Genomic DNA, 107862 nt, shown 5'->3' on the forward strand with positions numbered 1-107862 from the left:
TATTGTAAATGTGGGAGGGTTGATTTTCTCGACCTTGAATATTTGGGACTGTGGATCACACTTGGGTATATCAAATAGGGTACTGCCGTCCTGGTGGATGTGACAATTCAAGAAGGAGGACATTTTTTGTCTTACTGCCTTTATATCGGAGGCTACCACGATTGTGCCTAAGCACATTCACGATTTACTTTGATTTTCGACATTATATTGAATCATCTATCGATCATCTCTAACATTTGCCACATCATCAAGTTCATTCCGGCAAGATTTCCATGGAGGGTTTTTATGGTGACTACTTAAAGAACATAACAGATAATTTTGGTTCTCTCTTACAAGTACAATGGGCTTTTACGGTTTTAACTTAGAAAATTTTGTATTGCCAACCTAGCTGCCAATTCATCTATACATTCTATAGTTTCTTGCTGTTGCAACATTCTCACACATTGGTACATTCTCCACAAAGATCAAAAGATGTGATGATCAGCTAGCTCTTTTATTTATATTAATTTCATACCCACATTATCCTTGAAAAAGAATCATATATAACAAATTAAATAGCCTCAAAAGTGTTCAAGACGATCAATAGTACTGGGTGAAGAATCAGCAGTAGCAGCTATGAAGTCTTGATCAGTAGTGTTCACACATACTACCAATGCACTTCTGTTCTGACCTGATGAAAGCCATCTGAACACACAATCTCTCCAAAGTCGTTTCTCCCTTGGGATTGCTGAGTGGTGTTGATGTCACATAGTAAGAGATTTCTTCCCTTGCATGACTGAAAATGAGGAACTTCGGCCAAACCCAAACCTCAACTCCATGAGGATTCTCAACCCTAACAAAGTAAACAGCTCTCTTTCCACCTTCATTACGTACAGTCCTCTTGATTGTAGTTGTAGAACAAAGATTCGAAACCGTAATGGAAGGATAGTTGATGTGTGTATTGGTGTTGAGGCCTGTGAATCTAGAACAGTCAGTTTCAACACTTGAAGGTGTGAGAACCATTTTGTCTATTTGTTCTTTGGAGTAGCCAATGTTAGAGGAAGACGATGTAGTCCTGTGTTTTCAGATCATAAACGAGTCCAGGATCGATTGCCTTCAAGGGGTTTACACGACCTGCACCGATGTCAAAGGCATCTGCAACTTCCATTGATCTGCAGAAGACCATTTTGGATGAGCTGATTTGATAAGTGCTACCACCCCTGAGATATGAGGGCATGACATCGATCTGGTAGAGGCAGAGGTTCAAACCGATGACCTTCTTGGACTTATTGTCTCTATATAGGAGGTTGTGAGGTTGCTAAGCACATCTATATTCCTTCAAATTAAACAACTGAACCAATCAGGATAACCGAGTTACGTAGCTTACAAATCCAAGAATTAGATGAGAATCAATCAATCCTACTCGACATGAAGAATGCCATCTTGGCTAGGGAGTCAGCAATTAGTCTCCCTCAAAAAATAAATAAATAAATAAACAATAATTTATGAGCTCGCTTTATGACGTATCATGCTAAACAAGCTACCAAACTTGGTGGTTCCTTGAGTTGGCTTGGATTTATGAGCTCGCTTTATGATGTTTTGTGTCTAATTTTTGTTAGGAATTACGGTCTAATTTATGGAACAGTTATATATCATAAATATCTATACTTATTAAGAATACTTTACAGATTGGTAGCTACAGAAACATCGAAAATGACATCCAACTATTAAGTTTTTGGGTTGTAATCATTCGAGTTGTTTTCTTATATTTATGGGTTTTCCTATGAACAGTTGTAATGTTTTTGGGTTCTTTCTATTTTCACCATTTGGTTATCTAAACTTTCTAACTGACTTCTTTTGCTCTCTTCGTTTAAAATGAAAGTTGATTTATAAAAAATAAAAAAAAAAAAATTATCTTTTCAAATTTGAGCCTAAATCTTGTTGAAATTTAAATAAAAAATAGAGCCAATCAGACAATTAGGAGCAAGCTTGTGTTTCTCTATATATACGTTAGTGTTTATTTATGTTCACCTCTCTTTCCTCTTCTAAATTCCTCCACTATTTCTTTTTAAAAACTGAGTTTCATTCAAGCCAGTTTATCCACACCTTGATTACATCGTCAAGGAGGGAGATGCTGTCTCCAAGGATCAAACCCACGACCTCTCCACTAAGAAGTATGAATCTCTACCACTCTACCAATCTTGCATTATTACTTTCATATCTCAAGTTTAAAAATATTATTTATGATACATATTTTCTAAATTTTATGAGCATTTATGATTGGAAGAGGAAGTAGTCACTGACAGTAGAGGGAGACGAAAACTAACCATGGTTGTCAATGCAGGGTTAGTAGATTGGTAAGATCCATACTTTTTAGTGAAGAGGTGATGTGTTCGACCCTTGCGGACGACAACCATCCCCTGAGGATGTAATTAAGGTGTGCGCAAGCTGGCCCGGATGAACCTCAGATCAAAAGAAAGAAAAAAAAAACTAACCATGATTTTTTTTCGCAAGGCTATTTTTATTCAATTAAAATATTCAATTTACTTACATCAATGCCATCAATGTTTAAGTGTGATTTCCTAACAGCAAGAGTGTCTCTCATAAATTTTTACCAAGATCTGATCGATAAATTGGGTCATTCATGGGGTGTCTTTAATTTTAAGGAAAACTCATTAATGGCATTGAAAATTTCTTATAAAAGAAAGAAAGTAAGGGGCTAATATGTTTTTAAGTGGTCAGTTCATAGACAAAATTGTCCTATTTTCCTTATCCACAAACAATTAATGAAATCCACGTGTAACATGTCTATTGGGTGACAGCGACAGAACGGCATCTAGAAGAGCTCAGTCAGCAGTTGCCCGAAGGATCCAGATTCCACAAAAGAATTAGTCAAGGGACAAATAATAGATATCTTTCATTGACCGTCGGATTAGAAATCCAGGGACATCATTATCGTCCATTTTATGACAATCATGATTCAACACCACCCTTCACCTACTTCTTGCTCAACTCCCATAACTGCTTAACAATTAATCGCCGTCAGATTAGAATCTTTCAGTTTTCACCATCTTTTCTCAACCCCCAAACCAACATTTAAATTGTGACACTATGATAGTAAAGCAAAGAAGAATAAAAGCTGCTTTGACGTTCACTGGTTTCCGCCATTAGAGTATCATCAGTGAGCAGAAAAAATGCAAGCTCTTCAGTCAACTGTCTTTCGTGGTTCCCCCTTAGAGCCTATTAGTAAGAAATCCAGTTTGGGTAGTGGCAATGTCCGGATTTGTAAGAAGAAGCTTTCATGGATGATACCCATATCTGCTTCTGCTTCTGCTTCTTCAGTTGCTCCCAAGAGAGAGAAAGACCCAAAGAAGCGAGTGGTTATTACTGGAATGGGTCTTGTTTCTGTTTTGGGCAGTGATGTTGGTTTGTATTATGATCGATTGCTCTCTGGTGAGAGTGGAATTGGATTAATTGATCGATTTGATGCATCACAGTTTCCTACTCGATTTGCTGGTCAGATTCGTGGGTTCAGCTCTGAAAGTTACATTGATCCCAAGAATGAACGTCGTCTTGATGATTGTCTCAAGTACTGTCTTGTTGCTGGCAAGAAGGCCCTTGTGGATGCTGCCCTCGGCGGTGATGATCTCTCTAAGGTGTGAGCTTTCTAGGGTTCTTTATTTTTTGTGTTTGTGTTTTACTTTGATCCCAGTATCGAAATGTACAGAAAATGGTTTATATAATTATGGTTCCAGTCATTCAAAACTTTGCTATAAGGGTTGAGGGAGAGCTAGATTGAAGTATCAGAAACACAAGAATATGTTGTTATTGATTCTGTATAACCATGGTTTGAATTGAACAAGTGTTTTTTGCTTTCAACCTCTGTATAATAGATCCGTGGTAATTGCTTGATATATTGAGGATTAGGGACTGGTTTGAATATGATTTGTTTTTGGACAATTTGTGAATACATTCTGGTTCATCAATGTAGTTGTTTTGATTCATAGACAAACTAGAAAATCAATCAATGATGCAATCTATTAGCCAAAGAACTGAATTTGAACTCCCAATTAGTTCAGTATGGTTAATTCTCTCAGTTCAATGAGAGAGTCCCAAGGAATAATGATAACGGAACCCACACTGCAGCTGGTCTGCTTATGAAAATAACACAAAATGCTGGCAATATACATGCTCTCAAATATACTACTAAATGACAAAACTTAAAAACAATCGTAATTTGTTCGTGTCACCAACTAGTCCGAGTGACTTGGCTGTACTACGGTTTTTGAGTTGCAATAGCAGTGATTTCTTACCCCTCCTTCTTTATAACCTAATTGAACTGTAGCAAGAACTAATTTTCCTGGTTCAGTCACTTTTTACAAGGATTCGAATTTCGAATCTGGTTTCTTTCCAGTAATTGGTGTTGTCTTATCGATTTTTGCAAATTTTTGGAAGTAGCATGTAAGCTGAATTAGTTTCATTATCTTGAGCATTTCAACATGAATTACTCTTGGAATTTTAATCAATAAGGAATAAATTCTAAATCATATATGTTGCCTGCTGATATTAATTAGTATCTTTCTGACTCTTCCCTGGATAACATCTTTCTTTCCTTCACTGTTGCAAATTTTTTTCTGCTTGCAGATTGACAAGGAGCGAGCTGGTGTGCTTGTAGGAACAGGCATGGGTGGTCTATCAATATTTTCTAATAATGTGCAAAGTTTCATTGAGAAAGGTCTCAGAAAAATTACTCCTTTTTTTGTTCCTTACACCATTACAAACATGGGCTCTGCATTGCTTGCAATAGACCTTGGTTTAATGGGACCAAATTATTCAATTTCAACTGCCTGTGCTACATCCAATTACTGCTTCTATGCTGCTGCCAACCATATCCGACAAGGTGAGGCTGATTTAATGATTGCTGGTGGAACTGAGGCTGCAATTGTTCCTATTGGCCTGGGAGGCTTCGTTGCATGTAGAGCTTTGTCACAGAGAAATGATGACCCAAAAACTGCTTCGAGGCCATGGGACAAGGATCGAGATGGCTTTGTGATGGGTGAAGGTTGTGGAATATTGGTATATTCCGGTCTTTTGCATATTAATCCTTATAACACCTTGCTTTTAACAATGATTTGTTGTAGCGTAGATGCATCTCCATAAAAAATTGTCGGTGTTCACATAGTTTTAGCAGTAATACGGAGCATAAGGCAGAATGCATTGAATTCTATGCCATGAAGTGCAAAAACTTTCTTTACAGAGTTCTTAAGATCCGCCATGATCATGTTGCATGTTCATCTTTATTGTTTGGAAGCTCTATCTTGTAAGGAAGACAATATTAGTTTTAATATTTTATTTTCATTATATTCATTCAATAATAGGTGAAGGCAGATCCTCATTAGATCTAATTCAGATGAGAAAAAAGATAGATTTGATCCGTCTCTTTTCTTTTTCCTTCTTCTTTTAAGACAATATAAAATGCAATGCCTTACTTCACTTTTAAATTTAATCTACCCTATGCTACAGAGTCTCTCATCTTGTTTATCGTTTTTCTTGTTTTGAATGTTTGGGAATTACATTGATAGATAATGGAGAGCTTGGAACATGCAATGAAACGTGATGCACCTATTATTGCTGAATACTTGGGCGGAGCAGTAAATTGTGATGCTTATCATATGACTGATCCCAGAGCTGATGGACTTGGTGTTTCTTCATGCATTGAAAGAAGCCTTGAAGATGCTGGGGTGTCACCGGAGGAGGTACATATGTATATTGCTCTTCTTTCTTTGGTTTTACTTTTACCTTTTTCTTGTTGTCGTGTAAAATGAAACTTTATTTACTATTGTACATATTTTCCGCAGATACCTAAGTCCTTCGTATTTTTTTCCCAGTTTACAATTAGATCTGCAATTGTGTAGATTCATTTTAATGCATAAAGAAATGCCCAAACTTGTCTCCCAGATTATTTGAGACATTAAAGAGTGCAGAGACGATGCTTTGAATATATAAACGGACCCATCAGAAAACAGGGTCCAAACAGGTGCTAAGCACCACGGTGAATGCAATCTTCTAGGAGAAAAAATCAATCAAATATATTGGACATTTTCTTTTCTAAATTATATTTATCCCCACCATCACCCTTTAACCTATAAAAATTATAGTGGTGCCATTAAATAACAAAGAACATTCCACATTATCTGTTCTACAGTTTCTGAACTGAGCCTACTTCTTGGTCTGACAGATTGCTGAATTAATTCTTTCTTTTGGGGATTAATAGTTTCATCAGTATGTGGCATGGATGGTTGCCCTACATCACTTTCAATTGCAATCTCCTCCATAAAAAGTAGGAAAAAGAAAAACAATTCTGTTGGGTTTAAGGGATCCACCAAGGATGTCTTCCCACTGCTGATCATTCAATCAACAACTACATCATTGAAGGCAAATCATGCTCAGGTTCCTTCTGTCCATGTCGCACCAGTATGATTTTTCAGCTATGAGATGAACATCATACATTTGAGGTGCAGAATTGTGTTAATGCTGGATCTCAGTCCAGTGCTTCATCTAACACCCAAAAATGCCCATGATTGTGCCTGTAAAAACTAGCTTCTCTCGGAAGAACCTTCATTTAGCAGCTTGTCTTGCAAAAAGAAATGAATTATAAGGGGAAGACATAACTTCTTGTGTCTTTCCATCATTTTAATCTACATAGGAATGTAGACAGCATTATCAAAGGAATAGATTAGAATATGATAGATTGTTGCTTAACAAGCAATGAGACCTTATTGGTAAGTTTGTCTATTTATATGGACGTGAGGGTACTGGTACCCCCATGATATTTATTAATAAAGGTGATCGTTTGTCATATAGTTTGCTTGATTCAACTGCCCTATTGATAAATTCCGATACTGCTGAAGACCAGGTGAGATGTCTGGTCATAATCTTCTCTTTCTGAACCATTTCTTTACTGTTAGAGCTCTGCAATTCAGTTCAAAGCTTATTCCATGCATGTTTCACTATGTATTAGTTTCTGCATTTTCAAGTTACTGCTGTTTTATGATGTTGTACTGGGTTTCCCATATCATTGCTGAACTCAGGCTTAGTCAGGTTCTAGCTTTATATCACTTTATCCCTGCACTTTTATGACCTGTTGTATTCCGTTTTGAGTAATTTCTGGTCATGATAAGAGGAGCTGCTGAGACAAATCTGGCCATCAGATCGTCTTTATAGTTTGATAAGTGCTTTACATTCTACAGGTTGAAATGGACCAGAATTTGGCCCACAAGTGTCCGTGATCTGTTAGTTACTTGAGTTCCTAGATTTAGGATCATAAGTTTTAATTCTGAAACAGAACTGCTTCAAGATGTACCATTGGATCAGGTTCTTTGCTGGGGTTATTCTTTATCATAGGTCAGACATTCAACCAGAGTTTCCATTCAATCATAATTGCTGGTTTCTCTATATTTCAGTTCTCTTGAATCTGGATTCACGGCTTCTGTTCTGGAATTAATTCAGTTTCAATCTTTAGTTTTTAGGTTTCTAGAAACCCATTAAGATAACTCGCCTAGGTTTGAAGGTGTACACCTTCAAAGAAGACTCTGAACCCACACAGCAATAGCGAAAGAAATCTCCATTCATTGCATCTCATTCAAAGGTTAAACTTTACAAATATTCAAGAAAAAAACTCTATCATTCCTTATAAAACAAGTCCATGGGAGGAGTTTCTGGGTATGAATCCTGGTTACTAGCTACTTAGCCTTCACCTTCATACTCATCCACTATGGAATTAAAATCTTAATTCCCTCAAATTTGCAGTACTATTATCTGTACTGCTTAATTACCAACTTCCTAAAATACAACTTCGACTGAAACTAATTCCTGACTATTAATAGTTTGTCATACAATGAAATCCTTGTGGCTACTCCATCTTCCTAACGAACCCTACTCAGTTACATAAACATTAACACCAAAAGTACCACCCTGAACAGCTCTGTAAATAGAAAACCTCCAGAAAAGGAAATGACAAAATAGTTGAAAAGATGATCAGTAAGACTTCGTATTCCTACAGATTGGACTCAAAAGAGTTACCAAATTTGTATATAAGTAAACTGCTACTACCAAATAAACTGCTAGGCACATATTTGTTCCTGGTCTGAAGTCCAATAATCAGTATTATTCTGTTTGATAGAAGGCTTCAATGAGCTTGAACATATTCTTCTTGTTGGTCACAACGGCCTCTAACTCTGTTCAAATTCAAGCTGTTCTTTTTTTTTTTCTGGTGAAAAAACCAAGCTGTTCACCGAGTAAAGTTTTTTGAGAAAACTGATGCTGACTAAATATGAAAATCACTGTAATGGCTCACGACTGTTAATTCTGGTGAGCTGTTAAATATTTTGCTTATTTATATTTACTTTTTCTCTGATTGGTTTTATACACATTGGGATTTGATTTCATTCCAAAGTTCTCACTTTTTAATTAAACACTCATATCTTATCTAGGTTAATTACATAAATGCACATGCAACTTCCACTATTGCTGGTGACCTGGCTGAGGTGAATGCTATTAAAAAAGTATTCAAAAATACTTCAGAGATCACAATAAATGCAACAAAGGTAATCGCTATTGAGTTATTAGTGCATCTTTGAACTCTCTGTTTGCTTTACTGTATATCATTTGATGATTTATTACTTTTGTATTTTTTGCTCATAGAAATCCTCAACTTATGATTTCTTACTCTCTTTCTCTTCTTCTTTTTTGTGTGTGTGTTCTGCTATCAACAGTCTATGATAGGGCATTGCCTAGGTGCTGCTGGGGGCCTGGAAGCCATTGCTACAATAAAGGCCATAACTACAGGCTGGCTGCATCCTACAATAAACCAGTTTGTATGTATTATCAAATGATTTTGAGAGCAAAGAATAAGAATGTTGCTTAAAAATTAAACATAATAAGTCTAAACACTTTTAAGTATTTATACTCCACTCTATTTAGATGAACTACTTATTAGAAAATTATCTTGTATAATTGCAGAATCCAGAGCCTTCTGTTGAGTTTGACACTGTTCCAAATGTAAAGAAGCAGCATGAAGTGAACGTTGGTGAGTTGCTGAACTTGTCATTTGATATTTAGTTTGAAGTGGAATTCATGAAGTTATCTTTCCACTGATCAAGATTTTAAACATTTTTCTCTACTAATTGCAGCCATTTCAAATTCTTTTGGCTTTGGGGGACACAATTCCGTTGTGGTTTTTTCAGCATTCAAGCCTTGATCAACCCATGTTTGCAATTTTGCTAGGAAAACCTTGCTCAATTCTTATTCCAGATGAAATCATTCCTTACATGTTTTTTTCTTCCTTTTAGCTGGTTTTTAGTTTCCTTATTTGCAGTTCTACAAGTTTTTATGTAACTCAAGCACGACTTCCTGCCATATTTATGTATGTTCTCCCCCAAATTTGTAAAGGTATCCAACAAACTATCCTGAACATGAAAATTGAGAAAGGTTTTCCTTCCATTGATCCCTGAAAATGATAGGGAAAGACCTAAGCATTCCTCATAGTTCATTCATTGTTAATAGTCATATAGGAACTGTTTTAGCTTGGAACTTGTCAATTAATGATCAACCCTAGCCATCACTTCCTCTCAAGCTTATGCGTCTAGGGTTGCTTCTAAAACATCCACAGTTGATCAAACTCCTTCTACTACACCAAAGATGGTTTCTACAGATGGTACTCACAAGGACTAACTGATCCAAAGAAGAGTTTGAAGAAGACCACAGTTTCTATAAAACCCCGATTAATATTTTGTGTAATCTCAAACACTTATCTTCATGTAACTCAAAACTCTACAAACACTGTAACTAAAGGAATCCACATGATGACAACTACAAGAGTCCTAGAATACTTATGAACGAGGACGTTGACTCTATATAAGAAGCCATGTACACAACTCAATCACAGTAGTGAAAATATCTCAAGCTCTCCTGTGGACGTAGGTTGCATTCAACTGAACCACGCAAACCCTGGTCTCTATTCTCATTGTTTTTACCATGGCATTAGACCACCAAGTTCTTTCTTCACCCCCTGCTTCGCTTCCCTCCGTCAACAATCTACTGGCCATTAAGCTCACAAATAGTAATTACTTACTATGGAGGTCACAACTTGTTCCTCTCTTAAAAAGTTATGAGTTATTTCATCTTGTGGATGGCTCCTCAACATGCCCTCCTCCCACTATCACAACTGAAGAAAACTCCATTCCTGTGTGCAAACCGAATCCTGACTATAATAAGTGGATTCTTCAGGACCAACTTCTCATATGCTGGCTTATTGCCTCTCTCACTGAACCTATACATGCTCAAGTCATTGGGTGTTCTACTGCCAAAGCAGTCTGGCATCATCTTGAAACTACCTATGCAACACCACCTTCGGTGAAAATTTTGCAACTTTGTCTTCAACTACAACACATGAAACAAGGTAACAGTAGTATTCACAACTACCTTCTTTGCATTAAGTCCACTATAGATCACTTTGTGGCTGCCGGTAAGACTGTTTCAAATGATGATATTTGTTTGCATGTTCTCAATGGTTTGGGCCCTGATATTCGGCTTTTGTTACCTCTATAACTACTCGTGAATTCCCTGCCACTTTTTGTTGAGTAAAAATGCATCTTACTTACTCAAGAAATTCGTCTCAAGCATGAATTAGACTATGACTTATCTTCTCCTTTGGCTAATTTATCTCAAACTGGCAATGCTAAGCCTTATTGTCCTCCTTTTTGAGGTCGATCGAACAACAGAGGTAGGTCTTTTTGTGGGAGATCTCCAGGATATCGTCCTCCACTTCTTGCCTCTCCACTTTCCCCCTCTAATGGTGGTTTAAAACAACAACCTTCTTTTAGCATTTGTTATATTTGTGATCATCACGGCTATAAAACTCATAATTGCTATCAGCATTATAATCATGCTATTCAAGGTACGGCCAGTGCTCTCCCTTCTGTGAATGTTTCTACACTCTTTGGTGGCTCTATTGTAGATGAGACTTGGTATCATGAGTTTGGGGCTACACATCACATCACCAATGCCCTATAAAATCTTCACATGGCTCATCCTTACATTGGTTCGGATTAAATGTTAGTTAGTAATGATGTAGGCTTGCCAATCACTCACATTGGTAATTTCTCTATCCCTACATCCCCATTCTCTAGTTTTCCTTAATAAAAAGTTCTTCATGTTCCTACCATTACGAAGAATTTATTATTGGTTTCCCAGTTTACTCGTGATAACAATACCATATTTGAGTTTCATCCTGATATGTTTTATGTGAAGTATCGAGCAACAGGGAATTGTCTTCTCCAAGAAAACTTTAGGAATGGGCTATACCAGATGCACTTGGGTGATTTTTCTCCACAAGCTTTCATTGGTGAATGTACCTCTGTCTCCCAATGGCACTCCAGACTTGGACAACCTGCCTTTAAATTAGTTCATAGCCTTGTTTCTAAGTTTAAATTACCAGTTGCTTCTGAGAGAACTTAGTTTTTGAGTGATGCTTGTTAGAAGGAAAAGAGTCATAAATTCTCATTCTTCTTCTAAATCAGTTTCTATAGGATCTTTGGATTTGATTTATTCGAATGTGTAGTGGCATTCCCCGATTACTTCTATTGATGGATTTCGATATTATGTAATTTTTATTGATGATTTTAGTAAGCACACTTGGCTTTACTATGCATTTGAAATATGAGGTTGTTGGGATTCTTCAAAAATTTAAGTTACTTGTTGAAAATTTATTTTCCTGACAAATTAAAATTTTCAAAGTGACTGGGGTGGAGAATATTGAACTCTCTCTACCTTTCTTACCTCTTGTGGAGTTGATAATCGCCTTCCTTGTCCCCCACACGCATGAGCAAAATGGGGTTGTCGAGCGCCGTCATCGCGATTTTGTTGAAACTGGCCTTACCTTATTGGCCTACTTCTCTTGCCTTAGATGATTTTGGAATTATGCTTTTGAAACTGCAATGTTCTTATCAATAGAATTCCTACCCTAGTTTTAGCCAATGTTTCACCCTAGTACAAAATCTTCAAAGTCCATCCTGATCATACCTCTTTAAGAGTCTTTAGTTGTGTCTGCTACCCTTCCTTCGCCCTTATAACAAACGTAAACTAGACTTTCGATCTAGCATGCATGTCTTTCTTGGGTAGAATCCATGTCATTGTGGCTATTGTTGTTTTAATCCTCAAATAGACAAACTCTTAATTTCCCGCCATGTTATTTTTTATGAGAAGCAGTTTCCCTTTGAACATCAATCACCCAACGAGGTTACCAATTACTATCAACCACCTTTATCCTCTCTCCTTGGCCCTCCTCTTGTGTTACCTAACCCTACCCCACCTTCGATCCCACCACCCCCTTTCCCCCTCTTGGCTGAATCCTCCTCCCTTGGGCCCCATGTCTCCCCTCCCTCTCCCACACCCAAATCCTCCACCTCACTCTCATCCTCTCCTCCTTCCATTGATCTCATCCTTGATCTCCCCTACGATCCTCACCCTCCATCTCCTTCCCCACCTCCTCTGATTCCTTCTCTTAACACTCATCCCATGGTTACTGCACGAAGCCCAACTTCCTCCTAGAGCCCTTCTTACTCCACCACTAATGAAAGCCAGCCTAAGCCTACCTCTTTCACTATAGCCAACAAATACCCTCACTGGAAAATGGCTATGGATGAGGAATTTAATGCCCTATTAAAGAATGGCACTTGGTTTTTTGTCCCTTCTCCTATTCAGCGAAATGTTGTTGGTTGCAAGTGGGTATTTCACATTAAATGGAAGGATGATGGTTCCATTGAAAGATACAAACCCCGTTTGGTGGCTAAGGGGTTCAATCAATAGGAAGGCCTTGACTACAATGAAACCTTTAGTTATGTTTAATCCACTACAATTAGATTAGTTCCATCTCTTGATGTCTCCAACTCTTGGTCCATTCGCCAACTAGATATCCAAAATGCATTTTTGCATGGCTTCCGAAATGAAACAATTTACATGAAACAACCTCCAGGGTTTGCTGACTCTCTTCATCCTAATTATATTTGTAGTCTTCACAAATCTTTTTATGGTCTCAGACAAGCCCCTCGTGCTTTTTTGATAAACTCAGTTCCTTTTTACTGGAGTATGGATTTGTTGGATCTAAGACTAACACTTCGCTTTTCATTTATCATGGAATTTCTAATACACTTTATATCTTGATCTATATGGATGATATTATTGTTACTAGGAGTTGTGACTTGTTACTTAGTCGATTTATAACTGTCATTGCCTCTATGTTTGCTGTAAAAGATCTTGGTCCCTTACATTATTTTATTGAGATGTTTGTGTCTCCATTCTCTAATGGCCATTCTCTAATGGTCTTCATCTCTGTTAACAATAGTACATTACAAATCTTCTTCATAGGGCCAACATGAGTGATTGCAAGCCTGGTACCAACCCTCTATCTCCTTCTACACAGTTGAGCAAGTTTTTAGGGGAGCTCATTGCCGATCCTACCTTGTACCGAAGCATTGTGGGGGCTTTTTAGTATGTTACCATGACTAGACTTGAATCCAGTTTGTTGTCAACAAAGTGTGTCAATTCATGTAGAGTCTGACTCTTGATCACTAGTTTGCTGTCCAACAGTTGTGGTACTTAAAGGGCACCATCTCTCATGGTTTTGTTATAAATAAATCCTCCACCATGACATTAATAGCCTTTTCTAATGCTAATTGGACTTGTTGCCCTGATGCGTGTAAGTCTACCGGTGGTGATTGTCTTCTTAGGAACCAACATTATCTCTTAAAGTTCTCGTAAGCAAGCCACAGTAGCTCGCTCCAATATGGAGTTTGAATATTGAGCCCTAGCTAATGTTGCTACTGAGCTCACTTGGCTCCAATCTCTCCTGCATGAGCTCCATGTAATTCTAGTTGATGCACCAGTCCTTTGGTGTGACAATATTGGTGCAACCTATCTAATTACAAATCATGTCTTCCATGCTCGTACCAAACATGTGGAGATTGACTTCCACTTTGTTCGTGATAAGGTTGCCAAAGGGGATCTTCAAGTTCATTTCTTATCTGCTAAGGATCAAATGGCTGACATCTTACCCAAGCCTCTCTCTACTTAAAGTTTCACTTCTTTGCTAGCCAACCTCAAGGTCACTTCACCTCCTTTGAGTTTATGTATTAAGGGTATTTCTGGCAAATCACCTAGCAAACCACCCAAAACCCTAGTTGTCATTTCCTTTCAAGCTTATATGACTAGGGTTGCTTCTAAGACATCCACAGTTGATCAAACTCCTGCTACTATACCAAAGATGGTTTCTGCAAATGGTCCTCACAATGACTCTAACCAATCCAAAGAAAGAGTTTGAAGAAAACTATAGTTTCTATAAAACTTTGTTAATAATTTATGTAATCTCAAACACTTATCTTCATGTAAGTCAAAACTTTACAAACACTGTAACTCAGGGAATCTACATGATGACAACTACACGAATCCTATAATACTTAAGAACAAGGATTTTTTTTTTTTTTTTTTTTTTTTTTGGTAAAGAACAAGGATTTTGACTCTATATAAGAAACTATGTACACAACTCAATTATAGTAGTGAATATCTCAAACTCTCCCGTGGACGTAGGTTGCATTCAACCGAACCACAGAAAACCCTAGTCTCTCTCTATTGTCACAGTTTTTAGCACATATAGGGCCCGGTTTAATCACTCTTTCGAGGGAGCCCACCCATTAAGATCAATACTCGATATGAAGATCCACAATCATTCATCCCTTGGAGACTCAAAAAGATTGGACTATCGATTATTGGTTTTCATTTTGAATTCTTAAGCCTAATGTTTGTTTATTCTCCAAGAATCAATGGATCAATATCTTATCTAAATAGGTGGTGCACCTCTTCCCACCCATTCTATCATCATTTTAATTATCTATTTGGTCAAAGTTTTATAATTATTGATCTTTGAATATTCAATAGCTTTCCTCATAAATGGAAGACTAGTGGAGGAATCAACATTTAGTATTCTTTTATTCCTCACAAAGAAAAAGACCAGTATTCTTTTCTTAGAAACAATTCAATGCATGATGCATGGGTAAATAATTTATATTACTCAAACCCCCAAAAAAATTATATTACGATAAGAATAAAGTCGCATTTTCTCTTTTTTGACACGCTTGATTCATATTAATATGATCTTTCATCTCATGCCCTCAATAATTAAACTTAATAATTCTATCTTAAAAGTGTTTATGGATTTTGAGAAGGAAAGAAAAGTAAGAAAATAAATCGTATGGAAGGGTGGCCATAGGGAAAGTAGAAAATGTGACATGGCCAATTTTTATATGTATACGTTTTCTAATAATAAACAAAACAATGTTTTTTTTTTTAAGGGTTTAGGGAAAATTTACCCCTAATGAAAATTTCTTACCAAAAAAAAAAAAAAAAGAAAAATGACATTTTACCCATAAAGTGATGTGATGATAAATATAAATTTTCTTTTATATTTACGGATTTTAGGTTTCTAAATTTACAAAAACACCCAGTTCCACCTGCACATTAGGTAAGTAAATCACCTTCCCAATCTCTGATTCGAAGATTCCTCGGTATGGGTTTTTAGATTTTGGTTTTGTATTTCTCAACTTACTAGGTCAAGCTCTAATTGGGTCTCCAAGCAAGTGTTTGCATCTCCTTAATGGTTTTAGGTATCAAATTCTCTGCAACATCAGGAGGAGACATTTGAGTTTCTTTCAATAACCCATGAATTTTATCGAATAACTCGTGTGATTTAATATCCAAGTGGTTATTTAATTTGCAAGTATCTTGAACCCTTCAAAGAAAGAGTACAATAGCTCAATGCATGTACTTTTTGTTGGGTTTGGGTGTCTTGTATTCTGTGGGTCCATGTAATTATGGTTTTGGTTGTATTTGTAATTAAAACAGTGTTTGGGTCAATTATTAATACTGGAGTAAAATTGTACTTACATTGGAATTAAGGTTTTAGGTTTCCCTATAAATAGTCTCGGGATAACCTATAGACATCAATCTCTGTAGGAAATTGGGGAATCAATCTCTGCAAGAGATTGGGTGTCCTGAAGATAAGGATTGGGGGTAAACAAAAGGTAGCACTTTGTGGGTGTGAGGTTTCCTGAAATAGTAAAACATTTTTTCTCTTTGGTGGACGTAGGCATGGTTTTTCCAAACCACGTTAAATTCCCTTGTGTGCTTTGCTTGTATTCTCTCTATTCGTAATTGTGCATCCATTATCCCTAACACTTTTCCATTCTTCCACTCCGTATGAGAGTTGGCTCCAATTTCTCAAAATGGTTTGTGGTGAAGACGATGATTCGTTCTTCACTACAAGCAAACCAGAGCCCATCGAGTTATGTATGCATAGAAATGTACTCTTTTTTTAAATGCACATGGTCGCCCAATATGGTCTTCTTAGCCTAATCTCACTATCATATCTATTAGGATTCTCGTTAAACTTGGTCTCGTTAAACAGTATTACTCTGTAAAGTGCAAATACTTGTTAGTGCAAATACTTGTTGGCCTAGAGAAAGTGTCTCTAAATCATTCAACTCCAGTAGCAAAGAGAGGCTTTTACCATTATATTCGTCAAAACCTTGGGAATTATAAGTACTACTTTCAGGGAATAAAAAACTTTAGAACGAACATATATGTGTCAGTATCACCTACAATAATCTCATAAAATACATTCAAAAAATCGAATCTAGTTAAATTCTCAGCCCCATCTTCAGATGTATCCCTTAAAATTAAATCTCACTACATAAGTTTTCAATTGATCAGCCAGACCCTTTACATTTAAAAATCAATTAAATGCTGATGTAAACAAATTATTAAAAAAAAAAGTACTCCTAAATAGAAAAACTCCATCTTCATTGTATGGGAGAATAAGGTAGAATAGGAAGTTAGGTGAGTCGGAGCTTGATTTCGCGTTTGCTCATATTCTGTCTCCTTTCTTGAAGCTTGAAATTTGATCGTCGAAGTCTGACGATGTCGCCAGAAAGAGATTATCTTAAAAGAGATGCTCGGAGATCTCTCTGCAATTCTTCTATGAGATAATCATGGCTGCGACACGACCAAGAAAGGCAATAAACAAAACTCTTTCTTCTCCCTTATGATCTTGCTACCTGCTCTCGGGTCTTACAGAACCAAGTGAAAGCCTAAAAGTATATACACGTGAAAGAAATGAGGGAGATGAAGTGGTTCATATGATTTTTTTGGGTTGAAAAAGTATGAAAAGGGGCAGTTACGTAAGAAATTATTAAGAGAGGAAATACTGAAATATAAAATTTAATGACGGAAGAAAAGACTAACCAACGGATTCATAGTTCTTGGCACTCTATTCTTGTTTTATTCTCTATTGGTTTTGAACGAAGGATAAAAATCTGAATTTCCTATAGTGGCTTTCCATTTCACAGAGGATTCTACCGATTTGTTTCTTTGGGAAATGGAGATTAATAATTTTTTTGAAAAATGAGAAGGGGAGATATTGAGAATTAATTAATTCAAGAATTTAAATTTACTATTATAGACATCATTTATTACTAATTTAATTGTCTAATTGATTGAATTCAAAAGGGTATTGTAGGAAAACGAAATGTAGCCCGTTTCCTTTGAGTTCATACTTTTATACTAGTAGTATGATAGTATGATAGTATGATATGATGTGACAATCCTAGGATTCAATAGCCTATTGTGTATTACCTAGGAGTTAAGCAAAATTGGCCGCTGCTTTGCAAAACTCGCTCTGAAGGAACCGAACATTGCCGCCGCTCTTTGAGGTGGAGAGCTCACCCATAAACCTTCAGATCTACTCCCTCACCTCCTCTCTTCGTCTCTCTGCCTCTCTGTTTCGGTTTCTCACTTCTGTGTTGCTCCTTCACCTCGCCTCTTCCTCTCTCCACCCCTCTGTGCGTCTTCTCCATCTCCACCTCTCTGTGCTGTGCGCCTTCCCCGACTCTCTCCCTCTTCTCCACCTCTCTTCCCTTCACCTCTCTCCCGTGAAGCTCCTGTTTAGGAGGGGGGGGGGAAATTTAAAAAAAATTAAAAAAAAAAAAAAAACACTCAATTTCTCATTCTCTCCGTATCTCTCTGTTTCTTCTTTTTCCCCAATCGGGTTTCAGATTTTTTGCAAAGAAAAAAAAAAAGGTTTAGGTTGATGCGAGATCTGGTAGTGCATTCTGCAGATTTGAAGGTTTTACGTCGGAGCTGGAAGTATCTTCCGTGGATCTGGAAGCTTTGCTGGTGCGAGAGTCTTGTGTTGATGATTGCCACTGATGTGTTTTCGTCGTGGCTGTTGTTTTCGCCCTTGTGGCACGTTATCTTTTCGCCCTTGTGGCGTGTTATCTCTCTGCCCTTGTGGCGTGTATTTCTGCCTTTGTGGCATGTTTATGTCCGCCTTTGTGGTGTCACCTCTTTGGGTGTTTGTGATGGAGGATACGTATGTTGTATCCCTTGTACGTAATCGGTGTAATGGTTGTTACAACCACTATTCTAAGGGCTTGGGCTCGACCCATTCCTTAGCCAGGATGACCTTGTCTATTGCATGTATGACATTTGGTCAGTTTCCATTCCTTGGTTCAAATCGAACCTTGTGTTTTCATGCATTTATCTTTTGTATTTCTGTCTTTCTTTTGATATTTGCTTGGCTCCACTTTGAAGTCGGTACCATACACCAATCAATATATATAAGAATAAAAAATTCACAATACTAATATACAATTCTGAAAAAGAGGATTCTTATAATCAAGAATTAAATAATCAATTATTAATTAACCACAAGTTTATAAACTAACTTTATACAATCTCAGCAGCCTTAAATCACAGTTGCTAACACAGCAGACCAATACAGACCAAGTATTGTGTCAAATACTAATAACAGAAAGTATGGCAGCAGTTGGTATGATCAAATAGCAAGAAATTAATGTGATTAATCAGTCATTAACCATCTCAGAATCATCCTACTCATACTAGATTATCATCCATCAATTGAAAACAGATTTATACAAAGAACCAAGAACATATGAGCATATAATCAGGGTTGCATCATAGAACCGAAACTTTATTGACATATATTCAGATCATGTTATAATGAGAGAGCATATATGACATACAATTATCAGACTATGAGAACCGAATCCATATAGACATATATCAAAGGCAGCAGCAAAAGCATATACAAGAAATCAGAATTTCAAATTGAAGATAATCTTTAACCATATGAGTATTACAATCAAATTAGGATGTAAATAATCTACAAAACCTAATTCGAAACATAGAAGCACAAACCACAAGGCTCTGATACCAATCTGTGATCGCAATTGTCATGCCCTAACCGTATGTACCGAATCAAGCAAGAGAATAACACATGAGAGAGAGAGAGAGAGATTGATGACGGAGTTCGGCATTAGATGCCTACATCTCCGGGATTCAAGTTCGAATCCAATCCACTATATGTCCAAGACATTACAGGTAAGGGAAGAAAGAAAGAAGTTACAGATAACACCTGATACAGGTTGTCAATGAAGCCAATACTTCCATCGAGTACTCTTCTAGCCTCAATGATCAAAAGCCCCAACAGAGATTCATCAAGAACCACCAAGAAGCCATTACCGCAGGAGCTTGAAGACGAAGACAGCCATTGCAGCTCCAGAGAAAACCTCAAATCCCGCAGAATATAAACCCCAAAATCACGATTTGCACATATGACTTAAACCCAAGCCATAAGCCAACATATACATAACACTGAACTAGCTTGAACCAAAACAGTTCAATTGAAAACATCACTTAAAATAGGAATAGTCCAGATTACCCCTAACAAAAATCTTGAATTATATTTCTATTATTGATTAATTTACTAATCAATCGAGGGAATCAGCCATGTATTACTGGAAACTTCCTGTTGGTTAGTTCATTGTTCACTTGAGTAAAATGATCAACTCTTCATTTTGATTTGCATTTCATGACGGAATGTCATCTATTTTAAGTGATTTGGATTGGCGTTTCAATTTTTTTTTTTTTTTTTGTTTAAAAAATCATACATTTTTCATGAATATTGGATTCATAAACATCGTTAATGTGATACTAGTTTATAACAAATTTTTGCTCCAAGTTAATCATCATTCATCCACGTTTCTTTTTTCAGTTTTTTCTCCTAAGGTTGATGTTTATAAAATATGCTGATTAAAATTAAGAGAAAAAAATTGAGATATTGAAGGAAACCAATGGAGTAATAATATTTAATTTTGAACCAAGCCAATGAAACATATTGGTATCTCTGCTATGTAGATTATGAAACCTATTGGCATCTGTTCATCTCATGTGAATGGACCAAACGGATATGGGCTGCAGTAGATCTGGGTCTCAAAACCGGAAATATCACAACTCACCCTGACTCTATTCTTGATTTATGTGAAACTATGGCTTTTGAATGGGAGATGGACCTTGCAACAAAAAAATGGATAATGTCAATATTCAGCATAACTTGCTATTTTGTATGGAAGGAAAGAAATAAGGGTTTCTTTTCGGAAAAGAAACCAAATCTAGAAATAGCACTCAATGCCATTACTAGATGGGTGGGAGAACTTTAACTTAAATTGGCAGGACCGGTACAGTCTATTGACAATGACCTAAGTCCGAAGGTGGCTGGTGAAAACATCAATATATGCATATGTGAAAGCTTAAAGGAAACCACTTACCTACTTTATTTTGTGTAGGGCTTCATAAACCAGGGCTAGACATAGCAGCTTGGAGCGTTGAGGTCTTATGGAAGGGGAAAATACAATACCTAAATAAAGGTGTTATCAACAAGGGAACAAGGGCACAAGCTATAATTCATGGAATCATCGAAGGGATCAGACTGGCAGATCAACAGCATATTCAACCACAGGAAATTTGGTGCAATGATGAAGAACTGGCAAACCTATACCCTGAAATGAAGAATTTCAAGTGGCCCTTAAACATTATCCCATTTGTTGATTGATCTTAAAAATTGTATTAAGACCCATCTTATTATATTTAAATCCCCAACCTTTCATAAAACATTTTATTTGATAGTTAATTCGGCAGATACAAACTGCCATATGCAAGTATGTACCAACTGTTTTGCTTAAAGCATTTATAAAGTTGCTTTCTACTATCAAAAAATATATATTTAATTTTGAGCATTTGTTAAAACTCAAACTATTTGAATGAAGAATTGTATCTGGCTGAAGCACTCCCTCTAACAAATTGTTGATTTCTTATTTTCAAATTCCTTGTGGTGGCGTCAGCTGTAAATCTTGGGTCTTGCTTGGGTCATTTGCATTGTGCATTAAATGCACAATACCATCAAGCCACACATTAACCCTAGCAATTTCAGTAAATCTCCATCAAACAAATGGCTCGTAAACAGCCTAATTCAATTATTTTCTATAATTACTTATTCAAAATAAACAAATGGACGATAGACATTGGTGTATCTTTATCTTAATTCTCTTTTTGGATTTAACAAATTTTTCTGCATTGGAAATTTGTTGTCTTATCTTATTTCTCTTTTTGGTTTGAAATTATTTTTCTTTTTTAGAATTTTTTTTTTCTATCAGTAAAATAGCATACTTTCGACTCTCTAATTTATTAGGTAAAATAGACAAGACAAAAACATAAATAAACCTTTTTTGGATAAACAAACCTCCTTAGTGCATAATTCATAATGTAACTGATAGGTAAATATTTATCATAATGTTTTGAATTTCACACACCCTTAGGTGAAAAAAAAAAAAAGATACCTAAGCGAAAACAATATTGAATAGCTTCAAGTTCCAAAACTAGACGTGTTCCTAACCACAAAAAGCAAACTTGGGTTCAATTCATAAGGCCAACTTCAATCCCTATGTTTAGGAAGCAAAGACAAGATCATCACTATTCGACCAAACTTCTTGTAACTCTATTTTATTTTCTGCTGCTACTTTCCATCCCTTGTCCATCTGAGACAGCATTAAGGCATGATCAGAAAACATGAGATCCCTTCATCATTCACTTGAGTAAAATATCAATTCTTCATTTTGATTGGTGTTTCATGACGGAATGTCATCTATTTTAAGTGATTTGGATTAGCGTTTCAATTTTGATTTCTTTGCTTTAAAATATCATGCATTTTTCATGAATCTTGGATTCATAAACATCGTTAATGTGATACTTGTTTACAACAAATTATTGCTCGAACTAAATCATCATTCATCCACTTTTCTCTTCTTTTCTTTTCTTAAGTTTTGATGTTTATAAAGTATATATGACGATGAAAATTAAGAGAAAAAAATTGAGACATTGAAGGAAATCAATGGAGTAATAATATTTAATTATGAACGCCTGGTTAAAACTCAAGCTTTTTGAATGAAGAGCTCTTTGAATGAAGCTTTTTGAATGAAGAGCTCTTTGAATGAAGAGTTGTATTTGGCTGAAACACTTCCTCCAACAAACTGTTCATTTTGTACTTTCAAATTAACTGTGGTGTCAACAGTTATTCTCCCACAAATACAATAGGCATTGGTGTATCTTTATCTTAATTCTCTTTTTGGATTTAACGAATTTTTCTGCATTGGAAATTGGTTATCTTATTTTTATTTTTTTTGGTTTGCAAAACCCGGTTTTATAACCGGTGTTCTACCCGCGTCGCACACTTAGCTGTGGTGGGTGAGTCTCCCAGCGAGGTGGACCAAGCTACTTACCACTTGGACCAACCCCTGTTGGTTATTTTATTTCTCTTTTTGGTTTGAAAGAATATGTTTTAGTAGGAAAAAAAAAACTTTCGATTGGTAAAATAGCATACTTTCGACCCTCTAATTTATTAGGTAAGATAGACTAGACAAAAACATAAATAAACTTTTTTTTCGATAAACAAACCTCCTTAGTGCATAATTCATAATGTAACTGATAAGTAAATATTTATCATAATGTTTTGAATTTCACATATCCTTATGTGAAAAAAATTCAAATACCAAAGCGAAAACAGTATTGAATAGCTTCAAGTTCCATAGCTTGAGATTCTCATAACTCATATTGCACATTCCTTTTTTATTTTATTATTATTATTTTTTAATTGATAGAGAAAAAATGCATTAAGAAAAGAAGCAAGTACAATCAAAAAGCAAAATTGAGTTCAATTCATAAGGCCAACTTTGATCTCTAGGTTTAGGAAGAAAAGACAAGATTATCACTATTCGACCAAATTTCTTGTAATTCACGACAAAAAATGAAGGCATCATCAATGAAGAATAAATGCATGATTTCGTCTTGCACTTTGTTGCTACATCATTACTTGTCATAATGTTTGAACTTCACATTGTTCAACCAGAAAAAAGGGAATTTTAAGTGCCCTCCCTTGAGTTGCCCTTAAAACCAATAAAATCTCCGTTAGAAAATTATAGTTAAATACTAGTATAAGCAAGTTAAACATTTTGAAACAACAAGAACACCCTGAACACAAAACTATGTTTGACTCATCATTATCTTTCTCTATCGTCTGCAATCATTTATCTTCTTCCATTCTTACATTTCTATATGATTTATATTCTTCTAAATTTTTTTCTTTTCTTTTCTTTCTCCATTTTATTCCCTTAGGATGTGGGGATAAGATAGAAAATGGATAAGTAAATCTAATTAGAAATTTTGGTTTGCAAAAAAAAAAACTTATTGAAATTAACTGTGTTAATAATAACAGTCTGACTACTAATAAATTGGATAACTCCAGCATTAATTTTATAATGGTACACCAAGGTGTCAATGAAAAATTTCAAACACCAACCAAAAACCTTTTTTTTTTTTTTTTTTTTTTGAGGGGGGAGGGAAAATTTCTCTGTCTCACCTGTGTTTACTCTCTATTTATTTTTATTCCCTTCTCAAATGTTTCACTAGTAATTCCCCTATTAGGTGAACTTTTTCCTCTCTTTCTCCCCCGATATTTTAAAATGACTAAACTATGAATAACTCACATTCCTATCCTTGTTATTCAAGTCATATGTACATGTTTATTAAAACTTTACAAAAATAATAAGAATGTATTTCTTTTTTTCCAAAATTTATACCTATTATAGATTGGAGGGAAAAAAATTATTATTTTAAAATAAAGATATGTTTGAAAATAAATATCAAACACGTATAAAAAAATGAAAATTTATCAATGAAAAAATAATAATGAAAATTGATACCAGAAAAATCTTCAATTGAAATTATTGTCTATACCAAAAAAAATTTGAAACATTATTGGTAATGGACAATTTTTTTGTTTTTTTGTTTTTATTTTATTTTTTCTTTCCCAAAAGATGATTATTGATTAGATTGAACTCTCGAATGTAATCGAATTGAAGGGCAAGTAGCTGTTGTTAAAATCTTAAGTTAGGTTATTATTGATTAGTATTAACCAATAATCATGTATTGTTTTAAATAAAATACATTTTGGTGAATTCATAGGTCACTTGAGTAAAGTGATCGAGTCTTATTAGGATTGGTGTTTCATAACAAAACATCATTTATATATCATTGGGAAAATTTTTAGTTTTTTAATTATGAATTCTTTGGTTAAAAAACCATGTATTTACTCAGGTTTTGTATCCAACATGGCCTCAAACTGATTTAAAAGATAAAATTGGACAAAGCTTATTGTTATTATTGTTGTATAGAAATGGTCTCATGGAAATGCCTTGACTTGAAAACCGCAATATATTGTAACAGTATTCTGTAAATTAAAAGGGGTAGACACTTATCATAATGTTTTGAATTCCAGACATTATTTGACAAAAAAATTAGATACCAAAGTGAAGAAAGTATTAAATAGCTTCAAGTTCCATAGCTTGGGATCTTGCACTTAGTTGTTGCATGGTAACTTGTCATAATATTTGAACGTCAACATAGTGTTAGCTCAAAGAAAAAACAGGAAAATTTTCAATACCACCCCTTGAGTTGTCCTTTAAAATCAATGACACCTCTACCATTAGAGAATTACAGTTAAATGTTGATATAAGCAAGTTATACTTTTTAAAAAGACAAGAACACCCTTGAACACAAACTATACTAGACTCATCTTCGTCTTCCTTTAGCATTTGCAACCACTTCTCTTTTTTCATTCTCATGTTTTTTGTATGATTTTTATTCTTTCAAGAAATATTTTGTTTTTCCTGTCTTTGTTTTCTTTCTTTAGGATGACGGAGTAACACATGAAATGGATAAGTAAAAACTAATTGAAAGTTGAAACTAACGATATGGATTTGGGGTGGCAATGAAAATTTCCCCTAAAAAAGGATTTCAAATACCTAGCAAAAACAATTTTTTTTGGAGGAAAAAAAGAAAATTTTCTATCTCCCCTTTATTTACTCTCTATTTACTCTTAAAAACAGTAAACTTTTATTTTTCTTCTCTCGTGATATTTTAAAATTGTCAAACTATGAGTAAATGATATTTTTACCCTTGTTTTTTCAAGTCATACGAGTACAAATTCATTAAAGCTACTACAAAAATGATTAAAATGTCCACAAAAAAAAAAGAGAGAGAAAGAAAATGAAAATGAGATAGAAAGAAAGAAGGATGATAAGAATGACTTTTTACCCAAATTCCATATTAGACTACAAGCCTACTATAGATTTGTGGGACTTTTTCTATTCTTTAAATAAAAATATGTTTTAGAATAGATACCAAACACGCATAAAAATGAAAATTATCAAAAAATTAAGAATGGAAATTAATACCAGAAAAGCCTTGAATTGAAACATTGCTGGTAATATATAATTTAATTAAAATCTTAAATTAGGTTATTATTACCGATTAGTTTACTAATCAGTCCATGCATTGTTTAACAAAAGTATATATCAATGACACTCTATATCATTAAAAAATTTCAGGGTTAAATATTTTAAAAAGACAAGAATACCCTTGAACACAAACTACGTTAGACTCTTCTTTCTTTTACAGTCCGTTTTTCTTCTTCCATTCTTAAATTTCTATATGAAAAAAATATTGAACTAGCAAAGATAATACAATCATGCGAAGTTTACCACGCACAGATACCAACATCTTTTGCATATCAGCCTTTCATCTTCAGGAATCTTTCTCATTTGGGTCTAAAATTCCAGGCATTTTAATAGAGATAACTCTAAAACCTAATTTCGTAATTTTCTTCTTTTGATCATGGCCGCATCAAACCTTCATTTTCCATCTTTGATGCTAATTTTTTGAAAATTATAATTTTGACCAAGACCACAAAACCTATCTCCTGAGTTCTAGAACAACGATTGAAAATTGATTGAATTGAAACATTTATAGTCGGAAAAAGAAAATTTGAAATATTGTTGAGAATGACCAATTTAATTAAAATCTTAAATTAGGTTATTGTTATTGATTAATTTACTAATCAATCGAAGCAATCAACCTATATTGTTTGGAAAAAGTTCATTGTTCACTTGAGTAAAATGATCAAGTTTTATTTGGATTGGCATTTCATGACAAAATGTCATCTGTGTAAAATGAAAATTTAGTTTTTCAATTATGATTTGTTTGGTTAGAAAAATCATGCATCTTTCATGAATAACATTGTTAGCGTGATACTCGTTTGTAATAAATTATTGTTCAAGCTAAACATTATTCATTTAACTATTTGTTTATTTGTTCAGTTTTCTCTCTCAAAGTATGACCATGAAAATTAAGAAGATAAAATTGAGATATTGGAGAAAACTAATGGAGTGCGCGAGTAACAATAGAATTTTAGGTCCACTAATTTTTGTAACACCAGAGAGGGCAGATTTAAAAGTGTCAGTGAGGGCATAACTTTGGATGAAATTCCTGATGTATTTTCTCAGTTTTTCTTTTGCAGTTTTTGCATGATTCTAGGAAGGGTAAGGTAGTGCATGAGGCTTCCATGTGTTCTTAAGCATATGTGTAAACCTAAGTATTTATAATTTTGAGCCAAAGGTGGTATGTTACGTCATCTGGTCAATACTTTGCCTTCTTCGTCAATACTTTGTCGTCTTTGTAAATCTTGGTGTGGTTTTGCAAAAACTGGACCGTCAAGAAGCTCGCCAACAACTTCACTATCGCCTCGAGACCTTGAGTCAGATGATTTAAACAAAAGATGTGAATTCTAGGTTTTTATTGTATGCTATTGACAACTTACCACTAATGTTTCTCCTTTACGTGTTGTTGGCAAAGTAGAAAATTATGCATAATAAGAAACTTCCCTTGTAATGTTGGCAAAGTAGAAAATCATGCATAATAAGAAGAAAATTATGCATAATAAGAAACTTCCCTTGTAATGTTGGCAAAGTAGAAAATCATGCATAATAAGAAATTTCCCTTGTAATGTTCCAATAATGAACGTAAATATATTATTCTAGATAATTAAACTGAAAATTTACTTTATTACGTAAACTCTTCTTTTTTATTTTTATGATAACAAAATTTCTGGCTTTACAAATTATTTTCCACGTAGCCACTTAACATTGAAAAATACTAAAATCATTCCTTGTGTTTGATTCAAATTTGTAATTACCACATTAACTGAGCTAGCTAGTAAATGCAGATTAGATGTGCTTAAATGATTTACTTTTATTATTCATATTTGTAACTTGTTAATAACAGCTACATTTAAGACTTTTATGTTAAAATCATCTCAGTTTTTGACGTACAGCTCTTTCTCCAAATTGAGATTGTTTTGGTTATTACTGATGGTAAAACTAAGTATGAAGCAAACTTAAACCACATGATGCTTCAATATTGTTTTTACATAACCTTTGATCAAAACTAGGCATTTAAAAGCTTCTGTTAGGTTTTTTTATTAAAATTTATATTAAGTTTTAAAATTAATTTTTACATTTCTTTTATTTAATTGTTTTGTTAGTATATGGGAATCATGAGGTAAGGGTGGTAATGAGGCACCATGAGTAAATGAGGCCCTTTCTGACCTTGGTTATGAGGCTTTTCATGACATTGGTCATGGGTCTTAAAGGTCTTGATCATGGTGATGAAGTGGGTTTACTTGAAAGGTGAAATTTACTCAAATTCTAATTCTTGACCCTCAATTCTCATTTCAACTTCATGACCATTCATGGTAATTACGGGTTAAGGTTTTTGAATGGAGTAAATCCAATTCATTCAAAAAAAGTGAATATGAGAGTTATTTTTCCAAGTAGTGAGAGGTTAGGTCAAGGTGGTTTATTCACATTAGTGGAGGAGGTACAAGCCCATTAATTATCCACTAGTTTAGAATTGATTCTCCCCTTTGTGAGGAGGTGAGTCATTGTGATTTTACTTTTGGTAAATCTAAAAGTCAGGTGTTTGCTTATGTTCGGGAAAGAATGGCTAAAAAGTTGGCTTGTTGGAAAGGTAAGCTATTATCAAGCGCTAGTAAGGAAATTCTAATTAAAGCAGTTGCTCAAGCTCTCCCAACCTATGCAATGTTTAATTTTTTTATTAACGAAACAGGTAACAAACGGGTTATCCCAACAAATTAGACATTTTTGGTGGGGAAGGGGCTCTCAAAGGGTATTTCTTGGGTATCATGGGAGAAGCTATGTAAATCAAAAAAGCATGGTGGTTTAGGGTTTTGTGATCTTTACTTTTTCAATAGAGCTCTATTAGCCAAACAAGCTTGGAGATTACTTCAAAATCCTAGTTCATTGTGGGCCAGGATTATTAAATCTAAATATTTCCCTAATGATGATTTTCTTGATGCTAGGTGTTCGAAGGGTTGCTCTTGGGGTTGGTGTAGTTTACATGTTGGGAAAGAAGTTCTTAAAAGGGGTTTGATTCGAATGGTAATGGTTATCAAACAAAGGTATTTTCTGACCCTTGGATTCCTGATTTACCTTTGAACCGTATTTGGAGAGTTTCACCCACTGGCAGTCCTGTATGGGTTGGCGAATTAATACATTGGCCCTCAAGATCCTGGGATAATTCTAAATTGCAGCTTTGGTTTACGGCGCCTGAGATTAGTGCAATTCTTAGGATTCATATTTTATCTGAGACAGTGCAGGATAAATGGATGCGGAAACATACTCGCATAGGTATTTTTACTGTTAAATCTGCTTATTTTGTGGAGCTAAACGCCTCTTTGGGCTTATCTGCTAGAGGAACCACTTCTTTCTCTTTATCTTTTTGGTCCAAGCTTTGGAAAATGCATACACTTCCTAAGATTAAGATGTTTCTCTGGAAAGTAGGTCATAATGCTCTCCCTACAAATTTTCATTTGTTCCAAATAGGTGGTTGCTATACTCCTTTGTGTCTTTATTGCAAAAGTGGCCATGAATCAATTGTTCATATTTTATTTCATTGTCCTTTTGCAAAACTTTGTTGGAAGATATCTCCCCTTCGGTTGGATACAGATCTTTTCCATGGTCATGACATTGTGGACTGGTGGAACTTTATTGAATCGCTATTTCAGCATACTGGTAATTTACATTGGGTGCATAGTATTTGGAGTGTAGTAACTTGGTTAATTTGGAAAGCCAGGAATGTTTATTTGTTTGAAGGACATGAACCCAACATAAATACTTTTCTTTGGTCTCTAAATGGTTTGATGCAGGATATAAGTGGTCTCTTTTTGGAGGATGCTTCTACATCGACCACATCTGAATTGTTGGCTTCTCATATGTTGATCGTTTCATCAGGTGGATTATTAAACAGTATGTCTCCACGAACAATAGACGTTGATGATATAAATTTTTTTTCATGTATTCCCAGATGGCTCGTGGGACTCATCATCTTCTCGTAGTGGTCGTGGAGGGCTAATCACGACATCCTCTGGGTCTTTTATAGCTGCTCGTATGAAATCGGGTTGGGCTTTGTTTGCACTGCAAGCGGAGCTGGAAGCAATGTATGACATTCTTCAAGTTGCCTCTACAATTGGGATCAAGCATATCAAGCTTTTTTCTGATTGTCAGGCTGTGGTCTCTAGTTTACATGGTGACTCTACTACTTTGGATTGGAATAGTTCAAACTTAGTTAAGCTCATTAGGAGCTTGTTGTTGGGGTTTGACACCTATGTAGCAATCCATATTTCGAGAGCATATAATGTTTCTGCAGATTTGTTAGCTAGGGGTGCTCGTTATTTAGGTATGTCTAAAGTTTGGTGGATGCGACCACCACGAGGTCTTGATCATTTATACTCTGTTCCTGCTGGGAGGATTTCCCCAGACTTGTTTCTTTGAATGAATTTATTTTTCTATGTTTGGGCAAAAAAAAAAAAATTCATTGTGATTCAATGATTCAATTCATTGCCTTGAGAATCTCAAGGGGTGTAAGGTGTAGTTTGGGCCTATATAGACCCAACCCTTCCTTGCATGTGGGGTGTAATAGAGACACTCCTCACTCTCACATTATTTGTTTTACAAAGTTCGTTTTTTTCTTTGAGTTGTCTAAGTGTTGTGCTCTAGCTTTTGACTCCTTGAAGAGACTAGAAGAACTACTTCATCTTCTAGTTTGAGGTTGCTTTATTTTGGGGGTGGTGATGCGAAGAACCCTTGGTAGTAGAGTGCATCAATTAACTTAAAGACAACACTCAAGGTTCGTACAAAAAAAAAACACTCAAGGTGTGACTCAACCTCATTGATTGGTGGTTCGTTCGGTTGCGACATCAACCTCTCCGAATTGGTTAAGGATCTTCATATTTCAATTGTGATGCAATTTTGTAGAATTTGTAATACAATTACCCCAACATTTCATGGACAATGGTGTTGATGTGAATTCCTATACAATAAACAACAATTCTGTCACCTTCAATGTCATTGATGTCAGATCTGAACTGTATACAATACCTCGTCTTTCTCCCCTATCCTCACATAATATAGACTGTCTTCTAAATGGGAATTTCATAGCAAAACTCCACTTCATTGAAACACTTTACACAAATGAAAACTTATTTTACAATGTTGGAAAATGTATATTTGATGTTTACGTTTAAGATAAGCTACATTGCTTAAACTACATTGAGTGTTGTTGTCCACCGGTAAGTTACATTGAACGTTGTTGAAGAATACATTTATAAATATTTGATATCCATATTCAAACAAGGGACAAAGATGTCATTTTTTGCCCACGATTATTAAGAAGTGTTGTTGATTATACAGTTTTTCCCATTTTTTTTATAAGATATAGTTTCCCTTATATTATTTTTCCCAAGCTTTTTTAATAAGTGTTACTAAATATATATAGTTTCCCTGATGTTTATCAACAAGTATCATAAAAAATAGGAAAAATTTGAGGGACACTCCAAAATAAATAGTGAAAATCACAGAGACCCAAAAATATATTAACTTGGCAAAAATACCTAAAAATGTCTCTTAAAATGGCACAATGGTACATTTCGTCCACAGATCCCACTAAGTCATGATTAGATAATTTATAATTCTTAAATTGCCCTTAATGTCTTGTGACATTGTAGAATTGTCATTGACTACTTGCCTTCTAATGATTTTTACGACATTCTAATTTGATAAATCCCAATTAATAGACACAAGTCATCTACCTTATTCCATTTACCAAAAAAATGTCATCTATTTTCCACCCTTCCATGTGGGGATGAGGATACCCATCAAAAGGCTGTCGTTTTCGACAACTACGGAATTAAAAAGAGACATATTGGTTTGCTTACATCTTCTAGCAAAAATGAGCATTCTTGGTTTTGATTTCTTTTGAAAAAAAAAAAACATGTTTTGATTTTGACAACATTGTTTCTTTTGAACAAAAAAGGATTTTGATTTCGGCAACAAAAGGTTTTGATTTTAGTACTGTTGTTTCTTTTGAAAGAAGAAAAAAAAGAAAGAAAAGTTTTGATTTCAACAACTTTGTATCTTTTGGGTGAAAGGAAAAGAATTTGATTTCGTCAATGTTGTTTCTTTTGAATGAAAAAAAAAAGGTTTTGATTTTGGAAACATTGTTTCTTTTGAACAAAAAAATTTCTTATTTCGACAATGTCGTTCCTTTTGAAATGAAAAAAAAAAAAAAAAACGTTTTAATTTTGGCAATGAAAGGTTTTGATTTCGACAACATGGTTTTTTTGAACAAAAAAAAAATGTTTTGATTTTGCCATGTCATTTCCTCTGAACAAAAAAAAGTTCTGATTTTGGCAATATAAGGTTTTGATTGTGGTAAGGTTCTCGTTTCAACAACAAAAGGTTTTGATTTTAGCAACGTCGTTTCTTTTGAATAGAAAAAAGGTTTTAATTTCGACAATGAAAATTGATTGTAATTGTTGCTTTGCAGGGAAGGATAGATGTTATTTTCAATGATGAATAAAAGTGGAAGACTAGTACCAATGCGGGTTGGTCCAAGTGGTAAGCAGTTTGGTCCGCTTAAGCAAAGTTCTAGATGCAAAAAATTCTCACTAGGAGACTCACCCACCACAGCAGTGACCCGAGTCGAACACCAGATTAGTCAAGGCAGGGTTGGCAACCAAAAAAAAAAGTGGAAGACTCGTACAGTTGTTTGCTTTGGTGAGAAACAATGGTTTCAATGAACTTTTTGGGCTGCTTCTATTATGAAAACCCTAAAAGTTATGTCTTTCAGATAAAACATTTGGCATGTACGACAGTTTGGTCATTGTCCGCTCCTTGGTTCGTTTTGAACCTTGTGTTTTCATACAGTTATGTTTGTACTTCTTTTAGTTATATGAATGAAGTGTTGTTTACCAAAAAAAAACATTTGAATTTTTTAAAAAAGTTAGAATAGATAAAGTGTTTGATCGGTAGACAATTTTTCAATCTTGAACTCTTAATGATACATTATGTCTGGTATATTTATGAGAAAATAGATCGTATTTATTAAAATAGAAAACAAAAGAAAAGAAAAGAAAAGAGAAAGGAGATCGTAGTTTTTGATGGGAAAAAAAAGATAAATGGTAGATTTGTTTATAATATATAGAATAAAATAAAATTTTAATTTTAATTTTTAGTATAGAAATATTATTAAGGATATATTTGTCTTTTCCTCTAATTCAATTACCATTCTAACGAAAAATGGGCCAGTTGTCATTTTAAGAGTAATTTTGGTGTTTCTACCTAGTTAATATATTTTTTTTAGGTAATAATAAAATCACACGTGCAAATGCAAGTGAATATATCCATGAATCATAAACTATTAAAATTATTTATTTTAATACTTAAATTAATTAGTCTATTTAAATATATGACACACAAATTGGGTCCACTTAGGAGGCAAAATATTCAAACTCAAGTAGCATATAGGATGTGTCCTAATTTAGACTTCTTCGAGTTATGTACACATCGAAATGTACGTACTCCTTTTTTAAATGCATATGGTCACCCAATATGGTCTTCTTAGCCTAATTTCACTATCATATCTATTAGGATTCTCGTTAAACTTGGTCTCATTAGTATTACTCTGTAAAGTGCAAACACTTGTTGGCCTAGAAGAAGCGTCTCTAAATCATTCAACTCCAATAGCAAAGAAAGGCTTTTACCATTATATTCGGCAAAACCCTGGGAATTATAAGTACTACTTTCAAGGAATAAAAAACTTTAGAACGAACATATATGTGTCAGTATCACCTACAATAATCTCATAGAATACGTTCAAAATATCGAATCTAGTTAAATTCTCAGCCCCATCTTCAAAGGTATCCCTTAAAATTAAGTCTCACTACATAAGTTTTCAATTGATCAGCCACACCCTTTACATTTAAAAATCAATTAAATGCTGATGTAAACAAATTATTTTTAAAAATATAATAATAAGAATAATAAAAACCTAGATCCAGTTCCCATGCATTTCCATTTTCATTGATGAATGAGCAAGAAATTTAGATCAATACAAACAATATGAATTAGAGAACCAAAACAGGGACATACAATATTTGTCTTGAATCTCTTAGAAAGATGTTGAACCTATAAAAAATGGTGGAAAAACAAGAATTTTATAGAAATCCTTTGATGTGGTTTATACCCTTTTATGGATCCCAATGCTATTGCCTTGGAGATTTCAAGAGGAAACAAAGGTCGAATCTCAGGTGGGTTTGAATCTCTTGGGGTAGTCACCGGTGATGGCTATAAATAAACCCCTTCTTTGCAATAGCCTTCTCTTCTTTGGAATTGCAGAGGATGAAGATGGTGACTTTCTTCCCGAACCAGAGTATTGAACAAAGAAAGTTTACTGGACTTGTATGGGAGACTAAGGTAGAATAGGATGTTACGTGAGTCAGAGCTTGATTTCGCGGTTGCTCATATTCTGTCTCCTTTTCCTGAAGCTTCAAATTTGATCGCCCAAGTCTGACGATGTCGCCAGAATGAGATGATCAGGGGCCCCGGATTTTTAAAATTTTTTATTATTTGCTTAGGTTTTCTATTTTTTATATTAATTTTCTTTATTTTTTCAGTTTTTTTCTCTTCTCATATGTGAAATATTACTATTTGACCCTCCCAAATTTGAAAATAAATTTTAAAGGTAAAATAATGAGTATAAATGTTATCTCTATTTAAAAAATAAATCATCAATCCTTATTTATTCTCCCCTCTCTTCTCTCTCACATCTTTTCTTCCTATTTATTCTCCTTTATAAACGTGGGTTAAGGGAAATTTTTGAAAAAAATTATTATTAAATATTCAAAATGTCATTTCTAATGAAAACTAACTCCTCAATTCCAATTAATTCTCCCCTCCCTTCTCTCTCACAATTTTTCTTCCTATATATTCTCCTTCTATAAACATGGGTTAAAAAAATTTTTTGAAAAAAATATATTATTAAATATTTAAAATGTCATTTCTAATGGAAATTAACTCCTCAATCCCTATTTATTTTATCGTTCTCCTCTTTTTTTCCTATTTATTCTCTTCAGTTTCTTTCTTTTTATTTATTCTATAAGTGCGGATTAAGTGAACAATTTAGGAAAACTCTTCTTTTTCAATTTATGTTATTTTTTCTTTTTCAATTTACTGATTTTTTCTCTTACTTTTTTTTATTTAATTTTATATTCTTTGTTTTTGTATTTCTTTTGCAATTTTTATTATTTGATTTTAAATTGTAATGTAACTAATTACCATTGGTTTGCATCTTTTACTTAAATTTTTTTTGTTGTTTGCAAAATTTTTAGGGTTAAAGTCACGTGCATTTTTTTTTTAACTGATGCTTTAATTTACCTATATCTTGTTGAAGAAAAAAAATACCATTATTAATAATTAATCTATTTTTGTCAAATATATGTAGGCCCCACAAAATATATGTAGGCGTGCTTTCCAATCTGAACTTTTATTATTCGGCCCCCCACCATTGAATCCTGGTTCCGCTCTTAGAGATGATCTTGAAAGGGATGCTCGGAGATCTCTTTGCGATTCTTCTATGAGATAATCATGGCTACGGCCAAGGAAAGCAATAAACAAAACTCTTTCTTCTCCCTTATGATCTCGCTACCTGCTCTCGGGTCTTACAGAACTAAGTGAAAGCCTAAAAGTATATAGGCATGAAAGAAATGAGGGAGATGAAGTGGTTCATACGATTTTTTTGGGTTGAAAAAGTATGAAAATGGGCAGTTACATAAGAAATTAATAAGAGAGGAAATACTTAAAATTTAATGAGGGAAGAAAGACTGGCCGGATTCATAGTTCTTGGCACTCTATTATTGTCTTATTCTCTATTGGTTTTGAACGAAGGATAAAAAGCTAGATTTCCTATAGTGGCTTTCCATTTCACAAGGGATTCTACCGATTTGTTTCTTTAGGAAATGGAGATTAATAATTTTTTTGAAAAATGAGAATGAGAAAAATTGAGAATTAATTAATTCAAGAATTTAAATTTATTATTATAGACATCATTTATTACTAATTTAAACGTCTAATTGATTGAATTCAAAAGGGTATTGTAGGAAAACAAAATGTAGTCGTATCCTTTGAGTTCATACTTTTATAATAGTAGTATAATAGTATGATATGATAGCATGATATAATGTGATATTTTTACTATTTATTTTGAGGATTCTCTTAAATTATTCCTAAAAAAATAAGTTCCATTATTGCTAAAATATATATTTTCCCAAATCCTAATATACAAACCCCCATGCTAAATAAACATTTTCTCCAATGCTTTTTGAAAAGCGTCATCAAATATAAAATTTCCCTTACTCTTGTCATGGTGGTTTCTATATATTTCTACCCACGCTTCTTCATAAGTGTAGTCAAATATGTATATTTTTCAATGCTTCTTTAAAAACCATCGTGAGTATGATTTTCCACTATAATTTTTTATAGTTGCTGAGAACAAAAGGTCGTTAAAAATACCATCTCTGTGGGAAATTTTTTAAGGTAATACTAAAAAATAGATAAATTAAAAATAAGATTAATAGTATTGGTAATAGAGAATTTCACTAAAACTAATAGGGGTCGGTCCAAGTGGTATGCAGCTTGGTCCGCTTAAGCAAGATTTCGGTATCGAAACCTTGTGGATGCAAAAAATCCCCGCTGGGAGACTCACCTACCATAGCCAGGTGTACGACCGGGGTCGAACACCGGATTAGTCAGGGCAAAGCCTTAAAAACCAGGGTTGACAAAAAAAAAAAAATCTCACTAAAATTGAATATCTTGAGGCATATTATCAATATTGGAGGGCAACTATGGCGTGGCATTGAAGATTCTCCATGATATAAGTTTTTTCAAAGATCCGTCCTTGTTTCTCATTTAAATCTGTCTTTCTCCATCTCTCCCTTAAAATATTTTTGTTTTGGGGGTTTTTTCTTTTTTTCCCTTTTCCGCCTTTTTTTTTTTTTTTACAATAATAATACCAAATTGAAGTAAATTAATGTAAATGGCTAAGTCAACTAAAATACGCGATGGCTTTCCCATCTTCAACTTAATTCTAAGTAATATTTTATTATGTAATAAACGATAATGGTTCTAAGTAGACATGCGTATAAAATGAGGTTCAAATAATTGCCTAATTTGTGGTAATGTCAACGTGGTTAGATTGATATAACAATCCATAAGCAGTCCCCACTTGTAAATTATATAGTTTCAAGATTCATTGAATATCAATGACCCCCCAAAAAAAATTATTTAAAGCTTTGTATAACTATATGATAATAATATTAAGAAGGCATGAATGCATATAACATAAGGTCCAAATCAACTGCAAGATTTATGGAAATTGTAACATGGCTTTGTTTGGCAACAATGATTAAATTTTTCCATGGTGGTGGGGGGCAAAGGGTTTCATTTTTCAAAGATTAGTTTTCTCATGGAGGAAAAAGTAGAAATCCACTTTAGTGGGAATCAATCCGAATCTTGAATTAAATTTTGTTTTCTTGGGCCCAGCCTTATCTTCTGACCCAGCAAGTTGCTTAAGGAGAAAAAACTCTGAAAATCATTAAAACAGGCCCACAACACAATGTTAGGAAACCAAACAATCTCATTGTCATAAAGTGGCTACTTGCTTAAGGATTAAAAACTCTTCTACCAAAAAAAAGCTTAAGGGTTAAAAATTCTGGAAATCATTAAAACAGGCCCACAACACAATATTGGGGAAACCAAAGTACCAAACAACCTCACTGTCATAAAGTGGAAAGAAAATTAGCCTCTAGCCTTCAATGCCCAATCAAAGGTTTTTTAGTGACAAATTGAACCGAACCAACTGAACCGACGGTCAGCCCAATTAGACTTCTATCCTTTTGTTTGGTTGGCTTCTGTTGAGATTTCATACCTTACTGCAGCGGAATAATAGAAGAAAGAAAACAAAGAACAAGACATACTGGGTTTTTACTTGGTTCAATCATGAAGGCCTACATCCAAGGATGAGTTAAAGAACTCATCAAATTTTGCACTATCAAATATTAAAGCAGGTTACAACCCTATTGCTACCCAACATATGCTCATTAGACATGGACCAAGAGAGAAACAACATAGTGAGAACAACTACAATTGTAATAGTAAGAAACAAATCCTCTCTTCAGGTGCAGACCAAGAACACCAGCAGCTGTGTCTTCAACGTATTAAAAGTCAAATAACTTCTAAATCTCCATGCTAAAACACACCAAGAAGATGCATAAAAAGAGAGCATCTCTTTACCAGAGCAACGGAGCACAAACCCATGATCAAAGATGAAGAATGAGAGTGAACGATCATATAAAACCCTAAGCCCTTTGAGAGGATTATATAATAACCACTTAATAGACCTAAATACCCTCACATACAATTAAGTAAGACACCCATATTCCATACAAGAATGAAATCACTATAAAGCCTTTAATATTTACAACAGCTTCTTTGTCACCCCTAATTTAAAACAACTTGAAATTCATTAATCATCAGGGTAGAGGTCAATACTATTGCTAAATACAATAAAAATTAGAGGTTGGCCTCTCTCGTAATGTGTAGAATAAAAGTACGAGAAGAGCAGAGACCTCTGCCCATTAGGGTAGAGGATTTAAACTCTTCAAAAACTAACAAGAAAAAAAATCATGATGGTTATTCGATTTTTTTTTTTTTTTTTTTGTTGAGTTTTTTGAGAACCATCTTGATCTCTTGGGTTATAAGGTGTTTGTATTTTATCAACTGAACAACAACCCTTGAAATTAGAACTTTTGGTTTTGTTTTTTGAACCATGGCATGTTGAACTAAGTTAGACCAGAATTGAACCGCTTTTTTCATTATTTTCCGGTCTGATTTTGTAAAAGACTATGACCCAAGCAACTTTTGTGGCACATAAAGCCTACCAGGCGGTGCGGGTTGGTACACGTTTCCAAACAGGCTCATTTCATCCAGCCATTAATCCATTAATTGTGTGGCTGTGGTTTGTCAAAAAGGTCAGAAGAAATTGAATTTTTTCCCTTTTTTTCTGTGCAAAGAAGAAATGGAATTTAAGTATAGGATAAGTTGAAACTGACAGGTGGATCGACGTGGTGGACAAATCAGCCTAACAGCACTAATCTATGCCAGCGTGTCAACATCCTCTTTTCTCTGTGGGCCCCGTAAAGAATCCATCCTCCCCAGTCACAAAGCATGATGCTTACCGCTCGTTTAGCAACGTTCTCATGTGGGACCCAGAAGACGTCTCTGGAAAGGATGAGCGATGTAATCGAATGTACTCGTGGCTGCTATCCATTAGGATGACGTGTTAAAGTGGATTTATTTACACACGTGCGAAAAACCTTTTGGATGACGTTGAGAGTTGAGACTTGAGACCGTCTTCGCTCACCCCCTTTGACCGGCACCGCCTACGGTTAAGACTGGAAATGGCTACATAATGCTAGCACAATTACGATAATCACCCTAACTATTACTTTAATGGCTAGTGTTTTATCCTCAGATTATTGGAGAATTTACGAAATCACCCTCCAAAGGCGTGAACTGGACTCCTGAAGACAACTGGTGAGAAGCGTCTTTTGCTATATAAGGATAGCTTAAACTTGTGGTTTTAGTCAAGTTTACTGCACCTGGGTTGGGTTGAAGTATGTCCCAAGAAAAACAAACCCAAACAAGAAACTTTTGCCCAAAAATCAATTTATTTTCAAAAAAAAAAAAAAAAAAAAAAAAAAAAAGAAAAAGAAAAAAAGAAAAAAGAAAAAAAGAAAAAAAGAAAAAAAGAAAAAAAGAAAAAATTTCTTCAAAATTTTTAATGAAGCCTAACAAGAAAACCAATTGAGACTATCGGAAGTAATAGGAGGTATAATTTATAAATTGGATAAAACAGAAGTATTAATATTAGGAGGTAACCTATGTTGCACTGAAAATTTTTCAAAGAAAAAAAAGGAAAAGAAAGAAAATAGGAAGGGCATTGCGGTAAAAAATGAAAAGAGCTGGAAAAGCAAAGCATCAAAGGGAAAATAGAAAGAGGAGCGTTGCAGTAGGCGTAACTGGCAACGTTTTAGGCAAGTCATGGGCTCGCTGCTTCATCTTTCTTTCTCTCTCTCTCTCTCTCGCGTCTGTACGTCATTTTTGTATTCATGAATTGTAAATGGTGTGAATAAATATATATAGACAAAGAAGCGTTGCTTTTCTTCGTTTGGGGTTGGTTGCTTGCTTTTCTTTCTCTGTTTCTTTCTTTTTATCGTCTCTTCGTCTTCGTTCTCGTCTTTGGGGGTTTGGACAGAAGAGGATCATCGATGAGTGCTGGAGTAGAGATGACGGAATCGGAAAAGGTTGTTGTTGTTGCACCGGTTGCGTTGGAATTTCCGGTGAATGATTCAGGAGAAGCTTCTTCTTCATCTTCACCACCGAAGTTGCCGAAGAGGCTTAGGCAACGTCTTCTGGAATCTAAGGGTTCATCCACCGCCGAAGAGATTGAAACCAAGCTTAAAGAAGCCGAACGCCGTAGACAGGTACTTTTCCCCCCCGTCTCTCTTTGGTTCTCTTCTGTTCTGCACCTTAATTAGATTTTTCTCTTTTGTTTTTCATAATTAAAGTTCTATTCCTTTTTGCCTTTTTGGTAATCCTTGTGAAATTGGGTTTATCTGAAATGTTTTCTAGCTTTCTCTTGGCTTAAGCATTTTAGTAGCGAGTCTTGAAGCTTGCTTCTTTGTTCTATTTTCTTGCTTGATGAGTAAAATTTTAGTTTTCTTCTTTGTTTCTACGTTTTTTCTTGTTAATTTGTCTGCCTTCCTCATCCAATCTTTCTTTCTTTTTTGGTGGGTTTAATTTTGCTCCTTTGTTCATCACAAGAATTTCAGTTGATGGAATTTTGTTTGCTCGCTTTATTTGTTCATGTGATGCCATCATGCGTTTCTGATTATATTCTTACGATTTCTAACTTAGAAAACCGAAAAACCTCGGTGGTTTTCTGGGTTTGAGTCTTTGATCCGCCTTACTATCATTACTTTTGTTTACTAATTTTTAAAATATGCCTTTTGGTTTTTCGGCCAAGATGATTCAGAGGTAGGTTCTTCATGCGCGAGTGGAACTTACACTTGCCCACTAACCCTTTGTTTCCTCTTCAGTCCAAAAAAAATTGAAATCCAGCAGCTACTTCTTAATGTCAATTTCCGAAGGTTTTTTTTGTTTGTTTGTCCCCTGGTAGAGTAGAAGTTTGTAAAGCGTGAACTCAACTAACTTTTTCTCACTTTCTTCCCTTGGAGTGCAGCAATTCCATGAATGGTTGTCAAGCAAAGCTAGACCAAAGCCAAGGAGTCCTTCTTGGTCTTCTCAAGAAGAAGATCTGGGTCACCGTCTTGAAGCTAAACTCTATGCTGCTGAACAGAAAAGGTATTATTTGGATTTCAAAGTGTTGACCTTTTTAGCTTGGTTTTCTAGTGTTGGAAAATTGATATTGATGCAAATAGTTGTATCCAGATTTATTTGTGTCTTATCTGTGGAGTTGCTTGACTTTCATTTTGAAACCAAAATCATTATAGTTTCAATTATAATTCTTACTTTATATCCTCCAATGATGTACTTTGATTTTTCGGTCAGTTGTTGGGACTAAGAAATTCTAATGATATGTGGTATCTCTTTCTAACCTCTCTTCCCGATCATACTATTACCACTATTTTGTGTTTGAGCCTTTGAGGCATCTGAAGTTTGCTGCTTCCTCTAGTGATATTCGACTTTCACAATGTTCTTGCCTATGACAAGTCTTTTTGCCTTGACTATTTTGTATTCCAGAGTTGCATACTCTCCCTCCCAGATGGCCCTTTATTATTAGGCTATGGGTTCTGTTGTGGATTAACCACCAATCCTTTTTACTATCTTTTGAAATCAATCTTTTTATATTGTAGTGGTTCGCCACAATGACGTTGTAGGGGGATAAAAACTTCTTCCTCACACTAATTGCTATATGCAGAGTGGCATTAACTACATAGGGACAACATGGTCAGGGTAGGAGAAAGTGAACAATAAAAAAAAACATGTGAAAGAACAGAATGCTGGTCTCATGGGAAACCTTTTTAAGTTTATATGACCATTTTCTATTAGCCCATAACGTAGGCTATGGATTGTGGATTTCTAATCATCATTAAGTGCATCGATGTGGTTGGGGGATGTGGTACTTCGTAAAACTTACTACCTTATGCATGGATTAACAGGCTGAGCATTCTCGCAAAGGCACAGATGCGCCTAGCAAGGTTGGACAAGTTGCGGCAAGCTGCTAAAACAGGAGTTAAAATGCGTTTTGAGAAGGAACGTGAGGAGCTTGGGACGAAAGTGGAGTCACGTGTTCAGCAGGCAGAGGCAAATCGGATGCTTATTCTGAAGGCTCACAAGCAGAAGAGGGCCTTGGCAAAGGAGAGGACAGCTCAATCGTTGTTGCGAAGGATGGTTCAGGAGAGCAAATACAAGGAGCGTGTCCGTACCACAATTTCCCAAAAGCGTGCTGCTGCCGAGAAGAAGCGGTTAGGATTGTTGGAAGCAGAAAAAACAAGGGCACGCGCAAGGGTTCTGCTGGTGCGGAAGGTAGCCAAGTCTGTGTATCAAGAGCGAGAGATTGAGAGACGTAAATTACAGGATAAGTTGGAAAAGCGTCTCCAAAGGGTATATTTTTTAGTGCAATCAAATTTATCTTTAAATTCAACTTAAATTTTGGGAAGGAATGTGTCAGTCCCGAGTTTCTCAAAGAAATTTGATGATGAACAGGCCAAGAGACAGAGGGCTGAGTATCTGAGCCAGAGAGGAAACCTTCATGCTTCTGTCAGTGTCAATTTGAATAAAATGCACAGGCACGGGGATTTACTTTCAAGAAAATTGGCTAGGTATGCAAGTCGTAGTCAATCTGAGTTTAGCAAGTAAAGACATCAGCATCAATCTGGTCTCACTCATTTTTCTTCTTGCAAGAGAATAACCATATCTCTCTTCTTCCAAAAGAATTTAAGTGCCAACTAGATTAGTGTGAATTGTCTAGCTGCATGCCAGATTATGTTTACTTTACTGTTGTTTCAGTTCATGATTTTTTGGAGTTGATGGTGGAGTTGTTTATAATATTTTTTCTCTTGTTGTAAATTCAGGTGCTGGAGGCGATTTGTGAGGCTGAGGAAAACTACGTTTTCTTTGGCAAAAGCATTTGAAGGCTTAGAGATCAATGAGATTTCTGTTCAATCAATGCCATTTGAGCAACTGGCTCTCAAGATTGAATCATCTGCAAATCTTCAGACTGTGAAAGCTTTGCTTGATCGACTGGAGAGCCGATATGCTATCTCACATGCTATTACAGCTGTAAGTGGTCACAGCTTGGATAACATTGATCACCTCCTTAAACGTGTGGCTTCTCCAAGCCGTAGGGGCACACCTGGTAATTCGTCCAGAAGAAGAACATCAAAGAAAGCAGAATCTGCTGTTGCAGCACAAAATCAAGTTAAATTGTCAAGGTATCCAGTTAGGGTGGTGCTTTGTGCTTACATGATTTTGAGTCATCCAGATGCAGTTTTCAGTGGGCAGGGTGAGCGTGAGATTTCTCTCACCACATCTGCAGGAAATTTCATTAGGGAGTTTGAATTGTTACTTAAGATTATATTAGATGGTCATGCACCATCTGCTAATGAGGAGTCATCCACCACATTGCCAAAGGAGCGGACGTTTAGATCTCGGCTTGCTGCTTTTGATGCAGCATGGTGCTCATACCTATATTGCTTTGTGGTTTGGAAGGCTAAGGATGCAATGTCACTTGTAGAGGATTTAGTGAGAGCTGCATGCCAACTTGAGCTCTCTATGATGCAGACATGCAAGATGTCTCCAGAAGGGAATGATGGTGGTCTTACTCATGACATGAAAGCTATTCAGAAACAGGTAATTTTTTGTTCACCTCATTGAGGCAGCCTTTAATTGTTTGCTTTTCTTCCCATGCATCGCCCCACAAACATACATACATGAAGGAAAAAAATAAAATAAAAGGAGGGGGGTGGGGAATGACACACTGCTGTTAATGGAAATTATCAATATGCGTTAGCAATAGTGTTCTGACAAGATGTTGGTCAAGTTAAGCGGTGATACCACAGTATCTCATCTTTTTAGTGATGATATCAATGCTTATCCCATGGATTGCTGTAATTATTGAATGGTTTTTTTTTTTTTTTTTTTTTTTTTTTTTTTTTTTTTCCTTTCTTTTTTCCCTCCTCTTTGCTGTAAGAACTAATCATAGGCTAGTAATACAGAAATGGCTAACTCTGCCCCCATGACATTTTCTTTCCTATTGATAGGTGGCTGATGACCAGAAGCTTCTCAGAGAGAAAATACAACATCTAAGTGGTGAAACTGGGATTGAACGTATGGAATCTGCTCTGTCAGATACGAGATCTAGATTTTTTGAAGCGAAGGAAAATGGAAGTCCCCTAATGTCACAAATAGCACATATTTCTCCAAATCTTCCCAGCTCTTCGGTGTCTGCTGGTTCAGCTGGACATTCTTCAGCTTCTGGCTTAGATGAAAGTAGTAAGCCAGTTGAGGGTCATAGCCATGTTGTTCGCTCCTTGTTTCAGAATGATGCTTCTCCTCCTACCAAAGGTGTTAATGCTCCTTCCAGGAGTACGGATGGACTGTCTGCTGCTTCTACAGAAAATTGGATTTTGGAGAATGAACTACTCGTAAATGAAATGATCCATCAACAGCGTTATGCTTTTGCTGATTCCTTGAATGTTGGCGATGTGGATCAGAGTGGTATTAAGGTAAGTTTGTTATTTAAATCATGAATATTCAAATCAAGTAATTGTTTTACTGTATGTATGGCTGGATAATTCATGGCTTCCGTTTGCTTCTGTCTTCTTGCTTGACCAGGCAAAGATAAAAGAAACAATGGAGAATGCATTTTGGGATGGTGTTGCAGAATCGATGAAACAGGATGAGCCTAACTATATGCAGGTGGTTGAGCTCGTGAAGGAAGTCAGGGATGAACTCTGCAAAATGGCTCCTCAGAGTTGGAAGCAGGAAATTCTTGAAGCTATTGATCTAGACTTTCTATCTGAGGTAGATTACCTTGTGCCGTGGATCTACAGACCACCATATGTCATGATGTACAGGCTCTAATAGAATTTAGTAACTGCGAGATGCCCAATCAAATTTACTAGTGATGGGCTAAATTAACTATTGAATTCTGTTTATAGGTGCTGAAGTTGGGAAGTCATGACACGGTTTATCTTGGAAAAATCCTGGAGTATGCATTGGTTACTCTGCAGAAGCTTTCTGCTCCAGCTGCTGAAGAAGAAATGAAGAAGACCCACAAGAAATTACTGAATGAGCTTGGTGAGATTGCACAAACTGCAGACAAATCAAATGTTTCATTTATCCTTGCGATAATCAAGGGTCTCCGCTTTGTTCTAGAACAGATTCAGGTTGGTTCTGTCCATGCTCCTCCCTTTCTTTGATGTTTTGCTGGAGAATAAGAAATTAAGTTGAATTGGCAACTAGAAATTGTTGAGTTATTCACCAACACAGAAGTTGCTGAACTTAGCTTTACTCTTTTGTAAGAAATTAAAATGCAACTTAGTTCATTCCTTATAATTAGAGACAAAGAATGTACTCTTGTTCAGCACATGTGGTCCAGGCCTCCAATACTGAGTGGATGTGTTAGTTAATTTGATTGCCTTGCTATTTGCCTGCTGATGTTATGAATTATAGACCCAACAATGGGTAAATGCACAAAATTGACACTGAAAAATCTTTTATGCCTGAGTTACTTGGGTTGACCAAATCTTTCTATTAAGAATTTGCAGCGGACTGAAGCTGTTTGTTGATGTGCAAGAGAAACCATGTGGAAAGAAACACTCAAATATGGCATGTTGGGGGGGGGGGGATTCCAAGGAGAAGGCTGGGTTGGGAGGTTTGGTTTGGATTGGTTATCCATTGAGCTCAAACATGTGAAGCAGGCATGAAAACATGTTGGATTGATACAGATATCTGGTTTAATGTGTGTTATGCTTGTGGAATATTGAAGGTTGAAATAAACAGAATTTCACATTCTCATCTTTAAGTTTCCCTTGTGGAGGATTCATGATCCGTTGAGTTTAAACATGTGAAGTAGGCGATGAGACCATTTTGGATTAATATGGGTCAGAGTTTAAAATGTGTTATGTTTATGGATAATTGAATTTGGAGTGAAAAAAATTTCTCATTTTGATCTTTAAGATTCCGTTTATGGCTCATCACCTATTATAAACTGTCTGTCATCACGTGGTTAGATGATGTGCTTTTGTTAGATCTATTATCCAAAGTTGAATATTGTATTACTGCACTTTCTCAAAGCTTTGGGATTTTCTTGCAGGAACTAAAGCGGGAGATCACCAAAGCACGCATACGAATTATAGAACCACTCATCAAGGGGCCAGCTGGTTTTGAATACCTTAGAAAAGCTTTTTCAAACCATTATGGAGCACCCCTTGATGCATTGACCTCGTTACCGTGGACAGTCCAGTGGCTTTCATCGGTAAAGCCCGGCGGTGAGCAGGAGTGGGAAGAACACACTGATTCACTTTCAGCTTTGCCCGTCAGTCACAAGTTCTTCTCAGGGTTTCTATTCTGCCTGGCTGGTGGTGTCCTTTTCGGTGGTGGTTGTTTCTTCCCTCCTCTCGCGTTTTTCTGGTATTTGTTTGTGTGTTCTGTGTTGTTTTCTCTGCTGTTTCTTTGCGTTGCTTATTGTTTTTCTCTTGTTTCCGGTAATCGCCAGTGCGGGGGGTTGTTTGTTGGTGGACTTGGCTTGTTGTTGTTGGGGTGGGGCTGGTTGGCTCTTCGGCCCTTCTTTCCGGTGGGTGTTCGGTCCTGCGGTCTTGTCTTGCCCGGTTTTGTCCTCCTTTGTGTTTGGTTTGGTGCGTAGATCTTTCTATTCTCCTTCCTTTGTGGTTTGTGTGTGGTGTCTGGTTGTGGTGGGTGCCTTGTTGTTTTGTTTGTGGGGGGGGGGGGGGGGGGGGGGGGGGGGGGGGGGGGGGGGGGGGGGGGGGGGGGGGGGGGGGGGGGGGGGGGGGGGGAGGGGTTGGGGGGGGGGGGGCGGGGGTTGGTGGGGGGGGGGGGGGGGGGGTGGGTGGGGCGGGCCCGGGGGGGGGCCTGGGGGGGGGGGGTGGGGGGGTGCGGGGTGTGCGGTCGGGGGGGGCCCGGGGGGGGGGGCGGGTTCTGGGGGGGCGCCCCCTTGGGGGGGGTGTGGGGTGGTCCCGGGGTTCTTTGGGGTCCGGCGGCTTTGTCGCCTGTGGTCGGCCTCCTGGTGGTGTGTTGTTTTTGTTGCTTGGCTGGGTGTGCCCACGGGTTCGAAAAATCTTTTTGCTGGTTACTTGGGTTGACCAAATCTTTCTGTTAGTTTGAGCGGACTGGCTGTTGTTGATGTGCAGGACCTGTGGAAAGAAACACTCAAATATGGCTGTTGGGGGGGATTCCAAGGAGAGGCTGGGTTGGGAGGTTTGGTTTGGATTGGTTATCCATTGAGCTCAAACATGTGAAGCAGGCATGAAAACATGTTGGATTGATACAGATATCTGGTTTAATGTGTGTTATGCTTGTGGAATATTGAAGGTTGAAATAAACAGAATTTCACATTCTCATCTTTAAGTTTCCCTTGTGGAGGATTCATGATCCGTTGAGTTTAAACATGTGGAAGTAGGCGGTGAGACCATTTTGGATTAATATGGGTCAGAGTTTAAAATGTGTTATGTTTATGGATAATTGAATTTGGAGTGAAAAAAATTTCTCATTTTGATCTTTAAGATTCCGTTTATGGCTCATCACCTATTATAAACTGTCTGTCATCACGTGGTTAGATGATGTGCTTTTGTTAGATCTATTATCCAAAGTTGAATATTGTATTACTGCACTTTCTCAAAGCTTTGGGATTTTCTTGCAGGAACTAAGCGGGAGATCACCAAAGCAGCGCATTATAGAACCACTCATCAAGGGGCCAGCTGGTTTTGAATACCTTAGAAAAGCTTTTCAAACCATTATGGAGCACCCTTGATGCATTGACCTCGTTACCGTGGACAGTCCAGTGGCTTTCATCGGTAAAGCCCGGCGGTGAGCAGGAGTGGGAAGAACACACTGATTCACTTTCAGCTTTGCCCGTCAGTCACACAAGTTCTTCTCAGGGTCTTCTACCTTCTGCCACCCTGAGAACTGGTAGCAGTGTCCTTATTCCAGCAAGTAGAAGTGAAGTTGTTTCTTCACCTCCTACCTCAGCTAGTTTTTCTGGTATTATGTTTTTGTGTGTTCATGTGTATGTTTTCTCTAAAGCATAGTTTCTTTGACAGTATAAGCTTAATTGTTTTAATCTCTTGTTTACCAGGTAATCAACAGCCAGAATGCAAGGGAGAAAGGCTTGATTTGTTGGTGAGACTTGGCTTGTTGAAATTAGTTGGCAGGATAGAGGGGCTGAAGCTTGAGACTCTTCCAGAGACCCTTAAACTAAATTTCACAAGGCTAAGGGCTGTTCAGGCTCAACTGCAGAAGATCATTGTCATTGCAACCAGGTTTTTGTCCTCCCTTAATGCATGTTTGGCATTTGGTGCAGTAAGAATCATTTCAATAAATATCAATAAACACATTCACTTCTAAGTAGGTATATGTGTGCTGAAGTGATACCAAATGCAATGCTCAACTGTCTACAGATGTGGAGCTTGAATTTATTGTCACCTACCCATATTTAAGAGCTTTGGAAAAATAAATTACTAAGACTGTCTCTTTCTCTGTCTTTCACCCATTTTTGAAGTTTAACACGTTATAAGTATTTGATATAGTGCTTCTGCGTGCATGTGGAGCATGCTAGCAAAGTACTCGTGTATTACCGAAAAGATAAATGTATGATCGGCCACCTTTAATTACCGAACTCTCGCCAACTAGACAATTTTTTTCTTTATTCTCACTAATTATGTGATCTACACTGTCTAATGTTTTATTTTTTTGGCGATTTGTTGATTGAGGACACAAAATGTTAGATTGTTAGCTGACCCCATTTAGTTGGGATAACACTGTTGAATTTTGATCCTAGAATTAGATTGGTGGTCTGTAGAATGAGTCATCATATCCTTTTTCTCTAAACTATTATAGTGAGTTTCCTGATTTGAGTTTGTAATACTGTGCAGCATACTGGTTCTCCGGCAAACTCTTCTGAGTGAGAACTCGAGGATCAGTCCTTCAGAAATGGATAACATAGTATCTGCATCTGTTAAACAACTCTCTGAGCTCCTGGACCGTGTTGAAGATGTGGGTGTTGCTGAAATTATTGAAGTTATCAGCGTTATCCCAGAAGACAGCGACAGTGCCGTAAACGCAGAGAAGCTCCAAATGAGGAAAGAAGTCATGGCAAGCTTTTTGGCTAAGTCTCTGCAAGCTGGGGATGCAGTTTTTGCACGCATCTCTCACGTGGTTTACCTCGCAATTAGGGGTGTTGTGCTTGGAGGAAATGGTTCTCAGGGAAGGGAATTGGCACAAATTGCTCTCCGGCGGCTTGGAGCAGCAGCTGTTCTTACCGACAGAGTGATAGAGGTAGCAGAGAAGTTGATTGTGGTGGCTACTGTGTCGGTTAACGTTCATGGACCGTGGTATGCACATATTGTGGATAACATCAACTGATTTATGTAAGAAGGTTGGTATGTAAGAAATGATTGATTACTGTTTGTTTCTGTACATGGAAGTCTGTTTGGATTTTGTCTGAAGCCCGTTGCAAATGTGTTCAGGGGAGAAGGCAATGTGATGTAAAGTGGATGAAAGTGTACAATGTGTCAATGGTCCATAAAACAGCAAAAATTTGTAAATAGCTTGTAGATTGAAATAAATGTCTTGCAGAGCCCTAACAGCGCCAGTAAAGTTTGGATTCAAAATTACAATAGGTGAACACCTTTGCACACTCAATTCAGGGAAGGGAACTGCACATGAAACCAACAAACAAGCCTCATGGGCTATGGATGCCTCTAAAGCTATTTTGATTTTAGGATTCAGTCTATTTTGATGGTAGGATGGTCAAGATTTTGATTTATTAACTAATGTAGAATCTTTCAACTGAGATCTTTCAACTGATCATCAGAAAGATATTACAAAAAATTCATTCATAAAGAAAATCTCAAATCTCACAATGATCTAAGAAGAGAACATACGGACGCATATTTATAGATTTCAATCAAGTCCTCTGTTTTCATCATAAATCTTATAAATCGAGTCACTCGGATCGTAAATCAAAATATGTCGATATAAATCCATCTTTGACGTCAGGTACAAGACTTTGGTCACAAACAAAAACAAAACCAAACACAAAAAAAAAAAAAAAAAAAAAAAAAAAAAACCCCACAAACAAACCCCCAAAAAAAATAAAAAAAAAACCCAAAAAAAACCAAGGGCCCCGTTTGGTTACATAAAAACCCCAAAAAAAAAAAAAAAAAAAAAAGAATCACACAAACCACACACACCCACCGCCCAAAGAACAAAACACATCAAAACAAAGTTTTATGTTTGACATCGAGAGATTTCAAATCTCTGGATTCATGAATTTGAGAATTATACCCGTTTGGTTGTAAAAATCTCTAGATTCATGAAATCTAGAGATTTGCCTTTTTACACTAAAAACGTGAATCTGTAGATTTATGGGTAAGGGGTGAAATCCAGAGATTTCAAAAAAGCTATACATTTGCACATTCACAAAAATCACGTCGATCAAATAGTTTTTTAGGATGAATCCAAAGATTTCATTCCACAACCAAACATCTAATTTTATAAATTATAACTCCATAGATTTGAAATCTATAGATTTGAATTTTTTATATATTTGAAATCTCCGGACTCATGTAACCAAACAGGCCCTAAGGCAAAAATCTCAAATCTCACCATAGATTTTAATTAGGGGTGTAAATGGAAAACGAAATCCGCTAGTTATTTAGAATTTTTAAATTTTTTTTTTTGACCTGTGATATGTGATTGTTTTTATAGATTTTCTACTAAAATAGCTACCAAAGTTGATAAATTCTTAAATTCCAAACCTAGCCTTCACAAATAAATGGTAGAGATGTAAACACGTAGTCAAAAACTTGTATTTAATATGTATTCATGGCCATATAGAAGAATCTACTTAAGAAAATAATTATCTGATTATCATCCAAATCCGACTGAATCAGTCCGAAAATCGATAGGATATTATCCGAATCCGTCCGGATATATTACCACTATCTGATCTGAAATTCGGTCCGTTTACACCTCAAATTTTTTTTCTTTCGGTAACCCTAATTTTAATCAAGTAAATGGGTAGACCTAAGTCCAGGGGCGGACCTACTAAGGGTCCGGGGGGCATGGCGCCCCCCCCCCCCGGATTTTTCAAAATTTTAATGAATTCCCTTAAATTTTGGATTTTTTATATTAATTTTCTTCATTTTTTCACTTTTTTCTCTTGTCACATGTAATGTCATCATTTGCCCCCCCAAATATTGAGAACAACTTTTAAATGTAAAATAATGGGTATAAAAGTCATATCTAGTTAAAAACTAACTCCTCAATTCCTATTTATTCTCCCCACTTCTCTCTCACATCTTTTTTTCCTATTTATTCTCATCTCTTTCTATAAAAAGGAAATTTTTGAAAAAAAAAAAAAATCTTATTAGATATTCAAAATGTCATTTATAATTAGAAACCAACTCCTCAATTCCTATATTTTCTCATATCTCCTCTCTCCTCTCTCCTCTTTTTTTTTTTTTTTTTTCCTTCTATTTATTCTCTTATGTTTCTTTCTTCCTATTTATGCTTCCCTTTTTATAAGTGTGAGTTACAGAAAATTTGAAAAAAAAAACTTCCCCACAATTAGATACTCTTTTTATTTCTCAATTTATTTATTGTTTTTTTTTTCATTTTTTTATATTTTTTATTTGATTTTATATTCTTTGTTTCTTTATTTTGTCTACAATTTTTGCTATTTGATTTTATATTATAAATAAAATGTCTATAGTTAGTAAGGTAACTAAATACCATTGGTTGCATTTCTTACCTTGCATCTGACATTTTAGGTTGAAGCATGTGTGTGTCATATATATATATATATATATATATATATATATATATATATATATATATATATATATATATATATATATATATATATATATATATATATATATATATATATATATATATATATTTTTTTTGTACTGATGCTTTAATTTATCTATATCTTGTTGAAAAAAACTATCATTATCAATAATTTATCTATTTTTATCAACTATGTGTAGGCCTCACAGAATATATATGAGTTTATTCCTTAATATAATAAAATAATTCATATGTGGGACCCTCAATGGGTCTTAAGGACCCATAGAATATGTGTAGCGAAAAACCATTGGTGCTTTCCCAATCTGGACTTCTATTCTTCGGCCCCCCATATTGAATCCTGGTTCCGCCCCTGCCTAAGTCCTCTGTTTGCATCATAAATCTTATAAACCAGGTCACCTAGATCACACACTATGTTGATGCAAATCTATCTTAGGCACAAGATTTTGTTCATATATAACACTATAATCGTTATAATCTCAAATATATGCATCTCGGCTTCGGCTTTGAGTGGGATATTAATTTCAACATGGCAAAAAACATCAAATGCTCAATAAAGTGAATGGTACAAACAGTTAAGTTGGATTGACAAACATATAATAAATCCAACATAGGCAACTTGGAGAATCTACAATTAAAATAGACACACACAGTGGCTTACAACCGCCCATAGCAGATCGACCTTGGCAAATGTCCAAGGTTTATGCATGAGCAGTAAAGATAGGTAGTGCCGCAAACACAGCAAGCCAGAAATTTAGAAGAAGTAATATAATTGCTGCAATCACTGAAATAATCGCCCATGGACTGTTGCAGTAATCACGCCTCAATGTCTCTCTCCATTGGTTATAAGGTGAGTTATAATATTGATGAACTTTCTCACAAAGATCACCATAAGAGAAATGTATAACAGAAATTTCATTGCAGAGATTGTTAATTAGATTCGATACCTTAGAGTCATCACCCAGATGATTCTTAATAATTCCACGACTACGAAGAAAAGCAACATCATCAGCAGAGTTGATAAGGTAATCCATCAACTGGGCATATGATGTCATGTAATCTCTACCTTTGTAACGATGTTGCTCATAAGCAATAATGTTCCTGAAGAACGTGTCTGTGTAGTCATCAACCAACAGTTGAGGGATTTCAAACACTCCATGCTGAAACTTAATGTCCAGAAACCGATCATTGTCTGGACTCTTTACGAAATTGACACCAGCATTCCGGAGCTCTGTCACAGATGGTAGAGCTTCTAGTGATGCAGTTGATGTTTTATCCTTGATCGGTGGAAGAGATTCCTCAAGTGCACAGCTTAGCAGATCAAGCAAATGGTTGTGTTTAATGGTCTGTTTGTCTTCTGGGTACTCGTGTGTGGCTTCTGGGATGAAATTCTTGAAGAAAAGCCGAGCCAATTCAGTGAGTGAGAGCTGATCAGAGATGGGGTCCTTACTTGAATCGAACAGGGTTTGAAGAACTAACATGGGTATTTGATTTTCAAGCAATAACAAGTCACGAACAACCCTTGATCTCCTTAAACTTGAATTGAGAAGAGGATCATTATCATCTGGCTTAACAACATCTGCATCTTTCCTGAATAACTCAATGAGGAACACACCATCAAAGAGCATAATTTCAATGAAATCTTCATCATAGCTGATGACTTCTGCGTAATACTCACGGGCTTCAATTTCTATTTCCTTGAGAGCTTTCACATACTTTTGAATGCTGGTTCTCTCAGACGTTCTGTCAAGCAGTTGCTGCAAGTATCGCGATTTAAGGTCTTCCATGGCTTGCATTTGCGTGTTCTTCTTATGGGCTTTCCTGTGATAAGGGCCAATGGTGATTGTATCTGGTGTGTATGCATCTTCATTCATTTTACGAATTCTTTGGTCGATTCTATGAATACAAGAGGTTGTCAACCCAAAGTAAGGATGGGAAGTTTGAGAGAGCTTCTTTGTGACAAAATCAATATCTATAGAAGTACTCTCCTCCATCTTTGTATTCACCTGTTGCCAACATAGAAACAAAGAAAACCCATTAGATATGAAACTGGAAAAAGCTAATTCAAGATGGATAACCAGATCATATGGTGAATTCAATATCTCACCATTGCAGATGATAACAAGAAAATAAAACTCCTTTATGGGTTTCTTGCAGATGTAGCTAGTGATTGAAAACCCAGCTGAACAAATTCAAGTAGAGGCAAGGTGGTGGAGAAGATGACTTAAAAAGCTTTCTTTTATATTAAAACACAGAGATTCAGAGAAAAGCTGGCGTGCTTAGGATGAAGGGGATGAGAACCAATTGAAAGCCTTTGACCCTCTTAATTTCAGTCTTGTGTTGTATTGAGGATCCCATGTAAGCTTCTTCTTTATTTTCACCTTCAATATTTATATCTTGATCATGTAAAATACATGCCTGCACATTCAACCTGATTTCATCTCATTTATAAAGCAGGCCAGGGTGACACTAGCAGTTTAATGGGTCAAAAAATGTCATTTGAAATAACAAAGCATCAAGATTTTTTTTTTGGGGAGGGGTTGCTTTCTAATTATGAGTCATAAATATGAAATGTATTTTTTAATCTTATTTTATATTTATTTTATGCTTATTTAACCTTTTTTATGTTCATAAACTTTTTTTTTTAATTATCTTGGAAGTCTTGAAAATTCTCTTGTAAAATATCTAGTTTTTTTTTGTCAATAATGATTTTAGTTGACCAAGAAATCGAAATAAATGCATTTCGATGCAAGATTTGCATGCACCATGGTACAATCGAAAAGAAAAATGAAAAAAAGAGGCATTATGATTATAGTTAAATTTATTTTAAAAGCTTTTCAAAATTGAAAAGTAATAAATCCGGCCTCTTGACACATGAAGAAAAGTGTGAAATCCATTTACGTGTGCTTGCTATACTTCTTAAAAAAAATTAGTATAATGTAATCCTTTTTCCACCTCAAAATTCTATGTGACTTAGTACCTCCGGTACTTTCCTTGACAGAGTTTGTCATGGTTCATGCCACAATTTACATACAAATCTTGAATGGAGTATCAAAAGGAAAATTCCTACTCATACGGGAAATATCAAGAGATAATAAAAAATAGATTTACATCATTAGTAGAGTAAATTGCACTGGCACTCCAAAATGGAGGCTTTAAAGTACTGGCACCTTACTTTATGTTTAAAAAGCATAGAGACCCCAAAATTAGATATATTTGTCAAATTTTATCACTGAAAATAGTTAAATTACTGCTTATTTTAAAAAGATATCCCTATAATAAATAGTGTCTGAAATGTTTTCATTGACAAATTGGACGAATATATCCAATGAAAATCCAATTTTGGAATTTCTGGGCTTTTTAAACATAAAGTGGGGTATCAATACTTTAAGACCTCCATGTTGGGGTGCCAATGCAATTTGCTCTAATTAATAACATGACATAGTGAGGAGGTCAGAGTTCAAATCCCCTCGGGGCCAGGGTCGAAGCCCTTTTCTATATTTATTATATAAAAGCTCCCTTAAAGATGTAATCATGGTGCGCGCAAGCTGGCCCGGATGAACCTCAGATTCAAAAAAAATAACATGACATAGTGCACTTCATTTATACATAAAGAAAAACAATATGTCGTACTAAGCATGTACAACTCCTCAAGAAACATCTACAAGTCCCTCTTACTCCCCATTATTAAATATTATAATAAGATATAATTTTTTTTTCGGGGGTGAAGGAAAGATGCATTAAAAATAAAGTTGTTACAAGCATTAAAATGCACTCCATAATATTGTAGAAGACAAGAATTGATATCCAGCCAACCTATTGGCAACTCAATTGATAATGCCAACCATAAAATAGATATAAAAGGAGAATAGAAAGCGTATATTGGCACAAAAATAAGATGAATTTATTCCCAGACCATTATTCAAAGAGCAAACTTCTTTAGTGGAGGAATCCAACAAACCAGATAATCACAAGGAGGTATTTGCTAAATCTAAACAACATTTAAGATTAGTTCTGTCAATCCCAATTCTTCCATGAAAGAATTTATTAGATTCTTGCTTCAACTTGGTTGCTACTGCTAAAATCTGGACTCATGCATTGAGACCTAAGGACAATATATAGCTAAAAAGCATTAGAGTCATCTACAGTAAACTTTGAACGGAGACTCTCTAGTACTTTGGTGCAACAATAAGATGTGAAGGTTTACCAAAAAAAGTAAATAAGATGTGAAGAAGGAATATAGAGAGAGCAGTATATCCCCTTCTATTATTCAAAAAGGAAATTGGAGGAGTTTGTATTAAGAAGAAGGGATTCTTTTACAAGTAGAGCTGACAAAGGTGAGGCTTTACTAATTCAACTGAATGCAAGATGACTAAGAAGACCACCAGCTAGAAGTATACTGTTGTCGCCTTCAGCCAGGATGGGTAAAGCTAAAATATATATGAAATGCAGGACCAGCCAGGGAGAATTTTCAAAGATGAATTCGGCCAAAAAATACATCTTTTACCAATCTTCATAGAGGTAGATTTGATGTCTAGGCTACTTTATGCTGAATGTTGTAGTATTCATTCTATAAACTTTCTATTTTTCTTTTAAAGCATTTGACCTTAGAAAACATGTCATTAACATAGAGTAAAAGAATATTAAGATCGCATTGAAATTTCATTGAACTCATGCTGATATGTAGTACTATTCTTCTGTACCATGATCTGTCAAGAATGAATTGAATTTCTAGTACCATTTTCTTTTTGAATGAATAATTACTCGGAAACGGAGAAAAAGGGGTGGGGGTTGAGAGGGCTGTAGCTAAGGGCAGTGTGGCTGAGTCAAAATAGAAGAATCTAATCCCTAGGTAACAACAATGTGTATGTTCCTTAATATTGGAGAATCTACCAAGGGTTTGGGGAGAATGGAAGCAACCTTAAGAGTAACATCGTAACGGATATCCTTCCAAACTGAATCAGTAGAGCAAGATTTGGAGGACCATCTGCAAATGTTGCAATCTAACCAATAGTGGGAGATACAAGCACCGGAAACTAGCTTGCAGATGGGGTTGGCCATCATAGACCTGCCAAAGAGTACTAGAGTGTTGTTGCATTGGCTGAGATTGCATGTGTTGTCATTATTGGCGACCAAAATATTGTGTGTTCTAAGAGTACATGGCTTGTACTGAAGTGAAGGTCCCATAGAAGGCTTGAGCCATTTGCTATATTTTTAGAGGGTTATTAACATTATTACAGAATTTTTGAGTGCTTATGAGAAGATTTAAGTGTTTTGGGTGAAGTAAAGATTCCTTAGAATGGTGGATTTCATAGGTCACTGCACAAGGGCCATCTTGGATGAATTTTACGGTAGTCATTAAATTGTTTTATGGGTTCAACTTCAACTGCAAAATGTTGATCATGAAGTTTTCTTCCCAACGCACTTTCTGGTTTGCGATTCCAATATCAAACAAGAAATTTATTAGGTTTCTCATAAGAGTGTGTGATATAGAAGCAAATGTGGGCAATGTAGAAATCAGATGAAATTTGCCTTTATGATGAAATTTTCTCTTTGTGATGTAATATACTTTCAGGGGTTTGAAAATAATTTTTAAAGAGTTTGGGGGTCTTTGTGAAAGAAGTTTTATATCACAGAGAAGACCATGTAATTTTGAAAGATTGAATGGAGCGAATCTAATGGTTATTAGAAGGACATGAATGAAAATCCGAATTTAAGGGATGAGATTAATGCGCTTGGTTTTCAACTGTCCATGACGGAAAAGATTCCATTGCGAGGTGTCTGGTTGGCTTGGAATATGCTATATGGTACATCGCGATGTATAGGGATTAAAATGATCCAGTGTGTTGCATGTTTAAGATAGAATAATATATATATATATATATATATATATATATATATATATATATATATATATATATATATATATATATATATATATATATATATATATATATATATATTCTATTTGAAATAATCTTGTGAGGTCTTATATAACTTAAGACATTTAACGACCTAGATGTTATTCGCCTTTTTCAAGTGAAGATCGAATGGTTTATGATTAGATTCCTTTTGGGACTCATTCAGAAGGTGAAATCCGACGATTCCTGAAAATTTACATTCACTCTCTTCAAATGCTCGATTTTGAGCTAAACAGTTACGGGTTTTTAAGGTTTTGGCTTATGGAGACTAAGAAAAACAAGGAAGAGAAGCCAAGAAGCAAGATTGGTACGGAGAACAAGTTCGGATGCATATTTTGGTGAAAACGTTGAAGAAGGTGAGTAATCTATTATAATCTCCTTCATTTGAAAAGTTTCACTTTTCAAGTAGTTGCTTGTAGGATTGAGTTGTTTGAGATTGTGGTCTTATATTTTTTTGGGTGCAAGAGTTTATACTAGAGTGGGTGCTCTCTGATCATTGTATTGATTAAGATTTTAGTTGAAAAGTATTGAATAAAAACGAAGCTCTATTTAGAACATTACTCCGTGGATGTAAGCAATTTGGCCGAACCACATAAATTTGGTGTCTTGTATTTCTAGTTTAATTTTTCATTAGACATATTGGGGTGCTTTGATTGCAGAGTGGTCGTGCAGTACTATTTGGTAGACCTAATCATATTGTGGTTGCTGGTGGTCGTGCCATTGCGTAATTGATAACTACAGGATTATTTGACCAATTTTGTCTTGAAACTAAAGAAGCATCATATCAAAGAGAATTTTAGAAAACATTGATTCACCCTCCATCTCAGTGTCAACCTGGGATTTACAACTGGTATCAAAGCAAAGTTCCCGTGGAGAAAAGTTTAACCACTTCGGGATCTGATCAAAGAGGTTGTAAGAATGACTATAAGTGAAGGAAATTCAAAAGACTTTGGAAAAGTTCATGTTGTTGATGGTACATTATATGTTTTTTGAAAAAGAAGAATGCACATATACATTGGATCACTAGGGTATGATGTATGACAATCAATATTTAATGGTTATGAGGAACCAATAGATCCACTTACAAATAATGAGGCTAAAAATATTTATGCACACAATCTCAGGGCACTAAATACTATTATATCTGGGATGAATGAAGAGGTCATGGCTAAAGTAATGGATTGTGATACAGCTAAAGAAGTTTGGGACAAGTTGATAAGCATCTATGTGGTCACATCCTTTGAACTCCCAGTGATGTGACTCTTAAACCTGTTGATGCCACTTGAGTAGATTTTATTTTCACAAAATACATTGTGTTTTATTCTTATCTCCATCAATAGCCACATAGTATTGCCATGTTGGGTCAATCCTCCCTCTTGCACTTCTGGTCTCTTAGGCTCTCCCTGTCGTTGTGGTTGTCTCCGTCAGCCCTGTGGCTGTCCCCGTCTTGACTGTCCACGGCCTTGTGGCCGTGGCTGTCCCCATCCACCCTATGAGGAACTAGCTCCCCTTTGACTCCCAATAACAGATATGATGACTGCTGCATTCAAATGACTGCATAAGTTACTGAACGATACCAGAATAATTTTCTCTACACAAATAAACAATCATGTATGATGTACCTAAGTGTATAATTAGCAAATTTTTCTTTATTTTTAAAAATAAAATGAATTTTTACAATTTTTTGGCAAAAAAATAGGCTACCCATATCAAACCAGCGATGAAACCACATGGGCAACACTTGAGAAATACTTACATAACTATTCCAAAATTTTGAAAACATTTTCCCCTATTTTATCCCTTTTTTCATAACTATTTATATTTTTATTAATATTTTAATAATTTTTGAAAAATAAAATAATTATTTATTCGGTGGATAAATATTTCGACTCTGTGAGTCTGTATATCGGCTCATGGAGTTCCACATATGTTTTTTTTTTTATTTTTTTATTTTTTTTTTATCACCATACAATAGATTTATATCTTAAAAAGTAAGCATTTTTAGTTTCAAAAATACAATTTTTTACGCAAAAAAAAAATAAAATAAATCACTTCGTGAAAAAATCGCAACTCAATGAGCTTGTAGATTGGCTCACGGTATTCAACATACTTTAATTTCATACCATCCAACAACATTATGGCATGCATGTTGTCAAAAAATAGTTGGAGGAGAATGGTTATCTGTGAGACGAAAAAACTCATAGATTAGTGCAAATCCCGCTTAATTGACATAAACAACGTGATATCTGGAAATAACAAAGCAATATGTACTAGTAGATGCCAAACATCGAAGCAAAATAGGGTGAAAAATGCAATAAATAGGAGAGAGATGCTCTGGAGAGCTTTGGAGAGGAGAGAGAAAATGTGAAAATTTTGACTAACATTCTGATATATCGCCAATTCTAACTATATATTCAGGGGTTCTAAAATAATTTTTAAAGAGTTTGGGGGTCTTTTTGAAAAAAACTTTTATATCTCAGAGAGGAGCACGTAATTTTGAAAGATTGAAAGGTGTGAATCTAATGGTCATTAGAAGGACATGCATGAAAATTTGATTTTAATGGTAGAGATTCATGCGCTTGGTTTTCAAGTGTCCATGACGGAAAAGAATCCATCGCAAGGTGTTTGGTTGGCCAGGAGTATGCTATATGGTACCCCGTGATGTATATTGATTAAAATGATCCAGTGTGTTTTATGTTTAAGATAGAGTAAAAAAAAAAAAAAAAGGATTCTATTTGAAATAATCTTTTGAGGTCTTACATAACTTAAGACATTTAACGACTCAGATGTTACTAGCATTTTTAAAGTGAAGATCCAACGGTTTTATGATTAGATTCCTTTTGGGACTCATCCATAAGGTGAAATCCGACATTTACATTCATTCTCTTCAGTGCTTGATTTTGAGCATAACAACTATGGATTTTTGAGGTTTTTGGCTTGTGGAGACTATGAAAAACAAGAAGGAGAAGCTGAGAAGCAAGATAGGTATGGAGAACAAGCTCGGATGCATATTTTTGGTGAAAACGTTAAAGAAGAAGGTGATTAATCTATTGTAATCTCCCTCATTTGAAAAGTTTCACTTTTCAAGTAGTTGCTTGTTAGGGTTGAGTTGTTTGAGGTTGTGGCCATATACTTTGGTGGCTGCAGGAGTTCATACTGGAGTGGATGCTCCATGTTTTGAATGCATTGAGAGTGGGTGCTTTTCGATCATTGTATTGATCAAGATTTTAGTTGGAAAGTATTGAGTAATTTCAAAACTCTATTTAGAGCATTACTCCATGGATGTAGGCAATTTGGTCAAACCATGTAAATTTAGTGTCTTGTATTACTAGTTTATTTTTTCATCGCATATATTGGGGTGCTTTGATTGTAGATCTAGTGGTGGTGCACTGTCTGGTAGACCTAGCCAAATTCTAGTGTGGGGTGGTTGTGCCCTTGCATAATTGATAACTACAGGATTGTCTTGACCAACCTTCACATCAAAGAGAATTTTAGAAGACACTAATTCTTCCCCCCGTGTCAACTGGGATTAACATAGAGATGATCCAATCATATTGAAGTTTTAAATGGGTGAGGTTGCTTGCAATGATACTAGATGGAGGACAGGGCAAGGAAATGGGACTAGTTAGGGGAGAAGAAGAGGTGGGGGGGGGGGGGGGGAATGTTTTCAAAATCAGAACTTCAAGGGGGCACAAAGAGGGGAGGTAGTGATGTTGGCATTGGATGAGAAAAGATTAGGTGGGGAGACAGGTGGTCAGGGCTCTCTTTACGATGAAGGATTGTCTAGGGATGTTGACCTTGAACCAGACAAGCTTGGACCAAAGAACTAAGTTAGAGGGGGATTGGATGAATTGCAAAGTAGAGGAGGTGTTGAAGATTCCATTCCAATAGGGACCTAGAGTGGGGCATCTGGGTGGGAGAGGTAAGGGAGCATGGGAAGGCCGGGAGGAAAGAATGGGGCATAGACCAGGGAAAAATTGAAGGGGAAGTCCCAAGCACTGGAAAAAAATGGAGGAAAAGACTGGGTCATCTTCAAGGATTTTGAGGAGTAGACACCCTGAGGGCCGAAGCTAAGAAAGAGAACCCTAAGGGATGCCAAGGGTCAAGCTAGAAGGAATGGAAGACACATCACCAAGCTTGGTGGAAGGCAGAGTGAGTGAGGTATCTCAGGGAGAGAACTTCCACAAGATCTAGGAGGGGTCGAGAGCAAGGAACTGGTCCAAAGAGAGTCCTTCGTGTGGAGATAAGGATAGACCCAATTGACAAGACATAATCATCATGGGAGGAAATTTTCCATAGGAGCCTAAGAAGGCTAGCAATGTTGTGGCCCCAATACGAAGAATGCTAAGACCACCCTTAGTTTTGGGTTTGCAAATGTTAGCCCATTTGATGAATTGGAGAATATGTGGATTTCTTGGCCTTTAATGGAAACTACCAAACAAGATTCCATATTGCATATGGTGGATTTGAGGAGGACAAAGATTCCACACCAGTATACGTGAAAAGATTGGAGGGCGGATTTGATCAAGACTAGCCTACCAGCATTGGACAAAAGTCTGGCTTTCTAGAGCTGGAGCTTTTCCTTAATTTGGTCCTACAAGGGGGCACAAGGGCTGTGAGATGAGCAGGGATGAGGGGACGGCTAAAGTATCTGATATGTAGGGTGCCACGAGAGAACCTAGTGGCCTAAAGGAGGGAGGCAATGACTACATCAGAAGTCCCATAGAAGAAGAGTTAGTATTTGACTCCTAAGGAGTTTATTACGAAAAATACAAATTCTTCCTTATTCATTGAGTAGAAAATTATCACTAAACACTGTCAGTTAAAGGAGGAAGATAGTTTTGCTCCTCTTTAATTTTTCTTCTCTACTCCACCCAAACTCCACCCACTCCAGTCTCGGCAAGAGAAAGTAAATTTGGTTGAAGAAAAATGCACCATCATAACCCCAAGATTATTCAAACTTATCACTGTTTGATCTGGACATAGGGTTTAAGTTTTTTGACAGCTATGAAGACAAGGAGGGAAAAGCTGCTGTTGTTGCCAACCGAATCAAAGCCAAAGTTCTTTTCCTGATTTATATGGGATTAATATGGTGATTATTTGTCAAATCCATATCAAAACTATAGCCATGCCTATGGATGTATATAGATCAATTCATAATGGATAGTTGCAATACCATATCAGCCATTCTATTATATTCAAAAAAAATTGTAATATCTTATTGGTTTTTGACTGATTAAGTGGGACCCATATGGTATTTGGGGAGGCATTATTTTTTTATTCAGATTCTCCTAAATAGGTATGAATGTAGACTAAATAAAATTTTGTCAGCTAGCTGTTGACATCTTTACCATTTTATTGGCAAGGCGTAGGGTTGCAATTTAAGAATTTAGCAATTATTCTTTCTTCTACTCTTCTTACATTTTTTCACTATTGATTATAGAAAAGATGCAAAAAGAAATACATAAAATAGGGGAAATGTACTATTTTTTGAATACTCATGGGGGCATGGGCATTAAGGCAAAGATTTGGGGTGTCTATGAAAAACTTCCTTTCAAATACAAGATTGATGAACCCTGGACCAAAACTGCACAAGGCAAGATCAGAATGTGAACAACTAGGAAGCTACATCTAATATGGATCCTAGAAAGAGGGGAAAAAACTATATATTCGGTCAATAAATGGTGACAGAATTAATGTTACTGTTGTGATTACAGATGTTAGCGAGGGTAAGACATTGCCCTTTGTAATTGACTAGAGGATTGCGTGGACCTCCTTGAATACTGACTTGAGAGTCTTCCAACTATGTCTTGTGGTTCAACAGTATGTTCTTCCCTAATCTCAACAAATCTATGTTGAAGTTCCATGTCTCCTACTTCAACAATGCCTTCTGTGTCAACATCATCCCTAGGTTGATTTTCCATGGGCACAACTTGGGTTTCATTGCACCTCCCCCTGAGAGCATTTGTCATATAACTGATCTTTTCTTGCCAAGATAATTGGAGAAATATGGTGTTTTGTTCATGCAGACTACCAAACACAGACAAGAATTCGAATAAGCGTATAAATAATGAAAGTCCTGAAACAACTCCTATGATGAGGAAGAGACCTCCAAAGCTTCTCAAGGTAAGCTGGCCAGTTGATGTTGAAGAACCACCTCCGCCATTGCAATTTGTTTGATCTTGTAGCCACTCTTTCTTAATTTTGTCCAAGGTCCCATCATCCGTAATATTTAAGACTTCCGATGACAAATAGGAGATCAAAGGAGAGCCTTTAGGGAAAATCTGGAAGAAATCAATTAGAAATTGTTAGAATGAACACTAAGAAATAGAAAAAACAGAAGGAACACAAAGATTTAACGTGATTCAGACACCAACACAATGTGTTGTGTTCATGGGCGAAGAAGATGAATTTTCAGTATGTAGGAAGAAGATTAGTTACAATGGAAATTTCTCAACCAATCAACAACTGGGTGTTATGAAGACTCTGACCCAAAACCCAAAGGCAAAAATTCCAAATTTCACCATGACTACATAAGAGAACATACAATGCATATTTATAGAATTTAATCTAGCTAGTAAATAGGTTGACCCAACTTGTACAACACCCAGGGCTTTACTTCCATCATATTTTTCACAAAACGGGTCACACATGTCGTGTTGGTATAGGTTAATCTTCAAAATCAGGTACAAGAATTCAGGTCACATGCGTACTATTAAGGATAATAATGGTCTTTTGCGGTCTGAGAGGGCAAAACAGGAAAATCATAGGCTACCCTAGCCACCACTATTCCATGTGTGCAAGGCTTCAAGAACTCCACTCAATCTCAACTACCTCCATGCGTGCAAGACTTCAAGAACTAGACTTAAAACTCAATTACTCAAGAGACTCCTTATCCATAAGTGGACTAGACTCAGAGTTTCACTCAAACACACAAGAGACACAGTTCATACCAAACACAAATGGGTAACTTGAGTAATTCAAACTCTAGAGTTAAAGTCCAAGATTAATGTTGAGTAGGATTCTTGTAACTATAAATATGTAATATGTACTACAGTCAATCTAAAGAAAGTAAATCACATTCCTATAGATGTAGCTAGGTTGCAGAGATCAACCGAAGCACTTAAAACTGAGTCTCTCTCCCACGTTTTTTTTTTCTTCTCTCTCTCCTACGTTTTCTCTCTCTCCATAACCCAAAAACGTCTCTCTAACATAACAGAAATATAGAAACCACGTTTAATAGTTATCATGAAAAATAAATAAATAAATAAAATAAAAAACAAGTGAGGAGATGGAGGGACTTACAAAGCCAAATCCTTCAGATGAGTAGCTGCGACCAACCGTTGTGTATCGATTACAATATGTATTGAGAAAGACTTGGATGTAAGGAAGTTCATCAAAAATGGCTGCAACTCCTCCATTACCTGTTCCATTAGACAAACCATAATGATAGCCCTCTGGAGTGGAATAATTCCTAAGCTTGGACGGTTCCAACTTCAAGTGGCTTATCAAGAAGTCTTTCACAAACGACCCATCTTGGTATCCAACATAATATCCATATTTAATTATTTCATCAACATCTGTGATTGTTGGCTGCAACTGTCGAGCTGTTAAGGTGGAAGAGAGACTAGCTGTGTAACTTTGTGTTAAGATCAGAATAAAGAATATCCATGTGACCAGTACAACTCTTGTTAAGTTGCTCTCAATCCTCTCTCCTGCAACCATTGAGATTTCATGCTAATGTTATTGATGCAAAAAGAAAATGAAAAAAAGACAGAGAAAAGGTAGTGGGTGTATAGACATACTCTGAGAAAAAACGAGCGTTAAGAACGAGTACCAGAGACTTGCTTCAATTCGTTCTCGACGTGAGATCCCAAGCTCGGTATTTGTAGGATGTTCAAGAATCCACACCACAAGCCCCATGTAGATGAAACCTGCAATTGTTAGCAGCCAAAGACCCAGGCTTAAAGGCTCCAAAAATTATCTTTCTCCAGAACTCTTTCTCCAAATTATCTTTCATTGGCACCACCATCACCACCCCAGAATCTGTATAAGGTATGGTGAAGTCTACATCTTTTGCTCGATCCATCAGAATTGATATATCCCCTACTGCTGCATCGAAATGCTGTTATGTTTCCATCATTGAAAATTGTTAGAATGATCCCCAAGAAATCACAAATTGAAACAGAAACAAAACAAAAAGAACAGAGATTTAACGTGGTCCACACACCTATTTAGTATGCTATTTCCATGAACAAAGAAGAACAGTGTTACAAGAATTCTCACCCAAAACTCTAAAGCTAAAAATCTCAAATATCTTAATGACCTCATGGGAAATCATCGGTTACATACTAATAGTTTCTAATCTGGTAAATGGGTCACATCTTTGATAGCGAATACAATAATTTGGGTCACAACATAACAAAAATGCATAAATATTCCATCATGAAAGATAATGATAATCAAATTAAATATCTCTTACTCACCTCATGGTTGACTTCACTGATAAGCTCATCATAGTCATCAATAACTGATCCATTTAGTGGGTACCTTATAAAATCATAGGAGAGACCAAAGGGCAGCCTACTTGTTATGTTACGAAATACTTCTACACAAAACCCTGTGACATTAGTTGTCTTATTAGTGATGGGGTCCCTTTCACTGCTCATAAATTGATTGAAGCCATCCTTGATTGGCACCAAAATTTTTAAGCTCTCTTTCCCATTTGTAAATATATCCCAACCCTTTGGCTTTGTTGTTGACTCACCTGGCCATATAATAGCTTTGAGATTGCTCTTAGAAGACTTGTTTAACTGCCCTGAAATGCCTCCTGTTGGGTTCCAATATCCAATCACTCTCTCTACTTCACTAATCACATTGAAAATTTCAAACGTTGAAGATTCCAACTCTCCATTAACCAAACGGAAATCACCACTCAGGCCTTTAAAACTAGTGCTCAAGATATTATGGAGAAGTCTTGAGCCAACTGGAGAGTATCCAAGACTTGAAATATCAGTTAAATTGTCGGTGTTGTTCACACTCAGGAAATGAGGATCCAATGCTCCAAGTCTCTCTACTGCCATAGCCAGTGCCCAAACCGTATCATATGCCCACAACCCATAGAGACCTGGCTCAAATATTTCTCGATATGACTTGCTTGATGAATAAAACCTTTTATTCCATCCGACTTTGAATTCTTCAAGCTCCCTTGACTTTGGAACATATGGTCTTACACCCAGTACACCTTCCATTGAATCAGTAGCCTTAGAATCCATGGGAGCCAATAAACTTGATAGCCCATCAGTCACAATCCAAGCATAACCTTGGCTCATCATTCCTGCATCCTTTGCATTAATAAAAAGCTGAGATCCTATAGAAGAAGACATGTGGACAATGAAAACCCTAGTTTGCATGGTTTTTAATGTATTGAGCTCTTCTAATATTTGCTTATTAGTTGCATTAAGAGAAAAGATACTCCTATATGGCACGTGTATATCAATCTCTTGGAAGGCATCAATGAAATAGGGTATAACCCCATTTCCATAAGCAGTATCTTCATATATCAGAACCACTTCCTTCCATTCAAAGGTTTGGATAATGCTCGCAATGGCTTTAACTTGAGTTGACTCATTAATTGCTGTCCTTATAAAATATGGACTCTTAAGTGGAGAAAGAGAAGGACTTGTTGCAGAGAAAGACACAATTAGCACTTGAGCTTTTTCTCCAAGATCAATCACAAATGAAGCTTGAGTTGATTGTTGTGGCCCTATGATTGCTTGTACTGCTACATCTTCCATCAAGTATAAAGCTACAATTATAAAAATTAGTCAGTGAAGAGGAGTGTATAAGAAAGCAAATTACTATATATAAAACTTCCGTATTGCAACAAATTGCATGAGCTTGAGAGAAAAAAATTATATATGTTTGTGTGGAGTTGTTCTGTGTAGAATAAAAGTTTTGACTTCTCTTAGTTAAAACTGTTTCAAAGCTTAAACTACTAGGATTGTTTGTGAGTCCAGATCCTCTCCACCTAGGCATGCTGTCCCCCCCCCCTCCCCAAATCACTCCCACTGTCACACCAGGCTTGCCTATATAGTACACGGGCAAGCTTGTGTCGGCCCAACTTTGAGGGTGGGAGGATAGGAGGATGACTTCCCGGGTGGAGAAGATCTGAATTAATTGTTTGGAGGTGTTTCTTTTCCTTTACGTCAATTTTTAGGCCGAGGCATTTTGATATTTTTCTTGAAGTACGGCTTTAACTATCTTATTTTAGGGGTTTTAATTTTATTTATTTTATTTTTTAATTTTTCTCACTTTTATTGGGCCGACAATCTTGTTTGCCCACTTAAAGTGAACAAATTTATGAACTTCAGAAATTGCAAAAAAACCTAACGTTAACTTTCTAACTTTTACTATTAAATTTTCACGTGTTAAGACATAAATACCCCTCATCCATAAGAATGATCAAAATACTCTCACTCAATGAGTCAATGTGTATAGGTCCCTTCATCCCACCTTCTTTTTACACCTTCTGAATCTCACCACCGCCGGCGACCACCACTCCTCTTGCCGGCAACCACGTTCCCCACCTCCCCCTCACTGTTCTTTAACCCTCAACGTGGAATTGAAGAGTCTCAACATAATAAACTAAACGAAAGAGACTGAAAAAAAAGGTTTTGAGGAATCGAAATGGTCAAGAGCAAAAAATTTCATTTTCCTTGAAATAATCAAATCGGTGCTTCTTAAAGAAAGAAATGACTTGTGCTCTTGAAGGTTCTCAATTCTCACAAGCATCTTCATTAGCCATTTAATCAGAAAGAAAAGGACGGCCCAACACCGAGATGCAACCCTTCTGTTTTCTGAAATCCATCTGAATTTTCACATTCTCTATTTATATTTTTTTCTGAATAGCTTTATGGCGAAGTGACATTGATCTGAGTTTATGGCGTTCACTGTGAGTAGCGGAACCAATTAATCAGATCATCATTTTGAAGTCTTGATTTTTTTCTCTTCTGTAGGAAAGGCTTTTGCTTTCTTTCTTTTTTTCTTTTTTGAAGCTTTCAATCCCTTCCGGAGTTCTTTTTATTTGTTTGGGGCTAGTGAAACCCAAAGAATCCTACAAACCCTAGACCATGAAGGGAACAAGGGAAGAGAACGAAAGAACGAAGAAACAACATGGAAAAATGGCCTGGATCAACGTGGAATTGGAGAGTCTCAATGTATTAGGAGGCAAGGGTGGTTGATCGAGATCGTAGAGAGCAGAATCGGTGGGAGCGAGGAATGTAAAGGAGCTTCCGGAGAGGATTTGGTAGTGTATATCCGATGTAATCAAGGCATTGCTGAAGAGTTTGTACCCTCTTGATCTAAGATCACTCATCATTGCCAATAATTCTCGTTCCATGACTCCATCGACAACGTTGCAGAGAGTGAGGACCAGGACAAAGCAGATCTTTGGTGAGGTTGAACGATCTGAGAATTGATGCCATCGATCGTAACAGATAGGGACAATTTCTTGGTCCTTTGATCTTGCTAGGGTTTTATTCTAGTTTCTTCTTTAGTTTCTTAAAACAACTTATGCACTCCACTTCGAAGCTAAGGGCTAGCTACCTTACCTTGGTTTTCGGAGACACCGTGGCCATTGCTTTGATGAATATGAGGAATTTTACCAAAGAGAGTATGGGGTGATTTTTTTTTTTTTTTTTTATTTGGTGGAAAATGAAGACTGTATTTATTTAACTGAAATCCGTGTGGGATCTTACACATTAAAAAGTCAAAGAGCAAAATTCAAAATAAAAAGGGGCTGGATGGAGCATGGGGATTGCAATCTATGGACATATTAGGTCCATCAATTTTGGCAAGATGAATATTGAAGCTACACTGGAAGGAACACTTGTTGGATTGCAGCAGGAATCAATGCTGCGCAGGATCTGGGATTTGAAGTGGGAGAAGTCTGGAGTAACTAGTTGGCACTAGCTAATCTCCTACCCAAACCCATTACCTCTTTTTGGCCTTTATCTATAATAGGTAAGTTAATGTAGCTAGCTAACATAACACAAGCTATTAGGTTTGATGTATTCAATGGTTTAGTAATCTAGCTCTAACGGCTTCTTTTGTTGGCATCGAAACAAATGACCTACAATCTTATATATGTAAGTGTTTTTAACTAATATAACTTTTTATTTCTATTTAAAAAAAAAAAAAAGGAAAGAAAGATAAAGGGGGGGTGGTGAAAAGTGGTACACGAACCAATCCTAAGAAAGGGCCGCTGATCTGGCAAGTTCATCAGCTGCAAAGTTTGCTTGGCGAGGGATGTATGAGAATGAACATTTTGTAAAAGATGCTGCAAGTCTGCGGATATCTGTAATTAGGTGAGAGATATTCCAGCTTCTACAGGATGTTGGAAGCGTAAGAAAGAGAACAAGCGATTGGTTGTCGCTTTATGTGGCAAATCATCCGGTTGGAAAAATTGATAAAAGCCTAATCTTCAAGGTGAGAATGGCTATGAATACAATCAAGGGACGGTGAGGGGGAGGTGGTCACCGACAAGGGAAAGATTGGTGGTTGCAGCGGTGGTGAGGTTAAAGAGAGACGTTGGGAGGGAACTTGAAACTAGGGGCAATATAGTAATTTGAGTAAGGTAAGGACATTAATGTCAGATCACATTTCAGTTTTAACAGTAAGAGTTAAAAAGTTAACGTTGGGTTTTTTGTAATTTTTGAAATTCATAATTTCGGGCCAACTGATATAAAATTCACTTAAATGGCAAACAAGATTTTGGGCCTAATATAAGTGGGCCAAATGAATAAATAATAAAAAAAAAACCCTTATTATATTAGTCCCTCCCTCTCTTGATAATATATATATATATATGTCTCTCATATAGAAGAACTTACCATCAAAACTTTTCGTGTAATCCCCGGATGGATGCACCCTCCCAACTCTAAACTAGGAAAAGGTTTCTGGAAATTTCCTTCCCTTTGAAGATATGGTTCTTGTCTTCTTTCAGATGGTTATGCATTAATCTAGGGTTTACATGTCAGGAAATCCCCAATTTATCATTATTTTAGTATCTTCCTGAGGTCCTAGTTTTACTTTTGAATCCTCATCATTGAAAAAATGGAAACTTTGAATATCATGGATTCAAAGACATGAAGAAAAACTGAGGTTCAGACATGTGTAGTTGCATATAAGAAGCACTGGAAGCTAGGCTGGGACAATAAAACTGCCACCTTATAGAATGTTGGAGATAATTTTTTTTTTCAGAGTACAAAGTCATAAGAGAAAGAAACCAAGTTTCATACAAGTTAAGCAAAGAATCAATGGAGAGAAACTCAGAAAACCTAGCTTTTGATAATAAATTGGGTAAGTGAAGTACCTGAGGATGTTGCAGTTACAACATCATTTTTGGAATCCATGGTGTGAAGCACAAGTCTTGTTGTATAATTTGCATTAATGTCATAAAAATCAGATATAGCCATAGAGATGCAGCTCTCTGCAATCTCTCCGATGTTTGATGATAAGTCAAGAACAACTCCTACATGAAAGAACGCTGCTTGGATTCACACTTACATTTTGAGCAACGACGTTCTTCTTGAAAAAGAATGAATAAAAGATTAAGAAAGAGAAAGAGAGAAGAAACTTTAGTTTCACCATTAAGGAGTAGTACTATAGCTAGAGAGCTTTGCCTTGTGATTTGAAATCACTAAATCCATACCTCTTTTATATAGCTTTAAACACCAGGTGCAACAGTGGAAATTAACCACAAGGTCACTTAAATTTCATGGGAGATTAGATCATCACCCAAGTGTCCCGAAGTTTATGGAAGACGAAAGAACAACTATGAATGATGAATGGGATTAAACTACACTGGTCAATGCCTCAACTCACTGGTCAAGCAAGCAAGATTACTTCCAAAGCAGAACAACGACTTAAGCTCTAAGTTCTTGTCCAAGGAAGAAAAATCTTCAAATTATTCAATTTTCAAGTCTGATTCTGAGAGATTCAAATCTTGAATGGTCAATAAACTGAATCAGAAATAAAATGTTGGAGCATACCATTTCAACTTTTCATAATTTCAATCACATCAACTTCACAGTTGACTTGGAAGAGTTCTTAAGGATGGTATAATATCAATTGAATTAAGAGCAAATAGCACCTAGCACTCAAAATGGAGGCCTTAAAGTATTGACCCCCCCACTTTATGTTTAAAAAGCACAGAGACCCCAAAATTGAATTTTCAATAGATATATTTGTCAAATTTAACACTGAAAACTAGTTAAATCACTGTTTATTTTGGAAAACATCCCTATAATAAACCGTGTCTGAAAGGTTTTCAGTGACAAATATATCTAATGAAAAATCCAATTTTGGGGTCTCTGTGCTTTTTAAACATAAAGTGGGGTGTCAGTGCTTTAAGGCCTCCATTTTGGGGTGCATGTGCAATTTGCTCTTAAAAATTAATTATTCTACTTTGAGAGATCTTACAGATTCTCTCACCTCTGAAGAACCAAACCAAGTGGTAAAAAATAATAACAATAAGATTACAAATTTTTTGCGTAATTACCATCCAATGTGAAATCATTGTTAAAAATATATCGGGTCATTTGATTGTTCATAACATAGGAGATCTTTTCTACCAAAAAAAAAAATAAGAAAAATAGAATATGCTGATTTTCTTTGACTGTTGGTAGGGAATCTTGACTACTAATTTAGGTAGTTTAATACCCTAATGGAAAAGATGTAGTAACTTCTAATAGTTGTGGTCCTCCTCACAAGACACCAAATTTGACTAATGTCAAATTTGGTGCTTCTTCAGCCATCTTTGTTGACAAAGAGAAATAAACATGTGTTAAAGGAGGCTAAAGGTCTTCTCTTCTTATCTCCTTATAAATGCAAATATGTAAATGTCAAGATGCGCATGAGGAAAAATGAAATTAATGTGAAAATTTATTTCTCTCTTAATTATTCACCTCCCCATCTATAAATAGATGGGAGGTTTGCCTGAGATAAAGGCAAGTGAAAAATAAGTGAGTGAGAGAACTCATTAAGTTCAGCGTTATGTGAGAGCTGAGTGAAGTGCTTTTTGTGTTGGAGTAGTGGGTTAGAAACTCTGCAAGGGTTGAGAGTGTGAGTTGAGAGAGGGTGTACATGGATATCTAGTTTTGGATTTAGGGTTGGTTTTGATTATAAATCCAAGCACTATTCAAGTGTTGTGTTTCTACTTTCTTACAGTGAAAGGTCCCATTACACCCGTGGATGTAAGCAAAGCCAAACCACGTATATTGTCATGTCTATGCTTCTTCTTTTTTGGTTCGGGTCATCGGCGGCCCTGCGCCCGTTCATCCTCGGGGTGCGCGTCCCGGGTCGCCCCCTCTCCAGTGGTCTTCCCTCCCCCCCTTGCTGTCTTGTTTCTTTTCCATAGGCAGGAAAAGAGTGAACCGTCTTTTGGTATTTTTCCCAACACTAATCGTGCTTCAGTGCTGCGCAACACTGAGCTGCAAATGGTGAGGATGAAATCTTGTGGTCAAGATCGAATAAAAAAGAAGGGTGGTCGAGACTTTGAATCCCAACTGTAGGCAGCTTAGTGCTGCGCATGCATTAATTGCATAGCACTAAAGTTGAGCCCAACAACTTCACAGGAGAAAGTCTTGGATATCAGGCTTCTAGTCAATGGTCTTCGTTGGTTTGATTTTGGTTTGGTTCTAAACAATGATAGCGTAATCTGATTAATCCAATATAAGAACGAAGTTGATTCTTGAATGTGTATGATTTGAGGTTGAATTGATGACTTACAGAAGGTGAGTTGTCTGTTTTATTTATAATGATAGTGTTTGAGATTTAAAAGATACAGGATTCCTTAAATAAAATGAGTTTTACATAACAAATTTTTTTTGAGTATCAGAATACCTAGCTCAATCGGTGTCAATAAATGCTAATAGGAGATTAAGGCTTGTCAGTTTTAGACAAATACTAGCTCCAATAGTAGACTTCACATATGTAAGAATATGTTTGGGGTTGCCTAGTGATAAGATTGTTATTTTATGTGATCGAAAGTAAAGGAGAAGAAGAAGACACGAGAGTTAGCGTGGTTTGGTGTTTAACCTACATCCACGGATGAATAGCAAGCTGATGTGGTTTTCTATTGAGGATGTAATTGATGTGTACAAGTTATATATAGATAAGCTCTAGAGTTTTTACCAATGTACAACTCTTTTAAGTTTCACATGGCTTGGGTAATTGTACTAGTTCCACTGTTGAGGTATTGTACTTGAGATAGAAATCTTTGGCTTTGGATAAGATCCGCCGCGTTGGTCCATTAAACCATCTTGAGATGCTTTGCTTGCAAAATAAGTTTCCTTGTTTATCTTCTTAATTCTCTCATGCGACTTGCTATGAGAGCATCCATGTAGGGCACAATTAGGGTTTCCAACATTCCCCCGCAAGCTCGACGGGAGAGAAGAGACATTGAGATTGGTAAGGAGAAGAGTGAACCATTGATAAGCAAGTGGCTTTAAAAAGATATCAACCACATGATCTTTGATAGAGATAAACCGAACTTCCAACTGCTATTTTGAGGCCTTGTCATGCACAAAGTGGTAATCAATCTCCATGTGTTTGGTGTGTGCATGGAACACTAGATTTGTTGTTAGGTATGTGGCCCCCACATTATTACACCGGGGTAGTGGGAAGAAAAATGTGCAATTACTAATGCCAGGTGACTTTGGCAGCCACAATTGCTAGGGCTTTGTATTTAGATTCGCTACTAGACTAGGCCAATGTGGCTTGCTTTTTGGAACTCCAAGACATCAGATTTTGGCCCAAGTAAATAGCAAATCCACCCATCAATTTGCAATCATAAAGGTAGCTAGTCCAATAAAAGTAAAAGTAGTATACTGTGCGCCCCCCACAATACTTTTGTTAAACTGGGATCTTCGAGAGGTTCCCCCGTGAACCTACTCAACTGATTGGAGGTAAAAGTTGGAGTCTGAATAGGTTTGTAGTCTATCATTTTTGCCTTAGCCTAAAGATTAGAGATATATTGAGATTAACTGAGGTGCAGCCCATCAAGATTCCAAACAACCAACATGCCCAAGAAAAATCACAGTGACCCCATGTCTTTGATAGCATAAGTAGACCCAATACTCTTGATAAAAGAACACACTAATTCCTCATTGCTACCAATAAGAATGAAGTTGTAAACATAGATAAGGATATAAAGTGCCCCAAGGGATCCTATATAGATAAAAAGAGAGGTGTTAGTCTTGGAGCCCTGAAAATCATATTCCAAAAGAAAGGTACTTAGCATATCAAACCATGCATGTGAGGCCTGCTTAAGACCATATAGAAAGCAATGCAATTGACACACATGATACAAACGATGAGAATCAACAAACCCTGGAGGCTATTTCGTGAAAACTGTTTCTTCAAGGAACCCATGAAGGAAGGCATTTTGAAAAACATCTAGTTGGCAAATCGGTTAGGACTTAGAAACTGCATTAATAGACAACACCAACTGAATAGTCATGGGCTTCACTATTGGGCTGAAAGTCTCATTATAGTCAAGGCCCTCCTATTGGTTAAATCCATCAGCAACCAAGCGAGCTTTATAGCGGTCAATAGAGCTATCTGCCTTTCTTTTGATTAAAAAAACCCACTTATAACCAATAATATTTTTTTCCTTGAGGAACAAGAGACCAAGTGCCATTGCAAAGTAGGGCATTGATCTCCTCATCCATGGCTTGACGCTAGTGTTGGTGCTTATTAGCAATAATAAAACACATTGGTTCAGTTTGGGTAGGATCCATAGGGGTAGAAGTGGTAGTGAAACTCTTACAAGGGAGAGTCCTAGTCTTGGTTCAAGTGAGCATAGGGTGGGTGTTAAGAGGTTGAGGTTGAACAGGAAGGTCCACTAATTGAATTTGAGGGCTTTTTGTGGTGGTAGGAGACTCTCGTCTAGGAGTGTAACTGCCCGATCTCCATGTAAGGAGAAAGTCATTATTGATCAAATATCGACGATACTTAGGTAGTGAACCCAAATACACTAGACATTGTGAATAAATAAAATCCACTAATAATACAGTAGATCACAGTGAAATATATTCAAATATAAATCTAAAACGCTTCCATGAATTGTCTCATAGTTTTAATGAAATCCAAGTAAACATCTAAATGCCAAGAATTACAACTAATGAAAAATTTCAAAATTTATCTATCCTAATAAATGTAGTAGACATGATCATGATCTTCATCCTCTGAATATCCATCATCCATTTGATCAAGTCCATCATTTGTAGAAGTAAGGGGGTAAGTTTTGGGAAGAAACTCAGCAAGTACAACCTAACACATATTAACAGTTTCCTTTATTTTTGTACTTGATATTTAATTAAATAATAATCTTATACAAATAAATTAACTAACACGCATAAAAGAGAAAAATAAAGTCAAAACATATCCAATGATATGGATGAGACTCAATGATGCTACGAAGATATAAATAAACCATATCCTCGCTAGTCTAGGGTTGATAGGATGCCCCATGCCATTACATGGCCTGCGCGCGTTACACAGTCCAACATCCATCCACCCTAACCCAAATGTTTCCAAACTCAATGTATGTTCCATGCGTTACATAGCCCTAACATACATTCTCATTCAAAAACACAATTACCCTCCCATATGCATACATGGTTTAAGGTCGATAGGATGTCCCATGCCGTTACATGGTTTGTGTGCGTTATACAACCTTAACATACATTCTCATCTAAAACACCTACTAACTCAACAACACATAATGCTAATATGATCATAACATGTCTTGATGAATAATATGCAAACAATGCAAGATCATATGGAAAAGATAAATTTTCGATATAATCCATTATCAAATCAATGCATAATACAACAATAAATAACCCAATAAAATACTATTCTAAAGACAAATTCATGCTTATAGAACATATCAGTAAATTCAAGGAAGAGATAAATTAATAGTAGATCATGATAATTTCATCAAACAAAATCTAAAAGAAAATACATATTTATGCACTCAAAGACAAGATACTAATAAATCAAGATAGACATAATCTAAAATGTATTCATAATCAAAGATCAAATTATTAAATAAAAAGAATAAATCATTTAATAATAAATTATGTAAATCAAACATCTAAAACATAATCATAGCATCCTTGTCTTTTGTCTCTATTATTGGTTAACCAATATGGGTTCTCAATTCTCTTGTTTAATATACTCACCATAAATCCACATTCTCACCATCTTTCTTTTTCCCCTCAATATTCCTCAATATTCTCTCCTCATAAATCCTTGTGTTTTGACCATCTATTTCTCTTTCCTCTGAATATTCCTCAATATTCTCTCCTCCTAAACTCCCACTTTTTTTGTTAATATCAAAACATGAAATATAATTTATGCATCGATGAGGCATTGAACCCTACTCTTTCTTTATTTAAGGTGATTGTTAACTCTTTAGGTAATTCTCAACTTATGATTGCATTTGGCAAATAAATTCTAGTAAGTATGTTAATCTCATACCAGTTCGGCCTTTAACCGTAATTATCAGAGTATCAATACAAAATGCCAAGACTACCCATATGCTTTAGTTATGGGTGTTACATTCCTCACCCCTTATAAAAATTTCAACCTCGAAATTTCAATCATAGAAGATCTGAGAATGTAGAGAGAATACATAGTTGCTCAAAAATTGAAGGGCTTGATGGCTCCTTCTGCACATTTATCTATCAGTCTCTTGATTCCTCGATGTCTGACAAAAAGTAAGAACAAGATCAAAATGTTGACCAGGCTGGTCAAATGATGGAGCCCATAATGCATCTTTGGGCCTAGGAAGTAGGATTAATTACCTTCATTGCGAAAGAGATGAGGATATCTGGTCCGCATATATTCTTCTAGCTCCCAAGTTGACTCAGAAACACCATGGTTGTTCCAGTGTACCTTCACATATGGAATGGTACGCTGATGCAACACTTGTTCCTTACGGTCTACAATCTCCATTGGTATTTCCTCATAGGTCAAGTTCATGTTTAGTTGGAGTGTTTTATAGCTCAAAACATGGGACGGATTTGGCACATACTTGCAAAGCAAAGAGACATGGAAGGCATCATGAACATCCGATAAAGTTGGTGGTAAGGCAAGTTGATAAGCTATTGTTCCTACCTTTTTTAGAATTTCAAAAAGTCCAATGAATCTTGGGCTTATATTGCCCTTCTTCCCAAATCTATTTATGCCTTTCATAGGTGAGACCTTCAAGAACACCCTGTCACCAACCGAGAACTCCATCTCCTTCCTCTTCATATCTGTATAACTTTTTTGACAATCCTGAGCTACCTTCATTCTCTTCTTGATCAAGCTAATCTTCTCTTGGGCATCAACAATTAAATCTAGACCAATCACCTTTCCTTCCCCAACCTCATCCCAATACAGTGGAGAGTGACACCTTCTACCATAAAGAGCCTCGTAAGGAGCCATACCAATGGTTGTTTGATAATTGTTATTATACGCAAACTCCACTAGAGGTATGTATTTCTCCCAACTCCCTTTAAAATCTAGCACACAAACCCTTAACATGTCCTCAATGATTTGTTTCACCCTTTTTGTTTGCCCATCTGATTGAGGGTGGAAAATAGTACTAAAGTTTAACTTGGTGCCCATTGCTTCTTGGATGCCCCTCCATAATCTAGAGGTAAACCTAGAGTCTCTGTCTGATACTATTGTCAAAGGCACACCATGCAACCGAACAATCTAGTCAACATACACTTGTGCCATATGATCCACAGAATATGACATGGAGTAGGGCAAAAAGTGGGCCGACTTTGTCAGGTGATCGACTACAACCCATGCAGCATCATGTCCCTTTTGAGTCTTGGCTAAAGTAGTTATAAAAATTCATCACTAGGTCATGTTGCTTGGAAAAGCTTGATATTCCTCTTGCAGGGCAAATACCCATTTGGAATCTTTAGATGTCATCTTGTATGGAGAAGGCCAAGGTATCTGACATGGAGGGAGCCCGGAGAACCGAGTGACATGAAGGAGGGAGGATCAAATTCCCAGAGGAATAGTATTGACTCGACTTCTAAGTAGCTTATTTGGAAAAATGCAAAGTCATCTAAACTCAATGATAGAAAATTATCACTAACACCTCTGGTTTTGAAAGGAGGAAGACAGTTTTGCTCCACTTTACCTTTTCTTCTCCATTCCATCCAAACCCCCCACCGACCCTGGCCCAAGGCCCCAGTCTCAGATGCTACACATCCCAACTATAGAAACCTCATCCTTACAGCACAGTCGAGAAAAGTAAAACTAACAAAGAAAATCGAACCATCATAACCCCAAGACTTTTCAAACTTATTATTGTTTGATCAGGATAAAGGGTATGAGTTGCTTGATAGCTGTGAAGACGAGGGAGAAGCCTCAACTGTCGCCAAATCCTTTGCCAAATCAAACTCAAAGTTGTTTTCCTGATTTATATGGGTATTAATATGGTGATTACTTGTTGTATCCATATCCAAGCTATTACCATGCCAAGGGGTGTAAACAGGTCGATTAGATTAATTTATATTGAAAAGTAAGAACTACCATATCCACATCCCATTATATTTGAGCACAGGTTCAGCTCATATCTCATTAATTTTTGGATGGATTCGCCACCAACCAAATACAGCATGACAATCACGAAGCCTGATCTTCCTTTTTGTATGTTTCAATAGAAAATCTAGAAAAATATTCACATATCTTAAGTTAAAATTTTACAAAAATAAGAAAACAAATCCAGTCAGTAACTTAATTGGATAATTAGTCACTTGGATAATAATCGGTCAAAAATGGATATTACCATAGTTGCATCATATTAGTAATTGATAGGATTCGGATACTCCTAAATTGATACGAATGCAAATTCAAAAGCATATTTTGATTATCCATTTACAGCCTTGACCATACCTGAATTTACCAACTATGACTTACATAGAATAGGGAAAGGAAATTTTGAGCACCACCCTTGACTTACCCCCTAAAATTAAAATTAATGCCACCCCCTGAGTTACCAAATTTATCAATCAAACCTCCTATAGGGAAAAAATATATCAATGACAGTAAGCAAGTTGAATTTTCCAAAAAGACAAGAACCCCCTTGAACGGAAAAAACCGCACTCAACTCATCTTCCTTTTCCTCACCGTCTACAACCACTTTTCTTCTTCTATTCTTACGTCTTCATGATTTTTGTTCTCCGAAGATTATTTCTTTTGTTTTCCTTTTTTCTCCATCTTCTTCCCTTTAGGGAAATATGAGAAATGAATAAATAAAAACTAACTGAGACCAATAGTGTTTATAATAGGCCGTCTGACTGCTAAATTGGATACCTCAAAGCATGGCATTATTGTTAGGGGATAACTTAAGGGGTGACACTCAAAACTTCCCATAGGAGATATGTAGTATGTTTTGAATTCTCATTGTCGGTGTAAGCATTAAGACAGTTTCTAGGGTGTCTATGAAAATTTTCATTTCTAGTGGAAAAGAGAATACAAGACAAATAAATCTTGGACCAAAAGTGTACTAAGCAAGATCAGATTGTGAACAACTAGGAAGCTACATTTGATTTGGATCCTCGAAAGAGGGAACAAGCTACACATTTGGCCAATAAATGGTGACGGAAATAATGTTGCTGTTGCGGTTACAAATGTTAGCAATGGCTAGACATTGCCCTTTGAAATGGTCTAGATGATTGCATGGACCTCCTTGAACACTGATTTGAGAGTATTCCGACTACATGTTGAGGTTCAATATTGTGTTCTTCCCTAATCTCAGCACTCCTATGTTGAAGTTCAATGGTTTCCCCTTCAACAATGCCTTCTGTGTCATCATCAGCCGTAGGTTGATTTTCTGTGCGTACAACTTGGATTCCATGGTACGTCCCCTTGAGAGCATTTTTTATATAACTGATCCTATCTCTTGTGATTTGCCAAGTTAATCGTAGAGATATGTTGATATTTCTACCAGACATGAGCAGTAACAAGTGTATTAACAGAGAAAGGCCTGAAACGACTCCTATGATGAGGAAGAGGCCTCCGAAGCTTCTCATGGTAAGCTGGGAAGAAGAACTTCCATCGCTGCAATTTTTAGGGTCTTCCAACCACTCTTTCTTAATTTTGTCCAAAGTCCCATCGTCAGTAATATTTAAGATTGCCAATGACAAATAAGGGATCAGATGAGACCCTTTAGGGAAGACCTGGAAGAAATCAATAAGAAATACACCACAACAAACAGTTTTTATGCCAAATAAATAAATAATTTGAGGGGAGCGAGAGGAACTTACAAAGCCGAATCCTTCAGACGAGTAGATTGGACCAACCGTGGTGTATTGATTACAATGTTTACTGAGAAAGACTTGGATATAAGGAAGTTCATCAAAAATGGCCGCAACTCCTCCATTATCCGTTCCATTAGACAAAGCATAATGATAGTCCTCTGGAGTTGAATAATCCCTGAGCTTGGATTCGGTCAAGTTGAACTGGCTTTGCAGGAATCCTTTCACAAACGAACCACTTTGGAATCCCACATAATATCCATGTTTCTTTATGTCAAGAACATCCGTGATTGTTGGCTTAAACTGCCGGACTGTTAAGGTGGAGGACAGACTAGCTGTGTAACTTTGTGTTAGAATCAGAATAAAGAAAATCCAGGTGATCAGTACAGCTTTTGTTAAGTTGTTTTCAATCCTCTCTCCTGCAACCAGTGAAGAAACTTCATGCTTATGTTGGTGATGCAAATAAATGAGAAGCGGATAGAAAGAAGGAAAAAAAAAAGGTAGTGGGTGTATAGACATACTCTGAGAGAAAACGAGCGTCAAGAACGAGTACCAAAGGCTTGCTTGAAGTCGTTCGCGACGTGTGATCCCAAGCTCAGTATTTGAAGGATGTTCAAGAATCCACACCGCAAGCCCTATGTAGATAAAACCTGAAATTGTCACCAACCAAAGACCCAGGCTTAAAGGCTTCAAAAACATCCAGAACTCTTTCTCCAAATTATCTTTCACTGGCACCACCATTACCACCCCAGACTCTGTGTATGGCATGGTGAAGTCTACATCACGAGATCGATTGGCCAAAATCGTTATATCCCCTACTGCTGCATCGTAGTTCTGTTTTGTTTCCATCATTAATGAAAACACATTAGCATTCTATGACGAAGATAATAGAAAATCAGATTAAATATCTCTTACTCACCTCATGGTTGACTTCACTGACAAGCGCATTATAGTCATCAAGAACTGATCCATTTAGTGGGTAACCTATAAATTCATAGGAGAGACCAAAAGGTAGTCTACTTGTTATCTTATGAAACACTTCTGGACAAAACCCTGTGACATTAATTGTCTTGTTAGTGATGGGGTCCCGATCAATGTGCACAAATTGTTCGAAGCCACTCTTATATGGCACCAAAACTCTTAAACTATCTTTACCCTTTGTAGATATATCCCAACCCATTGGCTTTGTTGTTGATTCCCCCGGCCATATAATAGCTTTCATATTGCTCATAGAAGACGAATTTTTTGGCCTGTTTTTTTTGTTTAACTGCCTTGAAATGCCACCTGTTGGGTTCCAATATCCAACAACTCTCTCAACTTCACTAATCACGTTGAAAATTTCGAAGCCAGAAGATTCCAACTCTCCATTAACCAAACGGAAATCACCACTCAGGCCTTTAAAACTGGTGCTCAAGATATTCTGGAGAAGTCTTGGGCCAATTGTTGAGTATCCAAGGCTCGAAATATCAGTTAAATTGTCGGTGTTGTTCGCACTCAGGAACTGAGGATCCAATGTTCCAAGTCCCTCTACTGCCATAGCTAGTGCCCAAACTGTATCATATGCCCATGACCCATAGAGACCTGGCTCGGATATTTCTCTATATGACTTGCTTGATGGGTAAAACATTCTTTTCCATCTGACTTTGAATTCTTCAAGCTCCTTCGACTTTGGAACATATGGTCTTACACCCAATACACCTTCCATTGAATCAATAGCCTTGGAATCCATGCGAGCTAATAAACTTGATAACCCATCAGTCACAATCCAAGCATAACCTTGGCTCATCATTCCTGTATCCTTTGCCTTAATGAAAAGCTGAGATCCAACAGAAGAAGACATGTGGACAATGAAAACCCTAGTTTGCATAGTTTTCAACGCATTGAGCTCTTCTGATATTTGTTCATCACTGGCATTAAGAGGAATGATACTCCTATATGGCACATGTACATCAATCTCTCGGAAGGCATCAATGAAATAGGGTACCGCCCCATTTCCGTAGTCAGTATCTTCAAATATCAGAACCACTTCCTTCCATTCAAAGTTTTGGATAATGCTAGCAATGGCTTTAACTTGACTTGACTCATTAATAGCGGTCCTTATAAAATAAGGACTCTTAAGGGGAGAAAGAGAAGGACTTGTTGCAGAGAAGGACACAATTGGGACTTGAGCTTTCTCTCCAAGATCAATCACAAATGAAGCTTGAGCTGATTGTTGTGGCCCTATGATAGCTTGTACTGCTACATCTTTCATCAAGTATAAAGCTGCAGTTATAAAATTAGTAAGTGAACAGGAGTGTGAGAAGAAATAAATAGATATAAATACAACTTCCTTATTGCAACAAAATGCGTGAGCTTGATTTGGGGAATGGGGAAAGAAATTATGAGTGTTTGCTTGGAGCTGTTCTTTCTAGACAAAAGTTTTGATTTCTCTACAGCAGAACTCTTTGAAGCTTAAACCACCTGGACTGTCTGAGGAGTTTCTTTTCTTTTACGTCATTTTTTAGGCAAAGGCATTTTGATCTTTTTTCTGGAAGTATGGTTTAACTTGTGTTATTATATGGTCTCTTATACAGATGAAGCTCCAATCAAAACCCTAAACCCTTAGTTTCCGTTAAAACCCAAATCCCCCAGACGGGAGTGCATGCACCCTTCAACTCTAAATGAGGACAAGGTTTCTCGTAATTTCCTTCTCCTTGAAGAAATGTTCTTTGTGTTTGATAAGCATGCATTTATCACTATTTATTTGATTTAATTTCCTTTACTTAACTAATTAGAAGAGAGCTAATTGAGTATCTTTGGGTCATTTTCAGTAACAATTCATTTTTTGTTATTATAGATAATATGGAGCAAAATTGACAAAGATGTTGGATATTGGTATACTTCAGTCCAATTAAAATCATAGGATTCAATCTTGTCGCCCAAGAAAAAAAAAAGAATTGTGAATGCTGAGATTCAATTTTAATCCATGCAATGAAAGGAAATAAGCACTTGGATTATATGATTTTGTTTCCTTACCCTCTTGGATTCCCCTCTGTTCTCTCCTCTATAGTTTCCTAAACATGCACAGACATTGGACCAAACCTACCTTAATCAAGCTACCTTATGCTTACTCTTCTCAATCTAATTTGGAAAAAGAAAACCCTCACGCATAATTGACCCACCATTGACCCACACATGGACTTCTTAATTTATCATTATTATTTCTCTTATATATATCATTAGTAGCTGATTTCTTTTTATCTTTAGGATTAGATGAACTTTTGGAATCATTAATAAATGTTGGTTTTATGCAATTGCTTGATATTAGACTAAACTCTATGAGAATATTTTTATTGATAAACTAGTAGGAAAGTTTTGTTTCTCTAATTCATTATTTTCATTTCAAACAATAGAAATTATTGTTAATGTGTTTATATCGAAGATAAATAATAATTGAATGAACTAAGTGTATCAAGCTTGAAAAGCAAAGGACAATAGTGTTGTCAAGATAATCTATGCCTAGAATGAAACCTAATTTCTTTTGAATTTATCAAGCCTGTGTTGTGGTAAATTGAAGTATGAGACCATTTAAATTGATAATACCATTGGGGATTGGAATCCTAAGGATAGACCTTCCCATCTATTTCTCTCCAGCTTTCCAATTCGTTAGTTAGATTTATTTACCATTAGTTTGAATCCTTTACTTTTTAGATTTAATTAGATTAGCCAAATTAATTACTTTCAAAATTAATTTTAACAAGTTAGCCTTCTAGTTCTCTGTAGATCAACACCCTTACTCGCTGCTTGCTAGTTATAGTTTAGGGTTTTTATTGTTAACTGTTTAACGACACGGATCAGTGTTCCTTCATATGGTTAGCTAGCCTAGCTAGGGTTTATACATTCGAAAACCCCCAAATTACCATTATTTTACTATCTTCCTTAGGTCCTAATCAGTTATTTCTGAATAAGCGACAGTAAATATTTCTCTCGTCATTGAAAAAATGGAAACTTCGATTGTCTTGGATCCAAAAACTAGGAGTAAAACTATGGAAGAACCATTAGAAGCCTGGGATAACAAAAACTCTCCCCTCATAGATTTCTTTTCTTTTTTTTTTCTTTCTTTTGCTCTCTTAGTAAAAGTCATACAATTTAAAAACAATAAGAGAAAGACACCAAGTTTCATACAAGCTAAAGTGAAGCAAAGAATCAATGAAGAGAAACTAAGAAAACCCAGCTAATAATTAATGGGGTAAGTGAAGTACCTGAGGATGTTGCAGTTACAACATCATTCTTGGAATCCATGGGGTGAAGCTCAAGTCTTGTTGTATAATTCGCATTAATGTCATAAAATTCGGATATAGCCATAGAGATGCAGCTCTGTGCAATCTTCCCGATATTGGATGATAAATCGAGAACAACTCCTACATGAAACAATGCTGTTGAATTCACAGTCCCATCTTGAGCAGCGACGTTCTTAATGAAGAAACATGAATGAAAGAGGAAGAACCAGAAAGAAAGAAGAAACTTTAGTTTCACCATTAGGGAGCAGTACTATAACTAGGGAGATTTGTGTTTTGATTTGAAGCCACTAAATCCACCTCCTTTATATAGCTTTAAACACAACCTGCAACAAAGAAGAAACCAGTCACTTAAATTTCATGGAACCTTCATCAAGCGTCAGGAAAATATATCATCACCCAAGTTTCCCGAAGTTGATGGAAACAAGAATTGAATGGAACAGCTATGATAGGATGGATGGGATTAAACTACATTGGTCAAGCCTCACCTCATTGGCCAAGCACCATAGTTTACTTCCGAATTAGAGCTTTTAAGTACCTGATGAAGGTGTTATTTGTGCGACGCACGATATGACATTCCAAACCTGGCTCTCAAAGAATCAAATCTTAAATGATTGATAAGTTGGTTCCAGTTGATTTCAACAGAGAATAAAAAATGTGATTTTGTAGACCATTTCAACATTTCATAATATTTAATTCATCTGTAACAACAACTTTTATTTGACTTGGAAGTGTTGTTAAATATTCTATAAAACAATTGATCAATTATGTTATTTGAGGGATCTAATAAATTATCTCACCTGTCTTGAAGAACCAATCCAGGTTCCATTAATAATAAGAGTAGAAAGTTTCTGCGTAATTACCAATAAGAGTGAAATCCATTCTATAAAGGGTAGGATGTTGATTTTCTTTGCTTTCTTTTTATTAGTTTTATTTTCTCCTGTCGGTAGGGAATCTTTAACTACTGATTTAGGTAGTTTATACTTTATAACACTAATGAAAATATGCAGCAACTTCTCGGCAAAAGACTTCGATGTTGGCTTCTGGCCAAGGGCGTCAATCAATTCTTCTTCTTCTCTTTATTTATTTGAATTTTTTTTTAGGGTAGTAGAATTAATAAATTCAGTGTGTTTTTTTTTTTTTTTTTTTTTTTTATTTTTTTTATTTTTTTTTTTATGATAAAGGAAATCTATAGATATTAAGTTTGGTAGCTACATCCGAGAGTGAGATATGGTCTCAATACAAGGAAGTCCTCTATGTTCATATGACAACCTAAAGAGCCAGTTTTCAGCTGCATCCTGATTCAAGTTACAGACTTCTAATTTAGATGTGATTGGTATCATCATCGCCAAAATAGGGAACATAGTTGGGGATAGTTGAGTTTTTTGTTTTCCTGTGATTAGGATATCTCCTGATAAAGTAATCACAACAAAGAAGTTTTTCTAGCTGGATATTCTTTTCTTGTGCTCTTTTTATCATTGCCCAAGTGGCTTCTAGTAGGTGCTACAAGAGTTGTCCTGATGGAGTATATCCTTTTTGTATGGGTTCGATCTTTCCATTCCACAGCAGTCCTACGCACCATCTATCTCCATGTAGTTCATCATATAGCCCTGCACACATAAGCATTGATGAGTCCCTAGAGTTGTTATTTGAATAAAAACATTTAAGACAATTGTATTGGGTTGCTGATTCATTATTTATCCTTGCAATACTTCTGGGGGCAAGTTTTAGGTCCCTAATCCATCTATTTACATTATCAATTATATGAGAGGGATGTGTATTTTTTTTGTTAAATATCTTTGCATTCCTAGCTAGCCAAATGAAATAACATGTAATTATGAAATTAGAAAGAAAAAAAAACCAGATTTTGGTATTTTTTTGTCAAAATTATATTCATTTAGAAATGACAAGCATAATTGTAAATGAGAGGTATTTCTGAATGGATTCCGTTATGAGACCCAAGGCTCCAGCTGCCCAAATTCTTTTTGTCCACTCACACGAGATGAAGATGTGCCAGATGGATTCTTCCTTCCTATTATTGCACATTTTGCATGCTGGGTTTGTATCTATCCATTTAGATAGGGTCAACTTTGTTGGTAATCCTGCATTTAAGAGACGCCAAAAAAATATTTTAAACTTTGGGTGTATTTGTAGTTTCCAAAGAACTTCCACCAGAGGGAAGTTGTTTGCTGGATTCATGGTTATTCAGATTGGACAATGCATTTCCTACTAATTTTGCAGAAAATTCCCCTGTTGTCAATACTAGAGATAACCATGAATCCTATGTTGGGGATGGGTTAAAAGAACAAATTATCTAAGATAGAGAAGGGGTTAGCAAATTCATATTGTTCTGATTGTTTAGCTCTTGTCTTCTTTGCTGGTAATTTGTTGAAGACATCTCGCAGCTTTGTGTTCCTTTGCCAAAGTAAAAGGTTTTGTTCACCTACCATGTGATCAGTTGTTGCTTCTACCCAAGGATCAAACCAAAAATATGTGTATTTCCCATCACCAATCTTTCTTTGTACCATTGTTTGTAGGGTGGGGAGGATGGATGTGATACTTTTCCATATCCATCATCCTTTCTTGCCTATGACTTTTGGATCAAAGAGGGAAGATTTTTGAAAGTATCTTGCTTTGAGGATGCCTCCCCAGACAGAATTTGGGTTATTAAGAAGTCTTCCTCCTTGTTTTAACAGTAGAGTGTTGTTGATGTGTTCCATGTTCTTGAAACCCAATCCTCCCTATAGTTTGGGTTTACAACATCACTCCCAAGATATGAGTGTCAATTGTTTAGTTTTGTTTGGTTTTCCCAACCAAAACCATTGGCAGATTATGTCCAAGGTCCTGCATACAAATTTTGGGAAACAAAAGCACTGCATTAGATAAATTGGCTAAGATTGGAGTACAAATTTGATGAGTACTTCCCTTCCTGCGTAGGATAAAGACGCGACTTTCCACGTGGCCATCTTGCTCCCTAGTCTATTGATGAGATGACCGAAGTTTTTTTATTTGATTCTTCCATGAAATAGCTGGGTTCCGAGATAGGTAGCATTTTTCCCATTTCCTAGATTCCTAGCACAGATAAAAATTCTCCTTTATTGGCCTGATTAACATTTCTAGAGAAGAATGCATCGCTCTTTTCGAAGTTAATTTGTTGTCATGTGATGCCTGAAAAGAGCTAAATGGCCGCTTGGAGGGCTAATACATTTTCCTTTGTTGCTCTACAGAATATGAAAGTATCATCTAGAGGAAATTCGGGGGTGCCTAGGGAATTTGTCTTCTTGCGGTTGAAGCCTCCTGCAAGTGCCTATCAATGGAAAAAAGAAAAATAAAAAACTGATGAACCCGGACCATAAGTATATAATGCAAGATCAGATTGCAAACAACTAGGAAGCTACATTTGATATGGATCCTCGAAAGAGGGAACATGATCCACATTCCGCCAATAAATTGTGACGGAAATAATGTTGCTGTTGTGGATACAAATGTTAGCAATGGCTAGACATTGCCCTTTGAAATGGTCTAGATGATTGCATGGACCTCCTTGAACACTGATTTGAGAGTCTTCCAACTACATCTTGAGGTTCAATATTGTGTTCTTCCCTAATCTCAGCACTCCTATGTTGAAGTTCAATCGTTCCCACTTCATCAACAATGCCTTCTGTGGCAGCATCAGCCCTAGGTTGATTTTCTGTTGGTACAAATTGGCTTACACGGGACCTCCCCCTGAGAACATTTGTTATATAATTGATCCTATCTTTAGTGCTATGCCAAGATGATTGTAGAGATAAGCTCTTATTTCTATCATACATTAACAGGAGTAAGTGTATTAACAGAGAAACTCCTGAAACGACTCCTATGATGAGGAAGAGACCCCCGAAATTTCTCAAGGTAAGCTGGTTGTTTGATACCAAAGAAGAATGTCCGCTGTTGCAATTTGTTTTTTCATCTAACAACTTCTCCTTAAGTTCGCTCAAAGTCCCATTATCAGTAATATCTAAGATTTTGGATGTAAAATAAGAGGTCAAAGGAGAGCCTTTAGGGAAGACCTGGAAGAAATCAGTAAGAAATATACCACAATTAACAGTTTTTATGCAAAATAATAATAATAATAATATATTAAAGTTTGAGAGGAAGCGAGAGGGACTCACGAAGCCAAATCCTTCAGACGAATAGGTGGGACCAACCGTGGTGTATTTGTTACAATACTTATTGAGAAAAACTTGGATATAAGGAAGATCATCAAAAATGGCTGCAACTCCTCCCTTGTCTGATCCATTAGACAAAGCATCATTATATTCCTCTCGAGTGGAATAACCCTTGAGCTTGGAATCATCCAACTTGAACTGCCTTTTCAGGAATTCTTTCACAAACGAACCATTTTGGTATCCCACAGAATGACCATATTTAATTATGTCATCAATGCCTGTGATTGTTGGCTGCAACTGCCGGGTTGTTAAGTTGGAGGACAGAGTAGCTGTGTAACTTTGTGTTAAGATCAGAATAAAGAAAATCCAAGTGACCAGTACAGCTTTTGTTAAGTTGTTCTCAATCCTCTCTCCTGCAACCATTGAAGAAACTTCATGCTTATGTTGTTGATGCAAATAAATGAGAAGCAGATAGAAAAAAAAGGTAGTTGGTGTATAGACATACTCTGGGAGAAAACGAGCGTTAAGAACGAGTACCAGAGGCTTGCTTGAAGCCGTTCGCGACGTGTGATCCCAAGCTCAGTATTTGAAGGATGTTCAAGAATCCACACCACAAGCCCGATGTAGATGAAACCTGCAATTGTTACCAGCCAAAGATTGCGGCTTAAAGGGCTAACAAACATCCAGATACCACCTTTCTCCGAATCATTCACTAGCACCACCATTACCAACCCAGACAGTGTGTAAGGCATGGTGAAGTCTACATCTCGAGCTCGATCTGCCAAAATCGATATATCCCCTACCGCTGCATTGTATTGCTGTTATGTTTCCATCATTAATGAAAACACGTTAGCATTATATGATGAAGATAATGGAAAAACAAATTAAATATCTCTTACTCACCTCATTCTTATTAACTTCACTGATAAGCTTATCATAGTCATCAAGATATGATCCATCTGGTGGGTAACTTATAAAATCAATGGAGAGATTGAAGGGTAGCTGTCTTGTTATGTTACAAAACACTTCTACGCAAAACCCTGTGATATTAGTCTTACTAGTGATTTTCACAAATTCTTGGAAGCCATTTTTTTTCGGCACCAAAACTCTTAAGATTTCATTACCATTTCTAAATATGTCCCAACCCATTGGATTTGTTGATGCCTTGCCTGGCCATCTAATAGTTGTTTGATTGCTTAAAGACAAATTTGTTGCCCAGTTTCCAATAACTGTCTCTACTCCACTAATCACGTTGAAAATTTCAAAGGTAGAAGATTCCAATTCTCCATTAACCAAACGGAAATCACCACTCAGGCCTCTAAAACTGGTGCTCAAGATATTCTGGAGAAGTCTTGGACCAATTGGTGAGTATCCAAGGCTCGAAATATCAGTTGAATTGTCAGTGTTGTTCACACTCAGGAACTGAGGAACCAATGTTCCAAGTCCCTCCACTGCCATAGCTAGTGCCCAAACTGTATCGTATGCCCATGACCCATAGAGACCTGGCTCGCAGATTTCTCTATTTGACTTGCTTGATAAGCAAAACCTTCTTTTCCATCTGACTTCAAATTCTTCAAGCTCCTTCGACTTAGCAACGTACGGTCTAACACCCAATACGCCTTCCATTGAATCCATAGCCTTGGAATCCATGGGAGCTAATAAGCTTGATAACCCATCAGTGACAATCCAAGCATAACCTTGGCTCATCATTCCTGCATCCTTTGCATTAATAAAAAACTGAGACCCAATAGAAGAAGACATGTGGACAACGAAAACCCTAGGTCGCATGGTTTTCAATGAATTGAGCTCTTCTAATATTTTCTCATTAGTTGCATCAAGAGGAATGATACTCCTGTATGTCACATTTACGTAAATCTCTTGAAAGGCATCAATGAAAAAGGATATAACCCCATTTCCATAATCAGTATCTTCATATATCAAAACCACTTCCTTCCACTCAAAGTATTGGACAACGCTAGCAATGGCTTTAACCTGATTTGAGTCGTTAATAGCTGTCCTTATAAAATAAGGACTCTTGAGGGGAGAAATTGAAGGACTTCTTGCAGAGAAAGACACAACTGGCACTTGAGCTTTTTCTCCAAGATCAATTACAAATGAAGCTTGAGTTGATTGTTGTGGCCCTATGATAGCTTGTACTGCTACGTCTTTCATCAAGTACAAAGCTGCAGATACAAAAACTAGTAAGTGAAAGGAGCATATGCTATAAAAATTAGTAAGTGAACAGGAGCAAATAAGAAAGCTTATATATGACTTTCCTATATAACAAAATGCATTGGCTGACATGGATAGGGAGGAGTCCATTTCGAGCAGAACTCTACTATATTTGGCAGAAAATTTGGTGGAACCCTATTTTTTTCTCAGTCCTTTGATACTCAAAAATTGTCAGATGTATTTGGGTCCCATGAGTAAAAACTGGACAATGAAGTGGATTTCAGAGTTTTAAATTTTAAAAGCTTTGAAAAGGACAAAGTGGTAGCTACATTGCGAATAAAGGGAGCACACACAAAGCAATTTGCACAAGATGGGAATTCTCAGAATTCGGTTATAGGGGAGAACTTGGAGTCTACAACCAATCAAATTGAGGGATCCACAAGAAAGAGATGATGATAAAATGGATTTTAGAGTTTTAAATTTTGAAAATTTTGAAAAGGACTAAAGTGGTATCCACATTGCCAATAGAGGGGTCTCACACAAAACAATTTGCATAGGAGGATTTTCAAATTTTGGTTTCTAGGGAAAACTTGGAGTCTACAACTAATCAAATTGAGGGGGCCCTTGAGGAAGAGATAGATGATGAAATGGATTCTAGAGTTTTAAATTTTGAAAATTTTGAAAATGATAGAGTGGTCAACCTGTTGCCAAAAGAGGGCACAGGACAAGGATTCTCAAAATTGGGTTATGGGGAGAACTTGGAGTCCACCACAAATTCAATTGAGGGGGTCTACGTGGAGCCTTCTCTAGACATAGAGGGAGAGTTGGCCATTGATATAGTATCTCATAATTTAGGGGGTGAACCAACTGTTCGATGCAGGGGAGGGGCAATGGTCACCGGTAGGGGAGGGGTGGTGGTCGCCAACGGTGGTTGGGTTTATGACAAGGTATAGAAAGAAGATGGGTGACCTTGGGGTTGAGTCATTTGAGTGAGAAAGCATTTTAGTAATTTGACTAGTAAGGGGTATTTTAGTCAATTGGCCCATAAAACTAGCAGTCAAATCTTTGAATTCTAACAATGGGTAACTTGGAATTTTACAAAAAATGAACAGTAGGCAGTTTGGATTTTTGCCCACTTAAGTGGGCAATCAATAGTTAAAGCCTAACTTAAGTCTACGCCAAAAAAATAACTCAAAAGACAACTTTCCTATTGCTTCACTTAAAAGAACAAAAATAAAATTTCCTACTGCAACTAAATGCATGAGTTTGGTAGGAAAAAAATTGTAGATACTTTGCACACAGCTGTTACTTTGTAGCCTAAAATTTTGACTTTCCCTAAGATACATGGTGAGGATTTGAAGCACGTCTACTGTATCACAGGCACACAATGCTATTTCTATTATTAGGATAGGGTTGGAAATGCAGATTGTTGTGCTGAGGACACAAACCTACTTTTGATGCTAGAGTATTCCCTAAGGCCCCAACAAAGTAGTCCACTAGGTCTATAAGCCTAAACAAAACATCTAGAAGCAATAAGTGACTGCACAGTCACCAATTTTGGGTCAATTTTGAACTAAAAACTGTGTGATTCTATAAGGAATTAGCACAACATTTCATAGAAGCTCAAGAAATTTATTTTCCAAGACTACAAATAATGAGTCATTTGCTATTTTCTAGAGGAAGTTCTAGCCATTTTGGTGAAGGAGATCCAATTTGCCTATATATACAAGGTTCCTAGCTCTACTTAATTCTCAAGGCCACTTCTCCACTTCCACCCACATTGGAAATAGTCTACCTTCAAAAGCATACAACCAACTATCTTCATACTTGCAAGATCCTGTAGATGTCATTCTAAGTTTAATTAAGTCTTTATTTAATATGAAGATTAGCTAGTCAAACTATGTGGTCATTTTTAAGGGTTTATAGAATTGCCTAAGCACGAGATGCTCCAATGTACATCTATTTAGCTCTCTACGGTAAGCAAAAGAACATTATATTGGAATAAATTTTGAGTTTGGACTGGGGTTTTAGAAGGAGTTCTAATTTTGCTCCTCTCCTTTGGGTGGATTTCCTTTGAATAACGAGTATCCTATATTAGGTTCACTTATATTACTTCGTACATCTCTTGAATTATTTATCTTGTACTTGTCTATTTTGCTCTGTTTTCTTAACAATTACTATATGCCACACGTATGTCAATCTCTTAGAAGGCATCAATGAGATAGGGTATAACCTGGTTTACCAAAAAAAAAAAAAAAAAAAGAGATAGGGTATAACCCCATTTCCATGGTCAGCATCATTATATATCAGAACTTTGGGCCAAAAAATTAATAATTTACTATTAGTTTAGTATCTTCCTTAGGTCCTAATCAATTGCTTCTGAATAAACGAAAAAATAAATATTTCTCTCTATCATTGAAAAAATGGAAGCTTTGGATGTCTTGCATTCGAAAACTAGGAGTAAAACTAAGGTTCAGACCTGCGTTAGAAGTCTAGGACAACAAAACTGTCCCCTTAAGGATTTTTTTTTTTTTTCTTCCCTCCCTTCTGAGTACGAAGAAGTCATATACAATTTTAAAAACAATGAGAGAAAGAAACCAAGTATCATACAAGTTAATGTGAAGCAAAGAAACAATGGATAGCAACTGAGAAAACCCAGATAATAATTAATTGGGTAAGTGAAGTACCTGAGGATGCTGCAGTTACAACATCATTCTTGGAATCCATGGGGTGAAGCTCAAGTCTTGTTGTATAATTCGCATTAGTATCATAAAATTCAGATATAGCCATAGAGATGCAGCTCTGTGCAATCTTCCCGATATTGGATGATAAGTCGAGAACAACTCCTACATGAAACAATGCTGTTGAATTCACATCTCCATTTTGAGCAACAACGTTCTTGGTGAAGCAGGAAGAAAAGAGTAAGAAGCAGAAAGACAGAAGAAACTTTAATTTCACCATTCAGGAGTAATTTTATAACTAGAGAGCTCGGTGGTTTGAATTGAAGCTACTAAATCCACCACTTTTATATAACTTTGAACACCACCTGCACCTGAAAGGAAACGAGAAAGTCACTTAAATTTCATGGAAACTTCATCAAGCGTCCGGAAATTAGATCATCACCCAAATTTCCCGAAGTTGATGGATACACGAATTGAATAGTCAACTATGATAAAAATGGATGGGATTAAACTACTTTAGTCAATGCCTCATCTCGTTGGCCAAGCACGGAAGTTTACTTCAGAAGAAGAACACCTTGAGCTTTAAGTTCTTGTTGAAGGTGTTATACGTGGGAGGCACGATATGACGATTCCAAGTCTGATTCTGAAATATTCAAATCTTTAAATGATTGATAAGATGGTTCCAGTCAACACAGAATATAAAATGAGATTTTTGTGGATCATTTCATAATTTTTAATTCATCTGTAACTACTGTTTTTAGTTGACTCGAAAGTGTTATTAATTAACGATTCTACAAAAACATTTAAATTATTTTATTTGAGGGATCTAATAAATTCTCCCACCTGAAGAACCAAACCAGGTTCCATTAATAGTAAGATTAGAAAGTTTCTGCGTAATTAACAGCAAGAGTGTAATCCGTTCTATATAAGATATCGGATCATTTGATTTGTTCATAGAAAAGGATGTTGATTTCCTTGGGATTTTGGGAATATTTTACTACTGATCTGGGTAGTTTAATACGCTAAAGAAAATTTGCAGCAACTTCTCAGGAAAAGGACTTGGATATCAGGCTTCTGGTCAAGGGCGTCAATCAATTCAGCTTTTTTTTTCTTGGCCGGGTAGAATCAATCAAATCATTTTTGGTTCAGTTTTAAACAACAATAGAACAATTCAAATCCAATCCAATACAAATCGAATAAGTTCTAGAATTTGATCCAACTCTGAAACTATTGAGGTTCGGTTCTGTTTTGGTTTCTATTTGGTTCTAGAATATGGTTTTAAATTGGCCCTAAAAATGGTCTTAAAATGATCTTAACTTTCAAATGAAAGATCTCAACTATCTCAGCGTGTAATATTGGTAATCCGCATTCCCATATTAACGGAAGATCTTAACAATTCATCATTCCATATCAAAATCATCTTATTGTGTATGAGAATCATATATTGTATTCTTTGTAGACTGTGATATTTTCATATTAGAAAAGATGTTAGTTTCATTATAAATATGTAATGAATAACTCAATAGAAGTGTTGAACTCATCTTGTCTTTATTCTCTTTCTTGTCTTGAATATATTTCTTCATTTTATACCACATTATCAGCACGACTCCGCTCAAAGTAATTATGTTTTGAGAAAAAAGACGACAGACTATATACCATTATGCTTTCTATTCCAAAGTGAAAATGATGATCGATCTCCTCACGCGTTTTTATAAACAATGGAGTTTGTCTTGTCCATCTTGTAATGTAAATGCTTTGTGATTAAGGTATATGATTTATTGAATCTAAGAGTCAAATAATTATAAGATATTAGGTTGCCTTAACAATTATAGTTTGTCATTAACCAATTTCAACATAATGGTTTTATTTATTGTATATAGTAGTTGCTAGTTTTGCACCACAAATATTGTTGGATGAGCTTAAAGTAACAAGATTTGAAACTATAAATGAATACAATTCTGCAGATGCACCTGAAGTTGCAAGATTTGAAATTATAAATGAATACAATTCTGTAGTTTTTAAATTAATTATCAATTGAAATTATATAAGAAAATATTATTGTTGAGGACTTACTGGAAAGAAGAAGAAAAAAATTCAACTTTTTAAACTTCAAATGTGCTATTACAATAGCAATATCATGAAGAAGAAAATTTTGGTAATTTTCATGGACCTCCTAAGGTTTGGTCCAGATCACTTTTAGTCCAGTTCAAGTTTTATTTTGCATATGGATCCCTTGTGATTTCAAGAAACGATTAAATAAGGACAAGCTTAACAGAACTGTTAGTTTAATAAATTTTGTGACGAAAATATCCTTGTGTAGTTTGGATTTTTTTTATTATTTTAGTTTTAATGTACTAAAATAAATAAATAAATAAATAACCTTTGAAACTCAGGATCTATCTGCAAAAAGCCTCCAATCCTGAGCTTCCATGTGGAATTGAACGAACCTGTTCCAAGGGCAAACACCACACGATGCCTTACATAGACAGACTTTTATCATTTCTTTGACCTTTAAGCTAGGCAACTACCGGAACTATTCTGGGCATATCAGACTTCCATTAAAAAAACCCGGTTCCATAAACAATTATTGTTCATCTCTGTAAGCAACATTACACGGCAAGTAAGACTCTTACATCTACATAAGCTTGGACTTTGGGCAAGTGAGTAATTAATTTAATAATGGAAGATTCCCGGAATGAAGTTAATTTCTAGTTCTTCTTCTAGATTATGACCCTTATCAATTGTCAACTTGTTGGCAATTAGCTTCCCTTGATGACAGATGCACAGAAAGTTAACGAGAGGTGAAAGCCTCAATCAAATCCTGAACTCATTCCTCCCTCTTTACGCCCCCGGCTTAACCTCTTGTTGATTTGAGTTCTGCTGCAGTTGCGTCTTTGGAGTCGCCTCAATCGGAATATGTGAAAGTAGAAAGAATGAGAGGAAAAAGTAGAAGAAAGAAACCCTCAACTCAATTGATAGTGTAGGCAATAAGCATGGCGATAATTCGAGGGCTTCGGAAGAGGGAAAGCGCATAATCTGGAAACGGCACAACGCTCAGATCAGCTATTCAGTATATATAAAAACTATAGTGCTGATCTTCAACAATAATTGGAAATCAGATCGGTAATGGTCAATATTCTGGACTCGAAAGATGAATGGAATGCAAAGCATTCCCTTCCCTTCCCTTCGCAAGCCCCAACCTTTCCTTCTAGCTTTCACCAGTTTCACCAATCCCTTCTGCGTTGCAGATCTTGAGTTTCAAAGGTTTTTCATTTATTTATTTATTTTAGTAGATTAAAACTAAAATAATAAAAAATCTAACAAGACACAAGAATATTTTCGTCACAAAATTTATTAAACTAACAGTTTCAGTTAAGTTTGTCCTTATTTAGTCGTTTTTTGAAATCACAGGGGATCCATATGCAAAAGAAAACTTAAACTGGACTAAAAGTGACCTGGACCAAACCTCGGGGGTCCAGATGAAAATTACCCAAAAAATTTTAAGGGCCTGTTTGGTTACACGAGTCTAAAGATTTTAGATATCTAGAGATTTCAAATCTATGGAGTCATAATTTATAAAATTAAGTGTTTGGTTGTGGAATGAAATCTATGGATTCATCCTAAAAAAATATTTGATCGACGTTGATTTTTATGAATGTGCAAATGTATAGCTTTTTTGAAATCTCTGGATTTCACCCATTACTCATAAATCTATAGATTCACGTTTTTAGTGTAAAAATGTGAATCTATAGAATTCATGAATCTAGAGATTTTTACAACCAAACGGGTATAATTCTCAGATTCATGAATCCAAAGATTTGAAATCTCTAGATTTATGTAACCAAACAGGCCCTAAAAGATTCTCTGAATTGACTCATGCATCATTGTATCTGAGCAAAATAATGAATTATTAATGAAAAATTATGAAGTTAATCTATTTCTTGAAGTGAATGCAATAATTCATCATAATTAGCCTGAAAGAAGACAAATTTATAATGGTGGCTATAGTTGTAGACGTGGATGAGGAAAAATACGGAATAATTATTATTCTTATGATGAAAGTAAATAAGAAAATAATAAGGATTCTCAATATGACTCTTTAAGGAATGAAGATAATATTTGTCATCGATGTGGTATGAAATATCATTAGGCATGTATCTTTTGTACTCTACAATATTTTGTTAAGTTTTGTCAAGCTTTAATTTGAGGAATGAAAATAATGAGAAGATAAATTGAACTTTCAAAATAATGATACTGAAACAAATTTTGCCTGTAAAAATGATGATTTTGATGACCTCACAAATACTACACATCTAGTTTTTGCACACTCCTTTGAAGATATGTTACTGGAGTTCAAATAAAAATGAAATTGATATTATTTTAGTTTGTTTATCTTAAATGTAATTCTTTTTCCTTTCTAATTTTTTTTATTATGTTGATTTTCTACATATCAATTGATGTATTTTATTTCATTTTAATGAAGAATATGAATATTTCCTAATGTGCTACGACGCATATTATACTGAGAAAAAAAAATATTTGATAATGCAGAAGCCAATGTTCATTCAATAATCGTTAGTATAACATTGATTGAAAGCTTCTGAAGAGCTAGTCTATTATTATCTGGGAGATGAAATTGATTATAAATAATGCATTATTTTGCAAATAAGTCTCAAAACAAACTTATTAAGATTCGAAAATATATGTTAAAATAGTTGAGACTACAAATGATGGTAAAAGTGAATATTTATGCATTACTGCAAAAGTGTTAGACATTTTCACATGGTTGAAACGCATGTTGTGGTAAATTCAAAGAATTTCAATTTGATGATTTTATTATTTGGCATGAGCGGTTGGACCATCCCGGATCAAGTATGATGCGAAAAGTTATTGAAAACTTATTTGTCATCTATTGAATAACTAGAAAATTCTTCAATTAAGTGAATTTTCTTATACTGCTTGTTTTCCAGGGAAATTTATTATTAGATATTCACCTGCTAAAGTTGAGATTGAACATTCTACATTTTTTAAACGTATACAATGTGAAATATATGGGTTCATTCACCCATTATGTAAACCATTCAGATAATATATGAATTTAATAGATGCATTTATAAAATGGTCACATGTATGTTCATTATGAACTCGCAATTTTGTATTTGTAATATTGTTTGCTTAAGTGATTAGATTAAAAGCACAATTTTTATATTATAAGAAAAAGACAATTTGTCATGATAATGTTAGTGATTTATATTTCAAGCTTTAGGATTCATGTATACCAATTGAGATTACAGTTGAATAGTTTGTTACTCATTTTTTATCCCAAATGATTTGGCAAAATTATTTTCTAAATGTCTCCAATTAATAGCTAAATCATTATGAGAGCAAAATTTCGTGTTGGCATGAGGATATACTATTTTATATGCAGCATTACTTAAACGGGTCAAACCAATAAATTCTCCCCATTATAACGGCTTATGGGTTTTTGGCGACGGTTGCCTTTTTTTGTAGTGCCTTGCTGTTAGGAGTTCTTATTTTTCATCTTCTTTATCTCCAATTACTATGATAAAACTCATGTTAATATTGTTTACTTTCAAAAGTAAGTTTTATCAAATGCTTTTAAAAGTTTCCTACTTCTGGTGATTTCTCAATGCAAAAACATTTAGTGGGTTATCACCATGTCCTTAGTAACTATATAGTGTTTTGGTAAACTAATTCTTATTGCATGTACTACATCTTCTTTATCTCCAATTATTATGATAAAACTCATGTTGGTTATGTTTCTACTTCCAGAAGTAAGTTTTATCAAATGTCTATAAAAGTCTTTCTGGCTTCGATGTTTTCTCGATGCATAAATATTTAGTGGGCTCTCACCAAGTCCTTAGTTACCATATGATTTTGGTAAACTAGTTCTTACTTAATTTGAAATCTAAACAACATCTATTGATTTTACCAACTAATGGAGACAAAAAGAACAATAATCCCATCTTTGATATAAAAAATATCCCAAGCGTTTCTTAAGTAGAATCTTAGTTAACAATGACATAAAACTTAAAACCCTAAATTTGTGAAATATTTTTTTCATTAAGGAAGTCTTTTTAAAAATAAAAGATGAAGAGATGAATAGAAGTTAATGGAATCATAAAAGAAAGCATCTAAAATTAAAAGATAAAGATGAAATGGGGGAGTACAAAAAGACAGCTTTTCTTTGTCATTCCAATTTTATCGGATGTTTCCAAAGACAAATGTTGAAGTTTCTTCTTCAAACTAGTTTGAATGATTTCAAATTTACACTCAGAGATAGTCCCTTATTCATTTGATTTGTTCATAGCATGGGGGATGTTGGTTTTCTTTGCTTTCTTTTTACGAGTTTTAGTTTCTTCTATCATGCACTAGAAATCTTGACTACTAATTTTAATACACTAACAAAAATATGCAGAAACTTCTTAGGAAAAAGGCTTGGATATCAAGCTTTTGGCCAAGGGTCTTGTTGCGTGTAGACCTTCTTTACGTCGGCCGAATAATTGGACAACCTCTTGAAGGCTTTTTCAACGTGATATGAGTAGGTGTGATGGTTGCACTCACAAAGGAAATTAAATCAGTCCGACCTTGTGTTAGTCGGGGGACTGCCTTCGACACCCAAGTTAGTCTAGGCAACAATAGAAGGTTTGAGAGGGTTCTCAAAATGTAGAGAATGATAGTGAGTCAAGTCTCATGCCTTGCCCATCTTATAATGGATTACCAAGGGGTGGCCCCTCTGTCGATTTTGTCCATTTATTGAAAAGTGGGGTGTGTTGCCTTAGGAAGCACTTTCTTTTTCTTAATAGAACTAATTGAGCCATTACTCCATCATCCACTTCCCCATGTTTCGGAGTGGGACTTGGGTTTGGTTATTTCTAACTGACCCTTTTGACTTGGTCATCTTCAACATTCCTCTTCGGACTTAGCATTAGGCGTTTTCTCATTGCCCAAGCCTATCCCGAGTAGAATCTCGAGGGATATTTTAGGGGAGGGGTTCTCCAACTCCCTGAGAGCGTGTAAAGGATTCATCCCGAAGGGCTCTCCAACTCCCCGGGGGTGTGTGGTTCTTCACAAAGGGCTCTCCAACTCCCGGGGGGGTTTCTTCCCAAGGGTCTTCCTCCCCGGGGGTGGGGTCCCTGCCGGTTTCCCTCCCGGGGGTGTGTGGTTCTTCACAAAGGGCTCTCCAACTCCCCGAGGGGGTATAAGAGTTTCTTCCCAAAGGGTTCTTCAACTCCCCGAGAGGGTGTAAGGGATTCTTCACATGCCAAAAGGTTTTCCAACTCCCTAAGGGGTGTAAGAGATTCTTCCCAAAGGGTTCTCCAACTCCCCGAGGGGGCTCTCGGGTTGACTACCCTCCACAACAAGTCTCAATTTGTTCAATTTTTCTATGGTTTTAAGCAATTATAGTGTAATCCAAATTCGATCCAAGAATTAAGTCAGTTTTACAATAGGATTCTAAATTGATACTAGATATGATCCTAATTCAGTTCATACGACTTTGTTGCTCTACATGCAGTTTTAGAAATCGGTTCTTATTAACAATATCTATTGATTTCTTCAACTAATGGAAACCCAAACAAATTTTAAAAAAAATAAACATAAAAGACAATAACCCCATTGATAGCTTCATATAAAAAAGATATCCGTGAACTTCCTTTTTAGTAAAATCTTAATTAAAAATGGCCCAAAACTTAAAATCCTAAATCTATAAAATAATTTTTTTTATTGCAAATTTCTTTAAAAAAACAAAAGATGAATAGATGAATGGAAGTTAAAGAAATCATAAAAGAAATGTAACATTACAAGATAAGATAAAATTAAAAGAGTCTACCTACTAACCTATATACTCTTTTAGTTAACAAAGATGTTTTTAAATTGAATTACCACTAATAGAGATGAGAATTAATGAAACGTTGAAGTAACAAAGAAATTTAGTGTGGTTTTCAGAGAAAAATTCTCTGCTGTGTACATCTCTCTGCTGTGCACAGCAGTGCATTTTTGTACCAAATAATTGGCTAAAATTAAAAGTTTGATTTTAAATTTTAAAAATCTTCAATAGTCTTATATTTACTTTGTTTTTTCAATCAATCATTTAGTATATATATGCACTACTATGCACAACAAAGACTTGTGCACAGCAAAGAATGTTCTCCAGTGGTTTTCACGCCAACATAATATGTTATTATCCATTTATCCAATAATAAAATCAAATAAACTCACTGTATAAGTAATAATTAAGATCACAATGGAGATCTCTCAAGACCCTTTAAATGGTGTAACAAGCTCTCATGCACCCCTAAATCTTATAATGACTTTTACAAGAGAGAAAAAAAACATATAATAATACTCCAAACAGATAATAAGAAGTCAATCCATATGATGCAACCCATGTTCGGTGCCTAGCATTCATCTTAGAAAATGGATTGTTCAGGTCACAACTTAAATACGTCAATCTTAGTAATCTTTGAACCAAATACGGAATTTTGAGACACAGGTGAACAAAGCTTTTCAAGTCAATGTTTTTTTTTTTCTTAGATATGAAAGAGTTCATTCGGGCTAGCTTACGTGCACCTCAACTACATCCTTAAGATAGCTGTTATCTATTTGTCTTTTGCCAATTGAACCAAACCCCTTTCTAGTCTATGCTCTGAATCAAGAACCGAAGTGATTTTTCGAATATAGGATTCTATATGGATTCCTAGGTTTTTCATTATCTTGGGCCAAGCCTTCTTAAGATAAGCAATTGAGTCCACAGAGGCTTGTCTGATTTTATCATAGATGATTCACAGGCTCAACAATGGGCTAAAAATATTTCCCTTTTTGGGCTTAATTAAAGATTTGGCTCCTCAGATGCTTCTCTACGTTTCCTTTTCCCTTCAAGCTGGGATAAACAATTTGAAAACAGTAGTAGAAGCTCTCATTGAACATATTTCAGCAGAACTTTTATATACATGCTCTTGCAAAAAAAAGTACTCTCGAATAAAGTGAACTCTTAGGACACACATTTGGTAACGTTCTTAGAAAATATTTTTGTCGTTCTTCTATTCTTTGGGAACGGAAAAACAGATTAGAGACATTTGTTACAATAGTTCGTTCTTTTATTCTTTAAGAACTGACCGGTCAGAAAAATTGTCTGAAGAACACCTTTTATAGAACATAAAAAAAAAGGTTCTTTAGTAATGAAAGTGATAAAACCAGTCCCAATTGAAACCTTAGAACGAGTTTATTAAACATCAACTCATTAGACCTCACTAAGCACTCAAATGCTTTCTTGATGTATGAACCATAGTCCTTGTGACCGATTAGATAATGAACCCAAAACGAGAAAAAAATTTGTCGCTAGTGTCGTATTCATGAGTTTAGATAACCTACTCGTGGGGAAGAGAAAGATGGAACAACTCCACACCACATAATTGGTGAAGGTCTCTTGTTAATTGACCAAATTGACCCCGAAAACTATGACCCTTGATAGAAGTGATTTGGATGGTTAACTATGTCCCTTGGGCTTAAGTCAATTTTCTTGTTAGAAACTTTGTAGATGTATGACATGTGTTCCAACATCACATCAGATGATTGAAATTGATTTATAAGTCACATCAACTTTTTAAATGATGTGACTTGTAAATAAACCTCAACCTTTTGATGTAATATTAGGACACATGTCACACATCTGACAAGGATACAAACGGACATGATAATGGTCCCAATCCGGCATTGAAAATTATAACGTTAGCATGTTCTCAGCCACAGCCATTGTACTTCCTTGACTAGGACTTCAAGAGTTAGATATTTCATTTGTGTCGACATCAAAAAGGAAGGGACAGGTTTGAATTATTCAGATAAGCTCATATATGGGTTGGGTCGTGGGCCTTATGGTGGCAACTTGTAACTGGTACGTCACGGATTGGTCTTCAAGTTGCTTGTGATGAATCCGGTTTAAAATTAAACCCAACCAGAACAATCGGCTGAACCATCGGAAACCACGGTTTTGAAAGCTAACGATGCGAGTTTAGCCCCTCTGGCCCATACCCATTCTGAGCCCAAACAAGGTTTTAGCATCAAGATTTTGGCCTTGAGGACAAGTCAATGCCAAAATATTCTTCCCCTGAATCAGGGACAAAGACGAGCTTCGAAATTAGTGTTTGTCATGCATGAACACCGTATAACTTTGTTTTATGGCTAATACTATATATATTTGTGTTTTCTTCTAAGTTTCTCTTTTTAATATCAAATGTATTCAGTTCAGGACAAGAACCAAGCCAATGGAGACAATAACAAGGCCAATCAGTGACAAAGATAGGTACAAGACATTCTAGGGACAGAAACAAGGCCAACCTCATTAAACCCAATTCAATGAGGACAAGATTAAGCTTGACTTGGCCTGTCAAAGTTACGAATCAAGGTTAAGCAAAAATGGGCTTAACTAAGGGCCAGTTTGGTTACTTGAGTCCAAAGACTTCAAAAATCTAGGGTTATCAAATCTATAGATTTTAAATTTATGGAGTCATGGTTCATAAAATTAACTGTTTGGTTAGCCTAAATCTTTAGGATGAAATCTGTAAATTCATCCTGAAAAAACATCTATAGAGTCATGGTTCAAATGTTAATGCTTTTATAATAGGGGTGAAATCTCTGGATTTTACGTCATACCCATAAATCTATAGATTCACGTTTTTAATGTAAAAAAGTGAATCGCTAGATTTCATTAATCCAGAGATTCACACAACCAAACGGATATAAATCTCTCATTTGTGAATTCATGTAACCAAACACGCCCTAAGAACATTAAGGGCTGAGATTGAATTTTAAAAACCCTAGTCAAACCCCAATTCCAAAAAATAAAAAAGAAAAAAAAAGTTGTTCGTATAAAGCTTGAATTGGGTGCCTGTTTACCTAACCAAACCACCATCCATCATCCACATTTATGCGGTTGGTTCAGACAACAAAACCAACAACCCCATCACTAGAGTAGGTAAGAGGAAGTATTTATTGTCAATCCCTAGAAAGGATTTATGTAATGCAGATACAAAGCTAAGTAGAAAAAAGGCCCTTCCTTGTTGTCAGGGAAGGTATAAACCCTTGATAGAATAGAAAGAAGTATGGAAAATGGTGGAACTAATCCAGAGTTTCAGATTTCCATAAAAGCAGAAGCAACTGTAATTCACAAGAGAGAAGCTTCTTTGATTTTCTTCATATAGAGGAAGAAAAGATATGTAGCAGAAAGCTAAGTTGGAATCAATAAATCAATATGAGCAGCAATGGAAAGTAAAGTCCCCCTAGTAAGTGGAGATGGCAGGACTCTGGACTGGAAATTTTTGACTGCACTTTTTGTTTTGGTTCACTTTCGGAAAGTGATTAAAATGCAGCTTTTGTGATCAATTTGATCAGATTTATACATGAGATCCGTAGTTCCTTCTTTTGATGCTGTTTAGGGATATGAACAATGGGATCTGTACTGTGAACAATGCTTTTCAGAATGACAACCAACAAGGGGAAAAAGGGATTCAACAATTCAATTTTACCATAAAAAACAAAGTGCTTTACTAGAATTGGTGGACCAAATGATTGCAGAACCCACTTAAGAAACACAACTCCCTTTACACCTAACAGCAAATAAGATACAGAACAAAAGCAAACCATGCCCAATAATAACAGTTCCATTCTTTATCAAGATTGAAATGCAAATTAGCACAGAAACTGAAGCAAGAATATTTAACAGAACATCTTTAATTGTTTGAGCAAAAATACCAACAAATGTACACAGAAATTTTACAGGCATCAGAAGTAGTAACAGAGTATCTTTCCACACTTCTATAGCTTTCTTTTTAACTACAAAGTCCATTCATTTCATTCCCTTGCTTCCCCCATTATCTTCACCAGTAAAATCTCACAAACCAACACCAAATTCATTCTTTAGGAAAGCCAAAAAAACAGAAGATCCAAAAAAAATTCCCAAAAGGAAAGAAAATATATATAAAGATTAAATTTAATAAAAAGAAAACTATGATTTCTTAACAAAAAAGAACCCAACCCAAAACCTTCAATTCCCTCTGTATGATGTTGCTGAGTTCTTGATTATGAGGTGGGAGGCAGCAATTGCAGGTCAGTCTCTTACAGTTCTTTTGAATATTTTGGGTTCATCTGATTGAATTCCACCTCCTAATGGACCATTTATAATGTAACTGAACTCAATCTGAGGAGGCTTTGGTCTTGAACCTGTAAAGAAGCTTCTTCTTCTTGGAACTGGTGTTGTCTATGGTGAGCACCACCTTTCCAGGCTCGCCAACCTTGAAGGTGTTGGAGACCACTGGTTCATCGGTGGGTGTTAACTTCCTTGTCTTCTGCACAATCACAGTGTAGCCATCTTCTGCACTGGGGACAAATTCAGCACCATAGCTAACTTCCCAACCAAGAACTCGAAGCTCCCAAACGAGAAGGCATGTCTGCAGATCATCAATCCACAATTAGAAACAACAGAAATCTTAACTGTGCAGCAACTGGCATTTATTGTAATTGACACAAACAAATACTTCTTTGAGATCAGTATATTCAATAAGGGAGCAGTAGGAAAAGAAAAACCCACCTCAGAAACGGGGATTTCAACAGTGTGCTTTGATGTGGGCTTTAAAGTGACATCAGTTGCGGCATCAGTTGCGCAGAATTCTTGCTCTCCTTCCCTGCTCAGGCCTCCGTATTGAACTGGCACTTGTTCAGGAGCAATGTATCTATTACAGTAAAAGACTCGATCATTAGAAAATTCAAATTATTGAAACCCAGATATATATATATATGTGAAAACAGAGACATTTAACCAAATAAACCAAGTGAGGAAATCTCAAACTCTTCACTGACTTGAAAAGGGTTTCAGCGGTTTTGGATGGCCCGGCAAAGACAAACTTGCTCTTGGTTCTCTGAGTCAGGAAGGGACTGATCATCCGATTGAAGGCAAGGTACCACCATGGAACATTGATGAAGATCTAAAAGATGGCCAAAATCAAAACCAACAGGTGTGTCAGAATCAAAATTAAAAGTAATCTAGCCCTCGAATCAGATAATTAACCTAGAAGATGAAGAAGAAGCTTACCTGTGTAGCAACGAACTCGGGGTAATTGTCCTGAAGCAACAAAAGAGCCTGCCTTGTAGCCTGGCGAAGCTCCCGCTTTGCAAGTCCAGGAGAGTTTTTGAGATCATTAACCTGAACAATTGTGCAAATCCCATCTGGGCTAAAATCAAGCTTCCGAATGCTTTTCTCAAGAAACTGGATCCTCCACCTCAAGAACTTCTGTCGCTTCTCCTCATCAGAGAAGGCCTTCTGATACAACTCCTTGTTCTGGAATTCACCATAAACATTGTAACACACAGGATGTCCTTCCTTAGCAGTACCATACATGAACACAGCCTTCTCAAGATCATTACCCAAGT

The 107862-nt window shown here is 36.0% G+C and overlaps 7 protein-coding genes across 7 annotated transcripts in view; 2 read left to right on the top strand and 5 right to left on the bottom strand.

The window, feature by feature from the left end:
• Positions 1-3104: 3104 nt before the first annotated feature.
• LOC149016488 (3-oxoacyl-[acyl-carrier-protein] synthase I, chloroplastic-like) lies at positions 3105-9559 on the top strand. The gene is made up of 7 exons (XM_089154619.1): positions 3105-3635; positions 4624-5055; positions 5562-5735; positions 8472-8585; positions 8754-8855; positions 9001-9067; positions 9171-9559. Exons 1-7 carry the CDS (start codon positions 3174-3176, stop codon positions 9236-9238), a joined length of 1419 nt encoding a protein of 472 aa, XP_089010745.1. The 5' UTR covers positions 3105-3173; the 3' UTR covers positions 9239-9559.
• Positions 9560-39870: 30311 nt separating this feature from the next.
• LOC149016489 (uncharacterized) lies at positions 39871-49692 on the top strand. Its single transcript, XM_089154620.1, has 12 exons — positions 39871-40291; positions 41050-41171; positions 41990-42434; positions 42537-42652; positions 42905-43682; positions 44093-44557; positions 44667-44855; positions 44993-45220; positions 46150-46382; positions 47941-48053; positions 48148-48331; positions 48944-49692. Exons 1-12 carry the CDS (start codon positions 40076-40078, stop codon positions 49431-49433), a joined length of 3579 nt encoding a protein of 1192 aa, XP_089010746.1. The 5' UTR covers positions 39871-40075; the 3' UTR covers positions 49434-49692.
• Positions 49693-52585: 2893 nt separating this feature from the next.
• Positions 52586-54075, bottom strand: LOC149016490 (UPF0481 protein At3g47200-like). Its single transcript, XM_089156768.1, has 2 exons — positions 53992-54075; positions 52586-53890 (listed from the first exon to the last, which is right to left on the bottom strand). The coding sequence occupies exons 1-2, from the start codon at positions 53992-53994 to the stop codon at positions 52586-52588; spliced, it is 1308 nt and encodes a 435-aa protein (XP_089012894.1). The 5' UTR covers positions 53995-54075.
• A 9450-nt stretch (positions 54076-63525) lies between these two features.
• LOC149016491 (glutamate receptor 2.8-like) lies at positions 63526-71283 on the bottom strand. The gene is given in 6 exon segments (XM_089156769.1): positions 63526-64089; positions 65111-65520; positions 65611-65785; positions 65787-65930; positions 66292-67613; positions 71181-71283. Coding segments are annotated over 6 exon segments (2718 nt in total).
• A 9228-nt stretch (positions 71284-80511) lies between these two features.
• On the bottom strand, positions 80512-85672 carry LOC149016492 (glutamate receptor 2.2-like). The gene is made up of 5 exons (XM_089157128.1): positions 85383-85672; positions 82061-83403; positions 81663-81975; positions 81151-81560; positions 80512-81063 (listed from the first exon to the last, which is right to left on the bottom strand). The coding sequence occupies exons 1-5, from the start codon at positions 85657-85659 to the stop codon at positions 80518-80520; spliced, it is 2889 nt and encodes a 962-aa protein (XP_089013254.1). The 5' UTR covers positions 85660-85672; the 3' UTR covers positions 80512-80517.
• Positions 85673-88906: 3234 nt separating this feature from the next.
• On the bottom strand, positions 88907-94528 carry LOC149016493 (glutamate receptor 2.5-like). Its single transcript, XM_089156770.1, has 5 exons — positions 94426-94528; positions 90470-91749; positions 90072-90384; positions 89570-89979; positions 88907-89467 (listed from the first exon to the last, which is right to left on the bottom strand). The coding sequence occupies exons 1-5, from the start codon at positions 94526-94528 to the stop codon at positions 88907-88909; spliced, it is 2667 nt and encodes an 888-aa protein (XP_089012896.1).
• Positions 94529-106125: 11597 nt separating this feature from the next.
• Positions 106126-107862, bottom strand: part of LOC149016494 (patellin-3-like) — a 2938-nt gene continuing 1201 nt past the window's right edge. The window contains exons 1-4 of the mRNA XM_089154622.1: positions 107525-107862; positions 107293-107417; positions 107024-107165; positions 106126-106883 (exon numbers count right to left, since the gene is read on the bottom strand). The exon at positions 107525-107862 is cut by the window's right edge and continues 1201 nt beyond it. Coding sequence (XP_089010748.1) covers positions 106629-106883; positions 107024-107165; positions 107293-107417; positions 107525-107862 — 860 coding nt within the window. The 3' untranslated portion in view covers positions 106126-106628. The remainder of the gene's footprint in view (positions 106884-107023; positions 107166-107292; positions 107418-107524) is intronic.

This window comes from Hakea prostrata, chromosome 5 (genome assembly GCF_041222555.1).
Source record: "Hakea prostrata isolate BN-2017 chromosome 5, UWA_Hpros_2, whole genome shotgun sequence".
NCBI lineage: Eukaryota > Viridiplantae > Streptophyta > Magnoliopsida > Proteales > Proteaceae > Hakea > Hakea prostrata.

Coding starts and splice junctions, on each gene's coding strand:
- LOC149016493 (XM_089156770.1), bottom strand. CDS start 94,528: ATGGCTATATCTGAATTTTATGATACTAATGCGAATTATACAACAAGA. Junction 90,385..90,469: donor GTGAAGTTAATAAGAATGAG/GTGAGTAAGAGA, acceptor GAAACATAACAG/CAATACAATGCAGCGGTAGG. Junction 89,468..89,569: donor CGTCTGAAGGATTTGGCTTC/GTGAGTCCCTCT, acceptor GATTTCTTCCAG/GTCTTCCCTAAAGGCTCTCC.
- LOC149016489 (XM_089154620.1), top strand. CDS start 40,076: ATGAGTGCTGGAGTAGAGATGACGGAATCGGAAAAGGTTGTTGTTGTT. Junction 44,558..44,666: donor TGGATCAGAGTGGTATTAAG/GTAAGTTTGTTA, acceptor TTGCTTGACCAG/GCAAAGATAAAAGAAACAAT. Junction 48,332..48,943: donor ATCATTGTCATTGCAACCAG/GTTTTTGTCCTC, acceptor AATACTGTGCAG/CATACTGGTTCTCCGGCAAA.
- LOC149016492 (XM_089157128.1), bottom strand. CDS start 85,659: ATGGTGAAACTAAAGTTTCTTCTTTCTTTCTGGTTCTTCCTCTTTCAT. Junction 81,976..82,060: donor TCAGTGAAGTCAACCATGAG/GTGAGTAAGAGA, acceptor GAAACAAAACAG/AACTACGATGCAGCAGTAGG. Junction 81,064..81,150: donor CGTCTGAAGGATTCGGCTTT/GTAAGTTCCTCT, acceptor GATTTCTTCCAG/GTCTTCCCTAAAGGGTCTCA.
- LOC149016488 (XM_089154619.1), top strand. CDS start 3,174: ATGCAAGCTCTTCAGTCAACTGTCTTTCGTGGTTCCCCCTTAGAGCCT. Junction 3,636..4,623: donor GCGGTGATGATCTCTCTAAG/GTGTGAGCTTTC, acceptor TTCTGCTTGCAG/ATTGACAAGGAGCGAGCTGG. Junction 8,856..9,000: donor ATCCTACAATAAACCAGTTT/GTATGTATTATC, acceptor GTATAATTGCAG/AATCCAGAGCCTTCTGTTGA.